Raw genomic sequence first — 136,978 nt, 5'->3', positions numbered from 1 at the left:
TCGTATTCATTATGTGTGAAGTGGCGGTTGTAAAGCTAGCTTTCTCTTCATTTAGTTGTCACTGGACGGAAAAATATGAGCTGTGGGCAGATGCACCTGGAAGGGAGCCAGCAGCCAGCATCCAGTCTCCCTGTGCCCTTGCCACAGTCCCTTTTCGGCTGATGCCCATGGCCTTTGTGGAATCTACCATGCTTGCTGGCTTGATCTTGGACCCAATGTTATTTTCCTCTTTCTGCTCCCATCCTTATTTCAGACCCCTTTGCTTGGGCTTTACAGAGTCTCTCCTTCCATCTCTCTATCTTTCTAAACTAGGAGATAAGAAACTGTGTGTTTCTGGACATTGCTGTCTCTGGCACAGCACAATGCCCACCCAGCTCAGAGGAAGACTTTACCACATTTCTGTAATAAACCAACCTCTTTCAGCATCTGTGGCCAGTACCATCCCACAGGCTGGAGTCCAAGACTGAAAAGAAGAAAAGCAGGCTGAGCGGCAGAATGTGTCTGCCTTCCTGACTGTGAGTGAACCCCGTGTGACCAGCTGCCTCGTGTTCTGCTGTTACCATGTGTCCACTAGCACGGTGAACTGTGCCTTCAGAAACTGTGCCACGAGCCACAATACATCCTTCCTTCCTTAAGTTGCTTTCTGCTGTGTGTTCAGTCACCAACAAGAGAACCATACAAGTGGTCCTCTGGCTTTTGTAGGACATAGGGGTAACATTTCCCTGCCCATTCCGTGGGTGAAGAAATGTCTAAGGAACTGGTATATACTCTGGAATTAGAGATAGGGACTTGAGCCCCAATCCCCTTACAGACCAGCAGGTAAATGTCTAGGTGGCTCATCAGCGGGCGTTCTAGACAGTAATCTCTGTCTACCAGGGTCAAGATAGAGAAGAAAGAAGTTGGGGCTGGGGATTTAGCTCAGTGGTAGAGCGCTTACCTGGATTTACCTCAGTGGAAGCGCAAGGCCCTGGGTTCGGTCCCCAGCTCCGAGAAAAAAAAAAAGAACCAAAAAAAAAAAAAAAGAAGTTGCCAGTGGCTTTCTCTTCACCAGTTTGGGAAAAGAAGGAAGAAGGAAGGTACTAGCTTCTACGGGGATCCATGACCACCTCACAGTGACTGTCTTGGCCAGGAAATTTGATGGAGGACGTAGTCCCTGCTTGGGAACCTTGTGTCTTTTCGTGCTTAAGTTTCTCTGTGCCTGAAGGATGAGGCATGGGGTGGGGGATGGCTGGGCTGAACTGACAGGAATTTTTCTGAGCAATGTGGTTGTGTTTACTGGGAGGGTGGGAGGGCCAGGCCTGTTTTTTTCCTGCCTTCCAGGCTCCAGAGATAAGGCAGAAAGTGGGGATGAGGGAGAGAATGGGTAATACTCTAAAACCACAAGAAAGAGTTCTGGCTTTTGTCTCTGCCCCACAGCTCAGACATGCTCTCTGGGGCATCTGGCAGCTGTCCCGCCCCCAGCACTTGGGGGCCCAGCCCACAGGCACCCAAAACCTCCATATGATCCCTGTACCTTCATTCTCTACGTGGTCACTTCAACCACAAGCTCACTCTTATTGCCACCTCTAAATTTCCCTGCCAAAGAAGCCCCACCCTAGAGGCTCTCAGGACCTGCCAAGGCCAAGGAGCTCATGCAGGTGACAGAGCCAGGCACAGCATACTTTGACCTTGAGGGTTCTGTGCTGACTCTACACCTTTTATTATAGGCTCCTGGATTCTCGCTGTTCCCACAGCAGATCTTGGCCCAACCTAGATCCTATATGCAGCTCAACCCTAAAGCAACTGAGGATCACACCCCGGGGATAGACAGCCTAGAGTGAAAAACACCACTGTGTTTATTACCATGCTGAGCAGCACACTACAACAAAGCTAAAGTATCTTTACAAAAATTGGTGTCTGGCTCTCAAGGGCTCAGAGACTGGGTGAGAGTAATCACAGATTTTTAATTTTGATTGATGTCCAATATGGTTGTCATGACATATCCCTGATTCCATGAAAGCAAATATTTAATGTTGGGTGGAATTCTTCCCCCTGCTTGGAGAAAATGACTTTATACTATCTCTGTAGATTGGAGGTGAGAGATGTTTGGAACAGAGGAGACCCCCACCTATTATTAAACTGACCTTCACCTTCTGGGGCTCCTGTCAGTCCCAGGATCTGGGCGTACCGCCCTCTGGTGGTAAGAAGGCAAAAGTGAGGCCAGACCTAAGAACCACAGAGAGCTCCTCCCTGTTCAGTCTCTACATCCTCCACCCATTTTCCTGGACTCCCTGGACTTAGAAACAGTCTTTGGAAAACGGGGGTATCTGTCACCTTTTCTCCAGTCCAATTTAAATGAGGGGACTCATTTTTTAAAGAAGAGTCCTGCATGCTTTGAAGTCCCTTTCTCATAGGCAGCCCTACCTATTTTAAGAGATAAGACCCTGTAGCCTGTTCCCTGCAGGAGGCTGAGGGTCCCAGCTTCTCTCCCAAGCTTCTGAAACCACCCAGGTTAGGAGGTAAAAGGGTTTGCTGTTTGGTGTCCAGGTAGAGATGGATTAGGAGCAGGCCAGCGCAGGAAGAGAAGTGGGCAGCTCAGTCTGTGTCCATGTAACCCATCACGTGGTCCAGTTCAGCAGGCTGGGGGGCTCTTTGGGCTTCATCCTGAGTGAGACGAGGCTTGGGGACTTGTAGTCGCCATCTGGAGAAGGCTCAAAGCTGTGCCCTCCCAGGGCAGGAGGAAAGCCATGGATGGAGTAGATGCCAGGGTGGGCTGCAGGGGAGGCTGGTACTCCCATGAAGCCAGCCACATTTCCGTGGGAGTGGGAGTATGGGGACATACATGGAGAGGGGATGCCCTCTGGAGGCATGAGACAGGGCCCTCCTGGGCTCCCAGATCCTGGACTGGACCACAGGGAGTTCTGCAGCTGAAAAGAGAGGGGGGAAGAAAGGGTATGAGCTACTTGTCCAGAAGCTGTTTGCCTTACCCTGGTGGCTCTCTTGTTCTCGAAGCCTCAAAAGCTTTCTAGAAATCTCCACTTGGTCCAGACACATCTCCCCTACCCACTCTGGCATCCGGGGTGTCCCAGCCACTATATATTCTTCATACGGTCTCCTCTCCTCCTCCAGAATGTTCTCACTGGCAACCCCACGAGTCAGGGGCAGGCCTTGATGAAGGGTGGAATGAAAGGTCTCACCTGAGGATGGCTGTCAGTTCTGGGCAGCACAGAGATGTCATAGGCAGTAGTAAAGGGGTTCCGCCCCTCCTGTATCTTCCCATAACGCTCACGCTTCCGCCACTTGGCTCTTCGGTTCTGGAACCAGACCTGGGGACCATTGGGAAGGGTTAAGGGGTACGGGAGCGGCCCTGAGACCTGAGGCCTAATGGGTGACAGTAATCACAGAGCCCTTTCCTAGGATCTAGATCCAAGCTGCAGAATGAATTCTAATTGGCAGGAGCTTAGAAATCCACACTGTTCTCAGGGCCAAGGGAGCCTGAGAAAGGCCCAATCCCAGAGCAGTATTACTGGCCTCCAGAGTCTCCAGCAACCATTCCCTAGGCTGAGTCACTCTCTTCATCTCCAACATGGCTAGATCTTTACACAATGTTGTACGGGAAGGGGGCCTGTGGGCCTTAGGGACCCAGGATACATCTTAGGTGTCCCAGTGTGGGGGTGAGTCTTGTTCTATTGGCTTCTCTGGTTGATCCACCTTATAGCATCCTATTCAAGTTGAGGTCCTATTTAACCCCTCAGTGGATCCCTGGAACACTAGGCCTAGAGCCCAGTTCCTAGCAAGGCTGCTTAGATCTGGCCCCCACCCTCATTACAATCTCATGTCCAGTCAGGCAACAGCACTTGGTTCTTCCTAGGTGACTCCCAAACTCCCACCCATGTCTCTTTTAAGACACCTGCCTGTGAGTAAGCTTCCATTTCCTGGGCTTCCCATCTCTTCAACATCCAGGCTGGGTTCTTCCACTGGACCTCTATAATGTCCATTTCTCAGTGCACTCATCCCATTCTGTGCCCATGATCTCTTGAGAGCCTACTTCTCAATCATTTATGAGCTCTTGGCAGGTTGGTCTGGGTGGTGTGTGTGTGTGTGTGTGTGTGTGTGTGTGTGTGTGTAATGTATTTTATACACATATGAACATATATGTGATGAATTTGGCATATACCAAATCCAATTTAATTTATTTGTGTTGGTATATATGGTTTTATTTCTTTCATTTAAAAAAAGACTGTGACAGATGTTAGGAATATCAAAACCAAGCCAAGGTGGGTGTGATGATGCATGTTTGTAATCCCAGAACTTGGCAAGTGGAGGCTAGAGGATCAGGTGTTCAAGGCCAGCTTCAGCCACGTACTGAGTTTGAAGCCAGCCTAAGACACATGTAACCCTGCCAATTCCAAAACCGAAGCCCACACCAACTACCCACAAAACGACCATACCAACCACACACAAACCAGACACTGTTTTCTAGAGATCCAGGTAGAAATAAGAATGGAAAAAGCCGTTCGTGTGTTTATATGTGTGTAAGACTCTCCTACCTGTCTGGGCTGAGACACCTCAAACCTCACCTATTCTTTCTCCATGCTCCCCTCCACTCCCCTAGGTCAGTAACTTGAGAGCTAAGAGGCTAAGCATCCTCCTAGCCTCCAGGTTGGTGTGATAGCAAGGCAGGCCTGGCCAAGGTCAAGAAAGTCCACCACAAATGCTTCCCTCTGCCCTGCCTGCGTTCTTACCTCCCCTCTCCCAGCTCCTCCGGCTGACAGGCCTTTATTGGGAGTTACTTTCCTGTCACCCCCATTCCCCCTGGAACCTTTCCACTGTGGCTCTCTTCCTGGGCTTGGGACTTGCCCTCTCCATTGTCCCATGTGTGGTCTTAATTAGTCCTCTTCATGGGGTGGAGTTTATGGTGAGCATCATGATCCTGTCAAAGAAAAACCTCCCTACTCTCTAGGGCCTTGGCGGTTGGGGAGGCTTCTAAACTGGTTTTGGGAGCCCATGACCACTATTCTTCCAGGGTTGAAAAGGTCTAGGAGCTGGGCCTGGTGTCTCATGCCTTTATAATGTGTTCATGCCAGTCCTCAGGGGGCTAACGAGGGAGGATCTCTAGTTTGAGATCAGCCTGGGTGTCGAATGAATCCTGGAACAGCCTAGGTTCTAGACAGAATGAGATTCCTGTACCCCCTCCTCAATTAAAATAAAAAGAAAAGGGGAAAGGTGGGGAGGAATTATGAGAGGACGGGGGTGGGGTAGGGTGTGGCTAGGGAAGGAGAGGGAGGGTCTAGGAGAAGAGGGAGAGGGCCTAGGAGAGGAGTGAGAAAAGTGTGCACCCCCAAAACACAGACTCATCTTGCATTTCCACAGGGCAGAGCAATTCAGACACCATCCCAACATAACATTCCTGAGACTCCCTGTTCTGAACTCCCTTGGCTTATAAAATCTGGGGTTGTTCCCATGGCTCAGAGAACCATGATAGACAGTCATAGAGGACAGTTTTAGCTGCCACCTAGATAGAACAGGAAAGCAGGGCACCGCAGAGGAGAGGAAACAGTCAAAGCTCCTCTGGTCTTATTTTGGATCTGGCTGTCAGGCCTGCTTTGATCAATGGTTCTGGCTTCTGTAGAGTGGTCTGTGGGGTCCCGTGGTCTGCTAGTGCTAGCCTCCAGCCTAGCATCTTCTCAAGAGTCTCTGGAAGGGGCCCCTCAGGGAGCGGCTAACAGGAGCTTCACCTCTCCTCTTACCTCAGAGAAGGAGCATCGGGTTCCTCTGTCAAGGCAGCCCCTCACCTTTCTCTAGAAGAACCCCAAACACCCCTTCCAGTGAGTGCCTCCTTTTCTGCAACTGGGGAGCCTGTTCTGACGAAACCATGATCCAAGCAAGGCCACAAACGTTCGGTCTTTCTCTTGCCTCTCCATCACAGTCTTGCTTGCCACATTCATGATCAACATTGCTTCTAACATGGTTGGTCATGGCTTTCCTTCTCTTTTCCTGACCATCAACCCACCCTTCTCCCTCCCTTCCCAATAGCCGTGACCCCACTACATGAAGCCGTGACCATAGCCAAAGACCTTAAGGGTTGCTCTCAGTCAGAAGGACCTGCTGGAGTAGGGAATGGTTCCTGGTCAAGTTCTCCTAACTAGGAGCTTCTCATTGGCTCATAAGGAGCCTCACATGCCCTTCAGTGACCCTCCCGTTCTAGTCAGCCACCTTGGAAGTAGCACATTAAACACTCACTTCTTCCAAAATGCTGCCCAGGATTCTCTGGCTTGCTACTGGTACCCCCTTTCCAAATGTAGGCAACAGAAATCCATTGGTTAGCTAGTAAATAGTAGAGGGTCCCCATACAGATATTTGGACGCCAAGAGGCTATCGCCAGCAAGCCTGTACCTAAGCCCTGATCCAGTGCTGTACTTTGTTAGGAATATAGAAAAGGCTGTGACCAACAGCAGTGCTGAACCTGAAGGATGAGCCCCCAAAGGCCAGGTGCCAGCAGCTTTGTAGGACACTAGTGCCCACCTCTCCTATCTCTTCCTTGATCAGGTCTCTGACCTGAGTGGCTGTGGCACCCAGAGAATCTGGTGCCTACCATGCCCTCACCTGTACCCTGGCCTCAGTCAGGTCCGTTCGTAAGGCCAGCTGCTCCCGAGCGTACACATCAGGGTAGTGGGTTTTCTGAAAGACTTTCTCCAGTTCTTCCAGCTGGAATGTGCTGAAGGTTGTCCGGTTCCGGCGCTTCTTGCTCTTGCTCTTGGCCAACTCCATGGAGTCAGGGAGTCCCGGGGAAAGAGGGACACTCAGGCTGGCCAGGCAAGGGCCCGGGGAACCTTGCACATTGGAGGGTCCGTCTCTAGGACCCCCTCGGCAATCCACTGGCAGCTGGGGGAAGCTAGCAGCTTTGGAGGCCTTCTCCTCAGCTGCAATGGAAACACAGAAAGGAGGATGGAAACCTCACAGAGGTTTTTGTGGGTGGGATAGAGGGAGGGAAAGAGCATTGAAGCTTCAGTCTCCGCCTCCTCCTCCTCCTTCCCCTTCCCTTCCTCCTGGCAGCCACCCTCCCTTGGAGCCTGGCATTCAGAGGCCTGACTGCTGAGCCTCCAGCTGGGGAGGGGGCCCTAGGGAACCATGTGCTCTGTGGTCTGGGAAGATCTGGTGGGGCCAGTGGAGAGGTTCATTTCGGGGAAGTGCTCTGTGGTGGTGCGTCCCACAGGGTATGGAGGTGCCAGGATTGGCGCCACAGCAGGGACTGCCACCCTGGCAGGGCCAAGAGTGGGGGCAGGGGTTAAGGATGGCATGGTTGACATCTCCCACCCCTTCTAGAGTGCTCTCTTGTTCTGACTGTGCTGAACTTGGTTCCCAGGCCCTCAGGCTCATGTCTCTGCTACCAGATCTAGGCAGGCATGGACAGAGAGATGCATAGACCATCTCTGGCGGCTTTCCCTGCGCCTCATTCTTTGAAGCCCAAGTCTCACATCAGTGATAATTTCCCCAACTCTGAGGCAGAAGAGTAAGCCAGAATGACAGGATTCCATAAGGAATCGTCTGTCCTCATCCATCCAAAAGTTGTGACATCTGGGCAAGAACTCAAGCTCCAGCATAAAAGTGGAAGCCAGGTAGACTGGGCATTGGAGGAGTTAATAAGGGCAGTACCACAGCTCCCCTACCCCACTAAACTCGTCTTGTCTGTCCCTCCCACCTCAGCAGTTTCTGATTGCTTCCTCATCACCTCCATTAGCTGTCAGGGACAGTCCCCAGCAGCCTCACTCTGATATGCTGTCACTCAGGAACCCCATATGACCTAGCTGGCCTGGTGAAACATAGGTCCCCATGATCATCCCCCACCTTTCCCTCTGGAAAGGACCCCCAGCAGTGTCCCCATAAAGTTCCTCTTTAACCGGGATGGAAGACACTAAGCCACAAAGATGCCCTGCTGACTCAGAGGGCCCCTTCTTTGGCCCCAGGCCCATCTCCAATGGAAGCCTGGCCCCTGGGAGGTCTAGCTAGCTGGCACCAAAGCAGTTTCCTCCTGGGGACTTAATGTCAGGATTGCAGCTCTCTCTCTCTCTCTCTCTCTCTCTCTCTCTCTCTCTCTCTCTCTCTCTCTGTGTGTGTGTGTGTGTGTGTGTGTGTGTGTGTGTGTGTAGGGGTACACGGATGAGGCCCTGTCTGAAGGGCAAGTTGGTAGTCTTTTTCAGCTAGAAAGTGGCCAGTGAACTTTCTGGGTCTCCCAGACTGTGAAATAAGCTTCCCGAAGACCTGGGAGAGTCTGGCAAGGCCTGGCCCCTGGCCACCCCAGTCTGTAGCAAGATCCTTCCTGACCCACCGGCAGCACAGGGAGGAACCTACTGCACCACTAGCAGTCTGTCCTCCATCACTACAGTTTGGTTGGAGAGGCAGCCCTGTCTGCTAGGACAGAGAGATTGATGATGTCAAACCAAACAAGAGAAAATTGTCAGAGAGAGAGAGAGAGAGAGAGAGAGAGAGAGAGAGACAGACAGACAGACAGACAGAGAGAGGCACACACACACACACACAGAGACAGAGAGAGACAGAGACAGAGACAGAGACAGAGCCTGGAACAGTTTACCTAGAGATAGCCCTCAAAATGGCCTGGTGGGGAAGAGCCCTGATATCCTGGATTCTCAGGGAGATGAAGAGGGACTTCAGGCAGAAATGGGTGAGAGGAACTCAGTCAGGGCAGGGGTTTAAGGGCACTAACCCACTACACAGAGCTACCCGTAGTCCAGACCCTTGTTTTCCAGGTCCTTACCCTTAATGTCTGTTCCCACAAGATCCAGCTCAGAAGGAACACTCAACTTAGGTTCCAAGCACTCGCTTTTCCTAACCTTGAGCCCATAAGCTGATAAAGTCAAGAGATCAAAACACAACACAGCAGATATCCCCCTCCAAAAGCCTCAGCCTGTTGCTCTCTCATGTCTGTCCTCTCCAAGGGACAGACAACTGCTTTCCTCTTTGTTAGTTTCCCTATAACCTCCCTGGTCTAGCTAGAGGACTTTGAGGACAGGGCCACTTTTCAGAGGCTCCCAAGCAGCCTCCTGAGTAGTGAGGCCCAGGGAGAGCAGAGACAAACGGAAGAAAGGAAGAAACGAGGCCAGCAGGCTAAGTTTAAGCTTGCCAGGGGTAGGTTGTTCTGTTGAGGAGGGCCCATTTGAGGTTTGAACTATTGTTATACACCGCTGGGGGTGGTCCAGAGAGTACTGAAGATGGTTGTTGGTCACTGGGAGCCTTTACAACCACAGGAATGCAATAAGCGCTCTGTAGGGTGAAATCCAGGTGCAAGGGCTGAGAGCTCTAACGTGCCAACAGGGGGCAGATTCTTTATCTTCGACCTTTCCCTCAAACCCGTGCATGCAGACGGGGAGAATCTCACCACAGCCCTATCGCACGTTGTCTCAAGCTTTGTCATTGAGCAGCTCCGCTCCTGGCTGCTTCAAAGCTCAGATCCGTGGCATCCACTGTTGTCGCAGAAATCAGGCACCTGGCTTTCAGTTTTCATGGAAGCCTTGCTCTAAGGTGTGCTGTTTTCTGCCGTAGTGCTGGGATCGCTGAATGAGTCAGAGTAGTCTCTGAAGCCTGGGCTTCCTCGGCTTTGACCGGGGCTTTAGTTGAAGACCTTAAGTCCATAAGGAGCGCCAAGCCCAGGGATGCTAGCACGGCGGGCGGTGCTGTTTTCCTTAGAGGTTCTCAGCCTAAGGACTTAAATTCTCCGGGGTCTTAGGGCTATCCATCGTCACTGAGGTAGGTGGGCAGAACTCCAGCTGGAGTCTTTCGTTCCCTGTCAGACAACCAGCGTAGAGACAAACTGGTAGCCATGGAGGAGCCAGAAGGAACCATCCCTGCACACACAGGTATTGTGGAGGGTTCATAGGTGACCGGAAAGGAAACAAGGCCCTCTAAAGGAGAAGTGCAGGGCGCAAAGTACGGCCAGAGACAGCCGGATGCGGGCGGCAGACGAGAGAGAAGCGATTTGCGCCAGGCCCCGCGCAAAAACCGGGTCTCAGCACAGACCCGCCAACATTCTGAGACCGATATTCTAATGGGTCATTGGGATGAGACATTGGGATGTAGGTGTGTGTATGGGGCATAGCTTTACTAAGAATCCCTCTTGCAACCAGGGATAGAGAAGCTGCAGCCGATGCATCAAGAGGGAGCAGCGGCCAGGATCCCAGTTTAGTCAAGAGCTCCTTCGGCTGCGCCTTCTTGGCCTTTGGCCTGTCCCCACACTGCCTGAATCGTTAATTTCCGTATTCTACTTATTCATACTTTGGTGTGCTCTATCCTTTTAGAAAATGCCCTCTTCCTTCGTTTGTTTCCCCGCCCTCCGCCTTGTCTTTTTCTTCCTCGTTTACCCGCTTCGTTCGATCTGCGGTTTGCTCTTTTCGTTCGTCCATTTACTCCCTTTCGTTCCTCTGCCCATTTCACCGACGAACTTCGTCTGCTACCTTTGTTCTTCAGTCTGTAATCCGTTGTTTTGTTCAATTTCCCCCTCTCCCTTTAGACTTTCTTTCGCCTGGTTTCGTTGCGACAACAGACTCACTGACCGCCCATTCAACCCCCCTGCTTTTCGTAGTGAGACCAGAGCCACGGTTGTCCAAGAACCCGAACAGTAGATGCAAGAGGGTGCACAGCGGCGGGGACACTAGACTGGGGTGGGGTGCTGCGGGGTGAGATACCGACTCAGACGGGTACCTGTCCCTGGCGGTGCTCTGGGCGCTGCACGGCTGCCGCCGTCTGGCAGGGATCAGAGGAGCCAGGCCAACTGCTTCTCATTAAGTCCCAACTGTGGTTTTTATCAGGAAAGCCTTTTTCAAACGGCATTAGACGCGAAGCTCCGCGGACTTGCTCATTTCCTCCGATGACCCCAACACACCTCCCGGGCCTCCCCTGCACACTCCCACCACCCGGACGGGACGAAGCGGGGAGCTGCTCGCTGCCCAGCTACTCTGAGGAGGCCCGCGAGGAGCAGGCGGTTGCGGCATTGGCGGATCTCCCGGGATCTAGTTTTGGGTCTAGGCTACGAAACGTGGCAGCATACAAGGGGTGAGCGTGGGTGCTCAGCCACTCGTGGGTCAGCGAGTATAGCGGGCGGCAAACCAGTCTTGGCAGGTCCTGTCATTCAGGCGCACATTCTCAGATAATGGCACCGTCCGACCCGCCTTAGCACACAGGACACTGTCGCAGGAGCGGGATGCGCCCTGGGATTTAGGACTGTTCAGGGCCACTTCCGACGGCTCAGCAGTGATGATTCGGTGTCGAAATGCCAACTGCAAGAAGGGCAGCCATCCCCGCGGCGTCGGGGAGGCCAAGTTAATCTGAGAAACAAGAACATAATTATTTGATCTTGAAGACAGTCCCGGTACTGAGGGGGAGCAGCCACTGCCACTCTGCGGAGCGTCTAACGGCACCAGAAAACCCTTTCTTCAGAGGCTGGGCCCGACAAGAGAACTGGGTAAGTCCAGGTCGCAGTCTTTCCTTCGCTGAGTCCAGCTTGGCCACTAAGTCGAGGCCCAGCCTCTACGCCCTCAGCGAGCGCTATGCACAAAAGCCTAGCTCTTCTCTCTCAGCTTTGGGGCCCAGTCAGGCTCTCGGGCCCTCGACCCAGTCCCCTCTTCTGGATCAGTGGCAGCAGAAGCTCGGCTCCGGATGAGCGTGATCTTTCCTCCCAGGTTCAATCGCCTTGGGGTCCGGAATGGGCCCGAGATCGTCCCTACTCCACCCTCCTTTGACCTCCCGCCTCCCATTGCCTCTGCCGGCCGGGGACACGAGCGATTCCGCCACCCCCAATGTCCTGGCCTTGCTCGCCCAGGCCAGCAGCGATCTAGCGAGGGAATCGTGGGAAATGCGAGACGGACCCAAAGTTAAGAAGCTGGAAAGCGGGAAAGAGAGTCCCGGAGACCAGGAAGGGCGGGGGGAGGGAACGACATGGGGTCCCTTGCGCGTTACCTTCCGAGGAGCCCTCGTAGAAGTGGCCGCCGTTGAGCACCGGGCCGGGCCCGAGGTCCTGCAGGTACTTAGCGGGCGGCTTGGCGGGCTCTGGGAGGTAGGGTTCCAGGGGCCCGCAGGCCGGGAAGCGGCTCAGGCGCGGACCGCGGGGTGGCGCGGGGCGCAGGTGAGGAGCAGCATCGGGAGTCCCCTGGGGGCCCGGAGCCTCGTCCCTTGCTGCCGCGTAAGGACCCGCTGCCGGCCCCACCGCGAAGGGCGCGCAGCGCTCGGGGTCCATGCCGGCTCCGGCTCATAGGCCGCCGGAGCTCCGGGGCTCCCGCTAACCCGCGCGGCCTGTGAGTGCCTGCCAAGGGGGAGGGACCTGGGCTCGGGGGCGCGGAGCCCCCGGGAGCGCCGCGCGCCGCGGGGGGTTGGGGGGCAGGAGAGGGGGCCGCGCCTCTGACTTAATGCTGGAACCATCCACGTCACGTGCGGCCCCGTGCGGGTTAACCCCTCGGAGCCCAGGAACACCCCCCCACACCCCACTCACCCCGATCCTGGTATCACAAGCAGTTGGAAGAGAAGAGAGGAAAGTTGTTTCCTTTCCTTTCGAGGGCAGGATCCCTTTTGTCTTGCAGACCTGGTGAGTCCTTGGCTCTGAGTTGCACCCTCAACTCCCGATGTCCATCTTAGTGGCTCTTGGCTCTGGGAAGGTGAGGCGGTGAGAGCAGACCACCCCCCACCGCCCCTCCGCCAACATACTCTTTGAGGCCTGATCGGACATCAGTCTGAGAGGAGAGGCCTCTGTTACTATCATTAATTATCTGTGTCTTGAACCCATCACTTAGTGTTTTCATCTAACTGTGGTCCTTCTACATATCTGCAGTGAGTTCCAAAGCCCAGGCAAGCCAGAGCAGACAGTAGACACAGAGAGAGGTTTCTAGATTTCACAGTGGTCTGCCCAGGTAGCTTTTTAGGTCAGGTATGGAAGAGCAGAAGGGTCATTGTCCTTCTGAGCAGCATGCAATGAATACCTTTCAGATTGTCCAGGGATCCACTGCAAATGGACTGCTTCAGGCCTGCTATTTTGGAATAGTGAGGCTAGGATTGCATCTCCGTAGAGGTGAGTCTCCCCAGCCCAAAGGAAGCCTAGGATTAAGGTATAGTCTAGTCTTTCTGAAATTGAACAATCCTTACTGTGCCTAAGATCTGGGAAGAAATACCAGAGGTCTTTTGGACCCCAGCTTTAAAGATCACTTAGGTCTGGGTTAAAACATTTATATATTTAGTACCCCTGGAGATTAGCGAGAGGGGTAGGGAGTCAAACGTCATTTGTATTCTATTTGAATTCTCATTTTTAAAAGGAATCTAAGAGGCCTGGTGTGAACACCTCCCTCTTCCGTTGCAGGCTTAGAGGAGGTTTCTTGGCTGTCCTCAGCCAGAGTTGGGCTGTAAATCAAGGCCAAACAGGAACCAGAAGCCTTGCATCTCACAAGGAGTCATTAAGCCATTATTAAACATACCGTAACTTTTCTGAAGCCTTATTGGCTTAAACACCACATTGGAGGCATTATGCCCATTAGGGCTAATCACAGACTGCAGGCTGGGCTGAGATGGGAGCACCTGGGGCTGATATTTCCAGCTAGAGAAGCTTGGCTTAAAATGAGTTTTTCCCCTCATGTCTGTACCAGAGGGGAGTCCCCTGGATCTCAGCTGTGGACACTGTTGAACTGATTATTAGTAAATGTTTTCCATAACTGTCAGTTAGGTAGTGCTGACCATCTAGAAGGTCGTAGCATTTCAGGACATCTAATCAACAAAGCTACCGAGGAGCTTAGTTTGGAAGATGAAAGTATGACACAAGAATGTCACCCACAGATCGAACAAGGCAGCTCGGATTAAACACTGAGCCTTTTGCTCCAGGTGCCTCAGTTTCCTTGTCATAAAAATGGGTCACACGTATAGACAGGGTATTTGAGAAGCATTTATATTTTGCCACACCGTGTTAATTTAATGACAATGGTGAAAATGGGAACCGAGATTTCGGAGTCCTACCACTGAATCTTTGGAAGTCTCCTGCCTCCAGATAGAATGGCCCTGACACTGGATCTTAACAAAGGACCCACCCACACCCCATTGCCAGCTTTAGAAATTCCTCCTGACATTCCTCTGTTCTGAACAGAGGCAACTTCCAGTTCATAATGATGTTATTAATTGGACTAAGGAGACAGGAGGGCCTAGATGACATCTGAGTTTAGTGGACTTGCCTCTTCTAGAAGGGTTTTGCTCTAGAACTGTGGAGAACAAAGAACCCAGAGGAGCCCGCTCTGATTCCCTTTACATCACCCATCCAAATTCAGGCCATAGTCTGTCCTTGGTGAGAGCAGTCTGGTGGAGCTGGTGGTAGGAAACACAGGAGACCTTCTGAGGCCTTACTTTCCTTCTTATGTGGGCTGAGAGTTGGGGGAGCACTGGGAGACCCAGGAAGCCTCACTTCACAGCTGTTTGCTTGTACATGGCATGCTGAACTTTTATGTCTCCAACATGCATGGATTTATTTTCTCTTCCCAACAACCCACAAAGTAGGCACAATTATCAGGCTGTTTTTACAGAATAAGAGCCGATTGTTCAATGTGGACATAATTAGTATCAGAACCAGAAACTGTTCTCCGATCCATCCTCCCCACCCTACAAGACTGTTCTTCAGCTAACAAAGCAAGGTAGACATCACTTTTACACATCCCATTTTCCCAATGGAAAACAGGGACTTGATCCCCAAAGGGAAGTTTAGACCAGATGGGGTTGGGGACAGTGGAAGCTTCAGGGATCCTAAGTGGCCCCCAGCTGTGGTGGCCAGAAACAGGGAGGGAGGAGGGAGGGAGGAGGGAGGGATGACTTCTGCTAAACTGAGACCAAGCAAAACATCAGCTAACACCTGAGTGATTTTATGACTAATTTAGATGTGGGACAGGGTTTTAAGAGAATTCATGAATTCATTTCTCGTGTCATTTAATAACCACTAAATTAATAGCATTTGTCACTGGTCCATTCTCAACAGAGGTAAGAGATGAGTTCATAAGTGATCCAGAGAATTCTAGGTCCTGTAGTTAAAAAACAAACAAAAACACTATTAAAAAAAAGTCTTTCCATTTGCCAAGCAAAATAAGTTTTAAAGTAGAAATTGTGCTTTTATTGATGATTGTTTAATCCATTCATTTCCAGGGAGGGTCTGCTGATGACAGCTAAGACCAGGATACAGAGGGTACCGCGCCCCACCCCCCTCCTCTGCCTGTGGTGCTCATGCTTTGCTGAAGTGAAGGAGGCCATCTCTTGTATGGATGTCAGTTAGTGTGACTCAGTCCCAGCCCCTAGCCCGTGTTAGGTCAGCTCTCTGATTGGGGAAATAGCAGGTCCAGTTACTTTCTCCCCTTTATTTTCTACATCCCTCTGCCTCCACCACATGAAGGTGGATATCCTTCTGTGGGGATCCACGAGGAGCCAGAACCATGGTACAAATGTAGCCTTGAATTCGAGATTTTCTCAGTATATACACAACCGCCTTCCAGTCGCCTGCTTTTGCTGTGGAAGGGATGATAACCAGCATTGCCCTTGCTCTATTTAGACACCGAAATCCGAAGTTGATCCTTCTGAAAATTCTGGGTTGGGGAGCCCAAGTGGGTTGTTTCTCATTAGCTACATTCTTCCTGGAAGGTCAGGCTAAGGAATGGTAAATAAACCTTAAGATCCGGCGTTCCTAGCGCATGAATGATATTTTTAAGAAAGGTTTGTATTGTGGAAACCAGGATCCTCGACTAGGTTCTAACAATACAGGCTGAATCCTACGATTTAGGGTGGAATTTCTGGAAAGTTTAAGGACTGTTTTTCCTTTTCCTTCTCTATCAATTTGTTTGATTGAAAAGCCACGTAACCTCTCCATACTTAAGTTTCTATACTGGAAAAGTGTGAGGAATGGTTCTGTGGTCAGCTTTACCAAACTGAGGGAGCTAGTGTTTACACAGATGTTTATTAAACCTAGAACCACCTTTACACACACACACACACACACACACACACACACACACACATATGAATGAACCAGCAGCAAATGCTGTGTGTGTATGTATTATATGTATACACATATGTAGGAATATATATATGTATATATATACATACATATACTTTGAACACACAGTATATATATATATATGTTATATATATTATATTATAGGTAGAGTGATGCCTGTAGTGTTCAGAACCTGAGACAGTACAGCAGACTGACTTGCTGTTTTTCTGTGAAAATATATGAATTCTCTAGCAAGTGCCCCTTGTGGACTATGTTGCCATGTTGTGGAGTTTTATGAACTTATTCTTGGTATAACGCCGACGTGGGTATTATTAGACTTTGCGGGAGGTCCTAACACCTTGATTAATCTTATGCAATGATGCAGAGTCATCAAACATTTGTTGAATGCCTGCCACATGGCAGAGAGAGGGACTGCACAGAGGATTCGGTCAGAGACAGTACCACTTACATCCGGGGCCTTTCCAAATGGCTAGGAGAAGGATGCAGAGCAACAGGCTTTTATCTCAAAGTGTGTGATTGTACTCAGGATGCTGTAAGGGACAAGACAAGGTGCCTAACCCAGTAATGGTGACAGCAGGAGGCAGGTGGTCATGAGGTACTCTAAGGTTGAATCTAAAAAGTAGAGTGGGGGTTGCCCAATTAAGTTAAATGGACGGGCGGGAAGAAAGAGTATCCCAGAAAGAGTAGATCCTAGGTAAGAGAGGAAGCCATGGCAGGGCGCACTTAGATATAATAGATGTTGCTGGGTCTAGGTTGGGGGAGGAGGAGGAGAGTCTTCAGAACCTAGAGACATTCTAGAGAGCAGGAAATTAGTTCCAGGGAGATCAGTCTACACTCTAGTATCTCCTAAGTACAGCTTCCAGCATGGCCTTCACCTACGGGGGGAGGGGGTGGGGAGAGAAGAGAAAGCCCCAGTCCCTAGGAATTCCCTCTACTCCAAGAGGAGGGATGCCCCAGACCAATGCCCAGCAGGCACACATTAAGTCAGCAGAGAAGTAGCAATGATATGAAGGGTGAGAACCAAGAGCCAGAAGCAGTTACAATGGAAGCCTTGAAGTGGAGAGAGGAGCAGAAGGGCTGAGTGTGTGGTGTGGGCTGGGCGGGACCTTCTGTGCAGCCTTCTGTAGCAGGATTTTGGCTCTTACTAAGAGTGCTGGCTAGGGCACCCCTTCAACTCATTTCAGCAGGAAATCCATTGGTTCCAGAGTGCAGATTCCAGATTTGTTATTTTACAGGGCTAATAAGTATGTAATTATCACATTTGGGGCCCTTGGAAAGAAACCCAAACATACACCCATGAACACCCTGAGACATGTGAGTGGACCTACCCAAGAATTCTTGAGGAAACTCATCACCATGGTTTAGGTACATCCACTCCTGACCAGGGTCTGCCAGGAATGAAGGGGGTGAGAGCTGAGACTGGGCCTGAACTTTAAAAGGAATTGAGAAGGGCACAGGATAGCAAGTAGGAAAGGCTGGGCCCAGCTTCCTTAGAGCTTCTGGAATCTTTGTCAAGGAGAGGAAGTGAATGGGGGATACTGTCCACATCCATTGTTTACAGAATGCCTGCCATGTGTCAGTCCGGCTTAATCTTTACAATGCTATAAACTTGGTGTTAACATTCCCATCTCACAAGTGGATAAAATGATTTAGAACTATATCCCACCGGTTATCTGTTGCTGCATAACAAAATATCTCAACACTTAGAGACTTAATAGTCAGTTCCAGAGGGGAACTGCGGGTACCGTGGGAGTCAGGAATGGTTTAAATGGTTGTGGTTCTAGCTGGGATTGCTCAGGGTCTCAACTCAAATTAAGTTTGGCTGTGGATAGGAGACATTTCCAAGTGGATTGCTCACAGGGTTGACAAGTTGGTGCTGGTTCACCTCATGGCTGGTTGAATGTCACCAAGCACAACCAGAGTGGCTTCCCCACATAGCAAATGGTCTGGGAGTCCATTGTGGCAGTGCAATTTGTGGCCTTGGAATTATCACACTTGTTTTCATCTTTTCTTTGTAACCCTCGTGTGTGTGTGTGTGTGTGTGTGTGCTCATGTGTGTTGCTCACGTGTGTTCATGTGTGTTTTGAGACAAGGTCTCCTGTAACCAAGGCAAGTCTTCAACTCTTGATTCTCCTCCTTCATCTACCTCCCAATTGCTGGGATTATACGTATGCACCACCATATGTAGCTCAATGCACCATGGCTTCTGCCCTGCCACTGGCTACTGGCTACCTAGGTCAGTCCCAATTTAGTGTAAACAAGGATTGCATGAGGTAGAGCTTCTTGAAGTCACTCAAGAGGCTGTCGGCAATAGACTGATTCAGAATACTGCCCGCATCCTACCGCCCCCCCCCCCATGCTACTAGGATACTCTTGGTGAGCTGCTGGTCCCACATGTTGAGTCTGAGGAATGACTGTATTGACGGTAGGTCAAGATGGCTGAAAAAGGCAGAAGGTGCTTGCCAGGCAAGTGTCAAAGCCTACTGGACGATAACTGTCTGTCTCTGAGGAAGCCTATGAGGTTCCAATAGCGGGGGAAAAGTGTGTACTGGTTTTCTCTCTGCTCTTGTGTCATGACAAGCAAGCCTCAAGCTAGATAGAGATTAGCACTCCTGATTACTGGGTCTGTAGATATGCAATACTCTGTCCATCTCCCCGTGGGTCTCTTAGTCCACATATGCAGAGGAAAGGAACAAGCTCATTTACAGAGGAGAATGAGAAGTGGGTTTGGATTTACACATTCTCTGCCGTAAACTGTGGAAGGGAGGCCAAGACAGTTGTACGGTAAGCTTGCACTGTCCCCAGCAGGCAGTGCTGTGAGAATCAGAATCGTCTCACACGCGTAGAAGCTATTCTCTCTTTGTAGACTGATCTGAGCATTCAGTGAGGTGGAGCCTGGACCAACAGAATGATGGGACTAAAATTATACCCTCATGTCATGGCCTGGCTGAATCCTTCTTGCCAGGAACTTTTTCCCCCTTGTGGGTAGAGAAGGTTTAGAATTATGAATGACTCCTTAGAAACATAGGATGTCAGCTAAATGTGAAAGCTTGCTCTTGATGAAAACTAGACAGAGTGGGGAGGGGGCTGGCATACCCCCAGGTGACTGACTGTCAGGTAGAGAAGGAAACCACCAGGTGGTCATGAAATGTTCCTGCACCCTCAGAAACTAGAGCAAAGGAGAGCCACCCCTTCTCCACACACTTCCCAAGAGAATCCTCAAAGAGTTTTGTGTTTCAGCCTGAGAAAACACGAAACTTTTTTGGGGTCTGATTTCATGTGTGAAAGGACATGCAGGGAGGGGGCAGGCAGGGAACTAGGTAGGATGAGCAGGGCATGAAGACTACCTGTTTTAAGACAACAGGGAGCCACTGAATAGAGCAGTGGGAGCAAGGCCTGCTCCACAGTTAGTGTTCAGCAGGCCTACCATTGCTGTCGTTCTTTTGCAGGTAGATGGGAGATGTGCTTTAGGAAGACAATTGGAAGCTCGGCCAGAACATTGATTATAAAGGTGAGACCTAATAGTTGTTGAACACTTGCTTATGAGCGAGACCCTTTCTGTGCTTTGCTGATTTAATCCCCACCTCCTTGTAAAGCAGGTCTCGTTTTACAGAGAAAGTAACTTTCCCAAGGTAGCTGGTGGGCATAAGCCAAGTAAATATACTCAGCAGGCAAAAGATTGGTCCAGGAAGGTGATGAGAAGGCCTGCACTGGTCTGTGGGTGAGGAAATGAGCTCGGATAACTAGGGGAAAGAAGTATTCATTGGAAGAAATGACAAGACTCATTAGAGAAAGTTCTCTCTTCCTCTCTCTTTCTCTCTCTCTCTCTCTCTCTCTCTTTCTCTCTCTCTCCCTCTCCCCCTCTCCCTCCCCGTGTGTGTGTGTGTGTGTGTGTGTGTGTGTGTGTGTGTGTGATGTGTGGTATGTATGGGGTTGTGCATGGTGTGTTAGAGAGGTGTAGCCAAAGGCCTGACCATAGGAGCCATAGAGCCCCTCTGGCATTAAAAGGAGGGAGAGCTGATTTTCCTAGGTTAGAGCACAGAAATGGGTCTTCAGGAGGACATTTTGAACCTCTAAGCCAGATTCAGGCAGGGAGGACTCCTGTCCCCAGTGTGCATCAAAAATAGTAAAGGCAAGGCATTTGTAAGGTCCAGGCTGAGTCTCTAGAATTTAGGAGTCCCCTTAAAGGGGACAGCTTAGATCAGCCTTACCATGCCTAGGATCAGTACCACCCAGCTACTGATGGGTTTAGCCCCTGGGGTTGACATGATTTCTGCAGTACAAGCAGGATATTGAGGGAGGAGGCAAAAGTCTGAGAGAGACCTGGCCTGTGGCTGTTTTGAGTTTCCTCGTGACTATGAAACACACATTCCCTTTAAAGGGGTGTAGAAAGCCCAAGTCTCGCCTGCATGGGATGGGGCTCTGTCCACAGAGATCCCCAAATTTTAGGCTGAGATATTAGTGATGATTTTAGGAGCAGCTCCTGCTGTTGGGGTGGGCACAGTGCCAGGATGGGGGTGTACAGAGAGGCCAGTCTGCCGTGGCACACGGAGCTTTCTAGTGGGTGAGAACATAGTGTGTGCATATGTGTCTGTGTGACCCTCTTCAGGAGAAGTCCTGAAGGCCTGCATCTGCTTTGGAGCCCCTCGCTGCAAGAAATGTGCAAACCCTGGACTGTGCAGGGTGATCAGAGGGAAGCGGATCTGTGTCTACGCACAGACCCCAGGCCGTCTGGAGGAAAGCAGGTCTGTAGGCACATTCACACCAGATCCATGGGACAAAGAGACCGGATATTTTGCCGTTTGATAAACTTCATAAAACAGTGGAGCTGAGTGATTTTGCTGCTGTCTGAATGGAAGTATCCTAAGAACCCATGCCAAGAAGATAAATAAGACCGGAGCTCCAGGAGAGCAGCCGAAACAAATGTGCAGTGAGAGGTACAGCAAAGCCAAACTAGTTCTCTTGACTGGGGCTCCGTGTGTGGTGAAGTGTGTGTATATGTGAGCATGTGTGTGTGTGTGTGTGTGTGTGTGTGTGTGTGTGTGTGTGTGCTGGGCAACTGTTTGGCAGATACTAGGCCACACTGAGGGGCCTGGAAATGTACCCTGGGCTGTTACCAATTCTTCTGAAGGCTGTTGTCTGTATACCAGGTCTGCCCGGAACTTAGCTAGGGTTAGACTCAGCTTTGCAATGGCACAAAGGAAAACTGGTGTTGGCTATTGTTGGAATACTCAGGTCTACAATCAGCCAGATGAGGGGCGAATCAAACTGGGGAGCCTGCGGACCCCGTTGTTTTGTTAAGGACTTCCTTTTGCATGGATAGCAAGCGCTTCCAGCCTGGCATAAAACATCCATCTGCTCCCGTTTGGCTTCGAGTTCTCCTGGAACTCTTAGAGGAATACAGGGACACAGACTAGAAGAGAAGGTGAGACCTGGTTATGTTTAAATGTCATCTGATGCAAAGGTTCTCAGAATGTCATCCTCAGGGTAGCACCAACAGTATCAGGGAACATGTTAGAGACAAGGTGATTCATTAGGCCCTCCCTTACACTAAATAAAAATTCCCTGTTGCAGCATATTCTTCTATCACCTCCACCCACCCCATCCCCCACAGGTGATTCTGCTGCATTCTGAAGTTCTGAGAGCCACTGATCTAGTCTGTCCTCTTGACTTACAGGTTTGGAGGCCTAGAGAGGGGACTTTGGCTAACAGCACATAGCTAATTAGGTCACTGCCACTTTCCCCTCACCCATATGGTCTAGGCTTTTTAGTTTGCAAACTGAGGAGGGATTTTAATAAGTTTTTTTCTTAGAGGTAATTATTGTGTGCTTATATATTTTCCTTTTGTTAATAAACTATTTAGGTTGGTTGGATCACTGGTGCCCAAATTGTGTGTCTCCCACCTTATGGTGCTGGAAACGCAGGTCAGGGCCTTGTACGGGTAAGGCAAACACTCCAATGCGGTGCTACACATCCAGCTAAATGCTGGAGTTATTTGCTATAAAGTCCAGGCTCTGGGGAGGATACAAGGTCCCCTTCTACTTTAGCTCCAAGCCCAAGCACATGCCCTGTTTCCCTAGCTAGTTCCTAGGGCACCAATAGCATTCTCTTGTTGGCCAGATACTCTCTGTAACTAGTCCACAAGCCCAGGGTCTCACACTGCAGATGTTTTATTCCATAATCCCTCCCTTAGTCTCTTCTGGCCAAGAGAGGGTGGACTTAGTTTCACCCGCTGGCCTTTGCTGCTGTCCTGAGGAGAACAACTTCTCTTTCCGGCTCTCACAAGTGGGCCCAGCATGTTTCCAATATCACCCCAGTGTTTTCTTCAACAGAGTAACTCTGTAATGGGGCAGACTTGTTCTCTGTGTGGAAACATGTGGGTTCTTGTCAGAGGCCGTGAGAATGAGTAGAGTGAGCATGAGTGAGTTGCCCTCCACATCTGGCTTCCCTAGCTGAGCTCAGAAGGGCAGTTTCCTATAGCCTGTGTTATAAGGAGTGAGGGCCCCTCTGAGACTTTTGGGTGAGTAAGTCCCTTAAAGGAGTACACCCACCATAGACAGTGTTTTATGTCCACCCAGATTCTTAGGGAGCTATATAAAAATTCTCTTCAGCTTGAATTGTCTAGGAAACAGGGAAGAAACAAGTTTGCTTTGCCAAGTAAACTTTACTTTGTTGGAGGATTTTAAATGCTCTTAAGAAGAAATAGGGTCTTTCCTCCCCCAAAGGTTTGAAAAGAGATGGATGGCGTGGGTTTGAGGGCGGAATCCCAGTGTGGAACACAATTCCCATCCTTCTTGTCAGGATTCTTTCTTTGGCCCCATAGCTTAATAAACCAAGTCTCTGCCCTCCTGGGAATTTCTCTTGTTTTGTTTTTTGCCCCCCCCCCCCAAAAAAACCCTTCAGGGCTTTCTGAAGAAGGCGCCCTTGCCTCACTAAGCTGAGGGAGCCTTGTTGGGCTCACTAACATTCAAGGGTCTGTATTTTGTGGCAAAGCAATTAGTATCGATTCAAGTTTCATTTTGAGGGACTCACAAAGCCCTCGAGATCAGCCAGGCCTCCTTGGAGCATTGCAAAAGCAGTTTTGGAAATGTCAGATGAAGAGAACTCTGGCCAGTGAATGACAGACAAAGGACACTCAACACAAGAGATGATGGAGCCTTTAGTTTCCATTGGTTCTGTCCGGGGTCGCTGGTTGGTGATCAAGCAGGCGTTGGTTTCTCATCAGAACTGAGACTGGAAAGAGAAAGTCTGCACCAGACAGAACACAAATCTCTCTGGGCCTCCTCACTCAGACAAGACAGGCATTATCCAAGAAGAGACACTCTACCCAAACTTTCTTTCCTGCCATCCCAAGTTACTAGACTCGAGGGAAGCCCCTGTTTATGATTTCAAAGTCGGCTGTTTTGATTCTGGCCCCTAAAACCTTGCCTCCTGCCCCTGAAGATTTATTTTATTAAGTGGTCCACACCTGAAAGTAATTGAGTCTTGGCGTGGGTGGGTGGGGGCTGCAGAGTGAAGGTTGCAGCGGCAGCTCATAGCATTTGGGGAACCACCCGGTGTCCAAGTCTCTCCGCTGCACCTCAACCTTGCATCTCCCAGAGCCAGTTATTATTTTGAGGGGAGGCAGCGGGCCGCATGTGGGGGAAGGAAGGGTATGTGGGGAAAAGTGGGAGCTTAGTGTGGATGTGGTGAAGCGACTGCTTCCAGAGCCGCTCCCGCGCCTCAATGCGGGAAGGCCGGATTGCGCTGTCCCCTCCCTAGTATCCAAGCGGGCCAGCAGGGGTTCATCCGCACCGGGCACAGTTCACCTCCAAAATGGGAAAAAGAGAGATTGAGATAGATAAAAAACTTTCGAAGTTTAATGTCAACTTCAAGCTTCCATAAAATCAGATCAAAGGGAATAGGCGCTTGGCTTTCTCCGGGATCGCCGTGGGGCTCCGGGCGCTCCCTAAATTCAGCCCGCGGGGCACTCTCTTCTCTCCAGCGGGGGCCAAGGACTCGGACAAGGGCGGCGACAGCTTGGGGCCCGAGTCCGGCTAGGAAGCACGCGATTGCTACTGGGAGCAGTGCCTGTGAACCGGGGGCCGCCGCAGGGTGCCATCGGACCTCCCGGCCGGCCCGAAACCGAGGCGGCGGAGAAGTTGAAACGCGCGAGCGGGGAACGCGGCAAGGAGTCCTCCCTCTACTAACTCACGGTCGGAAGGACCCTCGAGGGTGCGTGATTCCCGCACCGGGTCCCGCTGCCACTCATTCTGGACCCAGGCGGCAGCGAGGCTCCAATAGCCGGCAGCGAAGCTCTCAATCCCGTCGGTGGTTCGTGCTGGCGACGTGGGTTCCAGTGCTTTCCGGGGACTTCTGGGGCCCAGGCTGTACGTGCGCTTTCGGTTTTTCTCTTCTATCTTAATTGTACCCTTTGATAAACATTAGTGTGTGTGTGTGTGTGTGTGTGTGTGTGTGTGTGTGTGTGTGTGTGTGTGTGTGTATGTGTGTCCCCTTTCCCTTTTTCTTTCCAAAACTCTTCGGAAAATTCTCTAAGTTGGTGACAAAATGGAGGTGCAAGCAGTCATGCGGAAACTACACTCCTTTTAAAAACAAAAACTGTGAACCTACGATCTAAGGGAGCCTTCAAAGTTAAGGTGAGGAGAACCGCAAATGGAGAGAAACATATTTTAGGAATAAACATGGAGAATTTTATTAGTAGTAAAATTATAGTCTCTTACTCGCGCCTCATATAAAAAAGAATTATAAATCGTGGACTTCTTTGCCTGTATCAGTTTTATGCACTGTAGCACTCCACCCCTCCTGACATAAAATTCCACGCTGGCAGAGCTTGCTTATAGGTGAAACCACATGTGTTTTGTGTGTGCCTGTGTGTGCTGGCACAGTAAGCTTGTGGTAATGGACAACTCTTCATGCCTTAAGAGAAGGATCGCTAACGTGCCCAGGGAGGGTCATTTGTGTTTGGAGCCTCTAGAAAATCCCCTGGACTCACAGCAGCGAATAAACCAGCTCAAAGCCCTTCACCTCTAGCCGGAAGTTATAGGAAATTCATGAGCAGAAAAGGGGACAAAAAAATTAAAAGCAAAGCAAGGTTAAGGAGAAAAGGTTATGGGGGGGGGGGGAGAAGCGCACTGAAAGACACCAAAGGAATGGAGAGTCTCACAGACAGACTCCGAAGGGAGAAGGGAATGGAGATAGAAAAAGAGGGAAGAAAAGAGAAGGCACAAATACATCAGGAGGTTTGAAGAGACAAAAGGCCCTTGCTCAAATTGGGGTTATGGTGGGGTGGGAAGCTCTGGTAGCCCGGCGCCTCCCCAGGGCCAGACGCCTCCCCCAAGGGCCCTTGGTTCTCAGGTTTCCCCGATGTAAGGGAAGTCCAGGGAAGACTTTGTGGGCACAGTCTGCTTTATACCGGATCTGATGATACTGTTCATTTGGTCTTTAAACAGTAGATTTGCAGTCTTCTGGCTGGGACGGGGGTCTGCTAGCCATCCTCGGAACCTGCAGATTGGATTGAATTTCGGCCACTTTGATGGTCCCATAATCGGCTCCCAGTTTTCCAATTTCCAGTCCCCTCTGCGGGGCTGGGGCTTGAAAGGGACTTTAAAGACTTTCCTTTGATAATGGCTCACGGTTACATATTTCCATAACAATTTTCTCTACCAGATCTGAATGTCTGATGTAGTCCCAGATGTTGTGTGTGTGGGGGGGAGCAGTCCCCTCTGTCCCAGACTGCCAGACACTTGAATCAGGGTGAACAGGCATGGGGAGGCAGACTCAGAGCCACACAGGCAGACCCTTCTCTGGCCCTTCTTCCTCAGCTAAAGCTTACTGGCAGGTCTAAGGACACATCCTCTGCTTGTGGCTCTGGCAAAGGTGGCCCCAAGATACCCCTATTCCAACAAAAGTGACCTTTCCTGAATCCCCTCCATGCTGTCTTTCTGCTTGGTGACAGTCCTGGATCCGATCAACTTAATGTCATAGGAGGTCAAATTGGTTCCAGGTGTCACTCCTGAAGCACATGACAACAGGCCTTTCTATAGATCAAGCATCTATGGGAGCACCAGAGACCTATTCTTCCTTCCCTAATATTTATTGAATGCCACTGTGGAAGCAGTGAGATGGATGCACAGAGAAGTCAGCCAACCTCCAGCTCTTGATGCTGACAGCATCTATGCTCTTGGGGAAATGAGGCAGGTACAAGCAAGGCTGAGTGAGTGTGAAGAATGCTGGAGAGAGGTGTCATAAAATGGATGAGTGTTCAAACACAGCTACTGGGAAAGCTTCACTGGAACATAGCAGTTGTTCTGGGACCAGGGGGACATTCAGGGGACTTTAGGCACGGGCGTTAGCACTGTCAGCATGGGGGGGGTGTTTTGAAGCAGAGAGACATTGTGCTTCTTAGTATCCACAGCAGATCTGGTAGCGCTGGAACATGTTCCTCTCATTTAAGTTTCACTCAACATTTGCAATCAACACAGCAGACCAGACATGTGCTGTACACTGGGGCATGGGAACAGGGAAGACAGATCCCTGCTGTTTGAACACTGTGGGCATAGAGCACAAATTCTAGAAGCTATCAGGGCTGCTTGGGCAGAGAGAGGCCACTGGGGCAGGCAGCCTTCCACCTCTGTCTCAGCTGTCCTACTTCGAGTACTTCCCATGTGAAGTTTCCTTCGGGAGAAGGCTGGCAGAAAGCAGGGAGGCTTGGCTTACAGATGAAGACAGAATTTCCCTAGTTGATAGGAGTTTGAGTGCTGTGAACAATAGCTGAGGGACTATTTAGCTAAATGCAAGTGTGAAATGTATCAGAGACCAACAATCATGATTAAGCTCTAACCCAGTTCTGGACACTTGAACTTCAACCACCACCACCACCACCACCACCACCACCACCACCACCACCACCACCACAACCACCACAACCACCACCAAAATCCAGGGCTGGAGCTAGAGAAATGACTCGGTGGTTAAGAGTGCTTGTTGTAGGGGTTGGGGATTTAGCTCAGTGGTAGAGCGCTTGCCTAGCAAGCACAAGGCCCTGGGTTCGGTCCCCAGCTCCGGAAAAAAAAAGAAAAAAGAAAAAGAAGAGTGCTTGTTGCTCTTGCAGTGGACCTGGTTTTGATTTCCAGAACCCATATGGTATCTCACAGCTACCTGTAACTACACTTCCAGGGGCATCCAACACTCTCTAGCAGCCTCTACGGGCACCAGGCACATATGTGTTGCACAGACACAGGAGCAGGCAAAACAATCATACACATAAAAGAAACACATCAGAGACAAAACAAAGCAAAGACACCCCTCCCACACACACACACATTCCCTACTCTGCTTCCCTGTCTCTTTGGCCAGTGGATAGACCATTCTGCCATGTTCTATGGCACAGTTTCCCAAGTCCCCAGCTTTCTTCCAGTCCCCAGATGGTTGGGAGTGGCTGGGTTTCAGCCATTCCTAGAATATTCAGGGGCTTCTGTCCTAATGACACTTGAAGACCAGACCCCAAAGATGAGATGACTGAACTCAGAACTCTCACACTCCTGCTCTCCTTAAATACCATGGGTCGCAATACAAAAAGCTGCCACCAGGGGGCAGAATGTGAGTTCGGGGCTCTCTTTTACGCTTTGGCCTTGGTCACTCACTGTGTTTGCAGAATTTGCCCAGAGCAGTGATTCTTGACTTGTGGGTCACAACCCCCAAAGACCATCTGAAAACAGACATTTACATTACGATTCATAACAGTAGCAAACATAGAGTTATAAAGTAGCAACGACAATACTTTTATGGTTGGGGGTCTGAACAACAGGAGGAACTGCATTGAAGGATCGCAGCATTAGGAAGGTTGAGAAGCACTGGCCTATAGCCTATTCTCAGCACTTCTCATGAGCTCTACCAAGAGGGGACACTGGAGCTCCTGCTTGCATGAAGCTTATGGTCCATTGGTGGCTTTGGTGATGCAAATCCCCTCGTCTTAGGTGGGTAGAAGTGTGTTGTAAGCAATACTCCCAGCCTCTCCCCATCCTTTTTTCACCATTAGGTTTTGCTATTCTATAGATACCTGGCCTCTCACAGTCCCACTGGCCTCCTCAGGTGCAGGATCCTTCGCTGGTCTCTGTCTTTCCAAAATGTCCTTATGTATACCTGGCATATCTACTGTGGCTCTCTGCAGGTGGGACTCTTGGTAGAGCAGGATGCTGGAGCCAAGGTCCAGATCTCTCGATTAGGAAAAGCCAAGCCATTTCCTATATCCCCACAGTCTATCTATCTATCACAAATGTTACCTTTCCCCAGACCAAAGCCGGTGCCTGCTCACAGGTCGCCTGGGTTCCACCTCGCTCCCCCCGCTTGAGAGCTCCACTCTTCTAAGGTGGGGGACTGATACTTGAGGATTAAATGTGCCTGTGTGCTTGTGAGTATGGGGAGGAGGGTAAGAAGCAGGGAGCACTGAAAGTCTAATGAGGCATTGCCCTCCTTCTGCCTAGGCGCTGTGCCCAAGACAAGAATCAAGCTCTTCCTTGTGCAGGTCCTTGTGCTAGGTCCCCACAATGAGCTGGCACAATGTGTTAGACACAGCTCTCAAAGGGAGGAAGGCCTTCTAGATGCATACCGCAGAGGCCCACAGGGCTAGGGTGAGGAGTAAGGATCCCACCTGGGCACTGAAGAGAGTGCTATCTCCTAGTTCAGGGACAGCCAGGACTGTGTTTGTCCTTTCCCCGGAGACTCCAAGTGTCTGGCAGTGGACCTGGCACACAGTAGGCATTGTATTAATACTGTGGAACGCACACAGTGGGGGAGCAGAACAGAAGTAAGAAGGCATTCAAATGAGGGAGAAGCAGGGTAGAGCTGGGGAATCCTATAGTCCCTTACCCAGGCTGTGCCTCAGATGACCCACCATTCCATTTTTGAACCCGAGAGTCCTGGTCTGGGAAGCCTCCCTGAGTCTGAGTAAACATAGATGGTTTGTCACTCTTTCTCCTTGGGAACAGGCTGTCCCTCAAGGACCTTTTCTCCCTGGCCCCCATGTTACCTCTCTTTCTTTTCTGCCAAGCAGGGTCTCCTCCAAGGTCCTCTGGGCAGAGCCCTGCCCCAGCCATGACCCCCCAGCCATGATCCCACAGTGTGACCTCAGGACTGCTCACTTCCCTTTCACTCAGCCATTCCTGATAAGAAGACTAGAAACAGGTTTGCCCTTTCACCTCTGCATATCTCTCTGAGGAGCCTGCAGGTCCCCACATCCTGGGTCACATCCTGAGAGGCCCTGTGCCTCCCCCAGGTTGTGGACCAGCATCTTTGGGGGTGTGTGGGGGGAGCAGAAGCCCCATCCCTTCTTATCTTGGTGTAGAAGGTCCTAGTGCTTGCTCCTAAGGCACAGACTAGACAGAACAGCAAGCTGGCTGATCCCTCCCCGGGTCTTTGACTGACATTCTTGATGGAATTGGCCGGATGTTTCTCCTTCATAAGAGACACAGCCTCAGGCAGTACAGCTGTGCCTTCCTTAGCCTGGCTGCAGCTGGAGGTACAGAGAGCCCAGAACCCACACTTCCTAGTTTTGGGATAACATCACTGGGCCAAAGGTCTCCAAAGAAGTGATGTGGGGGCTTCTATGAGGTCCCAAGAGGGTCAGCATGACTCATATCTGATTACCTTCTGTGATGGTCCTCCGGATTTCTGTTCATTGGGGTCTGAGGTTCCCACACTTGTGTGCTCATCGACTGATTGGCAGTGCTGGGTGGACTGCATAAATCTCAGAGCTTGCTTGGGGTCTCGCTTTGGCCAAGCGCTGTCTGAGCCAGTGTCGCACCAAAACCCAGTCCAGTTGTGGAGGCATGTACTATCTGAAGACATTGTCATCAGGAGTGGTCAGGTGCCAGTTTTACTCCTAGGGGCCAAAGCAATCTCTGCTGATGAGGGGATCTCTCTCAAATTTGCATCAGCAGGAAGATATCAGTAAGCTTTCGGCTTTGTGACCTTGAGGTGATAAGAATTGAATAGAGAATTTCTTCCTTTGGTGAACTCCCACTAGGGGGCTAATTGGCACCTAAAATGGGCATTACCCCCCTGTAGTCTTCAGGAAATAGAGAGGAAGCAAAGGACAGGTGACCATTCCTCTACACCCTGGAGCGGTTTGGGTGGTTATAACTGTGTATACAAGGATGATTCCAGGGCTATATTTGCTTCTGTATCTTTTATGGTTGTGTTTTTCAGATGTTATTGACTGAGTAGACCCTCTGTGGTTTTGTTTACATTGGAATGTGTGTTACTAACATCTTCCTTTAACCTGCTGTACACACACACACACACACACACACACACACACACACACACACAAATACATGAGAATATCTTTGGGAAGAACTTTCACATCCTTATTATAAATAGAACACGAGTAGCACTTGCCATAAACAGAACAGCTATAAAAATAAACAGGTTAACTACATAGCAGTGTCGCTGTGCTGTGACCCAGGCTGCCTTTACAAGACTTTGAGCCTCAGGTTTGCTTTCTTTTCTTAACAAGAATGTTGGTGAGTGTTAGGGGTCCCAGCCTTCGTTTGTCACACTTTTGGGGACCTGACACAGCTGTTATTTGGAAGACCCACTGTATTCTCCTTCCAAATAACTGAGGACTGGAGGGATGTGTATTCAAGGTGCCATCTAAGTGCTGGTAATCTGTTTAAGCTCCACCCTCACAGCTACCTGGGACCAGCCAGGTATGCTCCGCCCCACAGTTGCTTAGCAACAGCCAGCTTTGCCTGACTATAAAGGGGGCTGCTTGCCCCCCTCCTCTCCCTCTTTTTGCTGTTTGCTCTTCTCTGCTCTTCCCCTCTGTCCCTTCTCTCTTATACCCCTCCTTTCACCCTACGTGCCCATGACTGGCCTTTCCTCTCTTCTACTCTTCTCTCATAAAACCTCTCCACGTGGAACCATGTTGTCTTGATGTCTTCTGTCCGGATAGGGGCCAAGATTTAAACTCTAACACTAAGACTATCTCAAGTCTTTCCTGGGAGCTGGGTGGCCCTGGCTGTGCCCAGTTGTCCTTCCGTCACCACTGTCCCTCTCAGTTAACTCCTTTCAGTGCTTCACTGCAGGTGTGGCCTTCAGCATATCGGGGAAGATTGAGGAAGCCACCGGGAACAAGGCAGGAAAAGAGGCAGGTCTCTGCTGTTGACACTATTCCAACCTTGTTGGAACAACAGTACAAAGATCTTCTCCACTGGTTTTGTGGAGCCCAGAGGTTTAGCACCGTCTGGTGTTACAGCTGCTGTCTCTGTCCAACAACTCCTAGATGATAGTCTCTCATTTCCCAGAGTCCTAGGCCTAACAGACCCCCTCAGACATCACATACTAAATAAGCAAAGCCTTGATTCCATCCGGCCCCAGCTTGCTACTGTCCCAGAGCCTCGCAACCGCTGTCCCAGAGCCTCGCTGTCCCAGAGCCCACACAGCTTTTGCCATCCCCTCATACTCCAGGATCAGCCTACTTGACAGCACCTGCTGGATATATTCAGCTCCCAAAGACATCTGCGGCTGTCCTGGAACCTGGGCTGTGCAACGCCCTCTAGCTAGTCTCCCCTTCCACAAACCAAAACCAGGGTGACCTTTCAAACGCTTAAAATGGTGGTGGTGGTGGGGGCTGGGGATTTAGCTCAGTGGTAGAGCGCTTACCTAGGAAGTGCAAGGCCCTGGGTTCGGTCCCCAGCTCCGAAAAAAAAAAGAACCAAAAAAAAATGGTGGTGGGGGCGAGGGGACAGAGGCTGGAGAGGTGGCTAAGCAATTAAGAACACTGCCTGGTCTTCCAGAGGATCCAGGTTCAATTCCCAGCATCCAATGTAGCAGCTCAGAACCATCTGTAACTCCAAGATCTGACACCCTCACACAGACATACACGCAGGCAAAGCATCAATGTACATAAAACAAAAATAATTTTTAGGAAAGGTTGAAGTGGGAGTTAGCCCTGGCCACGGCTTCTCACTGCGCTCAGAGCAAATCAAAGCTCCTTCAGCCACTTGAGTCCCAGCTTCACCAGTCTGTCTTCACATCCTCTGTCCAAGGCCCAGGGTGCGTCCACTACGTGGGCCTCTCTACCACTTTCATACCCTATCTGGATTCAGGGCCTTTTGCCCTGCTGTCCCCACTGCCTGGAGCTCCCTCTGCTTTCACCCTCACATGGTTCATGCCCTGCTCTTTCTTTTTGTTTAGGCAGTTTTTAGAGAGTCCCTGAGCCACTCAAAGACAGCCCTCCCGTTTTAGTTTGCCTCATTGGTCTTATAGCTACTGACATTGTTTGTCTGAGAGTCAGTATTCCACTTTCACTTAGAAGGATAATCTCACCGTGTACAGAATTCTAGCTACCTCAGGCTGGTGCCTCAAACCCTCAGTGTCCTCTGGCGTCTGATGGAATCCTTATCCTGTTCCTCTGTGAGCAGTGTTTTCACTCTTTAGCATCTTTCATGATTTGTTCATTGTCTTGATTTCCCACATACTCAATACTGCTCAACACCGGATGCTTGTTGTATTTTGGTTTGTTTGTTTGGTTCTGGTTTGGTTTGGTTTGGTTGTTGTTGTAATAATATTATCTATTAACTTTCTTGTTGTCTTTGTCTAAATTCATAAGGATAGGGACTTTGCTTCCCAATGGCAGGAACAGTCTTAAAAGCAAGCAGCATGTAATAAATACTGGCTACATAATGCATGAATTCTAAAATATAGAGTGTCTGGTTGGTACATTTGTTGTATAAGAATACTATGCTGGGGCTGGAGAGATGGCTTAGAGGTTAAGAGAGCTGACTCCTCTTCCAGAGGTTCTGAGTTCAATTCCCAGCAACCGCTTGATGGCTTATAACCATCTATAATGAGATCTGGTGCCCTCTTATGGCATGAAGGTATACATGCAGACAGAACACTATATGTAAGAAATAATTCTAGAAGAAGGAGAAGGAGAAGGAGAAAAGGAGAAGGAGAAGGAGAAGGAGAAGGAGAAGGAGAAGGAGAAGGAGAAGGAAAGAAAGAAAGCTGTGCTGGGGCTGGGGGGATGGCTCAGTGGTTAAGGAAGTACATTCTCTGACCCGAGTTTGGTTCTCAGCGCCCACACCAGGCAGCCCACAACTCCAGTTCCAGGAGCTCTCAGAGACACCCTTACTCACCAGCACTCGCCATCTCACAGACATATATTAAGAAAAAATAAACGGGCCCCTTTAACCCAAGTTCTCAGGAAGCAGAGGCAGGCGGATCTCTGTGAGTCGAGGGTAGCCTGTTCTACCTAGTAAGTTCTAGGACAAACAGAACTACATTCAGAAGTGGTGGGGGTGAGGTGTGGGGAAGGAAAGAAAGTTAAATAGGAAAGAAGCAATGTCATGCGATGTAATTAATACTATAAAGTCAGGTTTCATTTTAGCTTGTTGGAATTTAGTTACTTTAAAAAACATTCATTTTTTTTCTTTTGTTTTTTTAGGAGCTGGGGACCGAACCCAGGGCTTTGCACTTGCTAGGCAAGCGCTCTACCACTGAGCCAAATCCCCAACCCTCATTTTTCTTTTTTAAATGTCAGTACTTTGTAGCTGTCTTCAGACACACCAGAAGAGGACATTTGATCCCATTACAGATGGTTGTGAGCCACCATGTGGTTGCTGGGAATTGAACTCAGGACCTCTGGAAGAGCATTCAGTGCTCTTAACCGCTGAGCCATGTCTCCAGCCCATTGCTTTCTTTTTATATGAAATGGTCAGCCAGACTGGGTTGGAATCATAATCACAGCAGTGACTAAACATTCTCTGGGTAGCTGTGATAGCCACACTTTTTAGCATGCTTCACGTGTGTAATCTCACTTCATGCCAGTACTCTTGAGGAAATGGAGGCAGAGAGAGAGAGAGAGAGAGAGAGAGAGAGAGAGAGAGAGAGAGAGAGAGAGAGAGAAAGGCACTTGTCTGGGGTCACACAGTATAAAGCAGAACTGGAATCTGAAATGCACTCCCTCTCATCGCTGCTTCGGTTATCTCCTCACTGAGGACTGAGCAAAGTGTACGGACCCTGAGCACACAGCCGAGTCTGCTTTCCAGCCCTGGAGCTGGAGCCTGGCCTGTGCCCCTCAGGCTTCCTCAGGCTTCTTTCAGTCCTTTGTCTCCAGGTCTTCAGAGTGGCCCTGGCTTCACCTCTACCAACACAATACCTCCTCCTCTTGTTCCCTTTTTAAAAAGTGCTTAAATGCCATTCTTTTAGGTGCTATTTAATGTCCATTCTTGAGTAAATTAAAAATGAGAAAACTAAAACACTTCTGTGACTTTTAAAAATTTTTTTGTATTTATTTAATGTATATGTATAATGTAGCTGTCTTTAGACACACCAGAAGAGGACACCAGATCTCATGACAGATGGTTGTGAGCCACCATGTGGTTCCTGGGAATTGAACTCAGGACCTCTGGAAGAGCAGTCAGTGCTCTTAACCACTGAGCCATCTCTCCAGCCCCACTTCTGTGATTTTTTTTATTGGGAACAGCAAGTTGGGATCCCTACCTGGACTTTGCCTGGTCTTTGTGTGAGGCAGAGTGACTTTCTTTTGTATAGCGTAGAGGTGCTGCTGCTGGCTGCTGAGGTCAGAAGTCCCAGGCTGCCTACCTGGTACCTGAAACTGTCCAGAGCCTTCTGGGGGTCTCTAGCTAGACTCCCTCTATTCCTACCTATATGTATGTAAGCCACTCACCACTGTCCCGAAGCCCTGACTCCATCTACATCACCATCGACATGTGACCATCTCCGCCCTGTAGTCCAGTTCTGACTGCCTTCTATGGCTTTCTTGCAACAAGAATGACCCTTCCCCACATAAACAGGGCCTGCCCCAACCCCTGGACTTCCTCTTTCTCTTGCATGGGGCTAGGTTGGGCCAATCCAGGACTGAAGCCTCAGGGATGATACAGCCTGGGGATGAGAACTGACATCTGGGGGAAAGGTTGCTGTGCAGAAAGGAGAACAATCCACACGCATTTCTTTGCTCCTGAAGGCCTAGCATGCTCTGCGGCCTTGGTCATTCCATCCCCCAGCCTCCCTAACACAAGTATCCTTCCCCATGGAGCGAAGTGGAGGACACCAGTAACAGCAAGACTATCTGAGAATAGTTGCAAGACCCTCCCACTTTCTATTACTTGCCCCCAAACTTCTCCCAGTTTTCCCTCAAAGTCTTTGGAACACTCAGAAGCACCTGGGAGCCAAGGCATAGGCTAATTTTGAAAAACTCGACAGAGAAGACAGACAACAGAGAGTTGGGATGGTACACAGACACAGGGTGAGGACACAGTGCAAGCTGCCTCAGATCCAGTTGACAGGGTCAGCCAGAGAAGACATGACCCCGCCCCAGGTCTCTGGGGCTCCTGGAAGATGCACAAGGCTAGGGGAGCTCCAGCGTTCCTCTTGGAGATGGCTGGGGGAGGGTAACTGTATAACTTTGGGAATAAGAAGGGGTCTTGTGGCCCTTGGACAGTGATGGTCGTATGGACCATAAACTCCATTGTTCTCCAGGCCCTTGAAGGAGAGACCAGAAGAGGCAGGACAAGATGGAGACTAGGGTTCCCTGGCTTCACGGTCAGGACCTCCTCAGATCTACAGCTATCTGGTTTGCTCTCTCACCCTCAGAACTTCACAAACTCAACTCCACAGTCTTCAGCTTTCCCTATTCCTGGTCTTGGGGCCCTTCCCTTGGTGTCAACAGCAATTTCCTGACAGGCCTGGTGACAAGAGCCTGAGCTGGCCCAGGGGAAACTCAACGCCATGGTGTCAGCAACGGGTGTCTTTCAGTGTCTGGGGAATGGGGCTGATACTTTACAGAGCCTACGAGGGGCTGGAAAACTGCCACCACTCCTCCCCCACAGCTACCCTGCCATCCTGCATTCTTTCTGCACCCAACTACCCTCATGACAAGACCCTGTTCATAACAGGACCAAGGATGGAAAAAGTTACCCACGTCTAGAGCAGTGCCTGGGATAGAAGTATCGTACCCTAGGAGGTTGTGTGAAGATGCTGCACTGGGACCAGCAGGATGGCCACAGTTGCTTCCCTCTTCTGACATCTTCACTGCAGACCCCATGGATGGCCACACCCAACTCCTCTGCCTCTACTTTGCCTTGCTGACTGGGTGTGTGGGCAAGTTCCCTTCTTGGATGCCAGGAGGATCCAGGGGGGTGGTGGATGAGGTGCCCTTCTTTTCTCTGTACCCTCAGGTCAGCAGAACTGTTTCCCTGGGACTGGTCCTTGAGTTGACACTACTTGTATCCATAGTCCCCTGTCTTCTTTTCTGTGGCAACTGAAATGCCATCCATGCCTGAAACTGTGCCCGATACCGGACAATCCCAGAGGACCGTGACACCTGGAGAATCAGATTGGGAAATTTATATGATAAAGGGAGTTAAAGACTGGGACTGAGAAAACACAGGCTTGGGGGCCAAGCATTCTCCCTGCAAAAATGTGCCCAGAGGTTAGGACGAGTTGTCAACAGCATGCAAAACAGTGTTTGCATCACAGATCAGTTTCTTCAGTCCCGATTGCCTCTTCATGGGACAGAGGCAAGAGATACACAGGAATGCGTATTTGCCAATGTATTCACCACATGTCCTGGATCGTGTGTGTGTCCTCACCCTTGGCTTGGGCAGGGGCTATGTAAGCTTGCTGCAATAGATCGGATTGACTGACCACAGGGTGAGATGATACACAATGGGAGGAGACAGAGAAATGGAGCTTGGAGACCCAGCTAGAGGGTGGAATGATAGACAAGTAGTTGTGGGTTTGTTCTGTGTCCTGGCTAACGTCCACGCTAGCTCTTTTCTTGTGGTCAGCAAGACTCTCTGTTCTGTTACCGACAGAACTTCTGACCCATAGGGCTGGCGGCCTCCTCATTAAGTTTTGGCCCGGAGCACAGTTGTGTGCTCTAAGTTTGATCCCCCTACGCTTAGTTGCCCTGCAGACCTGTGGATTCCGCTGCTGTTCGGAATCTCAGGAGAGCATCTCCTAGAAGCTGACTCCCATTCTGTAGAAAAGAAAATGGAAGTCAAACCGGCAGCAGTTTGCTCCAGCCCTGTCCAGCTGTCTGAGGTTCTAGACCCCCAGCCATGCAATCCAAGTCTCATGAAGGGCATTAGCCAGTGTTTGCAGCATGTGGAACCCCGTGCTGTGTCTCAGTCTGGTTAAGATAATATAATTGTTTCCAAACTTGTGGGGTTAATGGACCAATTAACAATTTTAATGGAAGGATGGATATAGGTGTGATAATTTTTACTTAGCCAGGACTTCCTTGAATTCCTGCCTTCTTCATGCTATGGAATAGGAAGCAGCATTTTAACTTGTTAATGGCTGGTTAAACCTAAAAACTTTAGAACAAAAGTGTAGCCATGGGGAGGGAGAGGCGTTGGGGGATGTTGGCCTGGAAACCAGGAAAGGGACTAATTTGAAATGTAAATAATACCCAATTTAATAAAGATGAAAAAAAGATCTGAACAACAAACAATTAAAAAAAAAAGTGTAGCCATATGAATTTGCCACTTGCTTCTTTCTCCTTCACTTCCTACCCCCAAAGCATCATTAGAGATCAAAACCCTCCCTTGGATCTGCCCCAAGAGCCCTATGCTCCCAGAACCTGTGGTCCAGAGTGTTAGAGGATGGAGAAGGGGCAAATCCAGCTACCCTCCTCAGTCTAGGGTGGGGACTATGGGCAGTCCTGTCTCTTTACTCTCAAAGCTTGCTCTTTTCTCCTTCCCCATCCTTTCAGTCACCCACCCCACCCCCGGGTCCATCTCCTCTCTCCTTAGCTGCCAGGGATCAGACCCATAGACGATGTCTCTGCCCCACATACTCCTGACTCAAGATGGAAACACCACCCACCCCAGCAGGCTTGTGCTGGGCTCTGGCTCTGGCCGAATTGCCTGTTCCCCCCCCTGGGTTCTTTCACTTGTGTACTAGCCAGAGGCTACTCGGCTCCCAAGAAGTTGGAGTCAAATACCCCGAGCCTCGAGCCTCGGACACTGTGGCAGCTTCTTCCCTCACTGTCAGACCTGAGACTTATCCCCTGGTCTCTCTGAGCTCTTGTGTTGGCTCATGGGCTTATGGAAGAAAGTAAACAGTTATAGCCCACAAGGACTTCTTAAGATGTTGGTGGTAAACATGGCTGGGAAGATAGCAAAAAACCCACTTTGCAAGCTTAAGAACCTGGTTTTGATTCCCAGAACCTTTTCTTTTTCTTTTTCTTTCTTTTTTTTTTTTTCCCGGAGCTGGGGACCGAACCCAGGGCCTTGCGCTTCCTAGGCAAGCGCTCTACCACTGAGTTAAATCCCCAACCCCTACCTTTTCTTTTTCTTGAGAGAGGGCCTCACTATGTAGTTCTCTCTGTCCTGGAACTCACTCTGTAGACCAGGCTAGCCCCAAACTCACAGAGATCCATTTGCCTCTGCATTCCTGGCTGCTGCTGCTGCTGCTGCTGCTGTTCCTCTTCTTCATCCTCTTCCTCCTCCTCCTCCTTCTCTTTCTTTTTTTAAAAGACAGACATTGTGGTGATCTCATTGTTGTGGAGGTAGAGACAAGAGACAGGTAGATTTTTGGGACTCACTGGCTAACCAGCCAATCTAATCTACTTGGTGAGCTCCAGTCTAGCAAGAGACCCAGTTTCAAAACCAAACCAAACCAAAACAAGAAACAAACAAAAAGCTAAAACCTACCAGCTAATTAAACAAAAACCAAAATTAGTAGTGTTGGCATCAGAAGCAAGCCTCTGAATCCAGTGATGATGTCACCCACAGGCAACGGGGACCCACACGTCTGTTGCCATGGTATCACCATACATTCCCAGCGTCCACCTGCCCTTACCTGTGTGTGGTTATGCCATGGCCCAAATAAAAGGCAGAACCCACTGACCTTCGCTCTCTTTTTCCTTCTTCTTTGTCACCGCCCCCTCCCTTCCCGTGGAACTGTGCTGGCCTGGTATGATCTGTCTGATGAGCCGCCATTCTAACAGAAGAAGTCTAAAGAATTGACACCTGGCTGGGTGTGGTGGTGCACATCTTTAATCTCAGCACTTGAGATGCAGAGGCAGGGAGTTCTCTTCGAGTTCAAGGACAGCCTGGTCTACACATTGAATTCCAGGACAGCCAGACCTACTTGGTGAGACCCAAACCAAACCAAACCAAACCAAACCAAACCAAACCAAACCAAACCAAACCAAACCAAAAACAAAATCCCCAAACAAAAAACAAAGATTGACACTTGAGGTTGATCTCTGCCACACACACACACACACACAAACACACACACACACACACACACACACACACACACGCACGCACGCACGCACGCACGCACGCACGCACACGCACGCACACACACACGCACTCACATAAACTTGACAGGCTCTTGACTCGCCTTTGGAACTCTTCTGTATCCCCAACCTCCAGGTCTCTATCCAGCCTGGTTTGTCCCCAGGAATGGCATTTTCCTTCCAGACTCTTGCTTGGCCAGGCCTTTGTTCTCTTGAGCTCTCCATGTCCTGCTTGCCTCTGTCTAGTGCCTCCTGCCTGATGCATCTACTATTAGCATTTTGCTACTTGAATGGTGGCATGTCTGGGCACAAAAATGTCTCACTGCCATTTGTTTGGGTTCTGTGGTAGCGCTGGCATGGGTCCTTCTTCACTGGGCAGTGAGTGAAGAATACTGGCTGCTCTTCCCTCTTTCCCACCATCCCTCGCTTTGGAAGCTGGGAGGAAGGCCCTCTTTTGAAAACATTTTCTGTTGTTTCCTCTAGTCTCCAGTTCATACCATCCCTTCCCCTCCCCCCAGGCTCCCTGCCCCCTCACCCTAGGATGGGGCTGTAGGCAGCCCAGCCTCTCCCTAGCTCTCACGTCTCAGGAAAAGCATCTCCTCCCTCCTTCCCATCCTTTTCATCCTCCTGGGCCCCAGGTCCTCTCCCTCTCCCCTTATCTGCCCGGATCTGACCTGCAGATGCTCTCTCTGCTCTGCATGCTCCTGACCCCAGGACGGCATCATAGCCCAGCCTGTCTGCCCCCAGGGGCCAGCCCCGGCCTGCTCACTCGCCTTCCCTTTAGAAGCCCCCGAGTCTTGAAGCTGATTAAAACAAACACAGCTCCTATTTTTGTTCTTAATCCAATTCTGTGCTGTGCTAGGGTCTAGGAGGGAGGGTAGGATGACGGGAAGAGCCCAGGAGTTAGACAGACTCCTTGGTAGGCAGAGACAGGAAGAGGGCCCACAGCTAGGTAGTAAAGGTGGTGAATTCCCAAGATGGCAGCCTCCTCAACCTCCTGACTGGAGATATATGCTTGGCAGGTTTTTTTTTTTTTTTTCTTTTCTCCCCCACCAGCAGGCCCTCTGCTGATAGACTGACTGGCTGGACAAGGTCAAGGCTGGATCTGGACACAGGTGTGAATCAATCAGGCATTCTGTCTGTCTTCAAGTAGGGGAGAAAAAACTTTCAGGGGTTTAAAAACCCTAGCCCTCAAGAGGAGACTGGGCTTCTGGCTTTCGAGGAGGGGGAGGGGCGTTTTCTCTGTGTTTGCCACAGGTATATGTTTTTACCCCCAGTAAAGGCCTTTAAGAAACTGTTCCTTCTGTCTGCAGTGCTTGGGTTCCCTGCTGCTACCTGTTGAGCTTCAGACTTCCCCAACCTTTTAATTCTCTAACTGGCAGGGAAAATGAACCCGATCCAGACCCCTAGACTGTACCATTTCAAGACCTCTAGACTCTGTCGACAGAAACACATTTTTTCCTGCCATGCCAGAGGGTAGAGCCAGGACCCAGTCCCCAGTGTCTGTGGGGACCATGGTGTAAGTGGAGTGATGACAGCAGGAGCATGGGGTGGGGGAAGGGGAGAGGGAGGGCGATAAGGGGCTGGGAGCTGGGCAGTGGTAGAGGGGTGGGCCCTTCCTGGGCTGGACTCTAGTGCAGGTCCCAGGAAGGGTGAGAGGACCAGTGGGTCAGAAGTTCTAGAGGTCTTCCCAGAAGGGGAGGTGACAGACTCTTCAGGAAACAGCCAGAGCAAGGGGGAGGGGGCACACACTCCCAATAGAGGCCTTTATTCTCCCCAGCTCAGAAACAAGACAGAATCTCTTGTCTCAACAGAGTCCTTCCCATGACATCCCCCATCAGCACTTGGCCTTGGTGCTTCTCAGGGTCACACAGACCCACACTCGTTCTGTGGGCACCTTCTAACCTCACAGGCAAGTCTCCCAGACTTCTTCAAACTACAGGCCTGTTTTCCCATTTTGTACTTCCTGATGGAGGGTCCTGCTACGGATGGAAGGGAGCCTTGCGACTGTGCCTGTGCTCTGAGGTTTGAATGTTGTACTGGCCACTTGCTAGCTGTGTGATGTGGGCAACTCATTTAATCTCTGGGTAACCCCAGTTTCCTCGTTTGTAAAGCAAGGACTGAGGTAGTACCTACATTATAAGGTTATTGTGAGGAGAAGCACTAAGGAAAATATTTGCACTTTGATACTGTACTGAGTAAGCCACCTATGTGACATAGCCCGTGGCGTATTCTAGCTCAGTGGTTCTTAGCTGCCCTAACATGGAGACCCTTTATATAGTTCCTCATGTTGTGCTGACCCACAAACATGAAATATTCATAAATGTAACTTTTGCTACTGTTATGAATTGTGATATAAATATTCGTGTTTTCCAATGGTCTTAGGAGACCCCTTCGAAAGGAACATTCAACCCCAAAAGGGGTCGTGACCCACAGGTTGAGAACCTCTGGCTTAGGACTTCTCTCTAGCTCCAGGGCCGGAACCTCTCTGCATTTAGTGCCAAGATCCTACAAAAGATCTCTGAACTAGCTGGGTTCAGTAGACCTATGAGTTTATGTTTTATTTTTTGAGAGGTAAAATGGTGCCCAAGATCCATTACGTTCCAGTAGTGACAGCTTGACTGCCCGGCCTCCTGTGACGTGGCCTGAAATACTTCTCCCACCAGAATTGTTACCACAGAGATGTTTTCTGGGACCCTCCCAAGACCCTTCCTGGGGAGGCTGCCCAGGTCATAGGATGGGTGGCTGATTAGCCTGATGGTGTTCATTCTCAGTGCCTTCCAGACCGGAGAGGCCTCTTCCTCCTCCTGTGCCCCATGCTCACGTGGCTTGGGTTGACTATCCCTGCCCAGAGATGCATCAGTGGGTCAGGGGAAGGAGGGCTATAAATGGCCTATAAAAAGCTTGGGCCCCCTGTAAACACAGAGCAGGGGTCTTTGAAAGCCCAAAGCACTTTTATGTGCTAGTTAAAGGGCCTTCCTGTTGTGTCGCCAGGATTTACGGGAGGTGGGGAGGTAGGGGGCAGTGAGGCCAAGTGCAGCCTTCATCCACTGACACATTGACTTCCAGAGGAAAGGGGAGGAGGGGAGGACCTAGGAGCATTCCACTTCAGGCAGGGACACCATACCTTGAAATCCCGAACCAGCCTGTAACCCCCATCCCCACCCAGGAGGGGCAGTGACTGAGGCAACAAGATGAATCCACTGCCACAGGGAGGGAAGGAGGTCCAAGACACGGGCAGAGCTCACAGGATAGTCGAAACTGCACAGACTGCACTGTGAAGACAATGTTTCACAGGGGATAGTGTTTCAAGGCCCCTGCCCGTGCTCAGGTTCAAATGCCAGCACTGAGGCACCCCTGGGAGCATCAGCTCCATCACAACCCATGAGTAAGAGACTGTCAGCCTGCCTTTCTGTAGCACCCAACGGAAATGTGACATTTGTGTATTAAACCTACAACAAAAGCCTCAAGATTAACAAGCTATTCTATTCCCTCTTGGAACACTGAGCTAAGTCATCTTTTTCTCTCTGGCAGAAGTGGGCTCAGCCTGTAGGAACTGGGGCGAGTCCCTTCCTGACCCATGTGGAAGAAGGGAGATGCTGGTTCTCACTCTTCCACAGCACTTTGTGCTAACACATTCAAGGGCCCGTTGAAGCATCAGTTCACGACTCAGATCATAGGTGCCTGTGTACAGGATGAGGAAGGCATCTGCCATTCATTGGTGGTCTGGAGACAGGCATCAAGCTGGTGGTTGCCCTGTTTCCATCCATCTTCCTGACTCCTTGTGTGAGAGACTCTATTCAGCTCACATAGCTGGTGTCAGAGGGTGCACATTGACTTCATCTCTGAGGCTTGCACCTCATCCCTCTGCTGGTTCTTGCTGCCTGTGTCGGGACTCACTCCATCCTCTGTCTGTCCCTCCAAGGAAGCAGCAACCATAACCACCCTTAGGACCGGGGGTCCCTGGCTCGGTTTCCAGACGGAAGAATTCCCATATTGAGCTCCCTGTGATCCTGTCCCTCGTCTCCGGGTCTGAGGTGCTCCGGGGGTCCCAGGCCTCTGACATTCTTCTCCAAAGCTGCTGTGCTCTCCTCTGCTCCTCTGCGACCCTATTGAGTTTCCTCAGGGTCTGGCCAACCAAACACTGCCATATGGGGGAGAGTTACATTTCCTGTATATGTGTCAAAATATCTGAGCGGATGTGAAATAGATCAGACATGTATAAAAATAAACCTTTACAGGGTGACTGACTACTCCCCTCCAGGGGGAACCAGTGGTTCACTTTTCATCTGGGGCCCAGAACCTTGGCTGGGGTCTTAGGGACCCCTCTCCACATGTGACTCCCTATGGCCATCCTGATTCAATTCTTTGGGCTTAGGGCCAGCTTCTCTCCTGTTGGCATTCTCCCCAGGGGTCCTGGTTATGGAATCCCCCTCCCCAGTAGGCTGACAATTAGCAGGGCACCTTCCTGGGCCCCAGTCTCTTACTCTTTTAGCTCCCCCTTTTCTCTAACATCCTGTGACAGTATAATTCAGGGTCCCAGTCTTGGCTGGAGTAGGACCACCCTATCACCTCCTCGTATAATCAGAGCACACAGTGAACACACATTAAATACTCTTTACCTACTGTGTGAGCCCTTCTGTATGAATCCTGCTTATATTCTCTACTAGGGCTTCTCAAGGTTCTGTATTGCTGAGGCCATCTTATCTCCCTGCTCCCTGCTAATTCAGCATCTTCAGGGACTAAGGCTGGCTCTCTTTATGGCTGCGAGTGGTCAGAACCAACCCTGCATTCTTAGCACCGTTATCAGAAATGTGTCACTAGCTGTAACCCTGGATTTTGTACTCACCCCATTTGCTCTTGCAGGGAGATGGGGAGAAGGCGTCAAGGGAGAAGATGCATAGTGGTTTGGGACAGCTCAGGTGACCTGGAGCAGTCAACCCTGGGACTTCTACCATTCATGAGCCACTGACTCCTATTAAGCCAAGAACCTAGGCTTAACCCAGCAGGGAGTAGGAAGGAATGTCTCAGGGCTAGAAATCCCATGTGTAATACCCAAGCTCAGTCCAAACCTGTCCGGCATGGAGAGATACTCAGCTTTCTCACCTGGGTACAAACGAGCAGGAAGGAAACTCAGGGTTGCCTTGTCTGCCTCTCCCACTCAGCTTGCTAACCCCAAGGGTAATACTGCAGACGTTCCTGTCCCAACTGAGCCTGACATCTGATGGACAGCTGCCACCCGACCAGGTAGCCAATGAGCTTTGGAACTCAGCCCAGTTTAGTCAGGCTGTCCGGTCCCTGGCCTCCTACTCACTCCAGTTGAGTAGGTCTTATCTAGACCAATTGCAAATTCTAGAGATGAACTCAAGCCCTCAGTTACCCAATCTGTGATCTTGGATCTGGATCTTGAGGGTGAGAGGGAAGACACCCTTCTAGTTCTATGGGCATCTTTATCCTTGATTTTATGATAACATTCACCAAAGATTCATGATAGAATTCCCGCGGCTCTGGCTGATGACATAGTCAGGTTTCCCACACTCTTCCACACGTCCTCGGCCAGGTTGGGCCCTCAGCCAGGATGCTCTTGTTGCCTCTATGACTCCTTCAGCTCTTCCCAAGGCCCCTCCCAAAAAAAGCCATCTGATTTGCCCACCCCACACCCTTTGCTGTTAGCAGTGGCTTCCTTTCCCTGGTGGTAATTTAGTTACTGAAGTGTCAGGGTTATGTGTTCCCTCAAAATATGTGCCTGGCTGACCTCTTCTTGGCCCAGAACCCTGTTCAGTGTGGACCCTTGTATCTCTGCCCCAATCATGACTGATAAGGGCTGAATAGTCTGTGAGAGGTGGGGTCTCAAGTCAGGATAAAGCTCTGTACCTGATTGAAGTCCAGTCCTGTGTGTGCAGGCTTCACAATAGCTTGGTTGGCCATAGCCACTGGGGCTGGTCAGGGAGGTCGCCAGTGACATCTAGTGGCCACAGTCAGATGTCACAAGGTGGGAGTTGTGTTTGGCTCTGGGACCAGGCTTCCAGCCTGCTCCAGCAGGTTGCAGACAGTCCTCTGACTTCTCTAGGGTACTGGGACAGCAACATGGGGCAGGGCTAAGGTTGTTAGGTGTGAGAATGGAGGTCTGGACGTACACCAGGCTGCTCACTGCCAGCAGAAGCTTGTCTTTCCCTTGCTCTCTCCCATCTGTGCCCCTCTGGGCTCTTGTAGTCCCATGAGATCTGCCAAGGTCCTCTTGCTCATAGAGTCCCCTAAAGAGATGCCTGTCCTAGAGAGAGCTAGGTTCATGGAGTGCAGAGCAGCCTCTCCTAGCGACAGCTAGATAGCTATGGAAGACAGCACAGGATAGCTCTGAGGGTGGGCCTTGCCACAGGGTTGGGGACTTAGTAGCACTGGGCTCTCCTGGGCCTTATACCATGGCGCTTGAGATGTGCTTCCGAGTGCTAAGGTCCCTGAGTGGAGGAGGAAGGGCGTAGTCTCTCAGCTCTACCCTGAGATGAATAGCTTCCCAGACAGACCTCACTTTCTCTGACAACCACGAACTTTTCCTTCTCTAGGGAGAGGGAAGAGGATGGCATTCTCACGGGGGCAGCCCGCCTGCGTGCTTGTACTTCACAGGAACTACTTCTGCCTGCCCTGCTTCTCTCCCCCTTTCCTCTTTTTTATCCCCCTTCCCTTGTGCCCCTCCCTGGCCCACTCCTTGGGGCTCCCCTGGGTAAATATTTCCTCTGCTGGCTTTTTTTATACGTGTCCTCTTCCTTATCGCTTCTGGCTGTTTCTAGGTCTTGCCTTGCCTTTCACTTGCTCCCTCATCCCCGGCACCCCCTTCAAGGCTGAGGTGACATCATTCGAGTAAAATAACAACACTTCATTGGGGAGGGGGGAGTCAGGTGGACAGAGACTGTAACTTATTTCCCCCACAAGCCTTCCTACAGAACAGGAGAGGAGGCAGCATTGAGTTTCCTGCACTCTGGAGCCCCTTGGCTGTCACTAACTTTCCTGCTCACCCCATCTTCCCCTCTGAGTTAGGACCGGCCTGCGGAAGACTGCCCCGCCCACCCACCTATACAGGTAGGAGCACACTGAGACTCACTGCAGGCACACTTCCAGGGACCGTGGGGCCTTTCTCACTCTTACATAGGGACAAAAGGGGCTCTCATTTCCATCTGTCAGTTGAATGTCACATTTAATATCTCTGTGGGTCGGATGCTGTGGGTTCACACCTCAGCTTCAGAAGGATGCTGGGAAGGGTCATCCTCCTGTTGGCTAGACTGAAAAATGAGATCTGAGGGTTAACCCATTAAAGGCAGGCCCCAGGCCGGCTGGTGGACAACTGATCTAATTTTATGATTACCAAGGTTCAGTTAGCCCACACAGGAGCACTGGAAGAGCTCAGAAACCTGGATGCTCAGGCCTGTGCATGGCTCCCACCCTGCCCATCTGCCCCTCAGACATTGCACTGGTCCCCAGGGATGCCGATAGCGTTTGCAGTGTTTGCAAGAGAGATCTGAACCCATGGCTGTCCATATTCTCTGCACACATTCATTCCTTTCCCAAGTCATAAAGCCCACTCATTCTAGCCGATCTTCCCCTCCAATTATGACAATCGTTGTCTGATTGCGTGCTTTGATTGCACAATTATATTTTATCATGTTAATTGCATAATTAAAACAAGCAACTACATGGGGGGAGGGGAATCTTGGAATATTTCCTAGCTCCAAATGAGATTCCATTACCCAGACAGGTGCTTCTGTCCCCTTTGGGAGGGGGCTGGAGATTGAGGAACTCCCATTTCAGGGATTGAGTAGTGACCATTTCTCTCAGACATTGCTAATTCAGTTGTTACTGTCTTCATGGCTCTAAAGTCTCTGTCAAAAGGTACACCTGCCTACACATAGTCACAGGCTATGGAGAGCTGGGCCTGTGTTACGGCTTCCATGTGCTTAGAGTCTGGGGAGCCTGACCCAAGTGGTCATCTCCAGAGACTTCTCATGTCTGGGGCAGCTCAAGCCTGGATGAATGGGCCTTCAGAGGAGGGGCCAGAGGCAGATGGCTGATGAGCTCCATGTTCCCAGCTCCCTTTCGTCCCCCAGAACCCCTGAGCTGGATCAGACTGTACCTCACTTTCCTTTGTCCCCTGTAAAGTTCACTCGGATTTTGCCGTCCAGAAAGCCTTTGTAGTTAGTTCTGCTGGGGTAACTACCATAGGATGACTCCAATCTTGTCTGTCCAGTGATTTGTTCATCATTGGGTCTTCCTCTCAAGGGACTGAGGACTCTTAAATGGCCCTTCAGAAACCTTGCTTCCTCCCTTCATGTGCCCAGATGCCTGCCTGTCCACCATGGAGCCCACAGCCCCTCCCACACTGTGTGCACACTTGCAAATTCAGATTTATTTCCCATCCGCCAGGGGAGCTGGTTATTTAAATAAGTGTTATAGAAGATTCCTTGGTAAAGCCTGATATCACCTTCTGGTTTATTTTCTATATAATTTTGGATTTTCATCTTTCTAGGGGGAGGGGAAGGGTAAAGGAGAGGCTGCAGGCAAGTTTATGTCTTTCTACAGCCTATGTACTTGGGTCCTGCATGGCTTGTGTGTCTAGATTGGATCTCTTCTACTAATAAATGTGTGTTTAGGGCTATCTGTATATAAAACTCAGTGTACTGAAGGCATGGGTATCACAGTGGATACTATTGAGCATCAGAGGGAGGGATAGGTATGTATGCTGGGTGTCCTAACCACTGGAAAAATGGTTGCACAGAGGGATGTAGGGTCACCTTTGTCCAAGACTGGGGAAAGCAGAGAAGGCTTCATGGAGGAGGCGATTTTTAAGGCAAGCAGGGTTTGCAGGGTGAGTTGGTAGAGTTCAAATGGGGAAGCAAGCAGGAAGAAAGGCAGGTTCATGTGGCTGGAGTGAAGGGTGGAAGTGGGGCTGTGATGAGACTGGGGTGATAAACCAAGGGCCGAGCCAGGAAGGCCTTAGGGCCAGGCCAGGAAGGTTTGCTTTAATCTAAAAGCAAAGTAAGCTTCCAGGACTTGGAGTAACTTCAGGGCTGCCCTTTGGCCATGGAATGAGTGGGCTTAGGGTGGTACCTGGTCTGACAGGAAAATGAGTCAGAGCAGTGGCTGTTGGGAGTAAAGAGCCTACATCACCAGGGCTAGCCGGGAGCACGGGAGAGCTGATCTCTGGGGGAAGTTTTGGGAGCAGGAGGAATAACAAGAGGCTCAGTGGCTGGGATTCCTGACCTGTGAGTGCTGTGGACCAGAATCTGGGTCATGTGCCAAGAGTGAGAATACAGGGGTGGGAGAAAAGATATAGGTGACTGTCCGGGCACCCATGGGCATTCCTCTCAGCTGCTGTTAGATGCCAAGGGGATGGGAGTAAAGGTTGAGCAGCCTTGGGACAGGGTTGGAGTTGGGTGCTGTGAATGGGCAGGCTCAGGAAAGCCGTGGTTATTGTCATCAACATTGTCATCCTCTGTAGGGTCAGGGCAGTGGGAAAGCAAAAGAAGTCAGGCGGGGACTGAGGAGGAGAGGATGAAGGAAAGCACAGATGTGGGCGCTGGGAAGACCTGTGGGAGTCTCTGATGCAGTTAGCATACCCACTAGGGATGTTAGCTCTTTTCTAGGCCACTTGCTTCTCATCCAAAAAAGTACCATCCTTTAGGGCTTGTGACAACACCTGCCAAAGGTTTGGGCCAAGATCAACAATGTGTTGCAGTGAAACTTGCCAAATGCAACACTCAAATGCCCAACACACACTCCGTTTCTTATGTACCTCTGGCTCCAGAGTTTGCTCAGAGCTGGCCTGACATGAGGAAGATTCTGAGATGTTTTAGGGGGGAAGGCGGGTCACCATAAAGACACAGCTATGTGACTCTTGCTATAGGATTAAATGAGCCTACACCTTCCCCTCCCGCAAAGGTAGGCATCATCAAAGTACCTCATAGGATGTGTGGATTAAGTAGAGGCTATGGATACAAGACAGACACTGTTAGTGGCTCTCCCCTAGTTCTCCGTGTTGGTTTTCCTGGGGCTCTGTGGTTTCTCCAGCTGACACTGAGAGAGCGAGAAAGTACCTAAGGCATGTGCTGAAAGCGTCGGCGGCCATGCTGCTGGGATGGTGCCTTTCCCTGTTCTCTCTCTGTTCCAGCTCTCCTTTCTCCTAGGCCTACATTTTCTTTCCTGGTCATCCCCCTGTCTCCCAACCCTGTCCTTCTCCTTCTCTTTTCTCATAAAGGAAAGATGCTTCACACCCACAATGCTCCTCTGATGTTCCTAAAGTTCTGCTCTGGAAAGGAGCTCTCCTGTGGCATTATGACATCACTGTGCATTAGCTAGTGGCTGCCCACGTGGCCTGGGCCCTTGTCCTACTAGGAGCAGTGACAGGGTCACCTATCTGGCCCTATACCTTCAGGGGAACTCTCAGAGCATGGATCCCTCCTGATTCCTCTCTGGCCCCAATGTTCCTTACGGTCAAGCTGCTCTTGGGCCGAAGATGCAGCCTGAAGGTATCTGGAAAAGAAAGTGTGGCCACGCTGAAGAAGCTGGTTTCTCAGCACCTGCAGGTGCCAGAGGAGCAGCAGCACCTGCTGTTCCGAGGCCAGCTCCTGGCTGATGACAAATACCTCTCGGATTACAGCATTGGGCCCAATGCCTCCATCAACGTCATCATGCGGCCGCAGGAGGATGTAGCACTGGACAAGACCCATCAAACCCAGCCCCTGTGGCTCCAGCTGGGCCAGGTCCTAGACAAGCATTTTGGGTCAAAGGATGCAAAGACTGTGCTGGGGTTTTTGAGGCAAGAGCACGAGGAGCGTCTGCAGAGGTTGAGCCTGGAGGGTCTGGAGCAGTTGGTGGGCCAACTCCTAGCACAACAGCAGCTTGATGAGCTGGCAGAGGAAAAGGAAGCCCCTGCTGTTGCATCAGAACTCCAGCAAAATGATGAAGGAGAAGGAGGAGGGACAGGAGGAGGAGGAAAGGAGGAAGAGGAGAAGGAGGAAGCTGAGAAGGGAGCTGATCAGTAATTTGACCCATCCTTCTCTCGCTCACTAAACTTCCCCTGGACTGACCCTTTTACGTTCTCGGGCAATTTTTCTCTTTGCTGTCTCCTGATGGAGATGCATTTGTCCTTCTTGCTGAACCCTTAAGTAGCTGGAAGATATCTGGATCCTTCTGTAGGTCCCCTTCTGAAGTGCCGACTAATTCTAGCACCTTCTCTCTGCTACAAGGTACCTGAATGGGCCAAGGTACACTGTAGGGACAAAGTTCACCCTGGCTCTAAGTGGAATAGCTTGCCAAAGCATGTCTTAGAGTGAGTCTCCATGGCTCGAGACAGAACCTCGTCTCCTTCAGAGCAGACAGTGTGAGTTCATTGTCCCTCTTCATAGAACCCAGACCCCTAGTAGTATAGAGAGGGGGGAGAGCTATCAGCTGTCCTTGAACTCACAGTGAGACTGGCCCTGCTGCCCTGCTTGTGGTTCCATGACTTCAGAGATGGGACCACAGAGACAGGAGTCAGGGAAAGCGATCACATGGGCCAGTCTTGGGGCTTGTGGAAATTCAGACGAAGTCCCAGAATGACAGCAAACAGTGCCCTAGGCAGGAAAAATGGTCTGCAAGTGGTCCACTCACAGGGCCAGCCTAAATAAAGTTATGCCCACTAGTATGCTCTGACTAATCAAGGTAGCACCGAGCTCCTGATATTTGACTGGCATTGCCCAGTACTCCTTTGGAGATGGGGAGGAATGGAGGTGGAGGGACAATACAAACAAGGTCTCCTGCCCTTGTAGATGAGAGACATACACAGTGGTTTCAGATAGAGCACAGTCTGAGGCTAAATGGCCTGGTGCTTCTGCCTTGCAGAATATTGCCAGAGCAAGTCTTTCTTCTACCTGGGGTTAAGAGCACAGCCTTAGATCAGAGATGAGCAACCTATACTGTGTATGGATGGGACAGGTTCAGGATTGCCTATTGAGAACCATGGTCCCCAAAGTACTGTTCCTGTAGAATTTCAGCTCTGGGGGCCAGAGATGGAGACTGTGGAGAGGGTGTGTGTGTGTGGGGGGGTAGATAGGTTCTTGGAAAAGAACAGCAGAGGTCCGATTTCTCTGGGAAGTACTCTTTTGTTGGCCTATAGGGCCCTTGACTTTCAGCCTAGGCCAACATCTTGGCTGGCAACCTTCCCCTGTAGGATGCTGAACTTTTCAACCTTTATCATAACATCCACTTACCCCAAAGACATTGATGCAGGCAAGAGGTGTAGTTGGGGTAGTAGGTGTGTTTTCTAGCAGTGAGGTCCACAACGGTGGCAGGAAGAACCTGGGAACCCTCTGTGGTAAAAGCCTGTTGGTGGCATTGTTCTGTCTTCTCCTCACTAGAGACAGCTTCGCTTTGCTGATGGCATCCACCTCTACCCTTTCTGATAAAGGGAGAAGAAAGGCGGAACATGGTTCTGAATGACTTCCCAGACACACTGCCCACAGGTGGGGGTGGGGTGGGGTGGGATCCACACTTCTCTGAAGTCCCGCTTCTGATCCCACTCCCATTCCTAGGCTATTTGCCATCTGCTGGGAGGTCTTGTGATGGTTCTGTGAATTCATTTGTGCTGGGCTTGTGCCGTTTGCCAATGGGGACAAGCCTATTATCTTTACATTAGGGGAACTAATAGCCCATTTCCCAGGAAACCTCTGAGTGATAAAAGTAAGTGGGGCGTTTTATTCTCTTTGCTGAGAGAAGCTGGCATGAAGGGCAGGCAAAGCCTTCATTTTCTCTGACTGGTGCTAGTGGCAGAGAGCAGGGTAAGGCAGCCAGCCATTCTCTTGCTTCCACCGTCAGCAGTTCAGGGGAGGATGCTTTCAGTCCCAAACTGGGAAGAACAAAAGTTGGTCCATCCTTCCATCCGCTCTGTGTCTCCTACTACTGATCCCAAACCTCCCAAGGGCCCTCCTCGCCGCTTTCCCCCTCAGCAGCTGAGCACTAGAGAGCATGTTCCAACATGTAGGTAAAGCCTGGTAAAACCTGTTAAGCCAGGGCTAGTGTCACTCAGCGCAGTGCCGTTTGCTATAGAGCTATGGGCTTCATTCTCTGAGAGGGGATAAGATTTGTACTCAGGGAAAAGCAGGTGCAGATATATTGAGGACACATAGAGTGCATCATCAACGTGGACCTGGTCCTCAGCAGATGCTGACTCTCCCATGTGATTCCGATGTATGTGAACAACCCCAGTTCATAGGCTACCTGACACAAGGACCCTCCGCTGGTGCTAGTGATTCCTGGAAAGACTTTCTGTCCCCTACTCTGCATCACCACTTGGGGGACAATAGGAAGAGCTCTTTCTGAACTTTAACTTTGTGCAGATAGCTCTTAACTCCCTATATCACCTCTCCCTCCTCTAACAGGAAAGGGCACATATGTTTCTAGAGGTAACAACACTGGTCAAGTGGGCCACATCTTGTGACAGCCAACTTTGTGTACTTGTCCACTGAGAAATTGGACTCTAGCTTCCTCCTGGATCACCTACCCAAAGTCCCAAACCCGTCTAGTGCCTGGCAAAACTATTTCTGATTGAATCAGGAAAGGCCTCTTGGCCTGTGTGCTGTTGCACTGTTTATTGATTTCATTAGCAAACATTCTGGGGCCTCTGCCATAGTCTCGTATCTGCTATATTAAGATACCTTAGGCTTTGGTGGTTGTCTTTTGAATGATAAATGCCTCCAATAGGCTCATGTGTTTAAACACTTGGTCCCCAGCTGGCGATGTTACTTTGAAAAGTTGTGGGACCTCTAGAAAGCAGAGCCTTGCTGGAGTGAGTAGGCCACTAAAGGCAGACCCTACTTCCTGCCTAATGTGATGATCCATCTCATTCCCCTGCCACTGTGTGCCACCGAGCTAGACTGTATCCCTCTTCAATCATGTCAGAACCCCCTTCCTTCCTGCATTGTATTTGGTAGGTATTTCGTCACCAAAATAAAAAGCAGTAATGGACCACCGAAAAGTGTGGCCCACAGTTCTGGCAAATTGGAAGTTCCAGGCCAAGCCACTGTCTGAGGAGTGCACCCATGAGTGCATATGTGTGAGGGTATATGTATGCACATGTATGTACAAGCTTGTCAAGACCAGAGGTCCACTTTGTTTTCCGGGGCAGTTTGTCACTGGCCTGAACAAAAGCTAACTAAGGTATGCTGGGGCAGCGTTCAGGACAGAGCCCTTTCGACTCAGCCATCTGCTAAGAGGCCCCCCCTCTTAACGTTCTTGCGTTGAAGAGAAAGTTGTCCATTCTCTATCAGTCTTCTCCTAAGATGCCATCTGCGGGCAGCTTGAAGAATCCCGGCTCCCAGACAAGAGCAGTGCGCCCCCTGCTGTCTCTTGCTGTGTGGTGAGCTGAGGACTTGTTAGTGCTTCTCAACCTTCCTAATGCTGTGACCCTTTAATACAGTTCTTCGTGTTGTGGGGACCCCGCCCCCCATAACATTATCTCATTGTTACTTCATAACTGTAATTATGTTGTTAGGAATCAATATAAATATCTGATATGCAGGATAACTGATATAAGACCCCTGTGAAAGGGCCATTTGACCCCCAGAGGGGTTGCGATCCACAGGTTGAGAACCACAGGCTTAGGGGACATCCCTGATGTGCTGCTTTGACCCATGGTTTAGATGTGGCAGGTACACCACATTGCTTTCCTCCTGCTTCTGGTTTATTTGTTTGGAGACAGAATCTTATGTATATCAGACTTTCCTTGGCCTCTCAACCTTCCTGCTTCAGTGGCCTGAATACTGAGACTTCCAGGCTTATGCTTGGACATTTACTCCTAGTTCTGAATGGCCAGGCAGACAGCGGTCTGTCAGGGTGAAGAGTCCTGCAGATGTGAAAGAAGCTTACACCACGCCAGAGCTCACAGGATGCCTGGGTGTCTGATTTTAGATGTAAGCCCCAGAGCATTCTGCTTCCACCCCTCATTTGCTCCCCTCCCCCGGCCTATTTGCTCAGGATTAAGTGAGACTTCAGTTGTTGTTTAAAGCTTCCAGCTGTTTCAAACTGGGGAAGAGGGACAAGGATGGGAGGAAGTGGGGGGCATGGCTGAGCTTCCCCAGAAAAGCACCCCTATCCAGTTGAGATGCCTCGGGGAAGGCATGGCAACACTGGATGGAGATGTGTACCAGATGGGATGGGCAGGCTGGGGGCATCTCCTCTCCCATGTGTGTGGGGAGAGGTTCCATTAGGGGTGAGATTATGGTGGAAGACCAGCTTCTCTTTCCACATCTGGGACCTAGCTTGAGCACAATTTTGCTTTTGCTAAATGAAAACTATCATTGTGGGAGAAGCCATAATAAATGTAAGCCCGTCTGGATGCAGTTCTAAAGCTGTCAAAGTCTTCGCACTTTGGGGGCAGACCTGCCAGTGGGAGAAAAGGCTCAGTTAAGGTCTTCACCTCAGGACTAATGCAGCAAAAGCACTGAGTGATAGCAAACAAGTTCATAATGGCACACTCAACCCTTACTATAGTGGAGAGGTTGTGTGGAGGCATCTGTACCTACTGGTTATGGAACCCCCAGCCCCGGATGTAACTTGTTTGTAATGAACAGAATCTCCGTGTGAGGCGCGATGTTCAGACCAACTCCAGATAGGTACATCCTGGTAGCTGTTGTCTGAAATGGAAAGTGGGAGGACACAGGCTCTAGGCCCTCGTCTGCTTTACTATCTGCTTTGAGCTTTCTTTGGGCAACTCTCTTTGTATTTCTGGACCAGAGATTTCTTCACTTGCAAAATAGAAGGAGAAGAGCCTGGGTTTAAACTCTAAGATGCCTTCTTGGCTCAAGTCCTATGCTGGCCCAAAGTCACAGACATGAGTTGCTGACTCCCCAGGCTGCCGGAGGCTGGTGCTCTCATGGTTACTATGAGACATTGAGAACCGGCCAGGGTAGACAATGCACGGATGCTCAGGATAGGTTGCTACTAGGTATCATGGAAGTTATAAATACATTTAAATAAAAGAAATGATGTTTAAAAATCACATGAGACATGGTTAAGGACACACACCTAGGAGGATATTATGGTGAGGAGGGAAATTCAACCAAGGAAAGGTTTTTCTTTTGTAAAGTTATGGTTTTATAAAATGACTTGGTGTATAAAACGACACTTGCCACCAAGCTTGACAACCCAACTTTAATTCCCAGGATCCACAGAGTGGAAAGGCAGTGCCCACTCCCTCTGATCTCCATACATGCACCATGGTACACAGATGTGTACACTCACATAGTAAAATTTAAAGCTACATATACCAATACAGGGGTATATGAGTGTTATTTGTGATCTCATTGTTCAGTGGCATGACTTTCATGCTACTTTGGGTTCCAAAGACTACCATGAAGGGCCATCACCGGGCTGTCTTCTCATCTGAGAACCTGAAGGAGGAAACATCTACTTCCAAACTCACATGGCGTGTAGGCAGAAGTCTTGCAGCTGTAGAACTCAGGGGCTTTGGTTTTATGGGATGCTGGTGGAGGCCATCCATAGTTCCTCAAAACTGCATTCTGCCCTCATCGTATAGATTTTTTTTTCAACATTTTGCTTCCATTTTAAGGCCTCCAAGGAGAATTTCTAGAGGGACATAGACCAAGCTCTACTCAACTTGATGTAATGAGGCATCCTACCCCCTTTGCCAGACTCTCTCAGGAGTGAGTCAGAGGCATTGCCTAGATTCAAAGATGGGGACCATTATCCAAAGTCATGAACACCAGGAGGTGAAGATCATAGGCGTCCCTACACCTCCACAGAAGATGTGATTATGTCACTATGCATTGCAGCATACATAAAAGTCACCGACAACAAATCCATTGCAATATTCTGTTGTTCCTGGGAGAACATGGAGGAAGAGTGCTCAATCCTAGCTATGTCTTAAGGAAGTTTTGTGGAGGCAGATACATTTAAGCTAACAAAATGGGAATGGAAGGATTATAGTCACATGGGGGGCTTTTCCTGACAACCTGAGGTCCACATGTCACTTGGCTGAGCAAATCTTACATTTGACCTTTCTGGACTCTTCACGACATCCATGACCCTTAGAGACAGCCATATCCAAAGTGCACACTTATGCACACAGATTCCCCTGTTTCCTACAGCACCTCAGAACAGAGAGTGGGGTCCACAGTGTAGTCTGGTTTGAAGAAGGTAGCTGCAGGCCGCTTTCATTTTCAGAGGGCCAGATGTGGCCTTTTTGGGTTCATGCTGTTGGAACTGAGTTGACCCAGTCTAGCCCAACCTGGCCAGTCCTGTCAGGAGATCCATATGTTACATTGTCACGGACACAAAGGTTTTGCAGAGCCACATGAAGGAAGTGCTAGGACTGTAGAAAGAGGTAGATAGACCAGTTTCCTCTGCAGGTAGAGCAGAGTCCAGTCAAGACAGAGGTGTTCACGGGGAGCCCCAGGCACAGGAAGGGTGTTACACTTCTAAAATGGTCCCAGCTGGACTTTGCCAGGTGCCTACACACACATCAACTCACACGTGGCTGTGCATGGAGCCCCTGTTCTGTGCGCGCTCTCAGAGGTGACAAGTTTGCTGCTGAATGCTTGGCCTGGCTTGGCTCATTATTCTTGTGCTCTAGGCTGGGGTTGGGTGTCTGCCAGTCCATGGCGGGGAGTGGCCAGAGGGCGTGGTGCCCTGGATCCTGCTGCCACGCCAGCTGTCACTCACTGAAGTGGTTAAGGTGGGAACAGTTGCCAAACCCAGGTCCTGGTGCCCGCTGGAGCAGATGGTGCTCCCTGCTGGTCACCTCCTCCTCTGGCTCCCTTCCTTTCTTGGGTCACCTTTCCTCTGTCCTTTCTGCTTTCCTTCTTGGACCTCTTCTCTACCACATGCATATTCTGTTCCTTCTGACCCCATTCGGGGCTAATTCGCACTGTGTAGGCATCTGGGTACTTCTTTCCGGGCTTTCTGTTTCTTACATCTTTTCCCACTCACCTCTACCTACATTGTCTCGCCTCCCCTCCCTTTGAGTCTACAGTGGTTTTCTTTCTGTTAAACATCAGCAACCAGACAGAGTAGTGCATGCCTGTAATCCCAACACTTGGGAGGTTGAGACAGGAGGATTGCTGTGAACGTGAGCCTAGACTGAGCTACACAGCAAGTACTATACCAGTCTCGGCTTCTAGCAAGACCTTGTCTCAAAACAATAGCAACAACAAAACATACAAAACAAAACGAACAGAAACACCACCAGTTACTACTGACTCTCTAGTCCATCTACATATGCAATTCTAATCCATGGGTTTATAGGCCCAGACTGGTACTGGAGTGCGGTGAGAAATGGTTTCTTTTCATACATACATCTGTTTGTTAATACATCCCCCTCCCCAGATATGACACACAAAAGGCACAGACAAAAGGCACACACAAGATCTTCACAAACAACCTTGTCGCAAGATGAGCAAGCAGGCAGAGAGGTGAGAGTCCCAGACATCATCAGTGCACCTCACAGAGGGAGCCAGAACGAGCTGCTCTCCAGCAAGGCAGCCCACAGTTTCCAGGCTGGGTTCCTGGGCACCCTCATTGTCTTGACTCTGTTCCAGGCTCCTCCATAGGGGGGCTGCTGGGCTCCAATAGGCTTTAGGGTTGTAAATCCTAGTCTAGAAAGGCCTGTGACCCAAGAGGTCAGCAGGAAGCCCCAGTCCCCAAGATGCCTCCTATCTGCCCCTCCACTCCTTCTGACAGCATTTCCCATCAGGGTGATTTATGGGCTCCCAGGCTGCCTTTGGCGGCTCCCACTGCCCTTGAAGAAGGGTGATAAATCTGAGGTAACTACTGTAGGCAGTCTGGCTATAAACCTGTCACAGCCCACTGCAACAGAGGCAGGTCTCCTGTGGGGCTGGGCAGGTCTACCTTTTCAGCCAGCGACTTTGGATGAGTCCCAAGGGTACCTGGGCCTGAAGTATTATTTATGAGAGTCTCAAACCCTGGGATCAAAGCCTTTGCCCCTCCAAGAGGTCAGGGTGCTGGTCCACAGAGTAGAGTCCAGTTCCCCTGTGGGCCTTTCCTCTCATCCAGACCACCTCGGGCCACTGGTGCTGCTTAAGATTGAGCTGTGATACATTAGGAAAAGCCTCATCCCTCCTGGGTTCCTCTGAGTCCCTTCCACCTCATTTTACCAACTCTAGGTTCATTCCATTTCGCACATGCGTATGAGAACAGGGATCTTGGCTAGAGATCTAGCTAAGCAGCTGCAGTCTGGCTCACCAGGCACCAGGACTTGGTGTCAGCCTGTGGCTGGCTGACTTTGGCAGGTGACTTCGAGGTGGCAGGCACATCTTAAGTTGAGTGGGAAGTCTTTCCAGATTCCGCTTCTCTTTACACTGCCCAAGTTCCTGGAGGCATTAGGATACCCATTAGGGTAATGAGAGTACCCACTAGCCCCATGCCTTCTATTTGTGCATGACTATGGAAGCTCACAGGGCAAGGGAGGCTGGTGTGAGAGAGAAAGTCTAGTCTTTAGAATTCTCTGAGTTCTCTTGGAATCCAGGACCTGAAGGCTTATGATGCTCCTTGTTTGTGAGACTTTGGTCACATGCTCCCATGGACTCATATCTGATAAGGTCAACACTACTCTTGCGGGGGGTAAACGGAACCCACCAAGATGTGGTATGTTAACGATTTTGTAAGTTCTAAAGTACAAGGCAGAGTTTAAAGATTCTTGTTCTCGGGCTGGAGAGATGGCTCAGCGGTTAAGAGCACTGACTGCTCTTCCAGAGGTCCTGAGTTCAAATCCCAGCACCACATGGTGACTCACGACCATTGTAATGGAATCTGATGCCCTCTTCTGGTGTGTTTGAAGACAACTACAGTGTAGTGACATATATATATATATACACACATATATATACATAATATATACATATACATATATATATATGTTTTTTTTAAAGCTTTAAAAAATTCTTGTTCTCTCCCTCCCACCTCCATGGGTCTCTATTACACTTAGTAGAATCCACCCTGGCCAGGCTAAGCATAAACGAACATACTGCAGAGAGTATTGGGCTATAGGGTCAGTGGTGGAGTCAGGATCCAGGCTTGGGCATTAATTGGATCACTGTGGCTGAGAGAAATACTGAGGCATATTACTCCCCCGACCCCTGCTTCCCGCATGGCCCCTTTAGTTCCAGAAATGAGCCCACAAATCCCTCATCACCCAGGAACCCCAGGGTGCCCAACATTGCTCTGTGGAGACGCCTGCCATTTGGTTCATTTCAATCTATAAGCCATCTGAGTGTGTTTGCTTTGGAGAAGCCAGTTTGTAATGAAATCTTAGCTGAAAAGGAGTCTTGAGGACATATTTGAACAGTTTTTGCAAAAAAGTAAGACAGTTGGAGCAATTTAAACAGTGGCTGAACATTTGATGGAATCAGAGAATCAATATTGATTTTTAAAATATGAGATGATGCTGTTGCAATTATGCTTTAAAAAGTCATCCTTGGGGTGGAGAGTGGCTCAGTGGGTAAAGGGCTTGCTGTACAAGCATGAGGACCTAGGTTCAGATCCCCGGAAAAAGCCAGCCATGGCATCGTGAGCCTATAATTCCAGCTCTGAAAGACAGAAACAGGACAATCCCCAGGTCCAAATGGCTAACCAATCTGGCCAAAATGGTGAGTTCTATGTTCAGTGAGTGATCTTCTCTCTAATACTAAGGTGGAGGGCTAGCAAGATGGCTCAGCTGGAAAAGGTGCTTGTTGCCAAGTCTCACAACTTGAGTTTGATGTTGAGGGCCCACATGGGTGAAGGACAGAAGAAAGTCTCAGTTGTCCCCTGATCTCCACAAGTATACTATGGCACATGCATACATACAAGCAGGCAGGCAGGCAGACAGACAGACACACACACACACTATTTTTTTAAAGGTGTAGAATGATAGATGACAATGTGTACCAACCTCCGGTCTCCACATGTGTGCACACCACCACCACCACCACCACCACCGCCCCACGCATGCTTACATGCACGCACGCGCGCGCGCGCGCCCACACACACACACACACACACACACAGCGCCATCCTTTAGCATGGTGAAGTGGTGATGCAGAGGAAGAAGTGATACATTCCCTTTCTTTGGAATAACCCACTGAAGCAGGAGGAGGACGGGTTGGCTATGGGCCATGTTGAATAGTGATGTCATTGGAAACTGGGGCCTGAGGGTTGCTCACTACTCAGTTTTGTGTTTGTTTGAAATACTTCACAAGATCCTTTAGGGAAAAAAAAAGGTTGACTTTGAACAGCTGCTCTTTTACGTGTGCAAACACCTTCCTCTGGCGACAACTATGTGCTGGCCTCAGACGCCTCAGGAACTTTCATCAAGTTTTGCCACCCACCTCCTATGATGCTGGCCTTTTCCCTGTGGCCTCAAAATACAGAGAATGAGTCCCAGATCCTCATTTCCTTTGGGGTTTCTTGCTTGGAATCTCTTCTGATCTAAATTATTCTTCTAAGTTGGGGGTGACAGATGCCATTCTGGTTGACGTACACAGACAGGAATTTATTAAAGTGTGTTGTTTCTAAAACCCTTGGAAGGGCCAGGAGATGCATGGCTTGGAGACAAACACCCTGGAGAAATCCCACCAGCCGGATCTGTGGAAACCATTACCCTGCTGGTCATACTCTGGGGACACTATAAACTTCCAGAGACCATCCAGAGAGCTTCATCCCCTCAGCCAGTGCTGCCTCCTTCCATTTGCTGACACGTCTGTTCCTCACTCCACCTCTAAGAATCATGTGGGAACTCCCTTGGTGAACTAGGGTTATGTGTGGGTCCTAGAGGCAAAACAGCCATTTGTGCCCACCTTCTCCTCCCTCCCTCCCCTCCCTCCCCTTCCTCCCTCCCTTCCCTCCCCTCCTTCCTCCCTCCCCTCCCTCCCCCTCTTCCCTTCTCCTCCCTCCCTCTCCTCCTCTCTCCTCTTTTCCTCTCCTCTCCTTTCTCTTTTTTTAAGAGACAGGAGACACACTCTGTGTGTGTGTGTGTGTGTGTGTGTGTGTGTGTGTGTGTGTGTGTGTGTCCGTGTCCCTGGTTGTACTAGAACTATCTCTGTGAACCAGTCTGGCCTTGAAATCAGAAATCTGCCTGTCTTTGACCCTTGAGTGCTTGGATTAAAGGTGTGCATCACCATGCCCAGCTTGCTTTCTAGTCTCTTTAATACAGGGAAACAATCACCTCTCTGTTTCTCTCTCTCTCTCTCTCTCTCTCTCTCTCTCTCTCTCTCTCTCCTATCTGTCTCTCTCCCTCCTTCCTTTCCTACTTTCTTTCAGAGACCAGCATGTGCTTCCTAGTGATGTGGGAGACCCTGGACTCTGCTCTTTGTGCAAGGAATCCCCACACCAACATTAAATTCCCTCTGGACTGGTTGTATGGAGGCTTGGCATGGGTTACATTTTATTTGGAGAAAGAAATGTTAACCGCTAGGTCTGCTGGCACAATTACTCAAGCCAAGACAGGAAGATTGCAGGTTCAAAGTCAGCCTGGGTAATTCAACGAGACACTATCCTATAGTTACAAAAAGGACTGAAGACACAGTTTAGCCATAGAGAACTTGCCTAGCATGTGTTTAATCCCAATACTGGAAAATGAGGTGTGACCTTTTATACTGTGAGTCTCTGTGTTAGGCCAAGATAGCCTCATAACCCTGGGTCTCTTCCTCTGGCCTTTTCTGATGTGCAGACAGGGATAAAAGTTTTGTCCTTCCTCTTAGCAAACTCTGTTCCTGGTGAAGATATGAAGGAGTCAGGTAAATAAACAAGTTCAAGCTGCCTGCGAGCATGGGTAAGCCACCAAAAACAAAGGGCTAGATAAATGGGTCAAAGGTTTAAGAGTGTTTGCAGCTTTTACGGAGGTCCGTAGTTTACGTCCTTGCACCAGTCTTGGGCAACTACTATAACTCTACTCTAGTAGGTTCAATGCCCTCTTCTGACCTTCTTAGGTTCCCCTCACACATGGTATGTGTATACACATGCATGCATACACACACACACACACACACACACACACACACACACACACACGGTGGGGTAGATATATAGACAGACTGAAACAGAGAGACAGGGGCAAGTCTGGAAAATTATATTTTTGAGCGAATTACTTAAATTCCCTACAATAAGCTATTCTGCTGGTTGTGCAAGACAGTGGCATTCGACTAATCCTTACAAGTTGTGACTCGGCACTCTGTGTGACTACAGGTATCTTTACAAAGACCAAAACCAGTGGGTAGGGGATGACTTTGCTGTTGCTGAGGGAGGCAAAATCACATTCCCCAGAACTTCCTTTCCTGTGTGGTTTCACATAGAGTGGGCAGGGGTGATAGACTCTCACGGGACATGGGGAACACAGCGGCTAAGTCATTTGTCCCTCATACCCCTTATACTTTATTTTGTAAAGGTTTTGTGGATGTATAGTGTGTGTTGACTGTACTCTTCATCTAACCTTCCTACCCTTCCTTTTTACACCTCTCCCTCCCCCTCAGTTCTCTGTGTCCCCCTAGACCAGTGGTTTGCACCTTATGGGTCATGACCCCCTTGTGGGAGATTGTCAAATGACCCTTTCACAGGGGATGAATATCAAATATCCTGCATATCGGATATTTACATTACAATTAATAGCAGTAGCAGAATTACAGCTATAAAGTAGCAACGGAATAATTTTATAGTTAGGGGGATCACCATAACCTGAAGAACTGTATTAAAGGGTTGTAGTATTGGGAAGGTTGAGGACCGCAGCCCTAGGCAGTTTTATTTCTACTTTTATGTTATATATACACATTACATGTCTGCGTAAAATATGGGAACCACAGATGAGAGAAAACACAATATTTGTTTCCCTGAGATATGCTTAGATCACCTACTATAATTTTTCTCCATATTGGATATTTTCCTGCAACCAACATGACTTCATTCTTCTTTAAGGATTCAAAGGACTCCGCTGTGTATATCTACCACATCCTCTTTGTCCATTCCTCTGCTGTTTGACTAGCTTGGTTCCCTAGTTTAGCTGTTGTGAAAAGAGCTTCAGTAAACACTGAGGTGCAAACCCCTCTGAAATATATTGCCTGGAGTGCTTTGGATAAAAAACCAATAGAAACACTCCCTTTCCAGCAACTATTCAAACACTGGTGCTACTGTAAGGATTTTGCATATATAGCCATGGCTTCTTGTTAATTAATTTTAAATTAGGTAAGTTATCTTGAGTGGGCCTAACCCAATCAGTTGAAGTTCCCTAAGAAAAGGCTTCAGTTTCTCTCAAGAGGGCCAGGTACCCACAAAGTTCCAGCCCATGACTTTCCCTCCTCGACTGCTGCACACCTAGGTCCCACGCAGCTTACCCTCTGCTCTAACGCCATGGACCTTGACAGTTGCTGCTCCTCCTGGGAGCAGTGCTGGGAGATACTGATGGCATGCAATAGACTGTGTTTGGTGGAGGAGCCCTGTAAAGCTCCTACGGGGACAGACTGCAGGCTGTGGCACATGCACGCTACCTCTAGACAGAGACACATGCCACATTTGGACCAGCTCCCTCTATCTTAGTGTTGTAAACACAGGGTCATTTTAAAGAGTGGTTGAGATGTATACTTAGCCCTACTTTTCAGATAAAGAATTGGGACTTTGTAAGCCAAGACACTAGTCCAGGAGCTCTTAGTTAATTAGGTGATAGGTGGTAAAACTGAGACCCATTGACCCCCAAGGGTCCCCAGAACCCTGGTTTCACTCTCTACCTTGTTGTGTATATTGTGTGTTAGTCAGGGTTCTCTAGAGACACAGAATTCATGGAAAGAATCTCACTCCCTCTCTGTCTCTGTCTGTTTGTCTTTCTGTCTATCATCTATCTATCTATCTATCTATCTATCTATCTATCTATCTATCACATATATATATATGTATGCATGTATATGTATATAATATATGTGTATTGGAATGACTCACAGGCTACAGTTCAGCTAATCCAACAATGGCAGCCATCAAGGGAAAGTTAAAGAATCAATCTAGTAGTTGTTCAGCCCTACAAGGCTGGATGTCTCAGCTGGTCTTCAGTTTATGCTGGAATCCTGAAGAAGGAGGAGGAGGAAGAAGAGGAGGAGGAGGAGGAGGAGGAGGAGGAGGAGGAGGAGGAGGAAGGGGAGGAGGAGGAGGAGGAGGAGGAGGCCAGTAAAGAAATGGATGTGCTAGCAAGATAAGGGCAAGCAGGCACAGAGCACAGGCATCCTTCTTCTATGTCTGTATATAAATCTCCAGCAGAAGGTATGGCCCAGATTAAAGGTATGTCTTCCTGCTTCAAGATTTGAATTAAAGGGATCTATCCCACTTCAAGATCTGGATCAAAGGTGTGTGTCTTCCCACCTCAAAGGTCTGGACTAGAAGTGGATTCACCCACTTCAAACCAAGCAGAAAGTCTGTCACAGGTGTGCCCTGCATTTCTGGACTGTAGTTCATTCCAGATATGGTCAAGTCGACAGCCAAGAGTTCCATCACATAGTGGTTCAGAATCCGTGCATCCAGTGTTTCTCCTGGGCCAGTCCCGAGGCTAGGAATCAAGTAGGAACCAACAGGTCCGGTCACTGCCCTTCTGCATCTCTTCCTCAGGAAAGCCTCTCCAGGGTCCATGAGGCTAGGGCAGAGTCGATGCTGGGCTACACGCAAGCTGCAGTTTGTACACAGTGTTCCCAGAGGACTCTGGTTACTATGAGCAACACGCAGGCTCACAGCCTTGAGGGGAAATCTCTATGGAGGAAGGTGTTCCTTTTTACAGGAAGAATGGGACCTCTCAGAGCACCAACAGGGCCCTGGTGTCAGTCCCTCAGGGTCTCTTGGGCCTTGTTAGAGGCACAGGTGACAGCACTAGCAAGTGCTATTCAGAGGGAGCTAGAAAGGGAGGGGGTGTTCAGGCATAGGGGAGCGCCTTCCACCTGCGTGCTACCTGCAGTGACTGAGCTACCCTCTGTCCTGTACTCGGCCCCACCTCAGGCAAGCTCCTCAGAACATCTGAGAAGCTTGCTGAGGGCAACAGGAATGCATACATACATACCTGCCTTGGAAGAAGGTGGGTAAAACACCCACAATGGCCATCTGGCCAGCTGTATTTCATTACGTGTATTTTATCATTTCCATCATTCGACATTTTAAAAACCCCGCCCTCCCATTCTCTTTTCATCTAACACAAGAGGTTACGTTGGGTTTCTATTGCTACAATCAAACATCAGGACCAAGAGCAGCTTGGGGAGGGAAGGGTTTATTTATTTCAGCTTACACTTCCAGGTCCCACTCCATCACTGGGGAAAGTGAAAGAAACAGGGCAGGGACCTGGAGGCAGGCTGATGGAGGCCATGAAGGGAATGCTTCTTACTAGCTTTCTCCCCACAACGTGCTCAGCCTGCTTTCTTATTGAACCCAGGACCACCGGCCTAGGTGTGGCATCACCCACAACGGGCTGGGCTCTTCCCCATCAATCACTAAGAAAATGCCTTACATCTGGATCTTACACAGGCATTTGCTCAACTGAGGTTCCCTCCTTGCATAGAACTCTAGCCTGTGTCAAGTTGACGTAAAACCTGCCAGGACAATGCCCCGTTGTGGTTTGCTCTACTTCAGAAGCCAAGTTAAAAGATATTAAGTAGGAAGAGTGTGATTCAATTAGAAGAACACCAAGAATAAATTTCCCACCTTTATTGAGCTTACATTCTAAGGAGGAGAGAAGCAAACAAAATAGGCGTTAGGGAGTTAGTGTCCATGTGTGCACATGTGTGCGTTATTCATGTTTCCTGAGTAGAGGACAAAGGAGAGCTTGCAGAAGGAAGTAGCTGGAGAAAATGAGGTTCCCTGAATAGCAAAAGGTGTCATATCTGGGTTCTATGAGACCCCTGGGTAAGGTTTGGGAAACTGAGTTCCTATCACACTATGGCTTAGCCAGAGAAGTTCTAGATAGGTCCTGGCAGGTGGAGGGGGGTGGACCCACTATTCGCCTGTCCCACTCACATGCCGCCTCCTCAGGCACTAGTTGCTAATAGGAGTATTAGCTTGTAGGAGCTGAGGAAGGACTGCAGGTGTCCTGTCCAGGGCAATGGCTGGAGTGAGACTAGGGAGCTAGAAATTTCTCAGCACAAATTCTAGCAGCTAGGATGATCTTCCTTCTGTTCAGAGACTCTAAAAAGCTGGGATCTACATCCCTTCCGCGGTCCCACGTTTCTGGCTAGGGAGGGCGGCTCATTTTTCATGGACACCTCGTGACTTTCCAGACTGTATTTTCAGCCTCTGTTTGACGTCAGGCTCGGGCTTGGTCCCGAGGGATGGGCTTTGTACATTTCCAGGCTGGCAGGGCTGGAGCCTCCTCCTATCCCCTTGGGCTTTTCATGCCCTCCCCACCGCTAGCTCGCCAGCTCCCTGGGTGGTGGACCAGAGGAGAAGAGTCCTGATGAACTGGGATAGTTTGTGAACCAGACAGTGGGAGGGGGTGAGGCAGGCTACAGATTGGAAGGCAAGGGGAAGGCAGGCAGGCAGGCAGGCAGCCAGGCTGGCTGAGATGTGAGGTGGCATGTTTGTCTCCCGCCTGATTCTCTGCAGATGCTGCAGGGAATGGGCTGTGTCTCAAGGTCTAAGAAGGAAGCTGATAGGATATGGAGGAGAGGGGAGATAGAAGACTTTGTGAAGGCCAGCATGTAGTGGTACGGACAAAGGAAGGAATGACAGAGTGGATACATGGGGTAGCTTCCCGTTTACCTCACATTAGCAACTGTGTCTTCTCAGAGCAAAACAGGGGGGGGGGAGGACAGGAGGGAGAAGGGGAGGAGAGAAGAGGGAGAGGGAAAGGGGGAAAGAGAGGAAGAGGGAGAGAGAGAAAGAGGGAAGGAGAGAGGGAGAGAGGAGAGGGGAGGAGAGGGGAGGAGAAGGGAGGAGAGGGGAGGAGAGGAGAGGGGAGGGAGAGGGAGAAGAGGAGAGAATGTCTTTTGTTTCTCAGTACCCATGTCTCATCCCAGCTCTGCCCTAGCTTCTGTTTCACACAAAACAAAAGCTCAAAAGCTGACTGCCCAAAGCAGGGACCCCAAACACTGACTATGCCTGCATTTTGGAGTGTCTCCATCCTCATCCCCTTCTGTTCGACACTTTTTGAGATAGGGTCTCACTATCTCAAGGCAGGCTAGCCTTGTACTGCCTATGTGGTCCAGACTGGCCTTAAACTTGTGATCCTCCTGCCTTAGCTCATCCTGCACAATTACAGGCATGCATGCACCATCGTGGCTTGCTTTCACCTTCTCTTGGTGTCTAGACCAGAACTCCATCAGGGCCAGACTCTGCAGACACAGTCAGAAGACCCTAGTGCCCATTTCTGCCCTGATCCCCTATGACTTCAGGATCACCATTACCCGTATGGGCTTCAGTTGGGTTATTGCTTTGGTCCCATTAGTTTAGAGCTCGTTAAGCTAAATATGACTTTCCTCTGGTCCCCACGAGGGGTCCAGGTACCTTCTGGACATCATTCCAGTCTGGTTGATGTGGTCTTTCGGTCTTCTATTCCAGAACTCGGCCTGGTTAGCCACCATTATTGCTGACGGTGCTTCCTAAACCTTAGGGGGCCACCTGTGCGTCCCTTGGCCAGGGCTGCAGAGACCTTCCTGGCCTCCATCTGATGCTCTTCGTCCAAATGCTCTTCACACCTGCAGTCCACCCTCTGTCTTAAACTGTCCTCCCAGTTACCCATAACGTAAGGGGCAGTGGTGGAGGGATGGAGCAGAACAGCCGGTGGAAAGCCTGATCGTTGGCTGGTTCTTTTCCCTGGTTCTGGCTCTAACCTCCTCCTTTGTAGGGTATCAAATGATGTAAGATGTGAATGTTCCACTACACTGTGGCTTTCCCGAGTCCCCTCCTCACACAGTGGGTTAGAGCTGCAACCCAGTTTCCATCACTCAGTTCTCACCCTATGGCTCCAGTTTGTATGACAGTGTGGAGTTAAACACTCGGGCTTTGGCCTGCAATATCTGCTTTGCCACTAGCTAGCTGTGTAACCTGGGGTAAGTTTCTTAACCTCTCTGTACACAGTCTCCTCACCTATAAAGTAGAGATGATACTAGACACATGCTTCATTGGCTTGTTATGAAAATTAAGTGGATCCCATGTAAGGTTCTAAGAAACAGTGCTTGGCACAAAGTGTTCTGCAAATACTAACTATAATAATAACAATTACCCGGTGCGTAATAACGGCCATCACTCGGTCCCTCTGCTCCTTGTGTCTTTCACCTCCAACCTTCTCTTCTCAGAACCGAGAGGACGTTCTTCTCTATCGCTTCCATACAGGCTTGCCACATAAAATGTGCAATTCCAATTCTAGTTTAACTGGACGTCTGGCATTCTCACTGCTAAATCTGGCAGTTCCGGCGTCATGCTTTCTCTGCTACCTTTAAAATAAAATTTAAGCATTTTAGCACAATGCTGAAGATCTCAGTGACTCAAGCCCTATCCCTCAAAGTTTAATATGTCGCCTTCCTGTTTCTGACAACTTCAGCACCCTCATCTTACGCTCTGGTTGCTCCTGTCTCTTTGAAACCCCAGAGGATGAATCTTAGCATTTTGGAGCCAGGTAAACTTGTCACATTTTCAGATGAGAAGATTGGGGTACAGAGGGTTGAAGAATCTGCCCCAAACGGGGACCAGGAGAAGCCTTCAGAGTTCGGCTTAGGTGGCAAGTTTTGATTTTTTTTTTTTCCGGAGCTGAGGACCGAACCCAGGGCCTTGCGCTTGCTAGGCAAGTGCTCTACCACTGAGCTAAATCCCCAACCCCATTGATTTTAAAACAAGAAAAGCTGTACTTGGGCCAGAAGAACAATAAACATGTGAGATTGCACCGATGGCCCCAGAAGGCCTGGCCAGGTGCTTTTCCGTCAAGGGTTGGGAGATGGCTGGCCTAGAGCCATTCCTGGGTAATGGCCTCACTTGAAAGATATAATGCCCAGGAGGTTGTAGAGGGGCAGGAGACATAACCTGGGAAGTTTGGAGCGTGGGTAGAGCAGAAATGTTCTTCCTGGGGCTGAGGGAGCAAGGCCCTGTTTTCAGATTGTACTTGTGGTTTAGTTTGACACGGAAACTTATTTTCTTAATTCTGAATAACTGAGAGCAAGGATGCATTAAGCTGGGGCCCCTAAAATTTCTTTTATTTCATTTACTTTTTGTGTGGGGGCGCTGGAGGTGTTCATGCATGTGTTCCATGAAGGGAAAAACTTGTGCAAGTCAGTTCTCTCCTTCCAGTGTGCAGGGCTGGAGAAGGGAACTCAGGTTGGCAGGCTTGATTGGTGGCAAATGTCTTCACCTGCTGAACCCTCTCCCCATCCTACATTGGGGATTCTAGAATGAGCTAAATATTCACGATTGGTTCAGTGCCTTTTGGTGACCTCAGGGGAAAACACATATTGGAGCCTTCATGATGGGAGAGGAGGCTAGCCTCACCTTTCCTTATCACCCCTAGCATCAAGTACAAAGCAGACACCACATCCTAGCTGGATCCCAGGAAGTGCCTGGCTCTATCCCAGACACACTCGATGAAAATGTCTCCGTTCGTTGCTGAAGCCTTGGTCTCGGTAATTGACTTGTATAATGTCCAAACATTCCATGCCTGTAGCAGCCCCAAGTGATGCATCATCTTTAGCAGAAAGATTTATCATGGAATCCGTGGCAACCGCCCATTTGTCTGTAGCAGAAATAGGAACGGCTCTCCTTGCCAGGAGTCATCCTTTGTCTTCAAAGCAAATTCCTCCATGGTTGGAGGCTTTCTGGCCAAGATCCCACAGTCCCTGCATCTCCATCCCAAGGATCTCAGCCACACGCAGCAGGGAGCAAGGGAGAAAGTGCATCTCTGAATTCAGGAGCCGTGAGCCCTAGGACTGGTGGCTACCAGCTGGCTTGTGCCTGGGTCAAGTGTCCTGATTCCCTTTGTTAGAGGTTGGGCCACAAATGTTCCTCCAAAAGCACAGATGGTAAGGTCTGGCCTCCAGTTAGGGGCTGTTGGGAGTGCTGGAATCTGTAAGAAGTGGTTTTAGTGGGAGGCCTTCTGGTCATTGAAGGCATGTCTTAGCAGGGAATTATGGGGCCCTGTGTTTTCCCTTTTTCACTCTTGTTTTAAAAAATGGTTCTGTATTACATTTACTTATTCATGTGTGTGCATATGTGGGCACATGCATAAGTACAGTTGTGTGTGTGTGCACTCATGCCATGGTATACATTTGGAGGTCAACTTGTGGGGTTCTTTCTTTCTACCATGTGGGTCCCAGAGATCAAACTCGGGCTCTCAGACTTGCTGGCCAGTGCCTTTACCCACTAAGCCATCTTACCAGCCCTTCTCTGAGCTCACTTTCGAGTGAGCATGGGGTCCTCTGATCGTAGCCTGGAGGCTCTAAGACTATAAACCAATAATGATTGATTATTATGGTATGTTGTTACAGTTACAGAAAGGTAATGAACATCCTCTCTGGGTTTTTCACCAGCCAGAATCTGGGATCCTGCTTGGACTCCTCCATAGAAGAAATGGATAGGTGACAAGTCCCAAGAATCATGGGACCAGATAGATCTGGGGTCAAACCCAAGGCCTGCTTCTTATTTATTTGGTGAAAGCAAGTTTCCTAATTTTTTTGAACTTTGCGTTTGTAGAGTGCAGCTACCGACAGCATGGACTCCATGAAGGTTGTAAGGGATAAGAGGAAGGGATACATGGGAGCCTCTAGATGATGCTGGAGAGTGGGCCATACAGTTCCCATTACACACGACTACACAGGAACAATAACGATAGACGGTGAATACTTATTCCGAGTCAAGCCCACCGCTGTGTGGCATGTCATTGCTTCTTTACTTAGAGACAGGGTCTCGTAGTTCCCAGGTTGAGCTTCAATTTGCTATATAGCTGAGGATGAGCTGAACTTCTCATCTTCCTACCTCGGTCTCTACCTCCAGAATGCTGGGATTGCAACCAGGCTGGGTTTGTGCAGTGCTGGGGGCATTGAGCTCAGAGCCTCATGCATGCAAGTCAAGCACTGTACTCAGTGAACCACATCCCAGCACTGCAATAGCTCAATAAATTGACATCGACTCGACTCTATCTAGAATTATCTAGAAAAGAAGTCTCTGGACACTCTGGTGAGAGATTGTCTCGATTATGTGAGCCCCTAGGTGACTGTGAGGTATCATTTTGATTAGGTTGGTTAAGGTGGGAAGACTCACATTAAAAGTATATGCTACCATCCCCTGGTCTTGGCCCTAGATTTCATGAACAGAAGAAATCTGGCTGGTTACAAGTATTCATCATTCTCTGCTTCCTGACTGAGGGAAGTGTATAATGAACCATGTTAAGATCCTGCTGTCGTGACTTCCTGCTATGGTCGACACTACCCACAAACCGTGAGCCTTTCTCCTGTCAGAGTATTTTATCACAGTAACAAGAAAAGTAACTGAAGCGAGCATTATTTAAGGACTCACTTGGTAGTCCAGGCTAGTCTGCATCCCACTGTACAACCCATGCTGAACCATGAACTCGCAGCAACCCTCCTGCTTCAGCCTCCTGATTGATGGGATGGCAGACATGAGCTCCTACACCTGGAATAGCTTCTCATCTAAAACCTCAGCAACTCTAAATGAGGGAAGTGAGCCTGGGAGAGGTAAGGACTGACACAGGGCTGACCCACTTGAGGTGGAGGTAAGCTTTATATCCCTTTCCTGCTGACTCCAAGGTCTATGATATTTTGGTCGTGCCCATATACACTGTAGATGGGAACAGCACGGGAAGCAGTGGGAACAGTGTGCAGCAAGCTGTGGGAATAGGTCACTTCCTTGGGTTTGAATGGGAAATGTCCTCTGCAAAGCTCAGATGTTTGTTTGGGCTTTGGGCCTTAGCTGGTTGTGGTGTTTTGGGAGGGGGTAGAACCGTGTGGGTATAAGCTTTAGCTGGCTGAGGTAGATCACTAGGGATAGACCTTGAGGGCGATATGCCATCCCACTTCACATCTGGGCTCTCCTTTTGCTCTTTTATCCCCATGTGAGCAGATGTTGGAAGTTCACACCACCAAAGACTGATCTACTTCAATCATTATGTCTGTGGGGCCGTGGTGGACTGTGTGCTCTGAACTGTGAGCCCAAACAAACATCTCCCTTAAACTGTTTCTGTCAGCTGTTCTACAAAGATACTATGTAAAATGACTAATACAGTGAAGGTGGGCTCATGTCCCACCCCGCTTACCCTTTAGCTGCATGACTATGGGTTTGCCAATGACTCTAGGGATCTCATTCATGGTTGATGATCAGGATAGTGAAGGGTGTTCATAGGATAATGCCCATTGATCGTCTTGGCTATAAAGAGAAGCTGTATTGTGCACATAGGGAGGTGTTATGGTCACTAGTAAGTGTAGGCAGAGTTGGCTAAGGGGCATTGTGCTAGGCTGGCGGAAATCAGGTAAGGCAGAAGGAAGGATGGTGGTTGGGGTGCATGTGTGTTTAGTAAGGTTGCTTTGTGTGTATGCTTTTACAAGTGTGTGGATGGATGCACCGTCTTCCTTCCTCCATGTTCTGTGACTCCATGTTCTGTCCAGTTCTTTCTCCATGAGCCACTGTGACCACCATATCTCTTCAAGGGAGGTAACATAGCCCTTTTTTCCAAGGGAAGAAAGTAAGGCTCAGAGACTAAATAATTTCTGAAGGCTACTTGAGTAAGTGACTCAGCCAGGACTTAGCTTCAGGCCTGCCCTGACCTTCCTGCGTGGATATCCCACGTCCCCAGTTGTAAGCCAAAGGATCGTTTTTAGACGCAGGTGCAGCAGAGTCCCTGGACTCAAGGAGAGGCAGTTCTGCTTGAGTAAACACAAGTAGCAGGGAGGAGCGTAGAGGACGTCGACCTTTCTCAGATGGAATGGATCCTCTGTTCCCTCCAGGTTGGGAAGCAGGCTTTTGGGGTCCCTTTATTGGCTTGGTTCCAGAGATGGGTAGGGAGGGACAAGAGGGACATGCTAGTCCCTGATTGCTATCCTGAGCTATATGAACATAGCATAACTGACTACTGAAAAGAGGCAGGGCCACTGAGCTTGTACTGGGGCCTCTCTAGAAGCTGCTCTCTCTCTCTCTCTCTCTCTCTCTCTCTCTCTCTCTCTCTCTCTGTGTGTGTGTGTGTGTGTGTGTGTGTGTGTGTGTGAACCTCTGCAGAGCCTGCTGAGCATCTGTCCCAAGACCCAGGTGACGACAGAGCCCATGATTGCTACTGCTGGTCGTCTGGCCCTGTGATGATATCTGCATTTGTTCCCAGTCCCTTCCAGGAAAACTTTAACACAGTGTTTCTTTGTTTTATCTAAATTCATATCCTCCTAGATATTAGTTCTGCAGCCTGTGTGAGGGAACCATATGAATTAGCATGTGCTCAGCATGCTAATTCCTTTTCTGAATCTTGACCACCATGGTCACAGTGTTTCCCTCATCTTAGGCAGCCAGTTTCTGCCCCAGAACATTCCCTCTTGCTCCTTCTGACCCATGTTTCAGGTTCTATCCTCTTCCTCACTTCCTGGAAGCCCTCTCTGGTTTCTGTGGTCTGCCCTCCTTCCAGATCTGAGAACTCTCCTGGAGCATAGCCTGTGAATTAACAAGAGTCTTCTCAAACTGGGTAAGGTGGCACATAACCATAATCAAGAAATTTGGGACGCTAAGGCAGGAGGATCAAGAATGTGGGGCTAACCTCAGCTACATATTGAGATCCTGGCTTTAAAAAAAAAAGTCCCCTTAGTTTTCTTACCCCTAACATCTAAGCACAGTGGCTGTGTGCTTTGCATATGAAAAGTGTTCCTTCCATGTCTCTTTGTGTCACTCCAGACTGAAGCACAGGTAGGTATAGACCAGGGTGGACTTTAAAGAGTCCATGCCATTGAATGGCGGGTCTGAGACATTGTGATCAAACAGAAATCTCCATGGCTGACCAAACCTGACAATTGACTTTGCTAATTGCAACGGGACCTCTCATGGTTTATTACTCATTCCCTCCCACATTTATTAGTCAGGGGCAGGACTGACCTGACAACAGACTGAGTTCTGTGCCTACTCATGGTTCCATCTAGGTTCAGTACCTCAGGAGCAAAGGAGCCTTAGACTTCAATCATCAGCGGTCACACTTAGGTCTCTAGAAGCCACAGCAGACCCAGAGGGGAGAGGAGTCAGGAATGACATGCAGCTTGGTCCATTGCTCCAGTTTTGCAAAAATCTTGCTGTGCGACCTTGTAGAAGTCACCCACCTCTCTGGGCCTTGTTTTTCATCCGTACCATCAACATAAAGGAGGACTGTTTCCAGCCCCGAACCTTTGATTCTCTGACTCAAAGGCAAAGATATCTACTGCAACCTGAATAAAAATATTCCTCCTGTGACAGCAGCCTGGAGAGATCAATAATTCTGTCAGAGCATCCTAGCAGTCAGGCTACAGCACTGCAGTCTCCCCCAGGACTGGAACCTTTATCTTTGTTCATTGCTCATCCCTGTCTTCCCCCTCTCCTTGGTCCTCCCCCCACCTCTCTTCATCATTCCACCCTCAATCCAGGACGCTGTAACCTGCTATGAATGAAGAGTGGCTGGTCACGGGGCCAGTCGCCATGGTGACGGATCCCCGCAGCTGAGGTTGGCATCAAAGTCACATGAGAACCCCGGAAAACTGGCTGAGGTATTTATAGAAGCAGCTGCTGATGCTTTTATGGAAGCAGGTCTATATTTGAAGCTGGTCCTGAAACCTCCCTGCCTTCATCGCGCTGAGGGGAGGCGGGGTTTGTACTTTAATTTCTCCTGTGCCTGGTGGAGCAGGCATCACCCTCCCCTTCCCAGAATTACCTGGCGCGGGTCTTCCCAGCCCCTCCTGGCTCCTACTGAGCGTTATTTACATTAAATGACAGTGCATCTACAGGCTGAAGTCTGGGCCTTGGGATGTTTGTTGGCTACGCAGGCAGTTGGAATAGCTTCCCTTGTCCTCCTCGAGTACAGAGAGGAGCAATGTCCTTGTTGCTCTTGATAGATATTAGAAAATATTGCCTGCTGTTTCTCTTCCTGAGAAGTTTGGAGGCAACTGAGAAAGGGAGGGAGTATCACCCTTGAATTCATCCATGAGGTTCAATTCCCTCTCGCCCCCCTGACATTATAACTGTTTCCAGAAAAGCTGTAAGCAGTAATTGTTGCTTACCAAATGAAAGTTGTATGTATTTCCTTATTTAATCCTCACCGCCTCCTTTGCCACAGAGGCCTCCGTTAGCCCCACTGTGCAGACAAAGATGGGAAGCTCAGAAACACAACCCAGCTGTCCCAAGCTTGCACTCTGCTCACTCTGCCTTGTCGAAGTGTGGCAGAGGGTGTGCCCAGTGGTGGTGGCTGACCCAGAACAAGAACTAAGGAGAGATTTGGCAGAAAGGAAGATCATGCAGGGGCTTGAGAAAGTGAGTTTTGTTATTTAAATGAACAGGCAACACAGGAACAAATGGAAATTCAAAGTCAAAGTCCATCCAGTTCCCTTTTCAGGGAGCTCCAACCAGCTGTCCTTCTCTGTGTCTGCAAGGGAAGTCACCATGGCTGGTTTAGAGGTTAGTTCCTCTGGATCATACATGCATACAGAAGCCCACTGGGACCTGTGGAAAATGGTGGTGAGTGTTGGAACACGCATTAGAAAGCAAATCTTTATCTCACACTTGCCCCAGCCCCTGTAACACCTTATCACAGAGGAGACATGATTATCAATCTCTCCTGTATCATTCCAGGGGTAACTCTGGCTCTATAATCATACACACACTGTCACACCCTCTCCGTCTTTTCTGCATTTAGCAGCCCATCTTGGAGACATTTCTAGGTCATAACATATAGAGCAGCCCTGTTCATTTTAATGGCTACTAAGAATGTCACCACATGAAGGTACCATAAATGATTTAAACCTCTGCTTGCTGATAGACAGTGAGGCAGTTTCTTCTTTTTTTCTATCACAGACACTGCTCAAGAAGTATCTTCAAATGGTGCCTTTAAGAAAACACACTCCAAATGAGTGTGTGTTTTCCTAATTTTTATAGACATGGCCATATATGCATAACCATTATGGCATAGTGGTTAACAGATATGTGGCATTGGAATTTTAGTAACTACCACCTAATCCTCTTCCACCAACACTGTACCATTTAACTCTGCTGCTAGCAACATGTGTTGCCCTCAACCCCTTTCTCATGTTTCATTATTTGCCGTCATAATAGAGCAAGTGGTGTCCTATTGTTTTCCAGTTTGCATTTCTATTACACATGGGATGAGCATCTGTTTATACTTGTAAAAAGTGTAATAGCTAGTTATATTTCCACTTGTAGGATTTCCCCAATCCATTCTTCTTTATATAACAGTACATTTAGTATTTCCCTGCTGATATTTAGAGACCATGTAGTCATTCAGTTAACCAACCAACCAGCCAACCAACCAACCAACCAATCAACCAACCAACCAACCAACCAACTAACCTACCAATCCCTGGCTCTCTCTCTGGCTCACATGCTCTCTTTCTTTCAGTGGCCTGGAACTCACAATCCTGCCTCAGCCTCCCTAGTTCTGGGTTCATGGGTTTGGGGTGCCATGTTTCAAAGAATAAACGTCTGGTAACCTGCTGTACCGTGGCTTGTCTATGCCTTCCCCTTCTCTGCAGCCTCCAGCTTGCCTTCCTTTTGTTTGTTTGTGTCTGCTTCGTAGTTCTTTTCCCAAGGTTTGAAATGCTTGCTTGGTTCATTGATTTTCAGCCTTTCTTCTTTACTAATAGATCTGTTTGAGGCTATAAATATCCCTCTAGGTCCTGCTCACGATATGCTCCTGTGGCTTAAGTTTTTGCATTCATCAATATTGATCTATCTATAATTTATGTTGATGTAAGGAGCAAGGTAAGGATTCAGATTTATTTTTGCTTCAGATGGCCAAACCAATATAATTTATTAAAACATCTATTTCTACCCATTTTAAATACAGTCTTTACTATAGCTAAACCTTTTTACCTGAGATTTTCAGAGCTTCCTCTCTGTCTCCTGCGTTTCTTCTGATGACAACTACACTCATTTTGCAGTTAGAACATGCTCTTATCCGTGGACTAATTCTTCACAAATCTCACTTTCATAATTTACCTAGATAATTTTGCTTCTTTCTTTTTCTCTCTGAACCTCAGAATCAGCTCTTCTAGAAAAAAATACTGTTTTTATTGTAGTTGTTTTTAAATCAATTACTTCAGAGGGAATAAACATGCCTATTAGGTTTATCTTCCAGAAATAACCCTTCTAAAGACAATTGTCTTTTGCCGTCGCTTTTGTTTTTGAGACACTCTCAATATGTAGTGGGGGCTGACCTCATACTGTGAACGCTTCCGTAGCAGCTCTTCAGGTGCTGAGCTTATAGATTTGGACCTTCAACCACCCAGCCATTTCCTTCTTTACATTCAAGCCATCTTTTGACTCTCTCGGGTTCTTAAAAAATGATTTATTTATTTTTATCTTGCATGTATGGCTGTTCTGCCTGCATGCGTGTCTGTGTCAGATCTCTTGGAACTGGAGCTACAGAGACGGAAAAGAAATTGTTTCAGGTCTAAGGCAAACCCTTTGTGAGCTGCTGTGTAGGTGCTGGGAATTGAACCTGGGTCCTCTAGAAGAGGAACCAGTGGTCTTAATGGCCAAATCTCTCAGTTTTATCTGGATGCTTTTTCATATTGATTTCCTACATATCTTTCAATTTATATTCTTATTTTATTTTTAATTGTTGTTGCTATGGTAGCAGAATTATTTCTTTAAGCTCTCTGCCTGGTGGTTGTGTATCTAAAGGTTATAGACTTGCAGTTTGCTAATTTTTGTAACCAAATGCTGCTGAATTGTTCATGTTAAATCTCTCAGTTATAAGTTACTTTTCAAATGAAACTTTTAGCTTTCGGAGTATCATGTACCATATATTTTAAAACTCTTGTAGTAAATGGCGATTTAATGATTCACTGAGTTGATAACATTCAAGTTAAATTACCTAGAGCAGTACTAGCTGACAGCAGCAATTCATAAACCTTTATCATCCCTAATCCTAACTGCATCCAGGTGAGATCAGAGAACAGATTATTATTTCCATTTCTTTCCCCATTTTTGTGTGTGCACTGTGTCTCTGCGTCTCTGTCTCTCCCTCTCTGTCTCTGTCTCTCTGTCTGTCTGTCTCTCTGTCTATCTGTCTGTCTCTCTGTCTGTCTCTCTCTCTCTCTCTTTCTCTTCCTCCCTCCCTCCCCTGAGTGTGCAGAGGACAGAGCAGAGCATGGAGTGTCCTGTCACTTTCTACCTTAATCCCTTGAGAACTTGGAGATCACCATTTTTTTCACCCTGTTTTTTGTCTAAGTGCCAGCCATCCTCCAGTTTCCTGTTCCTCTAGCCCTGGCTCTGGAGTTACAGGTGCACACATGCTTAGCATTTCCGTGGGTGCTGTGGAACGCAGGCCTTTGCTTTCATAGCAAGTGTTCTTACGCAGTGAGCAACCACCCCACCTGATTTCCATTTTCTCTTTCTTTCAGGTGGAATCTGAAGGTCATAGACACCAAACAATCATTGCCCAGCATCAGAACATCACTTTATCCAGCCATGCCTCACAATCTAGGGGAAGAGAGAGGGCATCAGAAACTTTCCAGGAGCAAAGGGCCCTAGAATATTTGTTTCTAAATGTCTGCTCTAGGGTTTTGGACTTTGACAGTGGCACGTTGAGCTGGGATGCCCACTGTGTTCTGAAGGAACTCTCTGGAATCATGTTCTCTGGGAGCCTTGTTTTCTGCCATTGAGTTCCAAGGCACACAGGAATCAGGCCACACATCCTGTGAAGACCTGTGCATTCATAGTCTCCATTACCACCAGCACAATGGCCTCCTGTTGCCATGGGAGATAAGGAACAAAGCCATTCATAGGTTCCTCTGAGTCATGGGCAGAGGGATTCGAAGTGGCAGGCAGGAAGTAGAGCCTCCATTAGTCCTCCGTGTGTCATCACCCACCGTCTTTCTCTGTTCTCAATGCTGCCCCATTTCTCTGCCATTTGCCCCAGGCCTGTTTGTCACCAAAGTCCAATGGCTTTAGGAATCTTTCTCAGGCCCCATAGTGAGTCTGTCATGAAACATAGAAAGCCAACAATGATGAACTTTCTAGAAGCTACCATGAGTAGACTCTGGGACTAGAAATTGAGATCTCATAGGGTATTTTTGAAGTTCTCTGTGGTTACCACCTTCCAACTAAGCCTACTTAAGTAATTTCCATGATGCCTTTTCCATGCTCTTAAACTTTTAATAGCTCACTGTTATCTTTTGGTATAAGTAGATTTTTTCTTTGTGTGTGTGTGTGTGTGTGTGTGTGTGTGTGTGTGTGTGTGTGTATGTGAATGAACACATGTGTGGTGTATGTGTATGGGATATATGCTCATGTGTATGTGCTGGAATGGTCATACAGAGGCCAGAGGAGAAGGTTGGGTATAGTGTTATATCAATCTCTTCTGTGTTTCTTTGAGATAGGGCATCTTATTGAACCTGGAGCTAAGCTAATGGCCAACAGCAGCAATCCTTTGGTCTCCATCCCCACAGCTCCAGGATTATAGGCATGTATGTATAATACAGTTACATATTTTATATGGGTGCTAAGGATTTAAACTCAAGTTCTCCTTATTGTGCAGCAAGATCTCAGACTCACTGAACTATCTTCCTACTAAAAGTCGACGCTTCTAGGCCTAACACATCATGTTTCTATGTAAGGACTGAACTCGTCTTACAGCTTTATCTCTTGCTTGTCCCTTAAGTTCAGGAGTCTAGATAGACACAGACCTGCCTTCAAGCTCAAGGACAAAGTAAGTTTTTTAATGGGTTCATCTGTGCTTACTCCAATAGAGGTGCACCTACGAGGGTTTGTTCCACCTCAACCTCTACCTGAAAACTGTAATTCTGCTAATGAGGCTCACCCTTAATTAGCTATGTGCTGTAGTTTGCATCTAGAATGTCCCCTGATCCAAAGCCCATGGTTTAAAGACCTGGTCCCAAGCTTGTCACAAGTGGACAGTGATAGAAATTGTGAGATGTGGCCTAGTTGAAGAATCCAGATCATTTGGGTGTGTCCTTTGGGAGATCTGTGTGACCCTACCTAGGCTCCCCTCCTCCACACACCATGAGGTACATGGTTCTACTCTACCACATGTTCCTGCCTAGATGTCATACGATAGGTACAAGGCAATGAGGCCAATGGATCATGGGTAAGAACCTCTATAACTGAGCCAAAACAGAGGTTTTTGTCTTTACAAATTAATTATCTCAGATATTTGTGATGCTGACAGGTAGCTTGCCATTGTTTTAGCAGCCATTTCACACAGTCATTTTGTTCTTTATCTTGATATAAGTTAAGACTCCCAGACTGCTATTGACTCTAATCTTAGAAGATCCGGAGCTATGGAGATAGCCTATCTATCTATGCTTGCTTGAGAGATGGCAAGCCAAGCATCCTTAAGAAGTTCCATGATTTCTGAGAAAAAACAAAATCTCAATTTCCACTTCTAGGTTCCACCTTAAAAAGTAGGAAAAAGGAAAACATGTAAGGGTGATTTTTATATCAATAATGATGAAAACAAGATGTACCAGTGGGAGGGGAGTGAAAATGAGTCAATTTGGTGCCCTTCTAAAAATTAGTACTCAGAACAAGAGTCGAATGGAACCCTGCTCCTGACTACCTGGTGCCGACAAGTACCCTACTGCCCGCCTTTGGAAGCATTGCTTCTTCTGTATCTAGGTGAAGTTCACCATTGTCTTCTCACCACATGGGCTGCTTGGGGACTTTTACTGACCTATACAGAGAGAAGCTGGGTGCACCCTAACCACCTCCACATTGTTCACAACTGATTGTATAAGCCATTCCTTTGCCAGGAACTGAGCCCAGTGCCAGACAGAGAGGTTTTTCTCACATGGAGTTTATTTGTTTTTGAAAACCAGAGCACTGTGTGACAACAGGAGAAGGTGGGTGTTGAGCCATAGGAAGAACTGCCATCCCCAAGGTTGGTCCCAAGCGCTGTGTGAGAAGGAGCTACCCTATGCTTGTGGAAGTCTCTTCTCCTTTCTGCTATGGTTAGGCAACCTTCAGAACACTCTGGTGTACAGGTCAAGCCCTCTCCCCTTCCAGAGTTCTATTCCATCTACACAGGGTTACAGGACGAAGAGCATCGTCATTTCTGGGCCCTGCTATGTTCTCACTGTACACATCCTCACTTCCATCTCATCTCTGTCACTGTAGCCGCAGCATCTCGTGTTGATGAAAGCCTCCATGTGCACCCACTGCTGTTAGAAATGTGTTGCTTGGGGAAAATCCCATTGGCATCTCAGCTTGCTACGGAGGGGATCAAGTTAACTGTTATCACCATTTCATGAGCAAGGAGACCTGAGTCCTGTAAATAAAGTGATACCACAAACACTTGCCTCTGACTCCAGGAGCCAAGATGATGCTGTGTTTTGTTTGTTTCTTCTTGAAATAGGGTCTCAACCTCGTTCTGTTTCCCCTGCTGCTCTCTGTCTTCTGGGTTTATTACTCCTCCTGTCCTAGCCTCCTGAGTTGCTGAGGCTATAGGCTGCTCCCCTTGCTATGGGGCCAAGTTTTCTAGTCTGTACTGTGTGCTGATCCACCCCCCACTGTCCCCTGGACTCTGAGAACTGAGACCCAATGTCTCTTCTTTTTTCCCCCCTAGGCTGAAAAACTTGCTCCATCTCTTCTGTGGATTCCATTTGATTCATTCGTGAGAGGGTGAATCCAAGTCCATTAGGCATTGTTGCACGTCATGAGGGAGAGTGGCTAAGGCTGGGCGAAGACAGGGAATTAAGGAGACAAAGGTGCTTCAGGTGTGAGCCTGAGGGATGCGTGGAGCTAGTGTTTCAGGTCCCGGTTCCTAGATCCCCAGGGAATGATGACATTTGCCCTTTCCTCAGGTGAAATGTCACATAGCCACAAAGATTGGCTCTATCATCTGAAGCCACAGAAGGGTAATCATCATTTCATTTTAGAAGCACGGTGTTTATTTTATAGGCTCAACCACATAGTAACAAAGGAGATCTCCTTATCAGCTGTGTTTTAGATCTTTAAACACGAATTGGGTGAGATTTGCTAATCCTTGCCAACTAAATACAATCTGGAGGGATGGGGTTCCCATGGTAGCCATTGGAAGAGGCACAATTTACTAAGCCAAAGGTGAGAGAATTCTCAAAAGTGAGGGTAGCAGGTAGATGATGAGTGGTCAATATCTATTCATATTGATGATTATATGCCTCTTCTGTATTTTTTAAAATTGTTTCATAAGAAATTTTCTGCAAGTGTAATGGCTTAGGGTCTAGAGAGACTCTTCAGTGGTTAGGAGAACTGACTGCCCTCCAAAGGACTTGGGCTTGATTCCTAGCATCCCTATAGCAGCTCACAAGTGTCTGTCGCTGCAGTTCTAGGGGATCCTATGCTCTCTATTGGCCTCTGTGGGCACCAGGCATGCATGTGGTGCACAGACAAACATATAGACAAAACACCCATAAGCATAAAATTTGATAATGAGTGAATGAATGAGCAAATAAATAAGTGATTGAACAAATAAATAAATCCCATGGCTCAAAGCATCAGACTTCTCTGTCTCCTGAGTTCTGTGGACCAGGTGTCTTGCAATAGCTTTTCTGGGCAGTTGCCTATGCTCTGTGCAGAAGAGACACCAGAATCTTGCTAGAGTCTGGAATATCTGCTTCTAGGATGGCCTGCTCACTTGGCTGACAGGCTGTAGATAGTTTTAGGTCAAGAGCCTGGTGAGGGATGGCATCTGGGGGGCTTCTCAATAAGTAGGCCTCTCTGCATGGGCTTCCTCTTAGGATGGTGGTTAGTCCTAGAACAAGATTCCAGGACAGAGATAATGGCACAACTGCTTTCTTATAGCCTATATCCAGAAATAGGCATGAGATCACTTCTCTTGTTTAAGCAGTCATGGAGCCCAGATTCAAAGGGAGGAGATGAAGACTTCACCTCTTGAAGAAAGTATTGTCAAAGGAGTCAGGAGCCATATTTTAGAACACCCACATTAGGGAAATACCTAATCACTCACTATGTCACTCAGAATATATTATTATCTTAGTACTATGTGTTCAACATACTCAGAAGTTACATATATGAAAGGGGACCCACATCACAAGTCCCTAAATATCAAGAATGAGATCAAAGGCTTTAAACATGGGATGAGCTCTCTGTATGGCTTGGGTGGATTGACTAACCACACTAAGTCTTAGCTCCCCCATTAGTAAGACGAAGGTACTAGTCATACCACCTCCAAAGTACCACACTGTAATTTTCATATTATGCTATGTGTTATGTAAAAGGAAGACTTTTCATTCAGGATGTTCAGAGGAGAGATGGCCACTAGGGTCTGAAGATCTCAAGAAGACTACACGGTTCAAGTCTATGTCCCATTTCCACCTCAGCACATGAACTGCAACTTCCTGTCACCTCATGAGCCCGCCCACCAGTGATGCCTTTCAAGCTTCATCCTGACTCATTGCAGTTTTGACACTGTGGATTGGCTTTCCTTCTAGAGACTTCTGTGCTCCCGATTCTTGCCTCCATGTCTTCTTTTCTGACCCTCCTTCTACCTGTCTTAGAAGTTAGTCCTCCCACCAGTCAGTCCTCCATCTGGGACTCTCTCCAGGCCATCTCCACTCTTCCTCTGGATAGCCTCAGCCATGTCTTCTGTGGTTAGGACTTATGGATTTGAATCCAGCCTGCTCTCCTGGCATACTCACTCATACTCTAACTACTCTTTTCCATCCTTTTGGTTAATATTTGTAGAGGGCCCATTGTGTGTTGAGGATAGACACGATCTCTGCCTTCATGGAGTTTCCACGTCAGTCAAGGAGACCATCCTCAAATAGCCGGTCACATCTTTAAATACCTAATTACTGTTGAGAAGAAGGTTACAAAGGGGAATATATCCACGTGAAGGGTTAACATCACTCTCCTCCATGGTCAGAACGATATGGAGGATTCTGTTGTATGAGTGGACAGGAAACAAGCGAAGGAGGGAGCGGCAGATGGGCCTGAAGTTTGAGCCAGGAAAGCGTGGGAAGAGTGGGAAGCGCAGAGGGAAGGCTGCTGGAGCAAGTGGGCAGCAGGCAAGCCAGGGAGGGAGGAGTGATAGATGAGACTGGAGACAAGAAAGGGCTTCGAGGTACTGTGGGCTTGAGAGCGGTGCCATTACAGTTTCCCTTCTAAAAGACTCCTCTTGTATGGAGAACAGGGGTGAATCCTGAATTTCAGTTAGGAGATTATGAGTGTCCAGACAAGTGATGGTTATAGTTGAGACCAAGATCGTGACAGAAGAATTAAAGAGAAGCGGCCACTCTAGAGGCTGTTGGTAGCTAAGACTTCTGGGATTTAATGTGGATAACATGAAGGGATGAGAAGGAGGTAGGTTGCAAGGTGACAAATGGGTTTCTGGAAGGGAGACTTGGATGTGGAGCAGTAAGCACAACATTGACTGTTTTGCAGGAGACAGGGGTCTCTGAGTAAGGAGATCTGCCTGGAAATGTAGAGCAGGGAATTGAGTGTGCATAGCCCAGGAGACTCCAGAATGAAGATATTGGCAATAGTGAAGATGGTTTAGGAAACAACCCAGAATGACAAAAGGACTGGACTCCAAGAAGTCAGTATATAAAGGTCAGCAGGAGAACTGGGGGTGACCAGAGGGCAGAGGGATGTAAGGAGTGAGACTTAATGAAGGAAAGGGGTCCAAGAAAGGACTAGAGAAAGGTAAATAAAATGAGGACTGGAAAATGTCCTGCAGATTTAGTCAGTCAGAGGTCATTGATGAGATCCATCTTGACTTCAGGATAGAGTAGAATTGGCTAAGGGGTGAGGGGAAGAGGAGAAATAGGGACAGAGAACTTGGAAGAAGGAAGTTTGAGTCACTTTTTAAAGGAGATATTTGAACATGTTTAAGAGCTGCCAAGAAAGGCACAGTAGCAAGGGAGAGGTTGATGAACCAGGAGAGTCTAGGATACCTAAGGTTGACTCAGGCTGTCAAGAAGCTACAGGACCAAGAGCTAAGTAGGGCCTGGATTCTGACAGCAGGGAAGGCTCCCCTGCTCTCTCAGGGATGGGAGAGAAGAAAAGAGTGCAGCTGCTCAGGTGGGTGCAGGAGGGGCAGTGCAACTGCTCCAGGTGGGGGAGCTTCTGAGGAGGTTTCTGAAAGACCAGGGAGGCAATGGGTAGGTACAAATGTGGTTAGGAGAATAGAAAGTTGGAGAGGCCTTAATTGGAGAGAGGAACTGATGGACCATAAAGCCACATGGACGTACTGGGAATCAAGAAGCCCATCTCAAGGCTGGTCACCATGCAGGCAGAGGGAGATGGTTCCATACAGTGGCTCTTTTTCCACCCCGGAGAACTGTGCGTGAAGAAACCAAGTATTGAGTTTACTCGGGATTAGTGTTGTCGGCAAGTGGATATGAAGAGACAAGGGACTTCTACCTGATAGGTATGCTTTCTCAGTATGCCTCAAAGCCAGGATCTCATTGCCTTCTTCCCAAATCCACTATTTTTTTTTTTTTTTGGTTTAGTGACAAATACAATAACTCAGTAACTGTCATTTATCAAGCGCTATCAGATAATTTAAAATAAGCATCTTATGTGATCATAACAACTGCATAGGATATGTGTTTTCTTATAGTATGTACCATTTACAGATGTGGAAACTGGGGCTCACTAGGTTATAGATCTTACTCAGGGTATGTAAGTAACGAAGTCTGGATAAAAACTTAGGTTCATGAGGCACAGAAGTTCTTTACAGTCACCAACTCTAGGACCCCTTTCCTTAAAACCACCTTTACCTGAGGTTGTCCTTCCTCTCACACCACCTCTCTGCACCTCAGTTGTCACACTGTGTTCACCTCCCCCACATCTCTTACACCACTAGCTTCTTTCTTCCATGTACCTCCATCCCTGTCATTTCCTGCTTGGCTCCATCAGAACATAAGTTCTGCGAGGGCAGAAGTCATGAGGGGTCTTCCCTGTAATGTCCACAGGACTTCAACAGTGCCCAGCAAACAATCAGCTTGCTAAATACTCGTTGACCAAAAGAACCACCTATTGGGAGAGATCATTCTCAATGGGTACCTTGCATTTCTAGATGTCTCATGGCCAAGGAGCTGATGGCTTTTTGTTACAATAAGGTCTGGAGGATCTCTGCACAGTGAACTGGTGGATCTTTGCATAGTGAACAGCTTTGGAAAACAGATAGTGGAAGGCAGTTTTGTTTGCTGTTCATTGTGATAAAAATCCTGTCCGGGCAAATCACCTGCAGGTTTTCTTGTCGTCCATTTTAAAACAGCTAGGCTTCCCTAAACTAGAAGCCCTCTCATAGGACTTGAGAATTAAGAGAAACTGATCTTCACTTGTAATACAAGTCCTTTGTTTCTGGCCCTGGGCTTCTGTGTCTTCAGTCGTCACCCACAAAACTGTGGCAGGCCAGCTAGTTAGACTGAGGTACACAGTATCCCGGTACTCGCTTCTGGTCTTCATCGACTTCCACTAGGATAGTTAAGACGAACTCACTTCCTCCATCGTTTCCAAACAGGTACCTGTTTAGGTATATCAAAAGTCCCCTAGAGCGGAGATAATTATTTCTGACTCCCCAAACAGCACTTCCAGCCAGACTGGTCCTGTCACCTCTTGTCACTCTCTAGTTCTGTTTCAGCTCAGGCAACCACCTGTATGTACATAGTCTGCACTTGTGCATGTGCCCTGAGCAAATACATACATTTGCACTGTTCCCTCCACCATGGCCGGCTGCCTTTCCTCCTTTTGTCTACGTATCCTTTGGGGCCAGCATCCTTCAACACCTGTTTGGTACCCAGTCACAATTTCCCTCTCTCTTACTGCCCTCACTCGACTTATCTGTCAGGGTTCTGGGAAACTGAGTAGTATTATAGGGGCTGGCCTTGTAGGGTGGTAAGATGGAAGAATGCCAGGGGAAAAGGGCAGCCAAAAGTGGGAATTGAGGCAACATCCATGTAGGGTGGAAAAAGAATAACCACTGAGTGGGGTTGGAATCCTGAGAGTTCAAAGAAGGTGAGTCTGTAAAGACAGGTGAGGTCCCAGTTCAGGAGGCCTTTAGCCATGGCGGTCCATTTTCCTGAGAGCAGATGGCCTAATAAGAACACTCAGTTCTCAAGCGGCTTCTTTCGACAACCCCTCTCCTGCTCCCTGCCCACCCCTCCGCTTGTGTCCGCCATCAGAGCCTCTCACGCAGCCGGGGAGCCTCGCATTGACGCGGGCCCGCGCGTGAGTCAGGCCTGCGTCACGGCGCCCCGCCGCCAGGGTGGCCTTTCGGAAAGCGAGGGAACAGCGTGCGCTGCGCTCCGCCCAGCTCCGTTCCGCTCCGCAGAGCCGACGCGGACCGGGCGCGGGGACAGCGGCACTCGGCTGGGGCCTTCGCAGCCACGCGCTCCCTCCGGGATCTGTACCCGGGCGGCTCCCTAGAGCCCAGAGCGGGCAGAAGGCGGGAGTTGGGTTGGGACTGGCGGCAACAGGGGAAGCGACGAGCCAGTTGAGTCGCGTGCGCCGGCGCGCGCAGCTCCGGGTCCCGCAAGCCCCGGCTGGGGCCTGTTGCCGCTTGACTCCAGTTGCCCTCTGGAAGGACGGTGCACCCGCGAGCCGTTGGGGACCACGGCCGCTCGGCGGGAATCCAGGGGCCGAGTCCGCGCGACGGCCCACGCGGGACAGGTGAGTCGCTGTTTGTTCCCCAAATGGCATCCCCGGGACAGCCACTGCAACTTTGCTTGCAGTGGCCCCGCCCCAGCCTGGAAGGCCAGAGGACACCCGTGCAAGGCGGCGCTTCCTCCGGGTCTACAGGACCCTGTGCTGGCGCGGGGCTCCTTCCGCCGCTCCAGCCACCGTTGCCTGGCGACGGAGGCCCGGGCGGCCGACGTTCTGGCGCGTCAAGGGTGCACAGCATCTCCTGCACAGGTTGGACTTGAGCTTCAGCTTCTGGAGCTCAGGATGCCCCAGAACTCTGAAGGTAACAGGACAGCTGCAGAGGAGAGCACGGACGGAGGACCAGCGAGGCCAACTCGGTGGGTCCCTCTACCTGGAGCGCGCCCAGGGCACAGCCCCACAGGGAGGCTCCGGCGCTGCTGGAGACCCCAGCCTCAGACACTCGGCCATTGGCCCGTGACCTTGACGGTAACATTGGCTAGTGAAGCAGAACGTTCTCGCCTGAGATGAATATTTAATTCCCAGCTCTGGGGCTGCTCCTCAGTGAATTTGGGGCTAGAGTAGAAGAGCCCTTCCTCCCTCGAGGGGAGCGCATCTGGGGACCGAGAGGCAGAGATAGGAGACGTGCAATAGGAGCCACAGTCTAGAGGAGCCAGCTGTCTGGAGAGAGGCCTCCGCCACATTTATACCTGTGCAGACAGGGCTCTTGAAGGGATGTTCGCAGTAAATCAAGACTGCTCCCCCAGGGGCGCGGCCGCCTTGGAAGGAAGCCCGATGCTTTTTCCTCCTTAAAGCCCCAACAGCTCTATCAGGGGGTTAAGTTCAGTTCTGAGGCTACTCAGACAGACAGACCCAGTTACTGTCAAGTGGGCTTTATTCTTTGAAAATTTCCCTCCCCGCCCGTTCACCTTTCCTCCCTCCTCCCGTCTCTCCCTCTCTCCTTTACTACCACCCTCTTTGGAAATAGTTTAATGGGACATGTGAATTAGGAAATGTCTAAGTAGAGCGACTATGGAAGGCAGTTTAGTTGTGAACAAGAGGCAGGTTGGATTGGGTTGGGTTGGATGGGGATGAAAAATAAAGTGTGTCATTGTCCTTTCAACAAAAACTGCCAGGGACTGAGAAAACCCTGAAACGGCTCTATGAAAATCATACCAAAACTTTAGCATCTCCTTTGGTGGCATTCAGACTATGTAGAGCTTAAACATCTTGTGTCTCCCACAGTTCTCACGTTATACCATGCCCAGCAAGTTAGGTCCATCTCTTGGGAGAGAAGGACTTTCAGGTCACACCTGGTTGCCCTTGGCTGTGGGTAAGGCCATCAGAGGTTGTAGCTCCCGAGTTCCCTTTTCCTCTAATGGAGCAGCTGTGGCTAAGTAGGTGGTGGAGTTGAATAGAGAATTTCTGCAGCTTAGTCTACGGTGACTCAGTGCAGGAGGGGAATCGTGCCCACCAGCTCTGATTGGAGTTGGCTTAGCCTGAGTCACACCGAGTCGTGTGTCAGCTGTTTGTGAGTTCCTCAGAGTTCTTTAGCAGGACTCGTGAGCTGGAATGGTCTGAGCTCCAAGTAGTGTAGGGGTAGGCAAGTCTTCAGAGTAGAACTCAGCTTGCCTGCTGTTAACTAGGGCCTGTTTACCTCTGTCTCAATGGGGATGGCAAGTAGTAGGACCAGGCTGCAGAGGGGGTCCCATGTTTGTGGTCACAGTTTGGCCTAGTGTTTCATCATGTGCCAACACGGTGACCTTGGGCAAGTCACTGCATCATGGAACATCTGTTTTCAAAGTCGTTAAGGAGGATGCCCTTGGTACCATTTTTCTTACTTTATGACCAGTGCTAGACATAGAAGGTGCTGCCCAGATGTTAAGTTCCCACCTCTTCACTTATGGATCTCAGCCAGAGATGACCCCCCCCCACCTCTGCTGTGCTCCTGAGTATGGTGTGTGTGTGTGTGTGTGTGTGTGTGTGTGTGTGTGTGTGTGTAAGAAGATGGCTACATCCTGTATGACTGACCCCACAACCCAGCTTTCAATGGACCCAATTCCAACTTTCAGGTCTCTGGAAGGGGAAGCTGAACAAGAACCAGGCTTGTGTGAGGCGAGTGGTGTGATCATTTACAATAACTCCTGGATGACTCCGACAGAGAGACCTTGACTCACTGGTATTATTTATGACTTCGGCCTGTTCCCAAGCTGGGGTCGCTGCTGAGTAGACTTCAGGGGTTCTTTCTTTTGTTTGGAGATGTCTGGTCATCTCCCTACCTACACGTCCTGTCTAGAACAGAGTTAGAAGCTTTAAAAGACATTCTCAGCAGAACTGATGCTTGCTTTTCCTATGGAGGAAAAAGAAGAATGAGTCTCCCACTTTCTTGGGGACTGCCTTTCTCTTCTACAAAGTCCCCGATCTAGGACTGACCTAAGATGCATTTGGTTTAAGAACGAAAAACATGGCTGGGAGGTGGTGGCACACCTTTAATCCCAGCACTTGGGAGGCAGAGGCAGGAGGATGTCTGTGAGTTTGAGATCTACAGAATGAGTTGTAGGACAGCCAGGACTACACAGAACATAAGATCCCCCAAGGTAGCAAGAAAAGTTCCAGATTGACCCATGAGACTCCAATTGGCTACTGAATGTGCGTGCGTGTGTGTTTGTTTGATTACATTGTATATTCATTCACTCTGAAGCCAATGCCTTTGGTATTTTGTCTAGAAGCAGCCAATAGAAACAGAGATGAGAGGATTCCAGAGCAGCGGCAGCCTCCTGCCTGGCGCTCCCACCCCAGACTCCTGTCCAGTTTTGCTGCAGTAGGACGGTTCATCATCAATCCCTTTAAAACTGCTAAGATAAGCTGCAGAAGAGTTTTAAAAAAGAAGGAGGATTGCCTGCCCCCACCTCCCCCCTAAATCCCCAGACAAAGTCTCACTTATCACTGGCTTCCAGGCTATGCTGCAAGAAATCCTGACAGCTGAATATCTGAAAACCAGGGTGGGAAAAGACAAAACAGACAGACCTGTGCCAGCCTCCTCAGAGCATCCTCCTAGGCTGCTGGAGGTTGGAAGCACAATCCTGGACTCCTGGTATACTATCCTGGAACCCAAGTGGGGCAATGCTTCAGAGCCTGCTGCACCCATTCCACTCCAGGACCTCCCCTCTCCTTTCCACCTCCTGCCCTCTTTTTCTCAGATAGTGTCTCAGGTAGCCCAGATTGGCCTCCTAGTCACCAAGTAGCTGAGAATGACCTTGAACTCCTGACCCCTCTGCTCCCCAAGTGCCAGGGTTGCAAGTGTACAATAGCACACACATGCTTTCAGGATGGGGGAAAGTAATTCTGGACTGGCAGCACTTCATGCTCTCTCTGGCATGCATAGATAACACCGAGTTTTGATTGAGGCCTCTGTGCTGTGGGAAATGCCCTCCTTACAGGCCACCTTATCCAATCATCCCCGTGATCCCAGGAGATAGACAGCACCATCTGTAGTTTATAGACGTGGATTTTGAGGTCCAGAGAGGTTAACTAATTTATTCAAGGTCACTCAGATCACTGAGTGGCACTGGTATTTGGCTCTTGGCTTCTGTCAGACTTCAAACTTCATGTTCTTAGTCACTGTGTCATATGTTCTCAATAACAAGTTCTTAATAAATGTGGCCGACCGTGCAGGCATTTATCAAAGTGAGGTTTATTAAACTCTGTGGGTTCTGCTCTTCAAACTAGTGCCCTGGAAAGGAGAAGAATTAGATCTCTACCGATGGGAAACTGGTAGAAAATGAACAGACCCACACTGCCAAGGCTTAAGGCATATGACATTTGGTTCCAGGCGAGTTGCAATTGAGATAAAGATGCTGGACTCTATCTTGGTGCTCCGTTGTCCTGTCCCCATCCTTCTCCTCCTGACTTGACCACTCTAGATTTCACTCCCTTAAAGTTTGTCCACCCAGGGCTGTTGCCTGGAGCCAGAAGGACGAGGCAGAGCAGGTCAGATGCTGCCCTGAGAACCTCTGCATCTGCAGAATCAAGGACAGCAGGAGTGCATGGGAGCTCTGGTGTGTCAGGTTTCCCTGCTGGACAGTATGTGCCAGGGATTTGCAGTCTCTGATGAGGCCCAGACCCCAGAGCCAAACTGCTGGCACGACAAGTTTATTTACTGCAGCTGCTGACAGGGACTGGTGAAGGGGCTGCTGCTGGCTTCCTAGTCACTATCCATAGAGATTCCCCTCTTCTTAGGCCTCTACCACTTGTGTCCTTGGCTGTTCTGGGAAAATGGGAGGAAAACGGGCCCCTCCTGCCTATCTGTTTCTTCTCTGAGACATTGCCATTCCCAGAGGAACAGGCTCATCCTGTCCTAGCCTGCCTCCCATCCCCAAACCTCCAGAGATCTCAAAGGAGAAGTTCCTGTAAGTAAGGCTAGAGAACTGAAATGTAAGCATTAATGGTCCCCTGCCCAAGCCAACAGAAGCTACCCAGAAACCTTTGCTACCCAGAAACCTTTGCTACCCAGAAACCTTTGCTACCCAGAAACCTTTGCTACCCAGAAACCTTTGCTACCCAGAAATCTTTGCCTTGGGGGCAGCCATTTTGTGGAGACACAATCTGCTGATAATTCTTCTTTCTCTCTCTACAAGTAATAAAAAAAATTAAGACATCCATCAATGTGCAAATTAAGTTATTAAAAAACACACAATTAGACATTCCCTGTGAACAGAAATCTCCTATGTGAGAACAAATGCTCAGAGGTGGTATGAATTATCACTGCGTTACTAAGATATTCTTATCTCAGAACCAGGTATGCTTTGTTAGAGAATGGTTCTGGGGCCAGTGAGTCATAGGCTGCCTCCGTCTACAGCTTGGAGTTAAGGTGTCAAGACCTATTTCCTCTGTAGTTGTGGTATGGGAACGAAGCTAGAAGAACCCCAGATCTAAGCCCTGGCACAATATTCCTTGCCCAGCTGTTCATCTAAAGACAGCAAGTTGCCTCATCCCACCCCACCCCATCATTTATATTTACTGTCTTAACTAGAATTTCTTATGCACTACCAATTTGTCATCCATTCTTTTATTTTCAAATAGAATCCATTGGTCCCAACACTCTGCCAATTGTATTTTTCCTTGAATAAGAACCCTAGATCCGGGCTGGGGATTTAGCTCAGTGGTAGAGCGCTTACCTAGGAAGCGCAAGGCCCTGGGTTCGGTCCCCAGCTCCGGAAAAAAAAAAAAAAAGAACCAAAAAAAAAAAAAAAAAAGAACCCTAGATCCTTGTGGTGTGCTTTAAAGATCCACAGGAACTGTAAGATGTGAATGTCATCCAGTAGGTGGTCCTGGCAGGTGCTGCCAGGTGAGAAATCAGTGAGGACCTAGACTATCTCTTCTTCTGGGATCTAAAAGAAAGAGAGCTCAGGTTTTTCTGCTAGGCTGGTTCCCAAAATGGCTGGTGGGCGCTGTCCACGGTCCTGCCACACCCAAAGCTAACTGCATGCTAGTAATTTGGGACTTCCTTACAATGGCTAGGAAGAATCTGCTTGACCAGGCCTCCAAGTGCAGTTTTCTATTAGTTGGAGAAACACCCGAGAAAGTAAGGAAGCTCTTGACTCAGGGAGTTGCCATGGTCCATGAGGTGGTTCTTCTGGACCTGTGGGGGTGGATTTGGGTGCACCATTTTGCAAGGCAGCAGGACAGATCTTCCCAATGGGTGCTACTAGTATATATTGTCCAGAAACCATGATGTCCAAATATCTTGGAATGGCTTGGGGTGGTCCAGAGTTGCAAAGCCTCCTTCATTTACCATAATGTTCCAGACCACTACTAATTTTTCTGTCTACCATGATTTGAAAACGTGGGAAAATACTGGCACATGAGAAAGATGCTGCACTATGGAGCCTGGTAAATCACAATTTAAAAACTCAGCTCTTGCACTAGTGGCTGGGTAACATTGTACATGATGGTTAGAGTTTCTTTGCCTAGGAATCTTCGTCTACCAAACGATGACTGTACTTTCCGCTAGTGTACGTAATGGGTCGTTGTTTTAACTTGTTGCCAGTAAGGAATACTTTCTTTCCCAGCTGTCCACCAAGCTGCACAGAGGGCTGGTGACGAAAGAGATCCAACCCTTCTTGTTCTCAGGAAGGAGAAACCATGTGGGGACTGTAATTAAGGGTTTCTGATTACCACTCCTTCAAGTGCTCTTCAGAACTCTGCTGGATAACCCAGGTAATTGGACACTATGATCCTTCTGTGTCTTTTTGAGACAAGAGAAAATAATGAGTTTAAGAAAATCCAGGTCAGAAGATTTGGGCAGATGCTAAGAGACCCATCTGTCACCATGGTGAGCCCCCATGGTGGGGAAAGCAGAGAGTGAGGCCTGGAGTCATTCATTTTTGTTTTCAAATCTAATTTAGATCTTTCTCTTTCTTAAAATTGGTATGCACAGAGGTCTCTGTCTGGGGCCTGGAGTGTCCAACAACCTGGCTCCTCCTTTTCTTTTCTTCAAAACATTCGCCTCACGCAGCAGCCTGATCCAAGTTGCCACCATCTTTCCTCTGCCCTCCCAGTTTCTCCAGTTGTTGAATTACAGACAGCTATCTATCCTTTTGAAAATAACTGTGTTAGATCCCATCACAGCTCACACACCCCCGAGACCTTTCTGCTAGTCTCAAAGAAAGCCCAAACTGTTTTCCATGTCTGTGGGTCCTGCCTGCTTTGGGCATTCTGTCTCCCAGCGTCAGTCCATCCCAACATCCCTTACTCAGGGTGCTCTGGCCATAAACCTTTTTGTTGCTTACATTCGCTAAGTACCCTGGTTCTGTCTCAGCACCTTTGTGTTTTCTGCTTCCTCTATCTAGACTGCCTCCCCAGGATATCTGAATGGCTCATTCTCTCTCTGTTTAGGCCCTTTTGTTATCTTATCAGAATGTGCTCTTAACAGCTCAAAATCTCATAGCACCCCTCCCCCAAACCCATCCCCTCATATTGTTCATATTGTGTTTTATGTATCACATATTTACTGGCCTCCCAGCATGAGAATATAAATCCCACAGGGCAGCAACACAATTTCCTCTGACCTCTGCTGTCCTAGAACAGGGCTTGGCACATTGTGTATAGTGTATATTGAGAGAGAGAAAAAAAAAAAAAAGAAAATGAAGGAAAGAGAAAGGAAGGAAACAAAAAAAAAAGCAATTTTAAATGTATTTTCAGTAGTGCTTCTATTCTCCCAGCCCAAGAGGTCAGTAGGAAGTCATTTGCGTAACGATCACTTGCATGTCCCTAAAGCTCACCATGTCGGTGGGTTCCCTTGGGCCACTTCCACGTTGACTTCAGGGCATACCACAGGTGGATGTACCTATGTTCCTGGTTGAGCCAAATCCTACATCATCTCAACTAAAGGATCCATCAGTGTTGCCTTACGGAGCCCTTGTGCTTTTATCCACATGAATTAGGAGTGTTCAGCCCCATCTCTCAGGTCCAGAAGCTGGAATCAAAAGAGGCTACATCCGTTCCCAGAGATTCACTGCTGGGACAAGGCAGAGCAGGACACATGGCTGCTTCCCATGATTGCAGCCAAGTTGGGAGTCAGGCCTTGGAGTCAGACCATGACAGTGCAGATCCAGTGGCCTCCACTTTTCAGTCATGCACTATTTGCCTTATTCCATCATTCCAAAAGACATGCTTATGCTCACTAGTATGTCTTAGAAGCAGGATGTAATGTGATCATTATCCATTTCAAAATGGCAGCTGGTCTGTTGCAGGGGTAACTTACTTCCTTTGGCTCATGATCCAAGGATCTCTAACTCAGTGAAACACAGGTAATCCCTGGTAGCCTGCACTTCTTCATTTTAAAATGTGGATATCAGTGATATTTCCAGTTATCATCATGGAGAGATTAAGTAGACAATGGCTGAGCGGTGCTTAGCACCGTGGCTCCCACAGAGGCGGAACTCAAGCAGTGTGGCTATTAAGGCTTGGTCTTTTGCTTGTATTGTAATGATAACTACTGCCCCCCAGGGTCTGCTTGCCCCCAGGGATGAGAGGATCTGCTTGGAGTTCCAAATAACATTATGTGACTCCCCCCAACACCCCCAAGTTATCCTTGATTGGTGAATAAAGATGTTTATTACCTATAGCTGGGAAGAAGTGAGATAGGTGGGGTTTGAGGTTCCCAGAATTGGGGTCTGAGGAGAACCATGAGGAGGAGAGAGAGAAGGTGGAGAGAGCAGAAGATGCCATGGGGTAAGAACCTTTAAAACATGGCCATGAGGGCTGGCCAATTGGATTTACTCGTAGCCCAGATGGAATATAACGGGTTATAATTCGGGGTTATGGGGAAGTAGACACAATAGCATAGAGGGTAGATGTCTGCCCAGCTGTAGTGCTGATTAAGGCTTTTTATAAATATAAAGGTTGCATTCTGGGAAGTGAATGGTTGATCAAAGGCAGGATAGAAACCCCAGACTGAGATTAAATATTTTCTTCAGCATGTGACCTGTGGGCTGCAGCTGTCGTTGTCATTGCCACACGTGCTATATCTTCAGAGGTCCCCCAGAAGACAGCTCAGCACCTAATGCTATCAGGGTGACCTCATGCCGACGGGGCATCATGTCACCAGTCTTACATACTGAGCATGCGGTCCCCTCTTACAGGAAATGGTGAAAGGACCCAAACGGTCTGGCTGGCACTGGCCACGCCCACGCCCACATCCTCCAGTGCCAGTTTCTCCCTCTCTGGACCATCTGCCCCCTTTTCTGCTTCTTTTCTCTCTTGACTAAGAAAACAGGATTTTAGCCACACAGAACACATTTGGCAAATATGACAGGAAAAGTGGAAGGCATTGACTGTAGAAGGCACAATCGACTCCTCGGCTTCATTTGCTGTCGGGAGCCCCCGTCCTTAGCCCCCTGGCACACTCTGTGCCACATGGTGCCCATCCACACTTATTTCTGAGATGAAGATGAATCCCATCTGTGAGGTGGTGAAGGTGGAGCATAAATGCTGGCTCCTGGGAAAGAGGAAAGAGACAATGGAGCACACTCAGGCTTCTCGGGTGCTTTTGTTTTTAAATGACCGCCTGAGGACATTCTTGGGCATGACATGTTCTTGGGAATCAGAATATTGCATCAGAAAATAGAAAGACTTTTAATCTATGAAACTGAATCAGACTGGAAATATCAGAGGGGAATTTAAAAAAAAAAGCAGGTTCATTTTTTTGTATTATATTTATTTTTCTATTAAGAAAAACATCAGAATTTAGTCTTGCCGAATAGGAGACCAAAACACAAACCCAAAAGTCTGTGATGCCGATCAGAGAAATCCCTATTCCCTGTATTTGACTCCTCAAGGAGTTCCTGCTCTCCTTTCCCTTCCACCCATGTGGCAGCCAGATGTAGTTGGTAGGTAAGTGATGTTCTCTATTTTACAGATAAACAAGGAACAGAAAACTGGCTTCTAAGTTCTGGGTTCCCCCCACATGTTCAGAGAGCTGCGTTTGATTAGCACCCTGGTGGGGGCCTGCAGGCTTCTGGTGGGACTCAGTGTCTCCCTGGTCAACTCTGCTCACTTTTTACCTTGCCTCTTTGTTTTAAAGGCAGCAGTAGAAATTTAAGCATGGAAAGGAGGTTGTTCCCGAGTCCATGCTTCACCCATGGAAATTTGTAGAGTAACCTGTGTGTGACAGGCAATGGTTGTACAAGGAACAGTGAAGGGTGGATAAAACGCTGACAGCTTGGTTCCTGCATTGAAAGAATGTCTTGGTTGGTAAAGGGCTGGGGGGTAGGAGCAGCTGGCTGACTATCCCAGGGAGCCAAGGTAGTCTTACAGAGTATGCAAGACAGGAAGGGGAAAGGGCGGTTAGTGTTTGTCTTAGTCAGGGTTCTCTAGAGTCACAGAACTTGTGGGTGGTCTCTATATAGTAGGAGAATTGGTTGATGACTTACAGTCTGTAGTCCAACTCCCCAACAATGGTCAGCAGCAGCTGTGAGTGGAAGTCCAGGATCTAGCAGTGGCTCAGCCCCATGAGGTAGGCAGGCAAGAAAGAGAGGGGCTCTTCCTTCTTCCAATGTCCTTATGCATGTCTCCAGCAGAAGGCGTGTCTCACATTAAAGGTGTGTACCACCACGCCTCTGGGACTTGCTTTGTCCCAGGTGACCTTGAACTCAGATCTCCTCACCTTAAGCTCCTGGGATTCATAGCCACTTTGCCTCAAGCTCTCCATACCAAGATCCAGGTCAGAAACTTGTATCTCCCAGCCACAAGATCAAAAGTGAGTCTTTTAATTCTGGATTATAGTTCATCCCAGATATAGTCAAGTTGACAACCAGGAATAGCCACTACAGTGTTCACACAAAGAATTACAGGAGGTGTTACCAAGGTAAAGTGAAGAAGTGGACCTAAAAGGCTTCCAGAGGTTGCAGAAGTGGAACGGTTTCTGTAGAGGGAGGAATTGAAGGCCAACATTGATAGGCATGTACCCCTATCAAATGTCTTGGGAAGAACTATGGGTTCTCTTTAAAGCAGATCTGGATGACATCATATTTCCAGCAGTTGCTTCTGAGGACCACATGTAAGGACCAGCATGATGGTATACACTAAAGGTCATGGGTGGACGGCTAAGAGAAGTGAATAGGGGGACTACCAAAAGTTCCTAAGCAAACAAAGGGTCTGAGGCAGAGCAGGATGATGGGGTCAGGGCAGAGATGGACGCACCTGCAAGATTTCACGGCACTTGGATAGAGTGAAAGAGGGAGGATTCAGAATGGATCCCTGCTGCCATGTCCTGGGAGAGGAAGTTCAAGCAAAAACAGCCACTAAACCATGCAGGTTCTATCAGCTTGCCTTTGATGTCTGTCAGAAATTTGGAGAAAATAATTGAAAATAATCTGAAGAACAATTTGTATCTCTGAGAGCACCCTAGCCTGTTTTGAGCTGTGTGGAAGCCCAGAGGCTCTGAAGAAGTTAGGAAAACTGCTGGGGTCACAACCACTGGTCACATGGAGATCAGGAAGTCACTAGGCATTCTGAGGGAAAGGGATCTAGCCACACTTTCTTTCTACCTTCAGGTATTGTGGAACGGGAGCTTGGCCTTGCCACTGAACAGAGTCCTCCATTCCTGCTTAGAGTCTGCCTCAGTGTAAAGGTTTTTCTTCAGAATGGCTGGGACCCAGGGCGCTTTCTAGGGTCATAAATTTTAGGGAACAGAACTGGGCATACCACGGACTGGAAAATATGTGCACTGCTGTGTGAACAGTTGGGCTGACTGCCTGCTTTTCCAAAGATGACATCTTGTTTACCTGGCTTCTCTGGGGAGTTCATGCCTTAAATGACCTTCCTGAACAAGAACCACCCCAGATCCAGAGGAGCCAACCTAGCATCCCAGAAGAGACTTTCCTCTGCATTCAGTTGCTTTTAGCTGGGGGCCTGCTCACAGGCCGAGGATGACCATACCCTCCCTATGGCTGATTACTGAGGTGTTGTGTTTGAACATTTGTTTTGGACCCATTAGAGCTCTGGCAGGAGATATTTTTACCTGTCTGCCTCCTAGTCTCACTATATTGTTTTTCCTTTTCTCTCCTTTAAAGAAGATTCACAGTTCACTGCTCAGTCCTGCTTTTCTCGCATGAGCTATTCTGAGCTGTGAGCCACACGGGTTGCTAAGTGACAAGCTGGCACTGAAGGCTTGCTCTGCACTCGAGCCCCTCTGTGTTGTGCTGTAAGTAATTGAGGCATTCTTTTCAGAGTACCATGCAACTTCATCATCTGATGTGCTGCCCTTGAAAGACTTCACAGCCTACCCAAACTACTACAGGGGGATAGCTAAAGTATGGTAGGCTGGCTTTTGACACCTCCTCACTATACTCCAGCAGGATCTCAGCTGACAGAGAGTGGCAGGACAGACAGACTGCAGAGCCTACTGTACTCAATGCCTGGGCGGGGCGGGCCATGCCTTGCACATACCAACATGCAAGAAGGACACTCTTTAGACATATGCTGGGAGGTTGCACAGAATCCTCACTTGCACACTGGGAAACTGAGATCCAGGGAAGTTAGGGTGCAGGCTACATATTTGGCTCATGACTGACCCTGTGGGATGTAAAGGCAGAGCAGAGAGACATTGTCCTCTCAGGATTCTAATGTCCTGGTGTTTGTCCTAGGCTGTTTTAGGACCATTGGCTAGGTAACTGTGGACTCCCTGATCTGAAAGCTGGCATTTAGCCATAGACTAAGCCAGCACATGGACTCCAGGCTTGGGCATCCTCTCTCTCTCTCTCTCTCTCTCTCTCTCTCTCTCTCTCTCTCTCTCTGTGTGTGTGTGTGTGTGTGTGTGTGTGTGTGTGTGTGTGTGTGTGTGTTGGGGGTTGGGGCTAGGATTAAAAAGCTGCTGGTACCATCTTACTTTTAAAAGAAGCTGTAAAGGACTGCTGAGATGGTTTAGGAGCTAAACGCCACTGCTGCTAAGCCTGATGACCTAAGTTCACTCTCCATCCACTGGAAGGAGAGAACCATCTTCCACAAATTGTCCTCTGACCTCCATATGCATACGTGTGGACACACACACACACACACACACACACACACACACACACACACACAAGTAAATAGATAAATGCAATAAAAATTTGAAACACATTAAAGATGGATGAGCAGGTACGGTGCCTGTGAGGTGTGGCCCACGCTCTGTGCTACCCGTGGCATGGGTACTCCCATCTGTAAGCAAAATGCACACACAGTTTACTGCTTGCTTCCCTGGGTCCCATGGAGTGGAACTCAACAAGCCCCCATGCTGAGATGTGTTCGTGCAAACCTCTTAGAGTCTGTGGCTTCTCTCCAGCATGACAATTCTCAGTGCTGTGAGGAGTACTTTGGAACATATCTGTGGCAGATGAGAGAACAGAAGCCCTGGTAGTTGAAACACAGTGATGCTGGGATTTGAACCCACACCTAGCATAATCAATACCCCATACTATATTAGCATGAAAAAATGTTTTTAAATGGCTTCAAATGACCACAAAGGCTATATCTGAGCTATGTGACTACTAATAACAGTGCTTGACCTTTCTAAGTAATGTTGCTGAGCTTCTGAATCCACACCTGGAGATGCTTGGTGTGCACTTTTGGGCTCTAGGGCCTGATGAATGGGGTGTTGGTGAGAGGCCCAGTTCCTGCTGTGAAGAATGAGTACTTCTGGGCTGGGGCTATAACTCAGTAGGAGAGCAGTTGCCTAATGCACACAAGGCCCTGGGTTAGATTGTTGGCAACACACACACACACGCACACGCACACACACACACACACACACACACACACACACACACACAGTGGACATTTCTGAGGTGGGTGGAAGTGTTTCTCTCAACCACTCACCTCCACACACTCTCAGCTCACTCTGGCTCTTTCTTAGGAGAAAGAAGGGAATCATGTAACAAATGTAGACGAAAACTTCTATAGTTTAATGTGCAAGGTTGAATAGTGCTAGGCCTTCGGGCTGCAGATGGTGCCAGCTGTACTCTTCCTTTGGTGCCTGCATCTGTGCTGGGCACTTCCTTCCAGCCATTTGCTATGCCTCCTAGCAGCTTTTTGGGAGAGGGAGCCTGCCATTAAATAGAGCCATTTTCACCATGAGGAGATGGGCCCTCTGGTAACTAACAGGTCTTGACCAGGAGCACACAACTTGCATGTGGTCAAGTCCTCCAGGGGTCAGTACTTCATCCAGATGCTCATCCAAGTCCTGGATGCCCACCATGCATTTCATGCCCTCTCCTCTCTCTAGCCATTTGGACCACATTGCTGTGTTCTTGAATCACTCACACTACTTCCGTGTGTGATCTCTGCTAGTGTTCTCTCCTGTCATTTAGGGCTTTGCTCACCAAAGCCACTGTGATGCCTTTCCTGACATCCTCCATCCACAGCATGAGGGCCGGTGGCTCCATTCCTCCCATGCTCTTCTCCCCTTGATATTTATTTCTTTAGTATCTGATTATGTGAAAGACATATGAACTACACAGGAGGGTCTGCCTTGCTCACTGCAGTATTGCTGTCCCCAGAACAGATCCCGGTATGCCTCCTTTCTCCAACCCTTTGCCCAGATCAGCAGTTTGATCCTGATTGATTAGTGAGATTCCCTGTCAGGAGGACCTGGGTAGATTGAGCAATGTATTTCCTCTCTCTGGGGCTTAGTGCTTTCATACACATATACATATATACATGCCTGCGAACACACATGCACACACTCACATGTATACACACACATATGTATATCGAATGTTGTATTGGACGATTATAGGGTCCCTGGAGATTTAATTTTACAGAGTATGGTTCTGTCATCACCTGAGAATAATCACCGGGTGTAGAACTTCCTGGTTGTGGCTACAGCCCAGCTCTGCAGCTCAAGGCTCATATCAAAGCTTGCATCCTGCAGATCCAGTGGTACCAGGGTCCCTGGGCCCCATCCCACAGAGTGGAGGACACTTTATGAGTGACATCAGCAGAAAGAAGGTCATGCAGCACTGGGCGTGGCTCTGTGGCTGCCGGTCCTGCAGCTGTGGCTACCCTCTACATTTGAGGTGAACATTTCTAGCTTAAAGTGGTGATACTTTTTCTTTTTCACATTAGTGACCAGAGCTACTCACTAGGTATTTATGGGGAAACGTGCGCTCTAGTTGGCTAGCACTGGGGTGCATTCGACAGCTGGTGGGGATCTCCCCTGGTTTTGTCCACTTCAAATCTGATGATGAGTAAATCAGATCTAATGCACTGCAGAGTGTCCTGGGAAGTCCTCTGTGGAAAAAGTAGCTAGACAAAATTCTAAGCCAAAGCATCTGAGTGGTTGCAGTCTGCAGACCCCCAACCAGTACTCTAATCTGCAGTAAAAGCCTTCAAGGTGAGTTTCAGGGAATGGGCAGAGCAAGGAACACTGAATGCTTCCATTTCAGTGGGCTTGGGTCAGGGACGTTCTGCATGTCCATACAGGTTCTCATCCTGACATCCCAGGCCTAGACACAGGTATTGCATAACCCCCAGAGCACCCTTCACTTATATAGCAGGGGCTGTACAGCAGCTGGGAAGATTGCCCTGGGGGCTGCTGAGACCACAGACACACCCTCTAGGACACAATGGGATATTCAGCTAGCCCACTGTGGAGTTCCTTATTGGGAATTTTGACATCTTTTAGGCAGGGTGACTCTGCCCTAGTTCCTCCAGAGCCTCAGACCCCGATGTGCTTTTCCCAGGATGGAAAGGGACAGCTGCAAAAGAGTCACTGCTGTTCTTGAGCAAAAATAACAGGCTCGGGTCACCTCCTGCTGTGGTCCATGGCCTGGCATGGGTCCAGCTAGCCAGTCCCACAGACTAGCATGGATGGTTTGCTCCCATCAGATATGTTTTCCAGCTTTATCACACGTGTAGCAGGACTGGCACGGTCAGGTCCTAGCTGGAGTTACCAGGAAGGTTGTATCATCCCCAGAAGATAGAATGTTCCATGCCCTTCGGTCTCACAACGACCTTGCGTGTGCTTTTCAGGGGACATAGGTGCGTGAGAAGAGTAGCAAGCCTGGCTTCCAGAGACAGTTTGTTCCCTTAATAAAGTAATTACAGCGCTGGCTAATTTACATCCCTAGAAAGATGCGGGGCAACGGTAGGCTGGGGTGTGTGTGTTTAATTTTAAATCCTCCAGCCTCTCCTTAATGAGGAGGTGCCTTGAAATATAACAGAGCGCTGGGGATCTTCAAAGCACTCATTTTCTCGGCGCTTTCTTTCTTCAAGGGAACGTGTAAAAGACAAATGAGGGGTGGCAGCAGCCGGGGAGGGCTCTGCCTCCCCCACCCATGTCGAGCTGACATTATCTGCCATAAAGCTGTCGCTGAAGGATGGAGAACAGCTCTTGGCTGCGGTGGCCTTCAGATAATGTCAGTGCTGAGCAATGACCCGGGGTTTGTTGGCACGGAGCAAGCGTTTCTGGGGCCCTGGTGCCAGAATCCATAACTGAGCCTGGGCAGCTCTCTTGCCAGGGAAATAGGAAAGGGATTTAGAAGCTGGTGTCCAGGAGCGCCATAGCGATTCCTACAGAGCTTCCCAAACCATCAGCAGTCCTGGGAGACCTCATTTCCACAGAACTCCTAGGGACTCTTTGGCCCGTGGATTATGTTTCGAACAGGAAGAATTTAGGGAAGTCATCAGACACTGACTTCCCGTGTGTATTAGTTACTTCCTCGTGGCTGTAACCAAAGACCTGACAAGAAGCAACTTAAGAGAAGGAGGACATCTTTTGGTGGTAGGAGCAGCTAGGGGCACTAGTGGCAGGGAGCATGTGTCTGCTTGCTCACGCCCATCTCCACAGGCTAGGAAGCCCAGCAGGGAGATGCTGACTTGTTTTCTTCCTTCCCTCCTTTTTATTCAGTCTGGGACCTCAGCCCATGGGATGGGATGGCACACACACAGGATGGATAGTCCTGAAACCCCCCCTCCCTTAAAACACAGAGGGGTACTTCAGGAAGCAATTCCTTAATCTAACAAGTTGATAGTCAAAACTACCACACCAGGGTCCCACCAGGTGGCTTTGGCTAGCCAGCACACAATGGAGACAGATGTGAGCCCCAACAATGGAGGGAGAAGGCTGTGGGTGTGTCTAAGAGCCTTCACCACTCTAGGCTTTGCATTGCAAAGGACAGATGTCATGGTAGGTGACCTTTATTTGGGCTCGGCTTAAGGTATTGTTGGTTCTTCCACAGTAGGTTTCCAGCACCTTCTAGAGATGCCCAAGTAACACAGATTGTGTGTGTTTACCTTCAACTCCCAGTGAGCATCCTGGTGGGGCCAAAAGCACGTTCAACCCCCGAGAACCCTCTCTAGTCTGGGATATCTACCAGGGACTTGATTTGGGTTCTATCTGTTTACTTTGGGATCCTGGTGTCTGGCATTGTCAGAGAATCATCCGCTGTTCGTCTGCTTTCGCAGGCTTTTGGATGAGAGAAAGCTGACAGGAGCTGAGCCCCACCTTCTCTGTGTGCTGGGGAATAGGGCTACGCAGCCCCAGTGGCACCCATGCCGAAGAACAGCAAGGTGACCCAGCGTGAACACAGCAATGAGCATGTCACTGAGTCGGTGGCTGACCTGCTGGCCCTCGAGGAGCCTGTGGACTATAAGCAGAGTGTACTGAACGTGGCTGGTGAGACAGGTGGCAAGCAGAAGGTGGCGGAGGAGGAGCTGGACGCAGAGGACCGGCCAGCCTGGAACAGCAAGCTGCAGTACATCCTGGCCCAGATCGGCTTTTCTGTGGGCCTTGGCAACATCTGGAGGTTCCCCTACCTGTGCCAGAAAAATGGAGGAGGTAAGAGGTAACCATGATTGATCAAAGATACCCAGAACGTGGGCTGGGCTGGGCTAGATAGGGCTGTACCTTTGCTGAGGCAGAACTGGAGTTCTCGGAGAGAGGAAGGAGTGCAGGACTCTAGAACAAGACTCAGAGAGTCATAGCTATAAAAAGGCTGGAGGCCATGATAAGAATGTGGGTCTGGACATGGTTGAGTGCACCCCACCAAGAGTTGTGCCAAGAACATAGTCCTGTTAGCAACACTCTCAGCCAGGCCCGGGACCTAGTGCAAGCTGCTGAACCTCTTAGGGTTTATTCTGCAAATTGAGCATAAGAGTATTCCTGCCTGCAGGATGGTTGGAAGGATTAAATGGATTTTATATACTATGTTGGTAAAAACAAGTGCTGGCTGTTACTGTCAAACACTTATGAGATACAAAGCACTATTTTAAGCACTTAATGGATGCTGGGCCTACTGGTAGAAACTCCTCCTAGCTGAGCATCTTGGAACAGCCAAAGCAGCCGTTTCACATGGTTCATCCATTGGCTCCTCCCAGCAACCTTGTTTAAGGGAAAAGGCCACTGTCTTTACCTTAAAGACTGTAGAACTGAGGTACAAATTGGTTGGGTAAATTTTTTCTGGTCACGTGGCATGAAGGATTAATGCTAGTGACGGGATTTCACCTGGCCTGAGCACTTTACACCACATGGTCTGGTTGCCTGTAATGGGGTCTGAGGCTGCACCTGCATGCAGATTTCTCTTGAGCATTACGGCTTGCTGTAAAATTATCATCAGTGCTGATAAAGCACTTAGGATAAGAAGATATTCCTAGGCTCTGTCTCTCCAGAGTGTGGAGGTTCACCAGAATTTTCCAGAGGCAGACTGGCTTGAAACCATGGGAAAATTATAAAACAAACAAACAAACAAACAAACCCAAACAAAAACAACAACAAAACGTTAGTAAGTTTGTGCTTTAGGTTTTTTTTCTATTGCAATAAAATTCTCTTATTAAAAAGCAACTTAAGTGAGAAAAGGATTTATTTGGCTTATATACATATGTCCAGGTCACAGTCTATCATTAAGGCAAGTCAGGGCTGGAACTCAGGCAAGAACTTCTCAAGATACCATGGGGAAACACTGCCCAGAGGCCAGTCTGATCTGGGAAATCCCTGAATTGAGGTTCCCTTCTCAGATGACTATAGTCAAGCTGACAGTCAAGGATACAGAGGAAAGCTGGAGGAAGTTGCATGGTGTTCCTGAGAAGGCTGCCAGCAGGGAACTTCAGAGCTCCTGGGTCTGCTGCTCTGGGACCACCACACTCCATTGGATTGTCATGGTGGAGATATGAGTGTCTCTGTGTGTCTCTGTGCCCGCAGAGGTGCACTGGGGGGTGACGGCAAGGTAGACCGAAAAACAGTCAGCAATACAGAATCATGGACAGGCTGTAACTCTCAAAGGCTCACCCCAGTGCCTCATCTCTGCCAGCCAGCCCCCACCTCCTAAAGAGTTGTATAGCAGCATTCTTCTTAGTCTGCCTATTCGAAAGAACTCACGTCTTCTTCATGACACCCTTTATACAGATACAGGGAGTGGAGGAGCATGAAATAGCATTTTTGTAAATTAAAAATGGGCATATATCAGCAATTTCATACAGTTTCACCTAATATTTTCATTCTCTGTTCACCAGTGGTTCTCAACCTTCCTAATGCTGTGACCCTTTAATACAGTCCCTCATGTTGTGGTGACCCCACCAGCCATAAAATTATTTTTATTACTTCATAACTATAATTTTGTAACTGTTATGAATAGTAATGTAAATATGTGTGATGTCCTATGGTGTTAGGTGACCCCTGCGAAAGGGTTGTTTGACCTTGAAGAGGTCGTGACCCCCAGGTTGAGAACCACTGGTCTACCTGGCTGACAGAATAACAGCAAAGAGAGATCGAGTCATTCGTCCAAAGTTGCAAAGTAGGAGGCAGAGCCCGGATTGCGGTCTCGATGATCTAACCCCAGAGTCTGTCTCAGCTCCTTTTCAATCCTTATAACTGGGGCCGAAAGTGGACTCTTGGTGAGTCTTCTTCCTGTCACAAGAAGTAGAAGGGTTTTGCGAAAAGCAAGCACAGGGTATAGCTAGCGATCTGGGGAAGTGTGGAGAGCCAGGCTCCGCTCATGGTTGTGTTCTTCTAAACACCTTACTGCCCCGAGTGGTGCTCCCAGCTTGCGGTCCCAAGACCCCTGAAGGACTCAGCAGCATCACAAGAAATCCATTTGTCTCCAAGTCACGCTTTCCAAGGTGGGAGAGGGTGCTGCCGCATGTGCAGATGACTTCAGCAAGGGCCGACACACACATTTGTCTTTGGCTGCCACGGACTCAGCTCGCCTAAGTGTCCTGGCCTTGAGCCCTCTATCTAGACTAAGTTTCATGAGGTAATGACCATGATTGGGATAGGAGGACCCTCGGCCACAGGAGGACAGGAGGCCAGTCCACATTGTTTTTTCTTGCCATAGATCACTTTTAGAGGTTCTCCCAGTTTGTGGCAAGAGGAAACATTTATAGGAGACACCAGTGTGCTCTGACTCTTACGCTCATCTCTCTGTACATCCTGCCCCATCTAAGGGAAAATAAAAAACCAGCGAGGCTCTTTTTTTGTTGTCTTTCTGTAATAAATTGCTTCTATTGCTTCTGTTTCCATTAAAGACCAGAAGGCTGAGTAAAAGACAGACAGCCATAGACAGACTGGTCTATGCCTATGGTTCTTTAGTCCTTCTCCTGTTTCTCTGCTTCCTTCTACCTAAGAGCACTTGATAGGACAGCTTGTGAATGACAGGGTGGATGAGTGTGTGCGTGTGCATGTGTGTGTCTGTGTCTGTGTCTGTGCGTATGCACGTGTGCTCAAGCACGCACTAAGTTACATGCTGCTCTGTGAGTCTCAGTGGGAACTTCTGGAATGCTCTCCCCATGAGTTCCTTCAGCAGACATGTGCTCAGGTGTGGCCATTCCAGGATGTGTGTATGCATGCGCCTGCTGACATTACCCAAGTGACTCTGAGGAACACACCTTCCACAAAGTCTCCCAGGATGGTGTCTGTGCTTTTTGTTCCTCCCGCATTCCCCAAAGCCAGAGTCTGACCCAGAGGAGACCCATGGTAAACAGCTTCTGTTGCTAACTGATGGATTTTGTGTCCAGGAGATGCCTGACCCCCAGTGTTTAAATAAGCAGATGGGGTGTGTGCCAAAGAAGGTTGAGTTACGGGGGACAGAACAGAGTAGCTGGGGTCTTTAGGAGACTTGAAAGACTTCCTCACTTGAAAGGCTTTCCCTGGAGGTGCTAGGAATCCAGGAGACAGGGACCAGCAAGACAGTTTGACAGGCAGGACCTGACTGATAGTGTTGCTAACAGGGCTATGTTCTTGGCACAACTCTTGGTGGGGTGCACTCGACCATGTCCATCCGTGGCTTTAATTCTCCTGCTAAATGCCCTGTCACTTGAAATTGAGATCGCATCTGCAGCTAGGTTTAAGACAGCAAGATTAATTTGTTATCTGTAATCTTTAGCAAGATCATTCTATCCTTTATGGTTCCCTTATCACGCTTTCCTGAACAGCTAATTTCTCTTCCATTCCTCCCAATTAGCTGTGGATTAATGATGAGGCTGATCAGACCCTTTCCCTGGAGAGTTTCCAAGCTCGGCTTCTCTAGAGTTCCTCAGTCTGCTGTGTCAGCACCTGCCTCAGATGCTGGACCACGGAGAGGGGTGGGATAGGAATGAGCCCTTGGGAATGAGTGAGCAGGATTCATCCTGACGTCTGGGCGGGTTGTAGACAGGTAGCCACAGAATACTACGTGAGGTCAGTGTCTGAGACTTGGCATGCGGCTCTCTGAGAGGCGGTGAGCACTTCTGGACCCAGCCCTGTAAATGGAAGGCTCTGGCATCCATATGCCCCCTTTATTCACATCTCAAGTCACAGAATCAAGGAGAAGAAAGTCTGGATGTGCCGGTGTTGGAGAGATCACAGCCGTCAGCCATACTATTCACAGCGAAGTTCCAGATGGCCTAAGAGACGTGGCTGAGACTGTAGTAAATGGCTCCCACGTCCCTTCCCTTACCCTCTTGTCACTGCACACACGGCAGTTGAGACTGTAGGACACTATGGCTACCCCTTCCCTCACACAGGCCCTCTGATCCAGACCTATTCTAACAGCCTTTTTCTTTTCTTGGCAGGTGCCTACCTGGTGCCCTACCTGGTGCTGCTGATCATTATTGGCATCCCCCTCTTCTTTCTGGAGCTGGCTGTGGGCCAGAGGATCCGCCGTGGCAGCATTGGGGTCTGGCACTATGTGTGCCCCCGCCTGGGGGGCATTGGCTTTTCCAGCTGTATTGTGAGTCCGGTGCTGGGGCGTGACACTGTGAGGGAGGCAGAGGGGTCACTGGTGGATACTATAGAGGACATTATCGGGTTACTAGCCCACAGTCCTGGGCCAAGAGAAGCAGAGCAAGAGAGACCATCAGCAGAATTACTTACAGCTGGTGTCTCAGAGCCATAGTCACCATAGTTCCTAAACTGAAAGTTGACGACACTGCCAGAAACCAATGTGACATTCACAACTGATGCAAAAGAGGGAAAATGTGACATGTTCACAAGAATATCTCAGTCCCTATTATCTGGAGACAGATGGGCTATCCCAGGTCCTCACCGCTCTTCACCAGCCTTCAGCTTCTTTTGAACTCCATTACCTTTCCTTGAGGAGAATGTCTCAAATGTATGTGGCTTAGGATCCCTTGCTAGTGTGTCTTGTAAATGGACAGTTGAGATACTGAGACTGGAGCTTTATGATCCACATCAGGAGGCATGAGTTTTTGGGAGACCTCGTGGGCCTTGGATGGGGACTTTTAGGCTCATCTTTGTGGCTGTAGTTGAACTCTGGCTGAGAGCTCTATATTCTTAAGGAAATTGAGCATCCCTTAAAGGCCAAGTCCCCAGGTGCCCACTTTCACACTTGAGATAAAAACTGGAACCCACATCTGGAAGGGACTGAGTATCTTATCAAACCTGATGGGAGGTTTGTCCTAAGACCTGTGGTGAAACCAGGCATGACCTGTGTGTTCAGCCACAGTGTAAGTGCGAGGCTGGCCATGAACGCACGCCATGAATGTAAGAGGAGGGGAATACTCTACTTAGACTGAAAACACCGCTGCTAAGGAAACAGATACCTCTGTGTTTATTCCAGTGCAACTCTCCCTCTTTTTCTCTCTTTGTGTGAATGTGTGTTTCTTCACACTGATGCTCACGTGAGAGGGAAGACACCGGGAACCCTCTGCACGCACACTAACCAGCAAACTCAATTGTCTGTGTTAGCCAAGGCTTTGGAAGGGACCGCTGAGCCTCAGGAGTAGATACAGCCAAGCCCTGCCTGTAACACATGGATAGACCCTCGTATTTTAATAGAATTCTGCCAAGTTTAATTACCATGTCTCTAGAGGCAGGTTGCTCAAAGTTTCAAAGAAAGGGTAGCACCCAAAAGAAGGGAAGACGTAGGAAAACAGTAATCCACACAGTCTCAAGATACATCACTGTCTGTCTGGGCTATGGGGACCAGTGCTGTGGATGCCTTCATGGTCCTGGAGGGCATCTCTAATTAAAATCCCAAGTCATCAGGAAATGATGGAGGAAGGGCTTCAGTATCTTACAGGAATTTAAAACTGGAAAGGATTAGCATTTTAAGAGTTTATTGCTTAAAGGAGCAAATTTTAATATCCCAGGAATTCCTTTGTGGCCTGCCTGAGTACCAGATGAATCCGACGAGTGCAGGAGGACTAGCAGCAGGCCCTTCCTGCTCCACCTCACCCCCTTCTTCTCCATCATGGCTGGTTTTGAGCTGCTAGGCCTTGGATGGTGTGCGGGGAGGTACAGCTTTACCTATAGCCCCTATGATGCTCTTACCTTGGCCCTCACCCTCAGGTCTGCCTCTTCGTTGGGCTGTACTACAACGTGATCATTGGATGGAGCGTCTTCTACTTCTTCAAGTCTTTCCAGTACCCACTGCCCTGGAGTGAATGTCCTGTCATCAGGAATGGGACTGTGGCAGGCAAGTGTGGGATCCCCACGGAACCCCAGCTATGGTCTCTAGCCAGCCCTGTCCCAGGAAAGAGTCTAAACTGGTTAGTGCTCAGATTTGGGATTTCCTTGTTTCCTTGAGTCATCTTGGAGATTTCCTGATCCTCATCTTTTTCCTTCTCCTGAAGGAATGATCAACTGATCTCCTTCTGGCCTGGCTCACGGAGGTCTCAGGGATTGAATCTTGTCTGGTTATTATGCAGTACTGTGGTACCCTATTAGCATGTCTGAGAATGATTTTAGTTTGTGTGCAGCAGACCGTCCCACACCACAGATGGAAAAACAGATCCCGAAGCCACTTTTCCCATGCTCAGACTGTCCATTTAACCAGTGATCTGAATCCTGGGTTTCCAGCCTCTGTCTCCAGGCCTCCCCCCAAGAACCTTTAGACAGATTTAGCTCTTCATTTTGTGAATTAGTGAGTAGACGATGGTCTGGGTGGGAATTCAGCCATTTGACTGTGGCTTAAAGCCTGTTAGGTCCCATCAGAGACTCGGGATTCCCGAGGATCTGCCAGACCACGGCAGAGCCCACTCTCAGCTACCCACTCACCCACTGCTACCTGGGCAGGGTCCCACACAGGATGCGACCTTTAGGGCTGGAAGCTGAAGCTCTGTGACCTTATTGTGGTTTCAGTGGTGGAGCCTGAGTGCGAGAAGAGCTCAGCTACTACCTACTTCTGGTATCGAGAGGCCTTGGACATCTCCAACTCCATCTCAGAGAGTGGGGGCCTCAACTGGAAGATGACAGTCTGCCTCCTTGTGGCCTGGAGCATCGTGGGCATGGCTGTAGTCAAGGGCATCCAGTCCTCTGGAAAGGTGAGCTGGGATAGGGCAGCAGGGACTCAGCAGGAGCTTGAAGCCCAAGCCACCAAGGAAGAATACTTCAGTGATAGCTTCATGGGAGGGGTACGAGCATTACCACTGCAGACAGTCCAGGGACGAGCTCGCTAGAGAGTCATTACTGGAACACTTACCCACCTTGGTGCTCATAGTTCAGATCTGTGCTGCAAATACCAAGGAGAAGGGAAGATAGAGGTGTTGACCTTGGGTGCAATCTGTCTAGATGCTGCTTCCTCAGTTTCCTAAACAAAGGTCCTTGCATCGGGTACTCCAAGCAGTTTTTGATGAAACTCTGCCCCTTACACTGTCTACAGGCTGTTAGAGCGGCTGAGAACTTTGAGGCTCCCCCAAGCAGTCCAGTCTCTGAAGATGCGTGCATAACAGCCAAGCCCCAGCCACCTTTCCCAACAGTTCCAACCTGGATTAATTGTGATTTAGTAGAATTGGTCTTCAAGTGATGGCAAAGTTGACAGACATCTGATAGGCCCCCACTCATTTTTACCGACAAGGAAACTAAAGTCTATACAGGGGAACGTGCCTCATGTAATGTCATACAGCTAGTCTGTCTGGGCTGGAGCCCTGTCTGTCTGTCTGTCTGTCTGGGCTCTCTGATTCTTTACCAGACTCAATGAGTACCCAAACTAAGTTGTGGGAAGCTGGTATCACTTCAGCCACCAATCTCCTCCCTCTCTGGAGGTTACAATGGCAGCTGAGACTTCAAGGCCTTTGTCAGAACTGTCACATCCTTGCTTCGTTCTCACCACTTATGAGTTAAGGATATTGCAGCCCTTTAAAGGCGAGGAGACAAAGGCATACGAAGGTTAAGCAGAGAGCCTAGGGCCTCAGGATTGCAGGATCAGTGCTCAGGCCTCAGCTCAGAACGTTTCTTTCTGCTGCCCTGTCCTTAATGTCCCCACGATCTGTTTTACTGCATCTGAGGGTCCATGAGCCAACTCTGTGTGTGTGGCTCTGTACCAGGCACACAGGGCTGTAGAAAGGTGCATGACACAGATCAGCCAGCAACTAGCGCATGGCTCAGGGTCGGGATCCCTAGGGGCTGGGCCTCTGGTGGGCTCTGCTGGGCAACAGTGTCAAGACCTCCTAGATGTCTTTTGCTACAGGACCTCTGAAGACAGGGGGGATCCCGAAACTGTCCACTGGGGACACCAGACTGGGAAATGAGAAGGGAGAGCACAGGAGTTTTTCACCCCATAACAGCCCTCAGGCGTGGAGCCTAACAGTTCATTCCTGTCCGCCCTTGAAAGGCAGAGCAGCCTCAGGCACAGCCATGCTGACTCCAGCTTGTTCTGCTCCTGCCTGGGCCCAGGGCCAGATGGATGGTGGGTTTGGCTCGGTGCCTGGGGGCTCCAGGCTCCAAGTTCTGCTGCCTAGTATCAGAGGAGGATCATGGACCCCAGCTGTGAGCAGGGAAGTGGAGTGCCTGCTGTAGGAGGGGCTGGCGTGACAGGGGCCTTTGTCTTCCCTGCAGGTAATGTATTTCAGCTCCCTCTTCCCCTATGTGGTGTTGGCCTGCTTCCTGGTCCGGGGACTGCTGCTTCGAGGGGCAGTTGATGGCATCCTGCACATGTTCACTCCTAAGGTAAGGGTTTGCGGCTCCCACATGTGGGGGAACCCCATCAGATCCACGGGGCCTGGTCAGCTTCATGCAATTTCACATCCAAATCCTACTGTGTATCAAGTCTTTTGCCAGCCCCCATGGTGGGGCACAAGGAAAAGGCCATGGGCTCGTCCTCATGCTGTGAGGAAAGAGATATTATAGCAATTTGGGTAAAGGCTTGCAGAGCAGGATGGGCTTTGACAAGTACCAGTATGATTTATTAATTAGAGGAAAACACATGAGCCAGGATGTGGGAAAGCACCAGGCATGCCTGCAGCACTGATACAGACAGATTCCATTGAAATGTGAAGGATGGGCTTCATTCATTTATTCATTCATTCATTCATTCATTCATTCATTCACTTATTCACTCATTCATTCGAGGGATAGCTTTATTTCTTTTCTTTTTTTTTTTTTTTTTTGGTTCTTTTTTTTTCGGAGCTGGGGACCGAACCCAGGGCCTTGCGCTTCCTAGGCAAGCGCTCTACCACTGAGCTAAATCCCCAACCCCGGGATAGCTTTATTTCATGGATCTGTGACAATGAGTCAAGAAGATGAACTCCCCTTAGGAATTCCAGTTTGTACCCAAACCGGGGGAGCAGGGAGCCCACTCAGGCTCCCTCTCAATCCTACCAATGACCTGCGAAGGGAACGCATAGAAACTTTGTTTATAGAGGCTGCAGATGAGAAACAGGTGTCCTGAGGATGTATGCCCAGCCTTCAGGAAGGTGGTCTGTCCCCACCTCATGGTCGTTTAGACCACTGGGCACAGATATGGGGGTCATGCCACTGGGGAATAATAATTTTAAATTGTCATAACATAATTAGTGCCTTCAGCTGGCGAGACCAAGAGTTTCATCTCCAAATCCCCTTGATAAGTAGCAGCCAAAGGGGCCTGCTAAGACTCTAGCCCATGCGCTCCAGGTCAGACTGGGCCAGACCAGCTGGAAACCTCAAGGCTCCATATGTAAACAAATGCACATGCACATGCCCTTACACAGGGAGTTCACACTGGGTGACACAGAAGACCTCAATCCTGCCCTGCTACTGTGAGTAGGCTCTGGTGTGTGGAGGATGGCCATGGTTAGGGCCTACACTATACATAACTGCACAAACTGGCCCTAGGCCTCCTTTAACCAAACAATCGAGATTTCTACAGACATACCTACAAGCATGAAGTGCGTCTCTTAAAGCAAACAATAGGACTGTAAGCACATGACATCTAATGGAAAGCCCGTGTTTCCTCTAGAATAAGTAGTTATGAGAAGAAGGCCATTGGCTTCTGTGAGTTACTTCAGCAATCATCCTAGAGTCACAATCCATCTCACGCGTCTACTTGAGTCTTTGAGTTATACTTCACTGAGCTACATGAAGATGTTATAAGCTCTGGTTATGTATATGAACGTGTCACAAATGTCTCCAGATAGGCTGCTCACAGAGTTAGGAGTCACTGGTATGAAGACCCAAAAGGTGATGGCACAGAAACACTGAACTTGGCCACCAGACCTGGTACACACAGCACTTCCATTCACCTCATTGGATTCAGACACCATTATATTACCTCTTTAATTGTGAAGTACTTCAAGCTTATAAGTATACATATCTAGTAATATAATAGACATTTTAAAAAGAAATAAAAAATCACAGATGCCAAAAAAGCAATGTTCTCTGATGTGACATTACTTTCCTTTCTCAAAGGTAGCTGCTGGCAGTCTGTTTTTGCTGCTGTAACAAAATAGGCTATAAGCAAAAGAAATTTATTGCTCACAGTTTTAGAACTGGGAAGGTCAACTCGAAGGCACCAGAAGATTTCATGGTGAAAGGGCAGAGGGACACAATCTATCATTGAGAAAAAGTCAGCAGGAACTCAGGCAGAAGCTGAGGAATGTTGCTTACTGACTCGCTCTCAGATTCATTCTCGGGTGGCTTTCTTGTGTCTACTATCTTATTCCTAATAGCTTGAGTCCCTATTATAAAGTCACTAATCCCACTCACAAGAGTGGATTCCTCAATTTAGTCATTTCCAAGGAATCACTCCTGAATATTAGGGCCCAAGTGCGAATTGGGGGTTACAGAAACTGTTACTCTGAATTTGGGATTTACCCTGCAAATGCATCCTTTGAGATGTTATACATAGACTTATTTCCACAAACAGTGCATAGCATTTCTATGTACTCTTAAAGTTCACATATATCTTCACAGGTATCCTTCTATGACCTGCTTTGATTTTTCATGACACTTCTTTTGGTTTTACATATACTGGTATGTAGGGCTCTAGCACATCTATTCAAGTACGGTATAATATTTCACCACAGATCTAAACTAAAATGTTCTTATTTGCTTTCTACTCGATGGCCATTTAACTTGTTTCCAGTTTTTACTTTTGCTGATAGTTTTTACGTCTGCTGGTTGGTTTCCTTGTTGTTGTGATACATAGCAAGACCAAAAACGACTTGAGAGGGAGAGGGTTGACTTCATCTTACCCTTTCAAGTCACAATCCATCAATGAGGAACAATCAGAGCAGGAACTCAAGTTATGTCAAGTTGATAATCAAAACTAACTGGCACAAGCTATAACCAACATTGTTACACCCGTCCTTGTTCAAGTTTCTCTAGGGTATCTACAGTAACTGTTGGAATTGCTGTCTCAAAGGGTATACATATCTTCAGCCAAAATGCTTCCCAAGTGGTTGTAGCCACGAACACTCACGGTATATCAACACTCAATCTCAGTCAAGATTCTTTTTTTGCCCATCAAATTGATGCATATAGCTCACGAACTCATTGAGCAGTGGGGGCGCCTCCTTTCTCAAACCATTTCCCGGATGTTCCAGAAGCCATCTGAATCTATCTTGGCACTTGTGGAGCCAGAATCTTCTGAGCTGAAAAATCAAACCCAGGACATCCTAGTAAAGCCAAGTCCCCTGGCATGGTGCAGCTCATGGCTCATCTGACTCGTTGGTTTCCAAGGCAAATCTTTCTGACCCATCTTGACACTTTCCACTGGGCAATCTTATGGAACAGATCCTGCCCGAGACTCTGGAGGATTGCATTGAACAGGGAGGGATGGCAAAGAAGACGAGCTCTGCTCCATTAAGGGCACTGAGGCAGCCTGTGCTACTGTTTGCCTGGAGTGAGGTTTCTATTTACAGATCTCCATTACTGTGCAGAGAACATGAACCCACATTGAGCATCAGCTACTTAGCAGTCAGTGCAGGACGAGGACCACTGTGGAGAAGTGGCTGTTTTAGATCATATGAGGTAAAACGTGGGTCTCTGGGGCCATGATATGAGGATCTCTATGTCCATTTAAAGTTCTCGGTACCATAGAATACCAGGTAACTGTCCAGAGGTGCCCAGGATGTGGGCACTGTTTCGTTAATAGAGGCTTCAATATCAGTAACATCCCAAGAGGCCATGCCATTTGTCATCCTGAAAAGAGTCCAAGGTAATTCTGACCATGGCATCTCAGACTCTCTTCAGACTGTGCTAGATGATGTGAGAGGCCCTCCCTCCTTCCCTGACTTCTCCCAACATCAGAAACTATCCGGGATATAGGACCTATGCCTTTTGTCCAGGTCTGCAAGCAGAGAGCTAGTGGATCTGACGACTGCTGTGTGCCCAGGATACTGTGATGACTCATTAGTGCCTCCGATGGGATAGTAATTGCGTTAATGGTCACTGAATTGCTGGAAATTCCCAGACAGCTTCCCCTTATCATTTTTTTCATCCAGTTGCAAACCCATGTCACCACAGGGTGCCCTGTAATTCTTATGTAATTTGTCCAACATATAATGGTGACTGGAGTCCTCTGAACACATAAACTCTCAGAGTTAGAATTACACACATTCATATTTTTTAGCCCAGCAATTTCACTTGTAGATTTTTTTTTCTGGAAATGTAATCATAGATAAGCAAAATGGCCAGCACTCAGTATTGGTTGCCACGGTTTTAGTAGCAAGAGATTGACATGCTCCAAATGCCTAGCATTTGTCTTTGCATTCATCCGACATTGGCTCACTGGATGCCAAGCACTGTTCTGAGATTCAGCCATGAATACAGCAGACGGATTTCTCAGCCCTCATAATGGCTGCTATAAGCTAGGACACTGATAAGCTACTGAGACTGACTGCTGTGGCTGAGGGGGAGAATAGAGTGGAGAACAAAGGACTTGGGGTATCTAGGAGAAGAGCTGTAATTTTATACAGAGTGGTCAAAGAAGGCCTCACGGGGAAAGAGCCTTTGAATGGCCGCTCTAAGGAGCCCCTTTCTCCTTAGCTACATGCAGATGTGGATATTACACCTTCCATTCTAGACAGAGAGACAATGAATGAAAGGAACTCGAGGCTGGTCCATCCTGAAAAATCTAGAAAGTGCTAGAATGGAAAGGAGAGAAGTAGGACTATGGTCTAACTAGGTCTATGAGTGTCTACGGGGCCATGAAGGCATTTGTTTTACTCTGTAGGAACTCTGGCCAGCGGGAGGTTCTGGGCAGAGGGATGAGATAATATGGTCACCCTAAGCCTCTTAGAAGACTGCCCTAGAGAGTCCTAGAGGAGTACAGGGGGGTTTGCTTGTGAGAGTCAGTGGGTGAGTGGCAACTGCCAGCCAAGCAGTGGTGGAGGAGTGAATTGGTTGAGTTGAAGAACCACTCAGACAGCAGACTCAGGAGGGTTTGCTGTTGCTTGGATATGACGTGTGGGAGGAGTCAAGAGGACCTCCGAGGTCTTTTGCCTGAGCAACCAGAAGGATGAGGATGGCATTTCCGGAGATGGGAAGGATGGTGGGGGAAGCAGAATTTAAGGCAAACACTCAGAGCACTGTTTTGGAGGTGGTGGTTTTAAAATGCCAGATGGGCAGGTGGAGATGCTGAGTGGAAATTCGCTCTCAAAATCTGGAAGAATCCGGTGAAGGAACATATTTGGGATTCCTGGGTACTGGAATTCAAAGCGGTGGTTTGGTTCATATCACCTGGAGGGTGATCACTGTCAGAAAGGACTCAGCTCTGGAGCCTAAGTGTTCAGAGATTGAAGGAAAGATAGCAGGTGAGGGAGGCAGAGGAGAAGGAAGAAGCACACTCCTCCAGCCCCTAGCAGAGTGGGGAGAATGGTTGAATAAAGATGGGATGCTCACATGATACAGACCAATCAGCTGGCAACAGAAGCACCGTTGGTGACCTTCACAGGAGATGTTTTGGTAGAATATGGGGGGCAAACTCTAATAGTAATAAACCAAAAGAAAAGTGAGGTAACGAGTCAGAGACAAGAAGGTGAGAGCATTTATACTGGGTAGTTTCACTATAAAAGGAAACAACCGAACAAAAACCAGAGAGAGACAAATGTAGTAAGTGGAGGGGGCCCGGGGTCAAGGATATTACAGTAGGATTTATAGAACGGTGAGAACAATTCAGCAGGATTTATATAATGGTGAGAACAATTCATCGGACACTGGGAGGCTAGAGTTCAAAAGAGCTTTGAAAAACAGCCTGCCATCTCCATATATGATGCAACCGTTCTACACTTCGACCTTAAGAAAACTTAGAATGTGACTTCACACGGAGTTTGAGCGTGAATCTTCACAGCAGCGTGGTTTATAGTAGACCTGAAGTAGAAACAGCCCAGATGCCAATCAGCTGAGGAATGGACACATACAAGGTGGGGTATGCACATAAAATGGAATGGTATCCAGCTACAGGAAGGGACGTACCAGAGCGGTGACAATGCGTAACACGCATGCACTGCAAGCCTGAGGACCCAGATGTGACCCCTACATAGAAGAGCCAGGCATGGTGGCATGTTCTGGCAACCCCCGCTCTGTGGATGGGACATGAGAAAATCCTCGGGACTTGGTGTTCAGCCGGTTTAGGCTCTATTCTAGGCCACAAGTGTTCAATGACTTAGTAAACCAGTGAGATGCCCTGTATCAAAACAAACAAAATATGGTGGAGAGCAACCGAGGAAGAGATTCAAGGCTAACCTCTGACTTCCACTCATGTACATACAGAACTATATCCCCCTCCCCTATGAACATGTATAACACACACACACACACACACACACACACACACACACACACACACACAAGAATTAAGTAATTCATTACATGCTGCAATATGGTAGACCCTGGAAAACATTAAACAAAGTGAAGAAGCCAAACATAAGAAACTACGTACTATGTAATCCTAAGTATATGAGATGCCAAAGCAATTGAACTCATGGAGATAGTATTTTAGCAGTCACTTAGGGGTGGACTTGAGGGGAGAGATGAGGAACAATTGTTAATAGAAACGTGCTTCTCTAAAGGAGAAGGGGAGAGGCTCTAAATTAATAGTGGTACAGACTGCATGACTTTGGTGTGCTAAAAATCGTTGAACTGTGCACTTTAAAAAGATCCAGATGGCATCAGGGAGAGGCCCAGTGTCCTTGGGGGAAGAGCTGGTGTTAGTTGGATTCAGAGTTTCCACACCAACAGGAGAGAGCAGCCCCAGGCAGCATGCTGTCACGGAGATGCTGTGGGAAGGGAGGGGTTCTAATGGTGGGAGCCTTCTTCTGATAGAGTCATCTTTCTCAGCAAGGTAGGAAACCAAGTGGTTAGCTGAGGAATGAAGAAGGGGCCCCGGAGAGCCAAGGGGATGTGAGTGTGAAGTCACTGTCCATTTGGGAACAGTGGCCAAGCATGGCCCTAAAAGGCATCTGGTAAATAGGGCTCAGAAGTGGGCAGGACTTTGGTAGCATGGACCACCCCCAGCTCTCAGCACTCTGATGATGCAGCCTTTTGCACAGGAGTATTCTGAAAGCTCGTAGCCTCCCACACCAGTGAGGTGCGTGAACAATTGTGTTACACTCCTCGCACACATCAACCTGTTTAACCCTGTAAGGCCCCTCAGGGTAAGTGTTCTTACTATTGCTGTTCCCCAAAGAGGTGAACTAACTGAGGCTGTGAGGAGACAGGGCACTCCGGGACTCTGTGGGATCCCAGGATCCACACTGAGGAGGTATGGTGACGAAGAACAGGATGGTGTGCTCCCAGAGTAGGAAAAGTTTCATGAGGTGTGGGAGAAATACACGCACACATGTGTCTGTATATGTTGTAACATGAGATGTATACTGCATGTGCTGCTGTCTGTATGAATGTCACTGGAAGAATGCTCCGGAAGCCAATATCATGGTTACATGTGTCTGAGGAAGGAAACTGGACTTCTGGGATTGAGGGGTAAAGAAAAAGAGCCTAAAGGACCAAGGGTGTATGTTAACTCCCGGAGAAAAGCAGAGAAATCCCTGCAAGTCCCGAGAATTCAAGAAAAGAGTCTGGTTGTGAGACTTCTTGACTCCTATGTGAGCAAAGACCTCTCATCAAGAAGATGCCCAGCCTTTTGACCTGCCACTCATTACCCAGCTTCCACTGGGAAGATTCCCCATCTCTTGAGGCCTGTTTTCATAGCTGCAAGGTGGGGTGCACAGTGATACCCCTGCCCAGGGCTGTCGGCAGAGCTCATGGGGCTGCTCCCGGCAAGTGGAGAACACATGGCAAGCACAAGCTATTATTGTCCTCGTCCCTTGTGAAGGAAACACTATTCTTAGGCAGTGGGAACTCTGCACTCCAGTGCCATCTGGTGTCTTGTGGCTCAGTCTGGCTCGGCCATGGCAGGTGCTGGAGAAGTACTGAGAAGCAAGAGTGTGTGCTGCTGTCATGTGTGAGCTGGTGTCACATGTGAGCTGCTGTCACTCGCTACCCAGGTGGTGCTCAGCAGCTGCTTGTGCATTCAGAAAGCATCTTGTTCCCTTGGCAGGAAGTGACTTAACCACTGTGCCAAAGAAACATCAGGAAGCCAATGCTGTATCACACTGGACACTGGGAGGGAATGGACGTCTCTCCAGATCAGAAAATCCCTTCCCCTTTCTCCTCTTGTAGACTTATCCCAGTGTTTGGAAGGGACGTGTCCTGTCTAGATAGTGAGTGACCTCTGTTGCCACCTCCTGAAATCACATACTGTCATCCCATGACAAGAACCCCCTTTAAAATCAAGCAGCATCAGGCCTTCCATGCTGAAACCTCCTGACTGAGTTCACCTCCAGATTAGCTTTGGGTATCTGTTCATCTCCAACATTAAAGTGTCCTATTTAAGCTATGGACTAGAAGCAAGGGTGTGGGAGAACACTCACACTGGGCCATCTCCCCCACAAGGGCAAGCTTTAGCATTCGATTGATTCAAACTCAATTCGGAGCTATTAGTCTCCTTCAAAAGTGTCTAGGGCTGGAGGGGTTTGGGGTGGTGCTCTTATGTGGGTGGTTTCTGAAACTGGGGGATGACTAGAATAGGGATTTGCTATGCTACCCTTCTCTACAGGTCATAGTTAAAAAGAATAATGGCAGCTATGATCTTAACAAAAAAAAACCCAATTGTTTCTAACAAAAATCATTTCATACACTTCCACCCTGCCCTGTCCTTTGAGGTGTGCTCAAGTTTTTAGATCAGTCTTACTCATCAGTTTGGAACTGTCTTGTCTCCCTGGAATAGCTGCTTCTATTTAAGAAATGTGGCCCTAAACAGTCATGGGGTTAGACAAATAGCCACATACCTGCTTTAGCTTCCAGGAATAATGAGAACCCTAAGGAAATCCCATGCTTGAGTCTCAGACATAAACGACATCATCACAGTGGACACCAGGAAACACCAGTGAAGTCCAGCATGCCTTCAGAGTATGTGCAATCTTTCAACCCATTTCTGGAACCTTTTGGAGAATCATTGGAAGTCTGTCACTCAAGCGGGTGACGGGAGAGGGGTTTAGAAGAGTCCTTTAGAATCGAATGACTATTTTCTTCTCTTTCTCTCTAATGTCTACTTTTCTAATTAGTCCTACTACAGACCCCCGTTTACTAATGTCTTCTTTTAAAAAGTTGCTTCTCTTCCCTTTGAGCCCTGTAGAACTCATTTGGAGGGAAAACACCTGCATAGTCTCTTGATTCACTTGGTGTGAAGACTCCTATTGTGTTACTGAGACCCTCAAGTGTTTGTTACAGGGTGAAACCCTGGACCTCGCTGGGTACGTTAACACAGTTGTGTCTCATAGCACTGTATTGTTGTCTTAACATACAATAAAAGCAAAAGCCACCAAGTCTAAACCCTGTTTGGCCCCAAGGTTTTACGTAAGAGCCCTGGGCCTGGGTTTCTAATGTAACAAACAAACACATTTAATCTTACATAAAAAAGACAGACCTTAGTGTTAAGGATGGAGCTCAGGAAGTAGAACAGGATCCTAGCATAAAGAAGGCCCTGAGTTCCACCCCTCATACTGTACATTTGTTTATACACACACACACACACACACACACACACACACACAATACACATACACACATACACATACACACATACACACACATATACACACACATACACACACATACACACATACACACATACACACATACACACATACACACATACACACACATATACACACATACACATACACACATATACACACACATATACACACACATACATACACATACACATACACACATACACACACACACACATACACACACACACACACACAGAGTGAGACCTTTTCTCAAAAGACAACAGCAAAAAGCATACCTCACCTTTGCACACGAGGTGGCACACAGCAGTGCAGGGTATCCTTTCCCTACTTGTGTTTCAGGCTCCTCCACAACCACTGATACCTAACACACTGATACTCTGGCTCGCTTCTTGCTTTTCAGGGAAAGCAGGACTACCAAGTCAAGAACCCCTCATGTGACAGGCAGAAGCTGTAGGTACTGACAATCTTGCACCTGTCCTGTCCTGTCCTTCCTCTTCCATTTCTAGCAAATGGTTCAAAGGGCTCTTGTGAAGGACAGCTCCATGCCCCACTCCTACATCTCTGCCCCCATTAGTGTTTTTTTATCTGATCATCAAACCATAAATGAGGATATAGAAAAATGACAACCTCATTGCACAGATTTTCTTCCCTGATAACACCCTTTCTGCTGCCTTCCAAGGCTCCTTCTCTAGGAACTAGCTTATGTGCATGGCTCTATTTCTTTCCCTACGCTTTTTGCCTCCCTTCTCTCCACCTGGCTCCAGAGCCTCTGGATCCTGGAACAGCTAAACCCATCTGTTACCTCCTGGCTGCTGACTTTCTCTCTGGGGATCTTTCACTGGGGTGCTGACCTTCCCTTTACAATGTCCTGGCTCTGGGTTTTCCCCCTTGTGCCTCTCCTGCTCCCTTCAAGATGGCTTCCTCTTCCCTGCATGAAACCTTAAAGATGAATTTGGACCCAGGATCTGTGGTCTTCTCAGTGTCTACCTCTATCCTACAGGGACATGTGCTAGTCACAACCTCTTTCTCCAGCTGTACTCTCTGCAGTAAAGCTGCACTATCTGCCCAGCTCCCTACTCAACATCTAGCACTTTAAACTCAGCTTCTCTGTACCTGCTGTCTAGACATGCTCTGTCTAGCCCTGTGGACATCCTCTTCCCTGAAGCTCATCTCCAAGCCAGCCATAGGCATGGCCTTCCAGTCTAGCATACCCACCTCTAGTCCATCTTTACAGTCTCCATTTCTCTCTCAGCACCATCTGGTGACAGGCAAAGCCATTACCACATGCCACTTGGACTTCCATAAGGTATTTCCCTGGGGCTTCCTGGCTACATACACCAGTTACTTTTGTGAATGTACATCCAATAGTGCCTTTCCTTCTTCATTCCCTTAGTGTTCCTCGAATCAAATGCTTTCTTAGAATGAATACAAAGATCTCTAAAGTCCTTTGACTCTTTATGGATTTTCTAGAACCACTTATTCTATCCCACCTGCACTGCCTCACCTGCACTATCCCACATGCACTGCCTCACCTGCACTGCCTCACCTGCACTATCCCACCTGCACTGCCTCACCTGCACTATCCCACCTGCACTGCCTCACCTGCACTATCCCACCTGTACTGCCTCACCTGCACTGCCTCACCTGCACTATCCCACCTGCACTGCCTCACCTGCACTATCCCACCTGTACTGCCTCACCTGCACTGCCTCACCTGCACTATCCCACCTGTACTGCCTCACCTGCATTATCCCACCTGTACTGCCTCACCTGCACTGCCTCACCTGCACTATCCCACCTGCACTGCCTCACCTGCACTATCCCACCTGCACTGCCTCACCTGCATTGCCTCACCTGCACTATCCCACCTGCACTGCCTCACCTGCACTGCCTCACCTGCACTATCCCACCTGCACTATCCCACCTGCACTGCCTTACTCCCCAAACACACTTGCTCACCTGTACTCTCTCATAAGAACCACCTCACCTGCACCACACTGTGTCTGTATCACCTCTCCTATCTACATCATCCCATCTGTACCACCTTCCTGCCTACTCACTGAACCTGTACCACTTCACTTGCTAGTCTCACCTGCACTCCTACTGCTCCAGCATATTTATACTACTTCATCAGTCTAGCTGTACCCCTTCATTGTAGAAGCACTTTGGGCACTTCTATGTCCCTTTATATGTCACCCTATGCTCACACTGATCCCTCCTCCCTAATACTTCTCTTGCCTCTGCTGTCACCAGTTTAGAAGGCCATCTTGAGGATTCCCTCCCCTGAGAAGCATCCTTGCCTCCTGACCCACTGAGTGCCTGACTGTCCCAACCCTTGCCATATTTGCAATTTAGCATCTGTTGGTGGGATCAGTTTCCCAATGTCCATCTCTCCAACTAGTCCATAAGCTCCAAGGATGCTGGAACCTTGAGGAATGAAGAGTGAAAGAAAATTTGATTTGATAAAGGCTTTGGGAATAGCTCCTTATCACCCGAATACTCTTGTAGCCCAGCCTCCTGTGTGAGGACTCAGTATTTAAACAGCCCTTTGAGGCTGACACTGTTATCTGTTTTTTGCACCCGAGGAAGCTGTGGCTCAGAGGAGTCAGGTGAATTTCCCAGAATCCACAGCCACGTCATGTTGCGTAGACTCGGTTGAGGCCGAGGAAAGGGCGGGGATGTTGGACACATGGTTAAAACCGTCATCTCTTTGTCTTTTTCTTTGCTCCCATGGTTATACCTGTAGCTGGACAAGATGCTGGACCCCCAGGTGTGGCGGGAGGCAGCCACGCAGGTCTTCTTCGCCCTGGGGCTGGGCTTTGGAGGTGTCATCGCCTTTTCCAGCTACAACAAACAGGACAATAACTGCCACTTCGATGCTGCCTTGGTGTCCTTCATCAACTTCTTCACCTCCGTGTTGGCCACCCTCGTGGTGTTTGCAGTGCTGGGTTTCAAAGCTAACATCATGAATGAGAAGTGTGTGGTCGAGTAGGTGGCATGGCCCCTCTGGTCCCTCCTTTTCCTGTTTGCCTCACCCAGGGCGTAGTAGGTGGGCTGGGAAGGGTGAAAGGTCCTCTCTGTTCCATAAGGGATGAGATCGTCATCTTCCTCAGCCCTGGCCCACAAGGACGGGCTCATGGATGTTTCTGTCAGTGGCCTGTGGGTACCTGCCTGGTTTCTGAGAGGGTCCTCTGGGGTCCTACTCCTACCTTCTTAGCTGGTCCTGCCCTCTTTGTACTGCAGGAATGCTGAGAAAATTCTAGGGTACCTCAACTCCAATGTCTTGAGCCGGGACCTCATCCCACCCCACGTCAACTTCTCTCACCTGACCACCAAGGACTACTCAGAGATGTACAATGTCATCATGACTGTTAAGGAGAAGCAGTTCTCAGCCCTGGGCCTGGATCCTTGCCTCCTGGAGGATGAGCTGGACAAGGTATTGGAACAGGCTGCCCTCTCCGGAACAGACAGGAACCCAGAGACAGGTTTGGTGGCTGGGGCTTGGGAGCAGGTCTTGAAAGACCATACAGAGTAATCATTTGCTAATAAACAAAGGCTTAGTGACTGTATATATATATATATATATATATATATATACATATTTATATATACATATATACATATATATATATATATATATGTTACGTATGTATGGAGAAAGATAGATGTCACCCAAAGCATCTGCCAGAGGTAAGTTTGTGATTAGATGAGGGCCAAAGGAAGCATTGAAATCACAGAAGCCTTTGTCAGTTTGAGGGAGCTTCCCTATCTATCTATCTATCTATCTATCTATCTATCTACCTACCTATCATCTATCTATCATCTATCAATCTATCTATCTATCTATCTATCTATCTATCTATCTATCTATCTATCTATCTATCATCTATCAATCTATCTACTTACCACCTATCTATCAACCAATCAACCATCTATCAATCTATCATCTATCTTCCTCTATTAATCTATCTATCTATCAAGGTTTTTTTATGTGCATTGTTATTTTGCCTGAATGTATGTCTGTGTGAGGGTGCCAGATATTATGTAACTGGAGTTATAGTTATGAGCTGCCATGTAGGTGCTGGGAATTGAACCTGGGTCCTCTAGAAGAGCAGCCAGTCTTCTTAACTGCAGAGCCATCTCTCTAGCCCAGCCTCACCATTTATTGAGCAAGCTTCCTGAGCACAGGACCCTGTGTGTACAGTGCACTTAGAACAGCACTGTGAAACAGGTACATGCCAATCCCCTTTTGTTTCCATTTCCTTTGGCTCCTGTGGCAACACTACGAGCTGAGTATGAATATTGTCCCCAGTTTTGTTAATAAGCAGCCTGTAGGTTGGGGGAGGGGCTTGGTAAGGGTCCTTGTTCTGCATCATTCCTTGAGAGTTCTGCCCTCCCCAGCTGCCCCCACTTCCATTGCCACAATGACACTTAGCTCCTGGTCTAGAGCAGAAATCCTGCTTCCTCATTAATGCTCAGGTTGAAGTGAGGATAACTTTCTTGTGTTTGATTTGCACCGTTGTTAACTTTCAAAATGACTTCTGCTAAAAGTGATAATAGGAAACAAACCCACAGATCCCAGGACCCTGGCTGGAGCCAAGGTTCATGCTGGGAATAGCAAACCCACAGCCCCTGAGATTCTTCATGAGAGCAGACGTAGAGACGTCAGAGCACACTGTCAAAGGCAGCCCTGTGGCTTGGAGGTGGAGTTTGGTTGGTAGAGTGCTTGTGTAGTATCCATGTGGCCCCGGTTTTGATCCTGAATACTTAAAAAAATGGATTAACAGAAGAAAATCACAAAGACAGCTTCACTGGTTTATGGAAGCTGCATTCCACATCTCTTACTCTCTCCCATGATCAAGAGTGAGGGAGCCTAATTGGAGGATCCTCTCCTTCCATGTTCCATAAAATTCCACCCAGTCACACAGGCATGGGCTGATCCTCTGACAAAACCAGGATTCACACAAGACAACCTCAAGCATATCTGAATGACAACTAAAAACTCAGGTTGGGCCATGTGTTCCCTCAAGGTCAGGACAGTCGTAAGTGATGTGAACAAGCAGCGTGTGAACAGGAGCCTGTGCGAAGGGCTTCTGTGTTAAAGCAACGGTTCCTCTTCCTGGACTTTTCCTGATAGCTTTATAAAATCTCACACGAGCTTTACCCTAGACCAATGCAGTCATTGCCTCTGTAGGAGAATGATGTGGGATGGGGACTTAAAGACTACAGTTGCTTCTATTGCACAGTCGAGCCTGCTGCTTTAAGGTCTGGAGTTTGGCAGTTCAGAAATGGGAGTGCACTGTCACTGTGGTTGCAACAAAGATGATGTCTTAGAAGAGCAGAGTCTTACACTGGGTGTGCTTCTCTGAGCTTCTTCACCTGGATCACTGGGTTCCTTGAACAACTTGTAGATTATAGGTCTCCCAGGGAAACTCTCAGAAGCTTTTTTTTTACATTTAGGTTTAGTTTGGTTGTTTTGCGACAATATTAATCTGCAGTCCAGGTTAGCAGGGAATTCAATGTGAAGCCCAGGCTAGCCTTGAACTCATAGCAATCCCCCTTCTTAGGCTACCTGAGTGCTGGGATTAGATGTATGAGTCACTACAGCTAGCTCTCTTCAGAGATTCTGATACTAAAGTTTAAGACCCACTCTCTCGAGCTGAGGGAGTTCAAGTGGCAATGGGGACCCCTATGAAATAGGGGAGGGTGATCCCTATAGCCCTAAGGACAGTGGAAAGGAGGCAGGGGACTTGTGGAGTAAAGGTGGGCTCTACTCTCTGCCCCGCCCTCAGTCTGTGCAGGGCACAGGCCTGGCCTTCATCGCCTTCACTGAGGCCATGACACATTTCCCGGCCTCTCCGTTCTGGTCGGTCATGTTCTTCCTGATGCTCATCAACCTGGGCCTGGGCAGTATGATTGGGACCATGGCAGGAATCACCACACCTATCATCGACACCTTCAAGGTGCCCAAGGAGATGTTCACAGGTAACTCCCTGTTGCCCAGCATGTGCATGACAATTAGGTTCTGACTTGATGGGGTTATCCAGTACCCTGTCTGCAGAAGGCCCTTCTCCCTCACTACAGACCTTGGATGTGCCACTCAGCTACCAGGATATGCATTTACCTCTTATCTGCATCCCTGGGTCATAGGGATGGGGTAGAGTATCTTCCTCCTCTCAAATGGGAAAACTATGGTGTCCTGGGGGGAAAAATCTTAGGACCAATCAGTTGAATCATCTCAATTCAGTTAATAATTAAGTGGAGCCGTTGTCTTGAGCTGGTGTTGTGCTAGGCGCAGGGAACACGGCAGAGGAATGCAGAGTTTTACCTTCCTCGAGTCTCCTGCCTGATACCAGAGAGTTCAGAACCTCAGCTTCTGGCCCTCTCCTGCAGGGCTGTGCCTGTGGGGCAGGCTGCAGGCCTGCTTAGAACAGTGTGATGGAAGGGAGCTGGGTCCCCCCCCAAACCCCCAAAGTCCCACCCACCCTACACCTTTGCCCCCACACCGGCCTCCCGGCTCTCTGTAGTGGGCTGCTGTGTCTTTGCATTCTTCGTGGGGCTATTGTTCGTCCAGCGCTCCGGAAACTACTTTGTCACCATGTTTGATGACTATTCGGCCACCCTGCCACTCACCGTCATCGTCATCCTTGAGAACATCGCTGTGGCCTGGATTTACGGAACCAAGAAGTAAGGAGGTCATAGAGGACTGGCGGGTGGTGGCTTCTTTCCCATAAGGGCTTTCTGGGGAGTCTTGTGTTCTCACGACTGCTTGCAAAAGGGGCAAGACATTACGGTCTGTCAGGGTCAAAGGTCCCTTGGCACGGGGAAACTGAGGCCTATGAAGAGGACATGAATACTGGAGGCTACCTGGCTGGAAAGAGACAGAACTATGCTAAAGACCTTGGGAATCCTGGATTCAGGTTCCAATGTCAGCCTAAATGGTTAACTACCATAGCCCCTTTGCTGAATACCAGTCCTTAGATATCCATTAAGCTTGTGTAGCATGTGGTTGGGATTTGAGGGGCTCCTGTTCTCAAAGAGTTGGTAGATGTTGGCAGCCTGATTTATATTTTTTATGTATGGTTTTGGCATCAGGTTTAGGTTTTGCAGAGCAATAAGAAAAGGTTGGATCTCACATATCTCCACTCACAGTCAGCTCTTCTTTATGTCCAAATATGCATCCCCAGGGACTTCAGAACAGGCACTTTCCCACTCCCTTAGTATTTACGGTGTCCACTGTCCTTGTCTTCAGAGGGACCCAGGCTTTCCACTAACTACCTTGGCTTGACCCTCCTTGATGTCCATATGGGTTAGGAATCCAGTATCTCTCACAGGGGCCACTTGCATCCTGGGAAGGCACAGAAGGAGACACTGAACACACAAGAAAAGGAGCATCTGAAGGAGATTTAGTTGTGGGCCTAGTGACAACTGTAATTTCGAAGGAGTTGTGGATATGATAAATGTCTGGTGCAATCTATTTGGGATAAAGTCATGAGTATTGTTGGCAGTCCTGAGGAGTCTTGCACTTATAATAGAAGGAACAACCAGCCTCAGTTAGTGGAACTGAGGTAAAGATGAGTTTTGTATACCACTGAAACCCATATCCTGCCTGCCTCCTTGAATTCTAGCACAGAGTCTGATCCCTGGGTTTCGAGAGTTTCTCTCTTCCCATGCTAGGTAGGTGCATTACCGCCTCTCCTCCAGCAGGGGGAGGCTTGAGTCAGACCGGTGGGAGGAGGCTGTGCTCTGAGAATCCAGAGCTTTCTAGCATCTGCCCACTTGGTCCAGGGCCTGTCTTATGGATCCTGTCTCTGGTGGAATGTGGTGTGAAGTAGGCAGAGCCGAGCCTCCTGGAGCTCACGGAAGCCTCACACTAGCAGGGCCCAGAAGGGACTGGTCTGAAGCAAGTGACTGGAGGAGAAAGAGGAAGTGATGACAGTGCCAACTGCCCTGTCTTCTGCTGTGCCTGGCAGGTTTATGCAGGAGCTGACAGAGATGCTGGGCTTCCGACCGTACCGATTCTATTTCTACATGTGGAAGTTTGTGTCTCCACTGTGCATGGCTGTCCTCACCACAGCCAGCATCATCCAGCTGGGGGTGTCACCCCCAGGCTACAGTGCCTGGATTAAGGAGGAGGTGAGTGGTGGCCCCCACAAACCCCAGAGTCACTTGCATCTCCTCAGGCCTTTGACATAACAGAGCAAAGCTTTCTAGAGCAGCTCCTCTGTAATGGGTGTTGCTGGGTAACTTGTATTCCTAGGAAGTGGCACTATTGCTACAGTATAAATGTCTCCATGTCCCGAGGTTCAGCAAAATCAGCACACTTGCGAGTTCTTCTAAGGCATGGTCTTGTTTTGTGTCCATGGAGTGGAATTACCCACCCTTTCTACAGATGTAGAAACTGAGGCCCCTTTAACCAAGCTGATATCCAAACATCTGTCCCTGGGACCAAGCTACCCTAGGACACACTCAAGCAGCACCTCCTGGGGACACCATCAGGACTGCTCCTTGATCAGGATGGAGAGAGGGGAGGAGGGAAGGCCAGGGGCAAGGGTGGGACAAGATCGGCCTGTAGGCTTGGGACCCGAGCTGTCTGGTGCCCTGCAGCCTCACTCCTGCTGTTACCCCTCAGGCCGCCGAGCGCTACTTGTACTTCCCCAATTGGGCCATGGCACTGCTGATCACCCTCATTGCTGTGGCAACCCTGCCTATCCCTGTGGTGTTCATCCTGAGGCACTTCCACCTGCTCTCTGATGGTTCCAACACCCTCTCCGTGTCCTACAAGAAGGGCCGCATGATGAAGGACATCTCCAACCTGGAGGAGAACGATGAGACACGCTTCATCCTCAGCAAGGTGCCCAGTGAGGCACCCTCCCCCATGCCCACCCACCGCTCCTATCTGGGGCCTGGCAGCACATCACCCTTGGAGAGCAGCAGTCACCCCAATGGACGATACGGGAGCGGCTACCTCTTGGCCAGCACCCCTGAGTCAGAGCTGTGACCACAGCTCCACCCTGCCTGCCTCCCCTCAATACCCACCTGCCCACTTGGCCGGGCCTGTTCTCTTCCTCCATGGTGGCCACCAGACCCAGGCCAGTCCAAGGATTGAGGATCTGTCCTGCCTTGTTCCCCACCCAAGTCCCGGCAGACTTCCTACCTATGAGCAGGGGACTGGGGACAGTTCAGTCCCTATTCCAGGCCCCCAACCCATGTAACTTTTTGAGAACTCTTGCCAAGTTGCAGCCATGTAACCACAACAATCCCAGTATGGGGGGACTTCAAGTGGGCACTTTAGGTGTCACCTCCTCTTCTCCCTGTAAAACCTATCACTTGCTGTTCTTGGGTTTCAGGGAGGGTCCATTTGTGCCACTGGTCAATGTGGTGGTGGACAGAGGCTTCAGGGCTGAGGGTGCAGGAGGTGGACGTTAGCCCAGCCCATCATAAGAACAGGGCTCATTGTCCTGTCTAACCCAGCCAGGCTGCTCGTGAGCTAAGATAGGGATAGGGACGCGTGGGTCAGGACTCGGGCTTTGCTTTGGCAGGAGGTATATGGGATCTCCTCAATTCTGTCCTATGAGAAAGGCAGAGCCCTCTCAGGCTTAAGCATGAACGCTGGCATTGAAAGAAATGAATCCAGTTGGCTCATGGAGTCTTTGAATGTTCCTGTTTACCCCAACAGGGGCAAAGAGGGGTATATTCTTGATCCTGCCCGAGAGCATAGTGATGGGGTCACTTTAACTAGGGTTTAGCCATTTTTCAATCTTTGCTATCCAACCTGGAGCCAGGGGTGGTGGTCTTTGCCTCTGTCCCAGAGAGAAAAGGGCACAGTGCAAGATGAGGTTCCCAGAGCACAATTTGCAGGTTCCCAGCACAATCTAGATGGTTTGGAGCACAAGAGAAACAATCTTCCGCACCTCACCTGGAGCTTGATTTTCTCTTTAGTGGCAGCTTCTCCCCTGGAATGAGGGTTCCTGGAGTTCAGAGGTATGCCACCAGGAGCCCTTGTTTCTAAGGAAAGACAGGTAAACTCACTGCCCCCTTGGGCTGCCACTCACTCTCCTTGTTGCACAAGCACAGCCACCAGTGTGCACATCGTGAAGACACCTTGGAAACCTTCCCCAAACTTCCCTAGCCTGTCCAGAGAAATGGCACAGGCAATTCTGGGCAGGAAAGAGCCTCTGGTCTTAGGTTCCAAGGGAGATACTGAGCATGGCAGTGTCCCTGACCTCCTTTCAAGGCTTGCCTAGGAGAAGAGCTGCTTCAGAGCAGCCTGTGAGGATTCAGGAGCTGACCTGAGAAGCACAGTATCTCTCTGCAGTATCACCTTAGAGAGATGGGTGTATGGACATATATGCTTGGCTGACTGGAGTGGACAGATGGATGGGTGGGTGGATGGGGTCACCATAACTAGGGTTTAGTCATTTCTCAATCTCCTCTATCCAACCTGGAGCAGGCTCAGTGGTCATACACACATACATACATACCTACATACATACATACGTACGTACGTACACACACACACACACACACACACACACACACACACACACACACACACCCTGGAGCGAGCCAGGTGCAGCGGTCTTACACACACACACACACACACACACACACACACACACAGACAGACACGGTTTCTATCTTTGAAAGTTCTGGTAGGCAGGAACAGACCGGGGCACCTTCCAGAGGCTCCTGGGTTATTTTTGTGGTCCAAATTTTTCTCAGTACTGAGAGGGACGGTCTAGGCCCAGATGTCCACCTATTGCTCCTAAGCCTACTGGTTACCTCCCTCCCTAGCCGGAGAGGCCTATCCTCTCAGCCTGCCATCTCTCCTTTTCCTAAGTTCCACACACCTTCTCTCACTTCTAGCCTTTCTGGTCCCACCCATCCTAGTATTTAAGGTGAGAGGGAGATGAGCTTTTGGGGCATGGCACCCCATCATCGGCCCCTCACCTGACAACACCTCCTCGCTGGCCCCATGCCTAGTCCCAAGCAGAATTAGAAAACAGGAAAACCAGGCCCTAGCAGAGACTCCACTATCTCTACTCCTCCCCACATGCTATTTCTATTGTACATTCAATCTGTACATGTGGGTGTAAATGCTGTGAAATGACAAACCCAATATTATACTGTGGCTGGTGGACTATTTCCATCCTCAGTGCTGTACAGATCTATTTTCATTGTATATTTGATATATTTTTAATTTTGTAGCGTGGCTGGGCCAGGCCCCAGCCTGTGAGCCTGCAGTGAGTGGGGGAGGGGGAGCCGAGCTGGAGCTGCTGGTTTATGCATTGTGGGCTCTGTAGTGTGTGTTGTAGCCTTTTGCCATAGGCCAGACCCTGTCCTGGCTACATCTTTGCTGTGAGTTGGGCATAGGACCCAGAGCTCTGTGGTTTTGTGTGTGTGTGTGTGTGTGTGTGTGTGTGTGTTACATTCGTTGGTGTGAGTGCATAAGGTGCTGATCTGTGACACCGCCCCCCACCCAGTGTTCATCACCTTCTGAAGACTTAGTGTCTTCCTCTCAGCTCTGTGGGTGAGGTCTCAGGACCGGCGCTTCTAAGAAACACTAGCTGTGGGAAAAGGCACATGTTTCCTGCAGGTGACTCACCCTCATTTCACCTTTGATGGGGAGGAGGGCCTTGGGTGAGGGAAAAGCCCCCAGATTTATTTTCCAGTCAACCTTCTGTTGTTCACACTGGAGTCATGACGTCTTAGGCAGACAGTACCGGGTTTCTTAGGAAGAAGGCATCTCTCTGCCCTTTAGTCCTGCATTTGTCCTTGAAAAAGTCCTGAGTACTCAGAAAGCGGCAGCTGCTTCTTAGACCTCTGTTGACTCCTCGGAAGAGACGAAGTAGGCTCACCTGACCATTGAAGACCAGGCCCAGCTTCTGAGGAGGAGCTGGAAATGAGGGCTGGGTCTCTAAGTCTTTGCCCAGGGTCCCTACTGCCACTGGTTGGTGCTGCCCATACGGTACCTGCCAGGAGGCGAGGGGTTTCTGTGGCTATGAGTCAATAGAGTTGGGGCAGTGCAGAGGTACACCTAAGGGTTCCTGTTTTGCCTGCTCTTAGCTCCAATCACCAACTTCTTGCTCAGGGAGCCTTCAGCTCTCTTCATGGAGCAGCAAGAAGCCTGAGGTTCTTAGGTTCGGTGGTAGGGGAGACCTGAGGTACAGAGGGTAGGGGAGACCTGAGGTGCAGAGGGATGGTAGATAGGGTTGGCTTCCGCCATTAAGCAATAAATCTTCAGAGGCTGCTGCTGCCAGGAAATGCCCTCCAGAGGCAGTGTGTATGAGCCCTGAGGCTGTGAGCCAGGCCCCTTACAGGTCTGCAGTATTACCAGGCAGGGACTGCCCTTCTTCCCTTCCTTACCGCCATCCCTCCCCCAACTATAGTATGCCCACTGTGAAAAGAGACGTGAGATCAAGCAGGTTGTATACACCTGACTCTGTGTGCCCCTGGGTCCCTCTTCTTAGGTCTGGATTACGGGGAGCTGGGGGAGGAGGGCCCAGGGTCATTTCTCATGAGAAGTTCTGCTTTGTACAGACCTTAAAGACATACCAGGCAGTCACTTCCTGTCCAGACACACATTCAGAACAGTTAAAGTTCGCGTGTCTTGGACTAATCAGTGCTCTGGGTCAGCATCGCTGAGCCCAGGAGAGGAGATGAGGCATTGTCACCCCAGAGCCCCCACTTCCTCTCCCCTACCCTGGTGTACAATAAAGTATCTGTTCTTAGCATCCTCTCTTGCCTCTTTATTTACAGGAGGGGAGCTGACGAAGGCTTCGGGACAAAAGTGTGTCTTAGGATGGGTGGAGGAGTATTATTGTGGGTGCTGGCTGAGAAATATGCAGACAGATATGCAGTCAATTTCCTAGGAATATCCCCAGAGTCGTGTGTGTATAGTGATTGCCCTTACTAGGCCTCAGCAACTCTGTACATCTAAGGTTTTTCTTTGAAGGAAATGCTTGAATCCACAGGGTTTTTTCCAGGTAAGGAAAGCAGGCCTCCATCTGATATGAGGATGGTGTTTAATGTCCTCTTCCAGGACTTTTCAGGGTGATTCTTATCCTGCCCGGCTTCAGGAAGAACAATATTATGTTCACTTCACAAGGAGGTCTGAGGGGGAGCACAGGGAAGGCAGGGGACTGACTTGATCCTCAGGGAAGTGAGGTACTGCACAGCGAGCCATGCTCTAAGTTCTGGGAGTTACGCTTCACTTCAGATAATGTCTTTTGGAATCTTCAGTGGGAGATAAAGGTGAAGTATAAGAGGTGATGCCACAAGTGTTTGTTAAATGGGCGCCCACTGAATGTAGGATCATAAAGAATGGAAGGGGCTGGTGGCGGAGAACCCCTCTTCCTGCCTCGGCTAGGAGTGTAGTCTTCAGAAGAACCTCACTCTCATCTCTCGCCATCCCAGTGGGGCTCAAGACCATATGATCTGTTTCATTCAGAAGGGTCCTCCAAAGGAACCTTCCATCTCCTCTCCCTGCCACTCGTTGTTCCGGGAGCAGCCACCAGGTGGCCAGAATCCCCGTCAGTCCTCGTTTCAGCCTGGCAAAACTCTTCAACTGTCACTGTGAGGAAGTCACTGAACAGACATGAGAGCACATCACGAGCAGACTCCCTGCTGGTCACAGCCATCCCCAAACAGGCAAGTCAGCACTCACTGCCCTGAGTTAGCCACGCACCTCTCTTGTTACGTCAAATCTA

At 48.9% G+C, this 136,978-nt stretch overlaps 3 protein-coding genes across 5 annotated transcripts; 2 read left to right on the top strand and 1 right to left on the bottom strand.

The window, feature by feature from the left end:
- Window positions 1-1,814: 1,814 nt before the first annotated feature.
- On the bottom strand, window positions 1,815-12,242 carry Alx3 (ALX homeobox 3). Its single transcript, NM_001007012.2, is given in 4 exon segments — window positions 1,815-2,906; window positions 3,177-3,305; window positions 6,586-6,902; window positions 11,950-12,242. Coding segments are annotated over 4 exon segments (1,032 nt in total). The 5' UTR covers window positions 12,227-12,242; the 3' UTR covers window positions 1,815-2,597.
- A 37,389-nt stretch (window positions 12,243-49,631) lies between these two features.
- On the top strand, window positions 49,632-50,962 carry Ubl4b (ubiquitin-like 4B). The gene is given in 1 exon segment (NM_001402807.1): window positions 49,632-50,962. A coding segment is annotated over 1 exon segment (564 nt). The 5' UTR covers window positions 49,632-49,762; the 3' UTR covers window positions 50,327-50,962.
- Window positions 50,963-87,714: 36,752 nt separating this feature from the next.
- Slc6a17 (solute carrier family 6 member 17) lies at window positions 87,715-136,003 on the top strand. 3 transcript variants are annotated; one of them, XM_087632147.1, is made up of 13 exons: window positions 87,737-88,088; window positions 94,130-94,277; window positions 105,006-105,378; window positions 109,584-109,741; window positions 111,322-111,448; window positions 112,114-112,295; window positions 113,809-113,919; window positions 126,013-126,254; window positions 126,510-126,702; window positions 129,059-129,251; window positions 129,794-129,953; window positions 131,240-131,402; window positions 131,899-136,003. In XM_087632147.1, the coding sequence occupies exons 3-13, from the start codon at window positions 105,093-105,095 to the stop codon at window positions 132,265-132,267; spliced, it is 2,184 nt and encodes a 727-aa protein (XP_087488273.1). In that variant the 5' UTR covers window positions 87,737-88,088; window positions 94,130-94,277; window positions 105,006-105,092; the 3' UTR covers window positions 132,268-136,003.
- Window positions 136,004-136,978: the final 975 nt, after the last annotated feature.

The sequence above is a fragment of the Rattus norvegicus genome, chromosome 2, assembly GCF_021556685.1.
Source record: "Rattus norvegicus strain SHRSP/BbbUtx chromosome 2, alternate assembly SHRSP_T2T, whole genome shotgun sequence".
In the NCBI taxonomy this organism is placed as follows: Eukaryota; Metazoa; Chordata; class Mammalia; order Rodentia; family Muridae; genus Rattus; species Rattus norvegicus.
The sequence above is the reverse complement of the archived record's forward strand: the minus strand, read 5'-3'. Positions and strand labels throughout refer to the sequence as shown.

What these genes read in the sequence shown, in the direction of transcription:
- Slc6a17 (XM_087632147.1), top strand. Translation starts at nt 105,093, where the DNA reads ATGCCGAAGAACAGCAAGGTGACCCAGCGTGAACACAGCAATGAGCAT. An exon ending in GCATCCAGTCCTCTGGAAAG is followed by an intron (nt 112,296 to 113,808) that starts GTGAGCTGGGAT and finishes TCTTCCCTGCAG; the next exon opens with GTAATGTATTTCAGCTCCCT. An exon ending in TGGAGGATGAGCTGGACAAG is followed by an intron (nt 126,703 to 129,058) that starts GTATTGGAACAG and finishes CCCCGCCCTCAG; the next exon opens with TCTGTGCAGGGCACAGGCCT.